At 40.5% G+C, this 144,179-nt stretch overlaps 1 protein-coding gene across 31 annotated transcripts; it reads left to right on the top strand.

Moving 5' to 3' along the window:
* Positions 1-42,357: 42,357 nt before the first annotated feature.
* On the top strand, positions 42,358-138,391 carry EPB41L3 (erythrocyte membrane protein band 4.1 like 3). 31 transcript variants are annotated; one of them, XM_068671545.1, is made up of 27 exons: positions 42,358-42,487; positions 71,765-71,973; positions 76,605-76,802; positions 95,678-95,782; positions 98,110-98,152; positions 101,824-101,899; positions 103,153-103,371; positions 103,710-103,797; positions 107,092-107,244; positions 109,341-109,438; positions 110,638-110,813; positions 113,329-113,549; positions 116,937-117,503; positions 121,668-121,721; positions 123,644-123,679; positions 123,846-123,911; positions 124,392-124,583; positions 127,968-128,042; positions 128,451-128,552; positions 129,271-129,984; positions 130,502-130,624; positions 131,129-131,524; positions 132,337-132,468; positions 132,885-132,983; positions 134,096-134,176; positions 134,441-134,557; positions 135,823-138,391. In XM_068671545.1, exons 2-26 carry the CDS (start codon positions 71,776-71,778, stop codon positions 134,549-134,551), a joined length of 4,323 nt encoding a protein of 1,440 aa, XP_068527646.1. In that variant the 5' UTR covers positions 42,358-42,487; positions 71,765-71,775; the 3' UTR covers positions 134,552-134,557; positions 135,823-138,391. The 31 variants fall into 31 exon arrangements, with proteins under 31 accessions (XP_068527646.1, XP_068527648.1, XP_068527651.1 ...); XM_068671547.1 differs by lacking the exon at positions 42,358-42,487 and adding an exon at positions 42,638-42,809 and having other exon boundaries at positions 113,383-113,549; XM_068671550.1 differs by lacking the exon at positions 42,358-42,487 and adding an exon at positions 42,638-42,809 and having other exon boundaries at positions 131,129-131,212.
* The last annotated feature ends 5,788 nt before the right edge of the window (positions 138,392-144,179 follow it).

Raw genomic sequence — 144,179 nt, 5'->3', positions numbered from 1 at the left:
TTGGGCTGTACGTTGCAAGGACAGAAGGGAGATGTTGATGCTACTGATGCGTAATGCTGCATTGACTTCACTGAAGGAAATGGGGAGCTTCAGTTGTGTAGTTCTCTTCTCATGATGTGGTAGGCTTTCATGGTCTGCCTCCACAGTTGGATAGCAAGCTGTAGACCTGATGTGGGGACTGACCAAACCCAACTCAGCTTTATTGCTTGTATGCTAAATCTCCCCAGCACTGCTGGTTTCCTTGTTTCTCATTTCAACTGTCTTATTTCCATAAGATTTTATGAGCAGCCCATTTTGACACAAAATAGTACTTCTAAATTGATCAGCTGCAGATGCATAAAATTTGCAGGATAATACTGGACGATCACTTCCATTTTAAGGAACATTTTTTCACATTCACACTTTACTAACACTTGCACAGAGGAGTTAATTTGGGAAGTTTTTATTCTGTACCACAAGTTCTACTGGCAGGTGAAGTCACAAATCTGAACCTGACATCATCTACAGCAATGGCTTTCCAATTTCCATTAGTTTCCATTTGTCCTGGCCCTCTGGAGTGCTGGCTGCGAAACTGTTCAAATATCAATTTGATTCCAGAGCCATATCCTTCAGGTGGATCCTGGCTGAAATCAGCTCCAGCATTAGGGCTTACAATTGTTCTGTGTTGTGCTGATGGTATTAGGGAAAGATGCATAGCCCTGGTTTTTTGTTTGTTTGTTTTTTTTTTTTTTGTTGTTGTTGAACAACTGACCTCACTAAGGCTTTATTGTTTGTTTATTTTGTGCAGCACTGGTGCCAATGAATCTTTTAGCCTGCCTGTGGATTAGGAATGGATCCAGGGTGAACCATAAAAGTTTTGAGGAAACTTCCAAAAGCTTTTAGCTGGAAAACCTATATTGATGTACCTTTGTGATAAATGGATAAAATGCTTCACATGGCTTTGAAAGCATGTGCCTCCACTTGTACAGATTGCACTGGAGAGTGTGTAGCAGTCACGAATGAGCTGGTAGGGCAAAAAACAAGTAGTGTAATGCAGAGTTCATCTTAAAGTGTGATTCAAGAAAAAAGGCACCTGACATATAAAGACAGATTACAATACAGGCTTTGGAGGAGAGGGACCTGAAGTAATAATGCATAAGTAAAGTTCACTGTCCCCTAAAACATTCACAGCTAATTTGATGCTTGAAAAATTGTGATTTCAGTGTCTGGTGAAGAAGCAATTGACCCTAAAATTGCTGCCTGAAGCTGAACCAACATTTTCAGTTTCATAACCGGTGTCATGCAAAAATAGCATGTGAAGAGGAGCAGGGGGAATGCAAAATGGCTCTGCTCTGGAGTCTTGCTCTAATGCATCTCTTCTCGCCCTGATCCAGGCAATTGGGACATAGCGTGGGCAGTGGATGCTGATGCTTACATCCCATCCATTCATCCATCCCATCAAGGCATTTGAGGACTCTCTTTTTCCACAGACCTGAGCTGCTAATGGAAATCTCCCCGCTTGTATGAAATTTCAGCACTCCTTTTTTGTTCTCACTCAGAAATGCATAAGAAGTATTGTCAATGGGGATGCTGCAACACTTTCCCTCTCTTCTGCCATCTCCCCATCTTACATAAACTAGTTTGGCAGCTCTCCTGCTCACGTTCAGCTGCTTTCAAGTCAGCTGTACCCATTTGTTTTGTTCCTTCCTCCTTTTTGTTCCTGCACACCACATTACCCTGCATTCCCATCTACTGCACATCTCCTTTCCTGTTACCTCTTTTGACTTCTTGTCTCCGAGTAAGTTCATTAATGTTCATCTTGTTCCATGCCACCATCACAGTCTTACTTTCCTTAATTTGAAATCCTGTGTTTAGTCAGATCGTTCAGTGGCCATTACAGTCCTTGGGGTTATCTTGGAGCCATGTCTGCTCCAGTGAAATTGTCCTCCCATTAATCTCAACTCCCCTTGCAGAAGCAAAAGGTGGGTAATATCTTGAGAGCAATCTGTAGCTGCAGTCACACTGACAGTAGTGGTGCACGGTCACTTCTCTGGGGAAGGACAGTGGTTCACAAGACTGACAAATGAAATCAGAAGGGAAGGAAAATCCTTTGCAATCTCTTTTCCCTTTCCCCTCCAATATGTTTCACCTGAAGGAGTTGGAAAGGCTCCCTCTGTAAAAGCACTCCTACAGTAAAAGCAACAAAAAAGTTGCTTGCAAGCAAAGTGGAAAACACATGAGCAGTCAGCATCCTTATTCTGCAGTCTTCCTTGCTGTCTTATTAATGGGCCGTGGAAGCAGAGGAGGAGGTAACTCATCAACCATTATCCATGGGGGGCTGCAAATTAGTTGCCTGTGTTTATATTTTTATATAGTTATATTTTCCTTTTTGACACCAACAGATACATTTATATATATATATATATATATATATATATATATATAAATGTATATATATATATATATATCAGATGGTTTCTAATCCAAAAGAAACACACCACACCAGGGGCTGTGCAGGAGGCTCACCACCCTCCTAGCCAGCCTTAGGATTTCTTGACACCAGAAAGCTGCCCTGGCCCCTGCAGAAGGTCTTTGTGTTGTCAGGTTAGGTGTATTCCTGAGGACAGTTGGTCTGGAGGATTTGGATGGCTCAAGCGTACCAGATGGGAAGATTTCCCAATCTGTTGTGAGAGACTTTCAAGGACCTTTGACTCTTTGGCATCTCGTCAGCCTTGGTGCTGTTTGCACGAGTGCCAGAATCTGATGATGATACAGCTGCGAGGACAACATGGCTAGCATCTCCTTCTTGGCTGCCTCCTCTCCACTGCAGGCTTCAGCGCTTTCCTTATCAGGTGCTCCAGGACCTTTCGCTCTTCCTTAACTTGCAAATGCAATCGGTTTCTCTAGTCCAAAGATGAACACGTGTTTCAGTGCTCTTACATATGAACATAGGACTCGTTTAGGTTAACCCACAGTGATCAGAATTTTGCACAGATATCTTCAGAGCAATCCCTCTCTGAAATAGCAATAATTAAAAAAAAATAAAAATAATAGGTTGAATGCTTTGGAGCAGTTACCAAAGGAAATCAATGCTGATGAGCCTGGAAAAACTGCAACATTTTTTCTTTTTTCATTTTTTTTTCCTTTCTTCTTATTAGAAAAGAACTCATGCTGTCATTTCAGCTTGATTACTCTTGGTGATTTGCAAGCATATAACTGCACAGATACTTAGCTGTAGGGTAGGTTTCAAGCCCCTCAATTGTAAAGAATAAATTATTAGTACCCCCCTCCTTGACTGAGGATTCTGCAAACAATCACTGGCCTGCGTCATTTTTGACTTCTTTCCTTACCAGATCTTGCATCTGATCATCAAGGATTTAGAAATGCCTGTGGTATCAGAGAATAGTGTATCTTTTCTGTATGTGATAGTGCTCACCTGTTACCCCCTGATGGGGGAGGAAAAAAGTGCAGGAGGAGATTTGTTTTATTCCCACAAAATCTTCCATACGAGGCCAACCTCTTAACAGATCAGACTAAATTGCAAATATTATTTTTTTATCATCATGATAGTGCTATTGTGTCCATTTTATTTCCTTTAACATTAAGCAATGGTGTTGTGTTGTTCATTGAATCTCATGTGTTGTTTTTTTTTTCTCCCCCCCTCATTTTCCTGCTGATTGCTGTGACCGTGCCACAACCATGGACTCAACAAACTGGACGTGCTTCTGCCTCCTGGGATATGGACAATTTTGGTGAGTCTGAAAAATGAGTTCAACTTATATTTTCTTGGGAGAAACAGGAGAATTGTTTTTTATTGGTTTGATGAAGGCTAGATCTGCTTTTGGGATGTTGGTTTTCTGGAAGTAAGAGGCGAAGCTTACTGAATTGCAACTTATTTTTTGGTGAAACATTTTTTTTTCTGTTTCATTGTTGGCAAAGGTGGAGGAATTAACACACAGCAGATTAATTTGAAATAGTGTCACTTTATAAGATTGAGTATTATTGCTTTTGTAATAATTTTTAAATGATTTTTCTGTAAGACACACTGTGAAGCAATGGCTTAGAACATTTTAATTTTTCTTTTCTAGCCTATTCAGTTGTTTCTGCAAGTAATTCAGATAAAAGTTTATTAATTCATTGGATGGCTTTTCAGAAAAATACTGTGCAGTTCTTTGTATTGTCACTCGTGCTGGTGTTGTCCATGGTGTTAACTTTCAGAAGTAATGTGTTGCTACTTTGTTTGCATTCAATACTGGACCAGAACTTTCTGTGGAAAGGATTTCCATCCCAAGTAGTCTCCAGAGAGGTGTGTAAAAAGAGAGGTAGAGCTCTTTCAGGGTTTTGTTCTTTGCTCCTCTGCAAATCTCAAAGGGAACACTTTTCCTCCCTGAGGATGAGACTGGCATTTTGGGCTTTCAGTTAAAGGTGACTGGACAGCTGCAGGGAAGACATTTGCTGCAAACATAAGAGCCATGAGATCTACTCCAGAAACATGACTGGAGGAGGCTATGTTCACCCAGCACTATCTGGAGGAGTAAAGCTGTCTCTGAGAACTTACTGGAGGTGGCTGGCAGCTTAGCAGCCTTGGGATTTATCTCTGAGCTATTTAGGCCCTGCAGGAGTGGCTCGTTACTATTAACGGGCTCCATCAAGGAAAACAACTTGCCTCACCTTTCACCTACGTGGCAACTGTCTTCTTTATGCACAGGCTTCAGTTTTGAGTGAGAAAACTTAGGAGCAACGTGTTGTCTTCACATCCTACTTTGGGAAGATGTGAGTGGCCCCTGTGTGGTGGTGGCCCTGTTCTGGGCAAAGCGTGGGAGCAAGTGTGCGGCTGGGCACAGGCTGCTTGCCAACAGATTGTAGCAGGGTTTAGCTGTTGCATGATCTCTCCTTCTTCCTTTTGAGTCCTCTCAACACGCGAGGTCTGTGGCATTTGTGTCTAGCACAGGTGCAGAGAGCCTGGGACTGGAAGATGGGACTGAAATGTAAGAGTGTCTTCTCAGGCACAGCTCTGGAGAAATCCGAGCTTAAAACCTGATATTTTACTTTTGAGCATTTCCAAAGTATTGCTGCTTAATCCTTTTTATTGATCCATAGCTTATGCCGGAAAGCCTTTGTCTCAAGGCAATATTCAGATTCAGAGTACTGGAGGATAATGGCTCTAATCACATTTCATGTGACCTTTCGGGCAGGATGAACATATGTTGCAGTGCTGCATTTTTCTCATTTCTTGGTTGCTGTTAGATACCTTTTATTCCCCAGCAGTGTAGCTAGGAGTGCAGTTAGGAAGCCTTCTGCATGACTGGTACAAGGTAATTCTGTAACTGAGTAGTAAGATCTGTGAATGTACTGCTTCAGACTGCTGCTCTTTTGATGTGCTAAGAAGCCTTGATCAGCCTGAGACAGTAATAGCTCTTGTGCCCAGGAACGTAAGTAATGCATATTTACTGTGATGTACGCACTACCAAAAACTCTTCAAATCTAAAAACTGCAAGTGCATTCCTCGTGGCTTTGCTTCTGCGTAGATCTCTTTTATTTCAGGCCATTTTGTAATGTACATGTATAATTGGCTCATGTTGTACCTATATAAAGATATACTCTGCTTTAATATCTGGAAGGGCAGTAATGTGAAAGCTGAAGTGTTTCCATCATCAGTGCACAGTGGAAGAAATTTGATGTGATTACATGGACAAACACTTCTACGCCAAATCTGTGCTTAAATTTATTTTTTCATTATAGCTCTAGTTTGCATCTAAATTTTTGGCAAATGTAATAAGCAAAATTAAAATTTGAAACATTAATCCAAATCAAAGAGCAAAGGGTAGTGCGTGTAGGCAGGTAAATATTAAAGCTAAAAGGGCTGGTTTCTTTTGCTTTCACTGAAAGAGTAGAACTGGTGCAACCCCAGGCTCTTCCCAGCGCTGCATGGTGGAAGGGCAAGAGACAGCAGGCATAAGGTGAAATGAGAGAGGCTCAGACCGGTTACAAGGAGAAACTTTTTCACCCTGAGGACAACCAGGCAAGGGCACAGGCTGCCCAGAGAGGCTGTGCAGCTTCCATCTTTGGAGGTTTTCATCATCCAAGTGGACAAAGCCCTCAGCAATCTGGTCTGATCTCACAGATGACACAGCTGGGAGTAGGAGGTTGGACCAGAGACCTCCTGAGGTCCCTCCTGGCCTGAATTATCCTACGATCCATTTAAAAAACAATTGAATTTAGTATGGCCTTTATGCTTGGAAGAGAAGTGAAGTGGCAGTGTCACGGAGAGCAAAAGCTGCAAGGCTGGTGGTGACATCTGAAGGAGGGTGGCTTTTGTAAGGTGAAGAGGAATGCAGCATCTGGCTAGGTTCCTTCTGGAATATTGCTGCCTTGGGCAGTCTCTGGATGTTAGCTTGTTTTCAGTTTTTAATTTCACAAAACAATTTGCTGCTTCTGAAGAAACAGTATGCTATTCGTTATGCTCCAATGGTAGCTCTATCAATAGTTTCTCAAGCTTTGGAAGTAACCAAGTGATTTTTGCTGGTGTCAGTTAACAAACCTTATTTACCTCATGGGAGCAAACTTTAGGAGAATTAGATTCTTCATGGGGAAGACTCTCAGTCCTTGAGAAATTATTTTTTTCCAGTTGGCTTTTTTTTAAAAAAACTTGGGCTATGACTATTCCCAGACCTTCAAAAATGATGTGGGAGTGCAAACAGCAAGAAGATTAAAACCTATTGTTGATGGAACTAAATGCAAGGCAGCTGCTCAATGTGAGCTAGATGCTGGGTGGTGGTGGTGGTGATGTGAAGCCAAGCAGACCTCAGACTGTAGAGGAAGGAGAGGAAAAGATTAGTGGTGAAGGTCATTCAGGCTGCCTTGCATGATAAAACACAGGAGTCTGCAACGAAGAGCACGGATGGGTCCGAAATGACCACAGGGGGCTTTGGAAGAGCAAAGGCCTGCTGATGGTTTGTTCCTGAAAAACCCTTTGCATTTTCAGGAAGATGGCCTGAATAATTGGCATTAGGCCAGCAAACATTTAATAACAAACATAACATTTACAAAATGAGCTATTAGTAGTGTATGGCTTATGAATGCACAAGTGAGTAAATGTGGGTTTTTGAATTAACTGGATTTTATTTTTTTGTTGTATTTCAGGTTTTGTTAGCTTGTTTTTTGTTCATTCCTGAAGAGTTAGTTTCATTTACAGATTGACTTCCCTGCTTTGTGTTCAGAGGCAATAAAGGTGAATAAGAATAGCAACAGTTTAGTCACTCCAATGGAATTTCAAAGGCTTTTACTTTTTTTTTTTTTTTTTTTAAACCACTGTCCCATCTGCTTCCATGCACATAGCAGGTGTACTATCATTCCTAGCTGTCGTGCCCCAATGGTGATCAGATGAGATCAGTGGGGGAGGTCCAAGGGAGGATACAGTATAGTGTTCCTTCCATATTCAGAGGCTGAAAGCACCATGACCATAAAGCCATCAAGATTATTGCTGTGGAAAAGTAAAATTTTAAGCTTTTAACCTTAACTTTACCTTGGTTTTAACTTTACTGTTTTATGCGTATGCACAGTGACTTTTTTCAGTGTTATGTTCAAGAAACTATTGTGGCTCAATGTCCAGTCTTCCTCTAGCCTCAATTACTAGACTGGATAATTTGCTATTTATTTATTTATTTATACATATGCAAAGCCTCTGTTTCTTCTTTTCTGTTTTTCACCATAGCTGTTCATTTTCAGTTGTTGCATGGATAATAGTGCTGATGAAGAAGCATTTAGTCTGATACACAAAAGCCTAGCTGTAAAGAAAATGAAGCAGAGAAAATTGCAGTGGCAAAGGTTCCTAAATTATAGTTGTACAGGAAGATTGTGATAAGGAAGTAGTTAAACATTACTATTTAGTAAAACCTGCAACTGTGGCTGGTACTTCGATTCTCTCCTCCTTTTGCTGACACTTAATTTGTGAGGTCAGTGAGATACTTTTCCTGCTAATAAAGTAACTGCTTTATTGAACCAAAAGCCTCTGGAAGTAAATGGGCCTTTATTCCCAGATGGTTTTAGGTCAAGCGTTGAATAAATCCTAATTATTCTCATATTTGCTTTTGAAGAAACTCTAGGTGCTTGCTATACCCATTGATTTAAAAAAATAAATAAATAAAAAACCTGCCCATCTGAGACCAGACATGTTTTTCATTCGGGTATTTTAAAAGCATATGTAATAGGGCTGAAAAAGGGATATTCATAAACAGAAGTATTAACATCAGAACTGCTTACCATATGCTTACTATAGCTAAGACAAAGCCTGTTGCTTTTATGGCAGCAGAGTGTTTGTTTGCCAGCTCCAGGGCTGCCGCACAGCCTAGGCACGCGTGGGCATCGTCCTGCCTCTGCTGCTGGTGGAGCTGCTCGTCAGTGTGTGTGTGACGATGAGTACAAGCTGTGACCTCCTCACAGCAGGTCTCATGTTTGAAGACCATTGTTTGATTTCAAAGAGTTGCCCCTAGGTGCAGATCTCACAGCAGTAATCCACCAGATCCTGAGGACCAGCTTTCATCAGCAGGGATATGGGACAAAAGTGATGTGCTGTGTAGGTCTTTCACAAAAATGACTAGGGAGGGCCTTTTAGGGAAACACTGTACCTTTCTTCCCAGGCTTCTGGAAATTGTAGGTAAGATCCGAGTTAGTGAACTTGAGTTAGTAATTTCCTTAGTCAAGACCTATCCTCCTAGGTGACTCAGAAAATATCCTGCAGCAAACGACAAAGGCAAGCTTAGTTTGGGTTGTTAGTTCTGTTTGATCAGGATGGATTGCTTTTTATGGGCAAAATGTGGTCTTTTGTGGTGAAGCTAACTGCCTGCATGCTTATCTCAACCTTGATGAAGCTATTACCATAGGTTTGTTAGGAAAAGAGTCAGGCAAAATCAGTGGCCCGGACTGGGCAAAGGTTAAAGCAATCAGCAATAACTCGGCTGTCAGCAGAATTGTGTTGCTGGGAATCTCATCTGAGGCTTTGCACAACTTTATTGTCTGCTTAGCTTTTAGGTGTTCCTGCTAGCATGTCCTTCAGCAAGCTGAGAAGTGGTCAAGGGTTGTATTCCTGTGATTTCTGCCTGCCCTTTGCATTGTGGAGGTGACCCAGAGGGTGGCCAAAATACAGTTGTTTGTGATGGAGCCTGGAATAATTGGATTTAACCAGTAACAATGAGGCTGCTCAAGTTTTGTATCGTTGCATCCATTTTTTATTTTTTAACACTAAGATCATTTATCTCTAGTTCAATGTGTGGTATGTTTCATTTGAGAAAGACAGTGTCTTATCAAACAACACAAATGAGCTTTCTTCCTAGAACTAATGAAAACCAAGTAAAATAGAATTCTTCCTATTTAATTTATATTTATGAGCATATGTGCCAAATTCTAGCATGGATGGAATCAATACTACTTACTGTTAAAATACAAAGATATCAAACTTAATTGTATTTCTCTCTTGATTGTCTTAGCCCAGCGTTATGTATGTCCTATGGAACTTTAAACTTGGCACACATGGATTTCTAAAGTATCACAAGTCTCTGATTCCAAGCTAAGAAATTTACAGAGGAATATGAATTCTTTTGCAAGTTGGCCAGTATTAAAGCTTGTCTTTTTATGCAGAGATTTAATTGCTGGCTAGTATATGCTTTTGCAGTAATGATGGTCACAACAGCTGTTTGGGTTATGTCATGCTTATGCATGACCAGATATTGAAATAGGCTTTTAAGAATTTGCAGTAAGGAGTTTCATTTTTCAGTGTTGGGAAGTGGGCTCCATCTAGTGTTTAATTTAAAGATTAAACTCAAGTTCCTTTTCTTGAATGCCCTTGCAGTATGGATAAAGGACACGGAGGAAGAATTGCGATAGGCATCGCTTTCGTTGATTGTTATCTAGAATGAGACTTTCTAGATAAAGTTAGTAAGCTAATGGCAACCTGAAACAGTTCATCTGTCTTGCTTGAGTGCTTGTTTTAGAAAAAATAAAATAATCCTGGTATGAAATTGCATGCAGCTAAAGAAATTAAAACAGCATGGCAATAATGTGATCCTGGAATATTTTGTGCTTAGTTACTATGTGTACTTTCACACTATTTGATGTGACATGTTAGAAAACAGCATGCTAGCCTATAAAATCAGAATTGGAAAGCTAGCTGAGGAGTTCTTTTAAGAAGTTATGGATTTTGAAACATGTACTGTGTATTAATATCCAGCTAACAGAGTAATTTTTCTAATATGTGATGCTTATATAAGGGACCATGTTTTTTGTCCTATTTTTTCTGTTTTCTTAATGTTTACATTTTTGTAACACTTAATCCTTTGGTAATGGTTATTTATTATTATTATTATTATTAAAAGGGAAATCATGTTTTGACCTAATCTCAACTAAAACAGAAGTTTTTGATAAGTATTGTCTCATGTCTCCAGTGAGCTGGTGATAAATGACGCCTTTAAACAGAGACAAAAATCATGAAGAAGAAAAGACTTTTTTATATGTACAAGGTGGTGTTAATTCATCCAAGCAACTTCTACTTTGGCTGATACTGGGTCGGACTGACAGAGTTGCAATGCTCAAGACTGCGCATAGATTTGACTTTTCTGCTGACCCTTTATGCTCTAAACTGATGAACAGAAGCAGGGACTTCTAAATGTTAGTCAAGAGAACATGGCAGCAAAAGTGCACTGTCTACCCAAAGGCAGTGGAACCTTTGTCTGGTTGCCTTTCTACCTCCTGTTGAAGGGAGCTATGAGGTAACTGTCATGAGCTCTAAGTCGGAGCTTTCTTGCACCTTTCAGATGTAGCTCAAGACTGATGAGAGAGGAGGGAGGTGGGCACTGGGCCTGGACTCCTGTCTCCTTGAGGTTTGGGAACATGAAGAAAATCCTCCTCCCAGCTCTTAAGACAACTTTTTGCTTATTTTCTATGTGTTGCTGGAGCAGTGTGGTGCAGGGGCCAGGATCCAGTCCTATAATGTTGGCAAAAAGCCTGCCGTTGTTTCATCTGAAGAATATTTGGGTTCTGGCCTTTCCAGCTGATACTTGCTAGCTAAGCATGGACAAAGTTAATGTCAAACATGTGGTGCCCAGAGGGAGCAGTGAAATGTGTGATAGTGACCATGGCTGTGAGAAAACGGAGCCAACAGAAGCCCTACTTGCTCAGCTCTGTGCCACCTACTTTGGTTATCCTTTCCAGCCAGGTAACAGACTGCTTCTCCAGAGAGCCCTCCAGGTCATCTCCATGCTATTTTGTAGATAGGAGCATGTTTTTCCTTTCCCTTTTGAAAAGCAGCATCTGCAATGCCGGGGATGGGGGGCTGAAAGATTCAGGAATGGTGGGGGAAGGGGGAACCCATCAGGCTGTGCTGCTTCCACTTGGCAGAGGAAGACTGACAGCAGCAGTGGGCAGGATTTTAAGTGAGTGTGTATACACACACATACATACTTATACATATATTCATATACATATATATGTGTATATATATACACACACATATTTGCTTGTCAACTCCTCAACTCTTTTTTTTTTTTTTTAATTTTGCCTTCAAGACACTGGTGTAGTTGGCAGCCTGTGGTATTTGAGTCCCAAGTAGATGTGACTGTAGGCTTTACCTCTCAGATAAGGTCAGACTGTCTGGTTAGACTGCCTGAGCCTGCTGGACAGGTGCTTTTTGCTGCTAAATACTGTCTTTTGTAGGGGAAAAAAAAATCTTTACCTGCTATTTTTTTTCTGTATTTAATTTTTAAACAACAATATTAAAATCAGTTTATTTTTCAGTGTGATTTATTTCTTCTTTGAGCAGAGAATGCAAGCACATGTAAATTTGTGTCACTTGATGCTTCTGAGCCTACAGTGATCCACTAGATTACTACGTCTCTTGTGTTGTTGTTTTCTAATTACTTGTTCAGAAGCAGTGGTTTCACTGGAATTTCTAAATTAAATTTTGAAATGTTTCTGCTGCACTTAAATTCTGTAAAAGTGTAATCTTGCTATAAAAAAAAAAAATAAATAAATAAAAGGTTTGGTCCAAACATAGACTGCTACTATGCCTTTAAAACCTACTTGTAAAGTAATTGATTTAAAGGCAAGGCAGTATTTTTCTTTTTTTTGAGTGCCTAATAATATTCTGTTGCCAATTCCAGTACTATACCATGCACAAAACCAGTTTTCACGGTAACCAGCAGAATACATCTGACTGAGTCTAAGATTGACCACAAAGGACTTACAAGCTTCTTGATATTTTACTCAGGCTAACTTAAAACTGGGAGAAGGAAAGAAAAGAAAAAGACTTTCCAGAAGCAGTTCATATCTGAAGGAATTAAGTTTTCCTCACTGTTTGTCTCATGGATGGACAGTATGAAGTGGGGCAGAGATCCGAACCATGGCTCTTCCTTCTCAGTAGAGCTAGCTCCGTAGTGTTAGCTGAAGGGCAGTGTGGTGTTACTGCCCCTTGGGTTATCTCAGTACATCTCATTTTTGTTTCAGGGAGAAGCTAAAGGACTGAGGAGAGCACTCCTTTTGGGTGTGGGCCGTTTAGGTTCTGATTGCTGCCCCTATGAAGTGCGTTGTACGGGGTGGAGTGGGCCTACTAGGAGAAGGCCTGGCAGGTCAACCCTGAAATGCCCCCTTGCCTGCTAGATGACTGGATGTGTTGCTGTGGTCACATTCATGCTTTCAGTGTCAAACACAGGTGGCGGTGGCATCTGGCAGTAAAGGGAGGCCTGGTTGGCCCTGGCAGGGGAGAAAAGGTCCACAAAGGGGTGCTGAAAGGGTGTCCCCATGATTGGGGCTGAGATTGCCCTCATCCTGCTGAGCCTTGTTAGTCCTTCTGTTCCTTGTAGCAAAACTCAGTGGAGCTTCAGGAAGGCTGAACTTTGTCATGCTACTGACCTGCAGGCAAGGGGGTGGCAGCACCAGGGGAAGCTCTTAATAGGGGCAGCTGCATCCCCCTTAACTCTAAATCTCTCTGCTGAGTACAGAATAGCGTAAAGTAATGAAGCAAATGCTAGATAGTCACCCTGTGCCACGAAATGGTAAAGCTGAAGATAATCAAGAAAAGAAATGCCTTGCTTTGTTTGGGAGAGTTATTGCAGAGTTTATGGCAGCAATTAGAAAGGAAAGCAAACAAAGTCTTGAGAACTTGAGGTTGGAAAGATTGTTCTGGCACATGAAAATCAGATCTGGAGCTGTCTGCTCATTTCTGTCACTGTTAGAGGGAGAAAAGTGCAAAGATAAAGATAGGGAGTGGAAAGGAGCAGAAATGATTCATGGGTTCAGCTAGCACAGGTTATGGAGATGTAATTAGTCCTGGCCTATTTAACATGAAAGGGGAGGGAGCTATAAATAAAGGGTGGAAATAGAGGTATTAAAAAGACTTAACTGTTTTGACTCAGTATCTTGGAGTAGAATTAAGGTGCTAGTAAGTAAATGGCTAAGAAAATATTTTTCTTTGGTAGTAAAGGTAACAGGCAATGCACTGTGGAAGTAAATAATATGGGTAGGCAGGTGGCATCAGCAAATTGAAGGGCCAGGCAGGTTATTTTGAGAGAGAAAGAGAATGCACTAGTACATCAACTAATTAGATTACAGGTGTTAAGATGACAAGATCCTTACTTTAGATCAGTATTTCTTGCCTCACAAAGGCAGACCGTGGTTGCCATATGGTCTGCTCCTGACTGTTAGTGTTCTGTGCATGGTGAACATCGCATTCGTGTTGCAATGGATGTATGAGGCAGCAGTTGTTCACCTCTCTCTTGCATGCATTTTATTCTCTTTTCCCCATGCAAACACAATCCCACTAATTTGGGATCTAGACCTAGGCAGCGCTCAAAGTTTCTCATTGGTTTTGGTTACCTGACTTGACCTTCTTTCTCCCTCCCTTCTCTGCAGGGGACTGATATCTTCAGTAACTACAAATATCTGAGCATAGCTGTGCAACCTGTTGGGTCTGTGCCACTGTAGCATGTGACCTGGGCAGTTTATGAGCTGGAAACTGGCTGCTAAAAGGATATCCACGTAAACTATAGGAAAGGGAAATCGGGGAGACCACTTTACTGTCCTGAGACTATGAAGGTTTTGCTTATGTTATTAATTATCATTTTACTCAGGGAAAAGACTGATTCACTAACATCCTTAATTCTTAACGTGCCCCTAAGAGACAAAACCAAAAATCATTGTGTTTTAGTTCTGTTCTCGCAAGTTCTTCATTGTGAAGTGATTTGCTTTTGGTTGCCTCTGTGCTTATAGATCCATTAATGGTTTCTGAAGGAGAGATTGCTCTAATTTGTAGACATTAAGTTGGTAAGAATTTGCCTGTTGATGCTGATGTAATTTCTTCTTTGTCTGACCTCATTCACCTGGCATTAAAATCGTATTACTGAATCTCAATTTTAAAATTGCTACAGCTAATAGGGAAACCTTTGCTGTAAGTGTTTTGTTGGCTTGATCCTATCTGTATCCTTAATGTCCACTATGGGACTATATCCAGCTTTTCAGTGCTGACAAGTGCCTTTTAGCTTCATTTATTTATTATGGGAAAAACAATTTAAAAGCTTAGTTATTAAAGCCACCATTTAAAGGAGAAAGTAATGAAATTGCCCAATCTGAAGACACAAATTATATAACTTGATATTGAACATTAAACAGCATTATTAAAGCCAAATATCCACCATTAAAATCACTAGAGGTTCATTTTGTTGCAAAACCCAAGCATAATACCTTCTAACATAATAGTTGGCAAAGCAGTGCCCAAAAGATACTGCTCTGCCTGTGTGATTTACAGGCTACGGGTAATACCTTATTAGCTTGCTTTGCCAGAGTACCTGCCCTTGCAGTAAGTATTCCTCGTGCTTGAAGACCAATCATGTCTTCAGCTTTTCTTCTTACAAAACTAGGCGTGAGGTTAGAGGGAGTTGTTTGTGATCTGATTGCTGTGTAAATAGCGCTATAAAACTAGATCAGACTGGCCTGTGCAAGAATACCCTTTGTAACATTGTTCTTCCTCTTAAATTTCTGCATTGCTCCCAAGTTATAAAGAGGCAACACTTACCTGAAAGCATTTGATTCTAGAAGAATTGGGATATGATTTTAATTTGTCCATTAAAGCATAAATTTTCTCACATATTCAAAAAATAGTTATCTATCTCCTCTTTACTTTCTATTATATAATGTTGAATTCCCGATGATTTATTTTTTACTATAATTCTGGTTAAAGGACAAATGGGCAATTGGTCAGTAGTGGGAAAAAGAAAATGCTGAAATAATAATGTACGAGGGGAGGAAGGATTTCATTAATTTCAGAGATGATTTTACTTTTTGTTTGATTTGATTGCTTTCACACTTTGATTTGCATTAGCATGCAAATATTTCTTCCTTGCTGTGCTCAAAGTTGAAAGAGATAAAATGAAGGAAATTACTAACAGAATTGATGAAGACAAATCTTTTTCTTCCAAAAGAAAATGTAAATGTTATCAGTATTAGGAAAATGAAGGGGTGGAAGCTTCTCTCAGAAAAAACGTAATAATCACAGAGTTTTGAATATTTAAAGATCAAATTTTGTCATTACATCAGACTAGTTCCATCAGAGAAGGAAAAGTGCAGTATTGATAACTGATGGTGCTTCTGGGTGAGATATTTAAGGCATTGTTGTCACCAAAGTGTATTTATAAAAATATCCGGTCTTGCCTTAGGGCTGCCAGTAGCTGTTTGATGCCATCACTGAGTGGGAACAGTATCTTTTTGCCTTCTGGTCTGGCCTACTTCACCCGCTGTATTTGAATGGATTATTTTTGAAAAGGAAATAAACAATCACTTCTGGAATTTTTGGAAATGAAGATTTTGATGTTAGTTCAAAAATATTCCAATGTTTCATTTTCTGGAAGAAGATGGGAGGGGAAAAAAGGCATGCAGAATGTAAAATGTTCATGGTGTTTGGTTCTAAAAGAGGATTTCTTGTGTGTGAGAATCCCATAATTTTTACCTGTGCCGTGCTGAGTTCTAACATCTGCTATTTTATTGTTGAAAGAAGTTGATATTTTTATTTCTTTGCAAAAGAAATGTTCTTTGTAAAAACTTACTGTGTTACAGCTCAGGCCAGCCTGATTGAGAACTTTTTACATACATTGTAGTGGGAATTTGATTACTTTACTTTTGAAATGCAGTATGGATTATGTTGTAGTGGCAGTACTTTGTATATTATCAAAATGTTTTGCTGCAACATTTCTAGCTTTAAAAGCAAACAAACAAGAACAGCTTTTTTGCTTGAAGCCTGTTAGCCGGAAGCTGGCAGGGATGAAGGCTGTGTGCACAAAGAGGGGTCATGCTCTGGAGGTGAAGCAGAAGATGTGGAGGCTACCATAAAACTCAAGGCTTAATTAGGGGCTGTTCGTGCACGTATGCCATGTTTGCTTAAGACAGAGTGTATGAGTTGTCTTGTTAATGTCAAAAGGACTACTTAAGTGCTTGAAGTTAAGCGGATTTATAATTGTTTGCTGGATTTTGTCCCAAGTGTGTCTTGCAAAAATACTGCTTCTAATAAATTCCTACTGCTTGCTGCAAAGAAGAGGAAAGAAATTTTGAACCACTTATTGTATGACCCAAACAAGGAAATACTGGGACAGAAACAAGGAATCAATTTATTCCTAGATGCAGGGTCCGACCTCAAGCATATCCATAATTGCACAGCAGGGTGTTCTCCCCTCGATGTTGTGTCATCTTTTCTTTTGCCTTGCCCGGCCACGGTACTTGTTGCAACACTGATGTCCCTGTCCCGCTCCACTGCATGTGGGCTTCCCCTTTGGATGCCCCCCCGGCTTTCTCCTTTAAATGATTAACTGCTCTTGACCTCTGCTTGCCGTCTTGCTTGGCACCTCACTGCATCCAGCGCTTGCTTTCCCTTCATACCCTCCTCATGTGCCTTGGGGAGCCTTTCATGCAGTCCTTGCTCCTTGCATGGCTTTGCTGGCTATCTGATGCCTGGACTGCTCCGCTCCTGTTTCACTGTCAGCTGTACCCCCTCCTGTCACCCGCCCACCTCAGGAAGTTGTGTGGGGTGCTGAGAGCTCCCTTGGCGTAGATGCGTAATCATCTGGCTGTTTTTCCTCATTTTCCTTTCTTCCCTTAAATCCTTCTCTTCTAGTTTTAATGCTACGTTTGCATTTACCAGCAGTTTTTCTCCTAGCCTGAATTTTGTGGCTCTCCTGAAACTGAAACAGGACTGCAGACCCCTGGGATCTCCCCTTGAAACTTAGAGATTGAAAGGGAATTTGAGATGATGTGAGAAATGTTGCTGAGGAAAACAAGACATGGGACCCCAGGAGCAGCACTAAACAGCTTGTGTCTGTTTGGGTACCTTACAAGAACTGCTCTTTCGAACTGATTTAAAATTAAGAGACTGAGAGACTTCCTGTAGACAGCATTGCAAGTTCTTATGGTTATAGGCTGAGAATTGACTTTAACGCATCCCAGCAGTAGGATCACATGGCTTGTTATCACTCTTTAGAGTGGCCACCAAAGACAGCTTCTGCTGTTTAACCTCTACTGAATGTTCCTCAGCCTTAATGAATGTCTGATGCCAACATTAGATAGATTGCCTCCCATAGAGAGAGAAGGAAATCACTGCAATGAGGCTTACATTTTTAGCTACAAATTTGTACTTTCCAAATGTTCGTATTTACTGGAAGAGATCTTAATTATATCATTTGAACACAGATGAGTTCCTACATCAGAGCACAAAAGAACCCTCAGGTGCCTAGTCCATCGCATTCTGTAAACATTTTTTTCCAATTATATCAAATTTCTCCGAACTTTTGAATGGAAATACTCTAAAGTCCTGTGACATCATGATTTTTCTTGAATTTATCCAATACGATGTATAAGTATCTTTTATCTGTGGTAGGGGTCCTGTGCTTTGCAGTAAGTGTTTGACCAGCAATGTAAAGATTCATTCCTGTGTTGAATAAATGTATCACAGCTATTGATGAAAACCTCCTTCTCTTCCACCTCCCCATGAAGTGCTGCTGATTACTCCTGTGGCAGGTCCCTTTTGGAAATGTTCTCATACTTGTTCTTCCTAACCACATGGCAGCCCAGGGATAACCTAGGTTTTATTTCAGTCACAGGGAGCAGTATTTTTGCAAGCCACAGCCACAGGAATGACCCTAACACAGTGCCAAATGTGTCTGTCAAACAGCGTGCAACCATTTTGACTTGACTTAGATTAAATCAATTCTCTCCTTCCCCTAGCACGTCATGTTTTCATCAGATAGGTAGGCTGTTCCAGCATGAACTGGTCCTTGCCTTGACCAAGCTTGACCATCTCAGGTTCACTCAGCTCATTCCCTCCTCTTTCACACATAGATCTCTTCCAGAATGACAGCCAATAAGGCACTGGGCAGCCCTTTCCTAGGTTTTGTTCTCTTTTGCCACACACAAAACGAGAAAATTATTGTCTGTTTCTCTTTGCTAGGCTTTTATTTCCCCTGGCTCTTGTACAACAACATAGAGCCAGCAAAGCACTGTTAACAGCTATCAATATTTCAGCCCTGTACCTCAAATCTGAGGAACGTCTCATGTTTTGTTTTCCTTAAATCTTGTTTTTGTGGTGATGCCCACAGCAAGGCAGTGGCTGCTGGTTTCAGGCTTGCTATTCCAAGCATCCATAAGCTTCTCTGGCTGCCTGCTATGTCTGGGGAAGTTTGTGTGTGCTTGAAAGCCCTGCCGTGAGGCTGTATTTTGGGAGGGGTGTAACTGCGGCTCCTTCACGCAGTGATGTGCCTCCCCTAGTAATGGCAGTAACAAAATACCAAGGGGCTCTTGCATTGGAGGGAATGGCATCATGCAGATTGAAACAGCCTTACTTCCAATGTCAGGTGTTGGACTTTTGGACATCCAGGCAGAGACAGATCCTCTGCGCAGCTGGGGATATATTTGTATATGGTTTTTTTTTTTCGTTATGTTCTCCCCATCTGGGACAGGGTGGTTTGAGTCCAATATTTTTAATTTTCATTTTTAGGTAAAGATTTGTGAGAAGGACATTCAATTCCATTTGGGATAGGTTGTGCCTCATACTGAGCTGAGGGATGGGATATCCAAAGTTTTTTGATTTTTCTGGATAGTAAGAGTTCAGTCAAGACCCATGGTCAGAGAGAAGTCTGTGGGAGGACATCAGAACAGCACACAGCATTTTAAAAAACAGCCCAAGTTTCCTTCTGATTTTTCTCAGTATTCTGTCCCCAGGGATCCATAGTACCCTGGGTGATGTCTGTGGCCTTTTGTTGAGCAGAGCAACTCTCCTCTACTTAATAGCAACCAACTGGGAGGTCCACTGGGAGGGGTTCCTTCCAGCTAATCATCAGACTTCAACATCTCCCCAGCCTATTTCTGAGCTAAGTATGGGAGTCCAAAGCAGCTGTATGAGCAGTTGTTTTTTTTTTTAATACTGTATGTGTGAGGTTATTTCTGTCAGAAAAGCGGCATTTTGCCTATTGAAGCTATTTTTTTTTTTTATGTGTGTGTGTGTGTATATATATATATATATATGTGCTTTAACTTCCTGCTGGGTGTTAGAAACTTCTGCTGAGCTCATTTGGAAGTTTTCATGATAAAACTGTGTATATGATTTAAAAAATATCAAGATCAGTAGGAAAAGTTCTGCGTTACTTTAACTAACAAACAATGCCTTTAGACATTTAAAAGTGATAAATACACAGTGCAAAAAAAAAAAAGTCATTTTCTGTTTTGTTCGCTTAGAAGCAGTTTCTGTAATTTAATATTGAAATTCTGCTTCTTATGCATTCTTGTACCTTGCCTGTATTATAGCAAAAGATATGTTATAATGTGCCAAGTGGAAATGTAAACAAATCATCAGGTCATAGAGTAAGGTCCACTGATATTTAGTTTTTAGAGTTCCTTCCACCCCCTTTACTTTTTAACAAGTTTATATAAGAAAATGCATGGCAGAGAGATTGGAGTCTTTTATTCCCTCCTGATTACCTCTCTCCAAATACATAAAACACATGCACAAAGTCCACCAGACACTTTGGCAATTACTTTAGCAGAGGTGTTGCTAAGTTTTTTTTTGCATTGCACTTGGCAGATGTCACCTATGGTGGCCACTGAAGAGGTGGTGAATAGGGCAGCTAGTGTTTAGTGGGACTGGATATCACTAAGGAATCAAGGAAGGAATGCTTTAGAAATGTCAAATGAGTCCCAGGAGCTGGTTGCTTTGCAGAGGAAGGAAGCTGCCTTTATTCAACTCTGCAAACATTGTGGAGTCGTAGAAGTCTCTGAAGCTCAGTAAGTGCGGGTGGTGGTTTTAAAAACTATTTAACTCTTTGCTACGAAGATTTGGTATACATGTGTCTGCTCAGATGAAATAAAAAGGCAGTGGTCTCTGTTTTCTTCCTGAATTATGTTCCCCAGTATTAGTCCTTTTGCTCTGTTTCCTTGTTTAGAAATAGTCATCCACGTTCTCTGCAAGCATAAATTGCAGTTCTGTAATGAGATCAATGGACCTTCACCAATTTACAGGAGTAGAGAATAATTTGGCTCGTTATGCTCTTGATGAGATATGATCTGGGAGGCCATCGTTGCATGGACAGATAGTAAAATAAACATTAAGGACTAATAAAAAAAAAAACCCTCATATCTTCAACTGCTGTGCTGTGGCTGCATACATAAGGATATATCATTATGTATGAGCAGAGCAAAAATATATGTGGGTCATTGTCATGGGTCATCTGAGATGAAGGGCTTTTTCTTCTCCGTCCTTCTGTTGTGCTGAAGTCTGTTTTATCAGTCAGCAAGGCTCTGGGATTTAGTCTTGGTTTTAACTCGTGCCCTGGCAAAGGGCAACTGCTCTTCACACAGGCATGACTGTTTTTTGTCTAATGGTATTGAAACACAAACCTTAATGAAGTCCCTGAGAGCATTGTTAGGCTGATGTTAAGGGTGGGTGTTCAGAACCACAACCAGCATTTAAAATAAAACCAGTCACCTCAAAATTGGTTGTTCCTGCAATTTGCTTGGGTAAGGAATTAATCACTCATTGACAGCCAGCTGGCTACAGGCAAGGATCTTACATTCCTGCAGTTCCTGTGCAGATGCTCAAAATCTCTACCATGGGGAGAGTTCTGGCTACTGGCTTCTGCTGCCTGGTTTTGGTATTCCTTTGGGAAAAGTTAAAGGTGTAAAGGTGCTTCCTTGTTGTGTTGGTTTTTTGTTTGTTTGTTCCATTGTTTCTTTTTTTTCTCCCCCCAAAATTCAGAGCAATAGTATTTTCAGTGATACTGGTAAATTATATGCATTTCATCCTCAGTTGTGTGTTCTGGAAAGGGAAGTGGGAGAGTAAGAACGTTAATTGTTTTGAGGTATGAGGAAGTGAGCAGTGTGCTTCAAAAATAGTAACAAAGATTATGTGGAAGTCCTCCTCCATAGTCTATTTTAAGAGTTAAATTTTTCTCATTTCTCAGTTTTATTCGTATCTCAATTTAGAAATGAATTAATACAGAAAAGTGCGTTTTGCTGAAAGGCTCCTATTAAGACTTACGTAGGAAAAGGGATATGAAGGAGCTCTGCTGCTGGCCATGGTTATTGAATATTCTTTTAAAAGCACATTTTATAAGTACTTTGCTTTATTATATACTAATATTTCCCCCCTTTTCTTAACACTTGAGCTTCTAATTTTCACCCTTACAATATGAAAATTTCTAGTGCTTTGAGTTTTTCGCTCCATACATACCACTGGTGAGTAGGGTTGGGTTATTTCCATTCTTAGTAATTGCATGGCTTGTTGCCTGTCTGTTTTTGCATAGACAAGAAGTAAATCATGCTTGTGATATTATAAGGTACTGTATTTTACAGACTTTGTGGGTTAGGAAGTACTCAGGAAAACAAAGGTAGATTTGGTGAGGTGGAATAATCCTCCAGTCTCCTATTCATGAGACCTGGACTTAATTTACAGGCTATGCTACTTCCAAATAACCCTTTTCCTCCCCTCAATTAGTGCTGATTAGCAGCCAGCAGTGTTTTGGCGGCACAGGAAGGCTTCCCTGCCATGAATCAGAAGTGTTCTCTGTGTGCAGTAACTGCAGATAAAATACCTGTGAGGAAGGACAGCCCTTCAGCATCTGGGCTGCATGCTCCATATGTCCACCTTGCTTATCCAGCAGCTGCTTTTGAGAAGGTCCTAACAGTGTGAATCCTGTGCTGCAAATGTCCAGTACCACATCCAGGCGGCTTCTGAAGGTCTCCACGAGGAGACCCCACAGCCTCTCTGGGCAGCCTGTGCCAGTGCTCAGCCACCTGCACAGCACACAGGTGCAGCCTGGTGCTCAGAGGCAGCTTCAAGGTGCTGCTGTGCTTGAAACCCAAGGGTGGCATCTCTGTGCATCGGAAACATTAACTTGCTTAAAACGTACTGAATCTTGCATGATTACATGGCTTCATCTGATGTGGGATGCAGAAAGTGCCCCTTACCTACTGACATTGAAAATTTCTTCATTCAGATCAGATATGAGCCATGTCTCAGATGTGTGGCTGTAGCACCTGTGAGAAATACAAATTTGTAAAACTGGCAAAATGATTTTTTTGCAGCTACCAGCATAGGCTCAGACCACCAGACTTTTTCCATCACCTCCACACTGACCTGGCCTGTGGTGATATTTGGGTAAAATCTCCCAGACTCCAGCAATAGGTTGCCCCAGAACTTCCTGCATGCAGGTGGGAGCCCTGTGGGCAATCTGGCATTCGCAGAGGTTTTTCAATTACACTATAAATTTCAGTCATTGGGCAGGACATAATTTGGTTATGTGTTGTATAAGTTTTCAAGAGTGTGGGATTTTTTTTTTTCCCTGTCATTGGGGAGATGCTATATTCCACTGGGAGGTGGCAGCAAAGGTTTTCAGACCTTTATTTGGTTTTCACAGGAATTCCAACTGGAGTACAATAAACAATCCTTTTTTATTGATTTTTTTGTTGTTGTTATTTTGTTTTGTGATTTTTTCCTCTTCACAAATGCCTTCTTTTACTGATCATGTTGATGAGAGACTACAGACCAAACATAAGCTACAGACCAAAATAAGCTCTTGTATTTTTCAAGTTAATTGTGATTATAAGCCCTTGTAACTTCAGAGTTATTTTTAACATAGCTCTCATTCATTTGCTTTGCAAGTACATTAACAGAAAAGTTGGTTCCAAGTTCTGAGTGGGGTTTGCAATTCATGTGAATCAGCATCCCATTGCATCCCCTGTGTCTTCAGCAGCACACTCTCAGTACCTCTCACTAGGGCTGGAGCTTCAGCACCTTCTCTGGCTTCATGTATGACTGTTCAAGGCAGGATGGAAAGAGCTCTTGTTCCCTAACCACAGTGCTTTTGGAGGCTAAACCTCCAATAATAATCTTGAATTATTCTTAAAAGTTACCCAGCGGTTAACCAAAGTCTCTTCTCTTTGGCGATAAGCAGCAAGATTTGAAATTCCACTTGATAATTGGGTATTTCTTTTTGTTCCTGAAAACTTTCCAAGCCATGGCTGCAATCTGAGCATGCTGTGATCCTCTAGTCTTGAAGTTCATCAGTTAAACTGGGTAACTACATCATAAAACTAGCACAGGGGCTGCTTTTTGCAAGTGCAGCTTAGAAAACATAAAATGATCGTATATGGGAATGTGCAGGATAACTTTGGGAAGTGAATAAGTAGGGTTTTAAACATTTTTAATGAGTTACTTAGGTCAATTTCCATGCTTTTTATGTTGCCCAAAGATGTTATTTTGAAATCTTTTATGAGAGTCTGTTTTTTATTTTAGATGTCTTTCATTTCTTGCTGTTTAAGATTTCACAAGTGAATATGCTCCGCTTCTGTGGAAAAAGGTAATATAGGCTCCAGATGTGATTTCCTTCTCTGCAGAGGTTAATTTAAACCTAGTGATTCCTTACAGTCTTTGAGTCAGCCATTCTTCCCTCTTTATTACTCCTCAATACCTAGCTGATGAATTACAGAAGTAACTCAAACTTTGTTTTCCAGTTCTTTCCCTCTTCTGCTGGCAGGTGGCCATTCTTTTGGTATAGTGCATATCAAGTTGCAACTCACTGAGGCTTTTCAAAAGTAGGTGTAATAGCTCTCACATCGTGATGGTCCTGAGGGTTTACACCTTTGACTTCAGAGGGAGTACCTGAGCTGTTTGGATATGAAGTCATTGATGACTGAGGTCTGAAAAGCCTTGGAAAGTTTTGATTTCATCTAAAAAACATAAAAAATAAGAAATTAACCCCTACCTCTGGTTGCTTAGAATATCATTACTCTATTTCTGCTTTTTGTGCCCTTTGAACAACCTTTCAGAATCATTTGCTTTAAAAAAGTGAATGATGAAAGTCTTGACAAAATCGAACTGAAGTCTCAAATAACAAAGGGTGCAATTTTAATGTTCCTGCTGCTAATGAAACATAATTTAACAAGTCAGTTCAATAATTTGCATCTAAACCCCAGAGTAAAGTTTCATTCAGTGGCTGTCAAATTTAAGATAACCCAAGCCTTATGGATGAAGCAAAGACTGTGTTTATAGCCCACTTACACTCTAAGCCAGACGTTCAATGTGGAGCCCTGCCAGCTTGTGCCAGATGAGAACCTGGCTCCATACAGAGAGCATGAGATCTGATGGTTATTTTAATATATTTTTTTTGCAACTGTTTTTTTGATACTGCCATCTAATCCAGTAACCACAGCTATAACTGAATTGCTAGCAAATGGCAATTTTTAGTTTTGCACGGCAGAAACATGTCAAATATAGATGAGACTCGTGTGCTGTTTTGTGGGAAGCTAGGCAGCCTTCCTCACATTGCCCTTGCAGAGGGCTAGGTAACACATGTCTGCAGAAAACAACCTTCAGACATTAGCACACGGAGCTTTAATGCTTTGGGAGTGGACAGAGAATAAGGAGGAAGTAAAGCTGGCCGGAACAGGCACACAAGGATATGGAGGATATGGTTAGTGTATTTTGTCTCAGGAGCAAAATCGTAATGGCCTTGGCATGGGCAGGTGATGACATCCTAGCTGAGATTGCTAGCAATTTTTGTATGGGGCCACACACTGAGGAGGGAGAAGGCAGCCACACCACTTACCGGTTCAATTCAATATTGTAGGAACTTAAATGGCAATTAGCATCCTAGCATCAATACTTCGCTCCAGTGGTGATGGATGAAGTGATTTACCTTCCATGAACTTCTTACTTGAGAAACAATTCTCTCTCTATTGTGGGCAAAGTCTCATTAAACAGGAATATCAAATGGATGAGTCAGCTAAATATTTAAAGAAAGAAAAAGGAATCTGTTCCTTTCTCTAACATCCTGCTCTTTCTTCATCTTTCATGTCTAATATTAATTTGGTTCTTTTGGAGATGGCCATTTTAATTGATTAAGTAGACCCAAAATGTTGATGGTGCATTGCCAACATCTTAACAAGATGTTCCCTCAAAAAATCATCCATCATCTTCATACTCTCTTCAGAGATGGTGATGGAAAGGGTAAAAAGAAGCCTATCAGTTCTATGTACCTCATTTCATTCCTCAAAAGATCAATCATTCCTCCTTATTCTGCGTCTAGTTTAGTACTTCCTAGCTTGCATTGATTTTTGTGTACCTTCTGGTGAGGGATGGTCACTGCCCCTAGAAGCAGTGCAGGAAGAAAAATGTTTCTTCTGCAGGAAGATGGTTTGGGGACCTTGCAACCTGTGCTGGTTTTGCAAGTCTATTAGGGAACCTGCACCTGCTGCCATGGTTTGTTCTACTCCGCTGGGTGTGGGGAGCTGAAGTCATGGATTTGGTTTGGTATAATGTGGAATTAGCCAGGTTTCCTATGCTAGCGAGGCAATTATGAAACTGAATGGAGATTGGGGTGGATCCAGGTGTATTCCCCCAAATATTCCCCCACTGAATATTTGTCCTGCTCAAATAGATGCTGGAGTGAAGTAGAAAGAATTGAAGATTTCTAGTGTAGTATAGGCAAGTTTAACTTCCCTCCTATGTATTTCCCTAGAAAGGGGCAGTGAAAGCATTGAAATGAGTTCTAAGGAAGGGTGCAAGAGGGGAGTTTGCATGGTGTTCCTTGGACTGCCTTCGAAAGCAGACGTTTTTTATCAGCTCCCTGACTGAGCAGCAGACGGCTCAGTCCTAGATCAGCTTGGTTGTTAGCTGATCAAAGGCAGGCCGCAGTTCAAGGTGACTGCATGCTGCAAAGACCCTTCTTTTTTTTTTTTTTCCCTTTTGAGTGTGATTCCCATTCACTGTTACAGTGCCAGGTGAAGGATTGAATTCTTAGCAGTTATCAAGAGCGAACCACAAAAAGCTGTGTTAGTGGACTAAAAGAGATGTCATGAAGTTGAGCAAAGAAAAATGCAGGGTATGCAGCTGGGGTGGAATAAGCTGAAGCAGCAGCACAGGCTAGGGGCTGAGCTGGCTGGTGTATAAGATGGATCAGACTCATCACAAAAGTGCATGGTAAAAGTTGTAGCAAGGGGAATTCCTGCTAAGTGTGAATAAAATTAAAAGAAAAAAAAAAAAGTACAGTAAGGGTGGTCAAGTATGAACACAAGTTGCCCAGAGAGCTTGCAGACTTTTCATCCTTGAAGATACTCAAGATTTGACAGAACGGGAGCAAGAGCAGCCTGCTCTAACAGAACTTAGTCCTCCTGCTTTGAGCTAGGAGCAGGACTTGATGACTTTAAGAGGACCCCTCCAGGCTGAATTATTCAGTGATTCAAATAAAATTCTGTATTTTCTAAAGGCTGATGATTTTTAGCAGGGAGGACTGCTAGCGTTGTTTTGTTTTTCTTTTTTCCTCACAGAAAGTATTTTTTCATCCATATTTTTTTGAGATTTTAAACTCTTAAGTGAATACATTTATCCAAGAGGTATGTATGCCTCACCTGCAGTGGAGGAGGAAGTCAGCCAGCCTCACCTCCTATTTTGATTTTGAGTTACAGCATTACCTACAGAAAGTCTGTAAGAAGTGGGGCAAGACAATGCCCCAGGGTATCCCAAATTGATGGTTGCTTTTGATATCAGTGTGTGGCTCAGACTTACAAGTGGAAAAAAAAAAAAGTCAGGGAAACAGTGATTATCAGTATTAATGGCTATTCTTACAGTGCTCATTTGTCAGTGTTAAGCAACAGGAAAGCTTGTGAGGGAATTGATAATTCTGTATTCATAGCTCACTTCTTTAGATACCCTTCACCCTTTACGCTGGATAAGGCAGGAGTTCCTTCCTGGCCTAAAAAAAGAGGGTATGGAAATAGTATGTCAGCAGAAGGCAACTTAATTATGGAACTTCTTGAATGCTGACATCTATAATCTTAATGTTAATTCAATATATTCTGGTATGTAATTTTACCTACAAAATTGTAGTTAAGTTGCTATTTCAGTTTTGTCAACTTTCTGTTGTAAAAGTTGGCCCCGGTGGCACATTTGTCTGCAGCTTTTCAGTCTGTTTGCATCCTCAGCATGATCTGTGTAAGGAGAGGGCCACAAATGTCTTTGTGCTGTTCAGTTTGCTCCAAGACAAGTAAAACTGTTCTTTCAGAGGACTGGTGGGTCTCTGCTCGGGCTTCCACCATCCCTCTCACCCCATTGATAGCAAGTGCGTATTTCTTCTGCATATGATACTGCTACAGCCTTTATTTTTAGAATTGCTTTCTTTCCTCCTGCTGCCATATCTGTCTGTGGAGTATTGCGCTCCTGCCAAGTTACACTTACTCTAGACACAACATAAACAAAATTGCATGTAAGAAATGTGAAGTTACTTGGATTTGCTGTGAAAATTGTTCTCAGTTTCAATTTATTTAAGTGTTGCTAATCTTGATCCTGTCTGTCTAAAGCAAGGGTTATCTGTTGTTGATGTGTACTGGGTACACCCTCCTTTAGCTTTTATCACTGTGTGGAGTCCTGAGATGCTACAAGAAAAGAATTAGTAACAGTACTTATGCATGTTAATAGGAAAAAAATGCCATTTTCATACTGACACACAAAAATTATCACTAGAAATAATAAATTGGGGGAGAGAAAAATAAAGTGTTTATTTATTTATTTTTAAATTTTATTTATTTTTTTATTAAAAATACTAATGATAAATTTTAAAAAGTGCCCAAGATGGTAGTAAGGAGAGAAAAGATATTATAGGTTGTTCTCAGAGGTCTGTCTTCATCCTGAGTCCATGAGTTCTCTGATTAAGACTATTACTCAAACCACAAGGAAAAATTTAGGCATGTTCTGAGAAAGTAAAATGACTTGTGCTCAAGGACACATTTTCTTTTCTTAGCAAAGCTTAAAAAAAATAATGGTTGGCTGGCATAGCTCACAAAGCACCTGTTTTCAGTTAGCTGCAAAGAATAAATACTTTGACTAACACATTACTGAAGTTCAGCCTCAAACATTGCTTTGATTACTTTCCTTTTTTCCCTCTCTTTTCCTTGTGCAGGAGTTGCAGAAACAGTCACAGTGATTTGGATGCATGCTGGTATCTGATCCAGTGTGGGCACAGAAGGATGTAGCTACACATCAAAGCTATCATGTTAACAGAGAATTCCAATGAAAGCCAGTTTTTGTTAAGCTTGAAAGAAATGTATAAATGTTACAAAAACACTTACACAGTTGAGTGCAAAAAACTTTCAGTGAGAGACAGAAATACGGTTGAATGTAATGAAAATATTCATTTTATTATTGCTTCTCTTCTGTGTCATGTAGGACTGCCATGTTTCTGGTGCAATGAGCAGAGGGTTGACTTTCCCTCACGTGGATATTCTTGTGTAGTTAGGAGATAAATGTGGTGCCACAAGCAAAGACAAAGGGAAGGAATTTGAGTTAACTGCAAAACAAACCACAGATAAGCCCTAGTGCAGTGGACCTTGATGGGGGGGGTCTCTGAGGGGATCTCGTCAATGTCTTTAAACACCCAAGGCACAGACTGGAGCATGGTTGAACACCAGAAAGCACTTCTTTACTGTGCAGGTGATGGAGCCCAGGGGTTGCCCAGTGAGGCCATTGGAGACCTTCAAGAGCCACCTGGGCACCCTGCACTGGGTTGGAGCAGGAGACCTCCGGAGGGCCCTGCCAACCTCAGCCACTCTTTGATTCTGTGTAATCCTGAGTGAGTGATCACAAGGAAATGTTGTTATCCTTGATAATGTGCAGAGCCATATCTTGAGGTGATTTCCAACAAGAAATGGATTATGTGGTCATTCATGTGCAACTGTAACCCTTGGCAGTGTTTCTGCTGGCTGATCAAGTGAAGTTCCCGGCAGAGCAGCCCCGAAGCCATCCGGGCTGTGCCCTGGTTTCCCTCCTTACCCAAGGGACTGGTGGCTGCTCTCACCCTGTGCTCATCCCTGCATGGATGGCTGGCCTCACTCTGTGCCCCCCTGCCACGCACTGCAGGAAGGATGCTCTTTGGGCCCTCTGCTTACAGCAGGGGCCAAAAATTAAGCCTGGGAATGAGAAATTCTTCAGACCTTGCATTTCACAAGTTCTCATCTACAAGATGACGTGGCAGGTTTGGGGAAAATTTTGATTGTTTGTCTGCTTGCATACATGTATGTCAAGAGAAGATATAGAAGTGAAGTGGACCAGCCTATTTCAAAAGATTCTTTATAGTTAAAAGAAAAACACGGATATGAAAAGGGAGAGAAAGACAGGGTTGTGCTGTGGCCTGCTTGTGCTCTTGTAGCACCCGTTTAAATTCCCATTTTTATTTTCCTAATACTCTCCTCTCCCTTTTGCCTCAGAGCTATTTTAATTGAATTTGCTTGTTCTGCCTGCCATTTAGCTGCGAGCTGCGCTGACTCAAAACAGTTGCAATGCAATAACAAACCAAGCTGTTTCGCTACATTTCCGGTGTTAAAAGCAGCTGACCTTCGTGTGCTGCTGGGGGGAGGCAGTGCAGTGGGTCCTATACTGAGAGCCACGCACCAGAGATGCCCAGGCACTGGTGTGCCTTAATTGTGATGTGAAATTAGAGTAATTGCAGTCACTGCCTGTGTTAAACACAGGGGCTGGCTTTTGCATGCAAGCGTATGCCTGCAATTTTTGATATGTTTCAAATACTGACCGCATTTAGAGTCAAATTATAAAATGGCCTGTAATGATATGCTCTAGTACATTTGGAATGAGTATTTATTTTGTAATAATTCATTCCTAGTCATAACAGAGCCTTTTCTCTTTATTGTTTTTTGTTTTTTGTTTTTTTTTTTTGGTAGTGTTTATAAAAATAAGTCAGTGAATACAACATTACAAATGTTAGAACACGACTAAAGGAATGGAAGTCAAAATTTAATTTCCAATAATACGCATTTGTACAATTACACAGCTATTAAAACTGTCGCTTGACCACCAGGAATACCAAAACTCCCAAGTCAGGGACACCCTTGCATCATTAAACTGACAGGTTTCCCCGTCCACTTCAATGGTCCAGGTGTTCACCCACTGAGTTGTCAAGATTAGACCTGTTCTCCCCCCTGCAACAGAATCCTGTTTGCTTATGTGAAACTTCTGCTGGACATTATAGACAAAACTGTCTGTTTTTCCCAGCTCTACTGTGCTCTCTGGGGCTCCTGGTAGTCTGTTTGTTCCAGGCATTCAGGCTCTTGAGTGAGTGATAAGATTCTCAAAGAGAGGTTTAGGAAAGTCTCTGTTGCTTCTCAGTGGTTTGGTTTTCTTAAGTGGAAAAGAATGCCTCAAGATAAGGGGGTTCAGTAGCACCAGTGCTACCAAGAATAACCTACATGCACAAATGCTGCTAGGCTCCTTATTTGCACATTTTGTAAGCTACTTTAATTGCTAGCTTTACCAACAACGTATCTGTTAAGGCAGAGAATAGATCCTGACAAATCTTGTGTAATTATCAGAGGCTGCCTGAAAGCAGGATATGTGCATTAGGAGAACTGTACAGAGAAGGAAGAGCTGCTGCTGCTTGTCCCCATCCCTGCCTCTCACCCTGCTCCAAGGTTTTTAGTGGAGCTGCCCAGCTTTTCCTCGCTGCACCAGGACCAACAGGGAAACCAAAGCTGACGTAGAAATGTGTAAACTGTATTGAAGTCAGTTCATTTAACATATTGCAGTATTAAACTACTTGGCTGAAACAATTAAGTTTGCTGTTGAAAAGGGCATTTCTCAAAGTCAATTTTAAACATATTCATTTCAGCAAACTGCTTGGTTTAGGAATGATCATGAAAATCCTTCTGTTGCTTGCAACACCTCTGAAAATCACTTACGGGGAAACATGTTAAAATGGGTTGGTGCGTTCTCAGTGTAATGATGAACATTTGGACAAATTGTTCTGATTTTTCTCTCATTTTCACACACACAATTACTTTGAGTTTCTTTTATGCTAAAATATAAACTTTAAACTACGGCAAAGTTTATATTTTAGTATAGGTTGCAGAAAAGTAAAGAAAATTAGTCTGTCAAGTTGCAAGAAAACTGTATAAGAGCAGGTCCAAATAGTTTATACTGGTTATTCATGGGGAAGTTTGAGTTATACAGTGCTAGATTACCGTAAGTAACTAAAAATAAATTTTGAGAAAGTTTGGGGACTTTTTTTTTTGAGTTAAGAAATGTCACACGATGGCATGATTCATCCCACCTCCCCTTTCCATGTTTAATTTTCTTATTCTAGTAGCAGACTGTTGTAACACACTGCTTCCTCTCCACAAGTTGATTTACTGTTCTGAGCTGTGAAGCTTAGGCAAAAACAGGAGATGTAAAGATCTAGGTGGGAGGAGAAAGAGGGAACAAACTCTCAAAGTCCTGGTCGTTTTTATTTCCTAAAATATATGTGTATATATAGAGAAACTGGTATAGAAACAGTATAGAAAGTGGTATAGGAACATTGGAAAACTGGGGAAAAGAGTATACAATACTGCTGAAAATGATATTGGTGCTATATCGCAGTGCCTTCAAAATGCTTTCTCTGATGAGAATTTCAGTCTGGTTTCAGTCCTATCTAGTTGTATAGGTATTTGCAGCTTGTCTGCCCCATAGAACTTGTGCTTCTCATGTCAGATTTGTTACTTGGCCTTCATATGGTGCTGAGCTTCCCAGGTCCCATGCTGGTGTCATCCAGAAGCTGTGTTTAGGCATGCCTTTTCTCAGGTACGTGAGATGCTGGCTGTGTTCTCAGTCTCTCCATCTCTCTGGCACTGCAGCTGTGGAGATGAGCTTTCACTGCAGGTCTCCTCCAGCTCAGTGGCCCAGCAGATGTGGTCACCTGGAGGATTTCTGCGGACTCGTCCAAGCTAGACGCTCACTGCATGGTTGTTTGCAGCTGGTTTCTCCTCTCTCACATTCCACTTTGAATGTGACCCCTGTACACATGGCGTGCGGTCATGTGTAATTTCACAACATTTCATAACCATAGCTAGCACTACTCTGTATGCTAAATGAATTGTACTGAATTGAAACTGAAACATTCCTTATCCTTAACTTAGCAAGTTTTGCACATGGTAAGCAACAGACACAGCTGTTTCAAAAAACCTGGTTTTCATCTTTTTTTTTTCCAATTAAAAATATTTTTTTCTGATAGCATAAAATTTCTGGGAATCTCAATTTTGTTTTCAGATAGGTCATACAACTAAACTTCTTGTGATCTAGCGTGTGGACCCCCAAGACAAATTCTGAACTCAGTGTCACTGCTAGTGGCTTTCTTTAAGGTAATATAGTACAGGAGAATAGATTTTGAAAGTTGTTTAACCAAGCAAAGTGATATAAATACCTACTTCTTTTGGAGGGGAGCTACTTCATCCTTACTGGACTTTGAAAATATTTACACTGCAAATTAGTGAAGATTAAGTAGAGTACCATAAATTCTTGTCCAACCGCTTTGCGTGCTAACTTCTCCAAGTCGCCAGTCATCAGACTGCTTTTGATTTTTAGTCAGCCATCAACTTGTATCTTTTTCTATACAACCTTTAATCGATGAAAGTGTTTTCAGAAAGGTTTCAGATACAAAAAAAGCTAACAAGAAGTGGTCACTGAAACAAAGTTTTTATAACATGTCTTTGCAGTGACAATGTACGGGAGGAGAAGGCTGCTTGACACAAATATGTGAGCCCTGCTTGTGGTTCAGAAGCTGAGTGTGTTAAGGACCAAAAAGACAAGATGTAACATGCTACCTATTCTTAAAATAATTACTCAGTTTGTGTGTATGTATACTAAGTGATAACAGCTGTTTTATGGCACGTTTTCCAGATGTGGTAATTGCATGCTGAACATTGCTCAGCTCACTTAGTTCATTGGTGGATGAGTTCTGTACAAGTTTCAGACATGTCACAAACTGAGATGCCTGTGAAGTTTCCGAGAGAAAATTTTTCTTTATTAGTCTAAATAAAATTGATCATATGAGCTAAGACTTTGGTAAAGGACAATGGAAAACATAATTTTAGCTTTAGAGGGGCTTTGTTGAAGGTAACGTAAGTTAGTCAGAGGAGAGTTTAACTTCCAAAGTCCTTACTTTAATCATAATAGTGGGCATGTGTCAGAATATTTGATTTCATGGGAATTGTGGAGTATAGAAAAGTTAATTCTCTCAAAGGGTAGAATTTGGTCATGTTACCCTAAGAAACATTCATTGTAAGTTTAGTATTATTAATTGCTGTTCGTCTTTAAAATAAAAACAAAATAAAAACAATGAAAAACCTGTCAGTAAGGAATTTACTGATGAAATGAAAGCACTTTAGCTTTGAAACTCATTTCAGAATACTACACAGCAAGTAGTATTGCTGTCCAAAGGGTTTTGGCACCATTTGCACAACCTGAAATAAGTCACTATGTTTGCAGTGGAAACTTGAGTCTGACTTCTCCAAGGATAAGCCACTTTATCTCCTGTCTTTTCACTTGGTTAGAACATGAGAATGAGAGTTCAGGTTTCATCATTCATCTGTATAATCACTTTCAGGCTCCTTCAAAGATTGGCAGAATCCCCCTAAAAGGAAGTAAGGCAGGACTTTGTTATGCTTAATGCAAAGCAGAGGATGGGTGGTGCAGGGAAAAACATGGAGACTCCATACCATGAGATGATGCTACAGCACCTTTTATATTACATGTCTAGATCTACCCTGTGTAGCAGAAATAGAAGAGTTTAGTGGTGGTGGTGTAGCGGTGGTGATCTAGGAAAATCTAGAGTCAAGTTTTTGCAAGGTGTTTTTTTTTTTTTCTCTCTGAGGGAATTTTTTTTGCTTTGAAGTGAGCTCAGCCATTAAATGCCCTGTGTTGTCATAGCTGGGCAATTAGCCTGTCTGACTAATCAAAGCATAGGTTATGATAGGTAAGGTAATCGCATGTGCATAGCTGCCTATCAGCATGCCTGTAGCTACTACGTTTGCTCTACCTTGTCTGGCAGAAATACTAAAATATATATTTAGAGGGCTTGGTGGTGGTAAGGATTGAGTGCAGGGCACAAGGAGCAGTAGAAGCTGAGGAACATAGCCTTTTTGATACTTAACTTTCCTCTTCCACTCAGCCTCCCTCCATCTCTTTCCAACTTTCCTCCCCATAATGTGAAAGAACATAGGAGAACCACTCATTGAAATCATCTGATCCCTCTGAAGACTTTTTTATGAGTCCATTTATCTGGCTTGCTTACTTTTCTTTTTAATTTCTTTCTTCCACTTAAAATAACTTATGGAATGTGGATTAGGCGCTGTACAAAAGGCAGTAAAATGACCCAAACCTCCAAAAATGCATTCAATACCAAAGTCAGAATTGGAGGGGTTTGGTACTTTTTATTCCAAGCTAATTGAATAACAGAGTTCTCTTGCTATTGCAAAGGAAACAACTTTGTGCTGTGTATTTACAATCCAGTGCTTTGTATCAATGCCACCATACTTTTTCTTTGAGAAAATATTTGTGGCTTTCATTATTTCTGCAGTTACTTGTTTTCTCAGGAGAAAAACATGAAAATGAAAATTCCCTTTTACAGCTACATTTTGCTTGTGTGGCACCTCAAGCGTCAGTGAAACTCCACATATCATCATCTCTCTTTTCTTGTGTTAAAAACACCAATATTTTGTTGACACATGTTAATAGGTCCAATGGCAGTTCTAAGCGTTTCCTAAGCAACTTCTTGGGTCAAGATAACAAATTGCAAGCACATGTGATTAGATCTTAGTTTGTGGACAAAATACCCAGATTTCATCAAAGTTCTGCGGACTAGTTGGGAAACTGAAGACTAACACTGTTTGTAAGCCCTGATGCTGTTACTGTGGTCTTATCTTGCAGCAGAGATTGCAGTCCCACTTCTTCTGTTTGCTAGTTTGCTCTGGGAGAGGAACTGGCCTGAAGATTATGGATGTCTGGCTGCTCTTACTGCTATGGTAAAGAGGACCTTGGAAATAATTTGGTTGGCACTTGAGAAAAATGAGTTCATATGTTGTGGAGAACGCAGCCTGGATCTCTTTTGTTCACAGGCTGCCTGTAAATACATTATTTTTGTATGTCATTTGTAACCACTAAGGGGTGCCTGGCTTTAGCTGTCATCAAAGGCATTACATTGGCCTCCAGATATTCTGAATCAATGTTTGCATGTTATTTGATTTGGGTAAGAGATGAAAAAAGTAACAGACAAAGTACCCTTTGTCTGTTGTCACCCAGAAAATTGATTTTTAAGCCTAAAACATTGTTTAGATTTCAATTTCAACCTTAGGAACTCCAGTGTGTAAATTGTTTCCTTTTTCCAGGGGCAATGCCAGAATTCCTACATCTCTTTTACTAAAGAGCACAAACTTTGCACACAGAAATTTTGTGGAAAAGGAGCTGAGCTCCTCTTAAAAATGGAGGGTCCTTACGTAAGCTTGTGCTTTACTCAGAAATAAGCCTGATAGGAAACTTTTCCAAAGTGGCAAGATGGCCCGATGCTGAAGGCATTCAGGTCACTGCTTGGCGTGTCAGTCTCCCGGAGCAGTCAGACAGATGTTTGCAGACAGGCGGAGTGGTGGTGGTCCGATGGCAACTGAGCAAACCTGCTCCTGGAAGTGTTGGTTTGGGGCATCTGTGGTAAATTAAACATTTGCACTGTGAGGTGCTGTTCATGATGGTCATTATCTGTGAAGTGTAAAAAGCTTTTCAAAAAGGTGAGAGGCTGAGATGCCTTTCTTAGGTATTCTTCAGTGCCTAGGACACAAATATATATCACTGTCATTTGTGAGGGTGTAATTTGTTTAGTTTGTTAAAGCTGTGGCTTGAAGATGATGAGTTTTTCTTCTCTCTCGATGTAACGTTTTTGTGCTATTAAAACCAGATCCGCTGTGCTGTTTTGGGGCTCTGTGTCAGGTTAGTAATTAGCTATGTTTCAGTAAGAAAGAAGCAAGTGGAGCATGCTACTTTTCTATCACAGGATATAATCCACATAGGGCACCCTGCCTTTACAGTATATTTCATCAAGGGAAAGACAAGAAGAATTTCTATAACAACTCTTACTGTTAGTACTCAAGGAGAAAAAACAAACAAACAAACAAAACTAAGTAGCAGTGAGAGAAATACATGTTTACACAGAGGGAGGCGATGAGTTTCTTCACTTCTCAATAAGTTTATTTCAGTTGTACTGTTTGAACCCAGCACTATCAACTGTCCCATCAACCAAGGTGAATCTGAATGTCAATTGTAAATTTAATTAAAGTTTGTTTTTAAAACCTAATGTAATTTCAAAGAGCCTAAGAAGTTATAGATGTGACATGGAGGATCTCCTCACTGTACTCAGAGGCAGGCTGCTGGATAGATGTGGACTGGTCTCTGGGAGCCCAGTCATGCAGGTCCTGAAGGTTAGGGATAATTTGGAGCAGTTGCTCACATAAATAAAGGCTCATGTCCAGCACCATTGTCTAATGCCAGCACAGGCTGGTGTGGCTGCCAAAAAAGGCAGTGTGACTGCCAGTATCTTTGCTTTTCATGTCACCCCCCATGTTTCTGACACTGTAGAAATATTGAAGGGATCTCATGGGGAATCATAGAGAGGAACCAGTCTGTTTTATGGTCCTTCCTTTTTCAGTTTTAACTCAAATAGGTTTACTTGCTTCTTCCCATGGACTCGATAAATGCTTGCAGTGGCTGGGTGAAGGTGGCAAGGAGCAGCCAGGAACTAGGTGAAGGATGGGGACTCTTTTTGATGGTTCTGACTTTTAAGGTGTCTGTGAAACCATGGCAGGCTGCAGGGTGGGCATGGAGTGCAAGGGCTATGGATATAGGCTAGATGTGTTCATTCTTGAGCTGAACTTCCTATGTTTCTTAATATCACTTTTACCTACACTTATGCTTATTGTAATGCTATTCGTTTAAATAAGAACCTATTAGCACTTCTCTTAATTGCTGTTAACCTTCATCAAGATGAGAGGTGAACTGTGTTGGGTGCTATACAAACACTCATTAAAGTGCCTTCCCTACCTGGTAAATCTTGCAGCCTAAGAAGACTAATGACATAAAAGCAGTTGAGGGCCATGTCTATTAATGTGGCCACTGAGAGTCATTTTATTATATGTGTCATGAGGAAGAGGTATTTCAAAAAGAGATTTTTAGAAGGCCATGATGATTCAGGATGTCATTTCTATTTCTGACAGTACTTAATAAATATGTGCATTAATTCTCCTTTTAGTCAGTGAGACTAGATTATGCTCAAGGTAAAGTTCTCTGAATTAGATGCTTCATGAAAAGAGGACATAGAGGGGTTACAGATAGTTTTGTAACTTAAATGCAAGACAGTTTAGTGGCATGGAAAATGGGGAAGGACTACTTTCCTGTTTAATGTACCATAAGTAAAGGGATTTGGGTGGGTCGGGGACCACAGCATGGATTTGGGTGGGTGGGGGAGAAGCCAGCATGTCATGGGCAGAAGTAGATGGACTCAACAGACACGACCCCAGTAAAGCAGAACAGCTTGTGTTAACCTTGATGTAGAGGTGGTCACCATCTAGGATGCCCTCGATCATAGCATGACCAATGGTAGACGAGAGTTGTTCTTGCCTCGTGTATTTCTGATCTGTTTAGGAACCCTACTTAAATTAAAATACAATATGCAGTGAACACTAATGTATATCTTCTGTATTTTTTATTTGCTAGACTCAGAGTATACGAGTGTAGAGTACAGCTAAATTGTAGTAATGATTATGCATTGTCAAAATAAATTAAAATTGAAAACCTTATTGAGATAAAAACTTAAATTTGTTACCCTGAAAACTAATGCATGTCCGTTTTTGGACACAGCCTCAGGTAGAACCCAAAGCATCTTAAATGCATAAGACTTTGGTTATATTTGGTTAGTGAGGAGGGCTGGAGAAATGCAGCAGGAGTTAATGTCTTAATAATCCAGCTAATTCTCAGTCAGAAAGCAGCTACAGATATGAAAGTGGCAAAGGGCAATGCTGAATTAATTGCAGTAAATCTTCACAGGATTTCAGTTGCAGAAGCACAGGAGCCAAATTTACTGATTGTTCTTTCAGTAGTCTTAAAATTGGGTGGGTTTAGCATTGACTGGCAGAGCAAGACTTGCATCAGACAACAGAGCAAGTAAGTTTCTGTACTGAGGTCATCTAACCCATGTCGTGAGCTTGACCTGTGTCACTGGAGTTGCACTAAGGGGAGTCTCATATCTTGCCAAAAGGTTTATATCTTCTGTATTTTAAGCAAATGGTAATGCTGGCCAATTAGAGGTATGTGGGCATAACGCTTGCAATGAGGGAAGACAGAAATAGAAGATTCGGTCTGATTTCTAAACCTAACCTTCACATGCTGTCTCACAGTGATGGCTTTTAATAATGAGAATTTTGTTTCATTGCCATGCAGAAAGCTAAGCTGCATGAGTCATGGGCAGAACAGTTTGCTTTTAATAAATTGAAGTGGATACGGTAATAAAAAAAAAAATAAAAAAACAGTTCGACTCCAAAACCATCTACCCGTCTAGACAGATAGTGCCAAGCTCGCGTCTGCGGAGAAATATCTTCCTAATACTGCTGTAATAATGCTACTACTTTTACAGTACTTCCCATTTTTCTAAGTGCTGTACCCGGCTAATTCATTGTTGGCTGGGCTTGAGACGGCCTTTTGCGGAGTTTGATAGCATTTTTGTGTCTTGCTTTTCTGTAATGTGCTATTTTGAATGCCATGTCCAATCAATTAGGGAATCACAAGAATGTTTTAGGCAGCAGTTCCCAGGGCTGGTCAATAATCCTTGTCCCAGCTCTTCCAGGGTTGCCTATTCATCCCTTCCTGGCAGAGACCCTGTGTCTCCCCATTGCCCTCTCCTATAAAAAAAAAAAAAGAGCCCTTGTCATGGCCAAATGTTCTGCACAGGCCCATTTTCCTCATGAGTGCTCTTCTCTTACTGGTGCCCCATGGGAAAGGATGTGGGTATGAGTATTTGCACCTTTTCCCACCTGTAATTTGCCTGCTTTGTGTCAGAGGCTCACTGTTGTCCTTATTCCTCCCTGTCTGTTCACACCAGGTCTCTTCTCCCTCCCTCTGTGGGGCTTTCCCAAAAAGTTGGTTGTGTTCACCAACCGGAAAACTGGAAGGGAAGGATGGGAAAGGGAGTGGAAGGCAGAGCTTCCTGCATGTGTTACCCATTTCCCCACCCTAGTATCAGTCTCCTGGATGACTTTGTGGCTCATACAGTTGGGTGTCAGCATGTGTTGGCTCTGATGTCTCCATACCTGTGTGTCTTCCTCCCCAGAGGACCTCAGGGGAGCACAGAAGCTCCCCTGTATGAAGTATGAATGTGCATTTAGCTCCTTCCATTAATGGGAAATGGAGGAATTCCCCAGGGCAGTTGTCACAGCACTAAGCTTGCAAGAGTTCAAGCAGCGTTTGGACAACACTCTCAGACACAGGGTCTGATTTTTGGGTGTTTTCTGTGTGGAGCCAGGAGTTGGACTCGATGGTCCTTGGAGGTCCCTTCCAGCTCAGGATATTCTGTGATTCTATGAGGATCCTCATCCAGGAAGAAATGCAAGAAAGGTTTATGGCACAGGGGGAGGACGCTACCTTACATTGGTAGTATATATTATATTATAGTATAGTATAGTAGTATATAGGTAGTATATATTATACCAATATATATATTATATTGGTAGTATATGGGCTGGGAAGAGCTTTCAGCAGTCAGCAGTGGAGAGGAGATGGTCCCTGAGTAGCGGCATGCAGAGAGCTCGTGGCTAGAACAAGCAGGATGTGAAGAGTTCAAAGGCTGCATGTTGAGGGCAACTACTACAAGCTGCAAGAGTGTGGCATCCTTCATCCCTCCCAAGTTCGGGCCCCTTTCAAATTAGCAAAATGTAGGAGTTAAAAAAAACAAACCTCAAGCAGAGAGTGTGCCGGCCCCTTCCTGTGGCATGCAGCAGGGGCTGTGTGTCTGGCTGCCTTGTGCTGCACCGAGTGCCATGTGTCGGGGGTGGAGATGAACAGGAACTACAGTGGAGACATCAAAATCGGTTCCTCCTGATACCCAGCTCTGAAGCTTGACCTCCAAAAGTGCAAGAAAATAGCAGGAGTGAACCTATCATCACAAAACAAGGCAGGAGATCAGAGTCCCTTCTAGCACTGCCTGGATTTTTCATCTATACAAACACTGGTATCACACCGGGGAAGCATGGGGGGATTATTCAAGTTTCCCACCTATGTGGGAAGAGTATGGATGAGGGCTCACTAAAAACCACTGGAAGAACAGCTTGTTTTTTGTTTTCTTTTTAAATAGTAATTTTAAAAATGCTGATTCATGGAAACAAACTTTCCACTGAGCTCCCATCTCACAGGAGTCAGGGCAGGCTGGCCAACTAACCCACTTCAGAATTAGAAAATACATTGAAAGAGAGGGGAAAAAAAAGCAATAGTCAGTGAGATTGTGAGGGCTAAAAACTCGGAAACTCAGCCCATATTGGCAGTGCAGAGGTTCCAGCTACTAAATATCCGATGCAAAGATTTCCTGCTTGGAGGAACAGCCTATTAATACCGCTTGATGTTTTGAGGTTAAATCAATGTGCTGAAAGCTTTTAGATCCTCAGATGAAAGATGCTGTTAGATACACAGTATATCCACAGAAGGGATCACAGGGTGTGATATTACCATGGGGCAAATCTCCCTGCTCAAGGACAGTAGATGTTGCTCCAAAGCTCTGCTGCCCCTCTGCTTGAAAGCAGTGCCACCACCTCTCTCTGCAATGGATAGGGTGATAGCTGCTAAAGGCTGAGCTGGGAAATCTTGAGCTGTTTTCAAATAATAATACTTCTTAAGTCTCTTAGCTTACTTTTGAGATACTTAATTGATTCAAACCAACTCTGTCCTTTTCTTACTTTCTTCTTTCCTGAAACCAAGCCTTGTTAACTCTAATATATGTCTTAGCTGTCTAGTACGTTCCCTTGTGGTTCACGATGACTTCCAGAGTTTCTGATGGGTAAGCGTACAAAAGTTGTTTTATTTAAACTGCATGACTGGAGGTATGCCCTCTCTCAGTCGATGGCACACATTTTCCCTTTGAAGTCTCTCTCTTTCTTGTGCCTGTTACAGCGTGCCAGGTCTGCTAAGTGGCAGCTCTGCATTCAGCACAGAGCAGTGCAGGTTTGCAGAGCTGAGCTGTGGCACATCCGCTGCCTACTGTCAAAACCGCTTTCCTTTCTGAAATCCCACGGAGATGCGACTAATTAAAGGAGATCCCCCCACCCACCCCCTGATTCATATCAGAGGCCTGAATCTCATTTGGAGATTATCATTTTGGGGGAGCTCTCAACATACACTGAAGGGAAAGCCTGATTTACCCAGTTCCTTGCAACAGAACGAGGGTGCAGCGTGGGAGTGTGTTGGGCTGCAGTTCTGCAGCCAGACAGGGCAGCAGCCTTCATGTGGCTGGTCCCACCGTGGGCAGGAGCACTTTTAGCTGCTCCCCCAGAGAAGGGAATGAGCAGTGCCTCCGAGCACCATGATGCAGCAGAGTCTCAGCTACCAGAGCCACTCCTGGCCCTCGTAGCCAGATGGCAGGGAGCTCAGTTATGTGCTCTAAGAGCAGCTACCTATTTACCAAAATGAAACGGTGCAAGTCAGATTATCCCTTCCCGAAGGGCTTTGGTGCACACTCAGAATCTGTGACGCTTCCTGACGTGTGTCGGGTTGTGGTTTGTGTTGCGTTAGGCGCACTAGCAAAACTCCAAAGTCATCTTCAGTGTTACATCGCCCTTTATGGCTCAGGAGCCAATGCGCGCTAGGACCTGTGTTTCTTTCTGCTTTGGTGATGATGTTGAGTGAAATAGGGTCCAGATTTTGAAAGCATGTGGTTTGTCACTTGAAATTAAAATCTAGAAGGCTGATACTCCCCCTCCCCAGCCAAAATCCCGCAGGTCAATCAAAGCCAGACCTTGTCAGCATCCAGCTTGCTGGTTTTAAATTCACAGGCAGCCTCCTTATCGTTTGCAACTGCAGCAGCTAAACTTCTCCGCAGAGCAGAAATCACTTCGCTGAGCCAAAAACCGGCCGGACCCCTCCGGGGTGCAGGTGGGGCTTCATGCTCTGTGCATGGGGTGCATCCCCTCAGCGCCCCCCTCTCCCCCTGCCAGCATCCAGCATTTGCCTTTTTTTTTTTTTTTTTTTTCCCCTTGGCGTGAGCTTTTTTTTTTTTTTTTTTTTTTTCGCCTTTCCTTTTTCCCTCCCTCTCTCCGGAGGAGCCTGCACAGCCCTGATTTGCTGCGGAGCGGCGGAGCGAGGCTCGCCCTGGGCAGAGCCGGGCTGCTGCTGACGCGTGGCCGCCGCCGCCGCCGCCGGGAGCAGCCCCGGTGCCACCGCCACCGGTGCCACCACCCCCGGCACCGCCACCAAGGTACCGCGGAGCCCCTGCGGCACGGGAAAGCGGAGGGTATGCCTGGGGGGGGTGTTGCAGATCGCACACCCCCCCCCCTCCAATTTTTTTTCTTTTTTATTTTTTTAATTTTTTAAATCCACCTATTTATATAAACCAGCAGAGAAGCAAGCCCCGCTCCCAGGAGCCATTTTTAAGTTGGCAGCCGCGGATTGGGGAGGGGGGGGGGCTGTGCGGGATGCCGGGGAGGGGGGTGCTGGGGGCCGGGGGGTGTGCGGGATGCTGGGGGAGGCGGCGAGCGGTGCCCCCGTGATGGGAGCCGGAGGGTTGCGGGGGGGCGGGGGGGGGAGCTGAGCTCTTGTGGCTGGGCCGGAGGGGCTGTGTGTTTATGTGTATGGGGGGGAATGCAATTTTATTTATATTTAGAGCATTATTTTTGTAGCAAACTTCACCAGGCGGCTCGGGCGCCGCGGGGGGGGTGGGTGGGGGGGAGGCGTGGAGTGGTGGGGCACAGGCGGAGCCCCCCTTATCCTCTCCGTGGGGCGGGGCGGTGGGGCTGCCCCCACACGCACACACACTCTTCTTCTCTCCCGTTGCCTTGCGGTGGCTGGGGGGGCTGTTTCCCTCCTCCCCCCCCCGGCCGTGGCTTCTGCAATGCGGCGGGTGTGGTTATGCACGGAGCTCATCGCAGCCCCGGCCCGCTGCAGTGCCTGCGCCGCGCCCCCCCCCCCCCCCGGGTTCCTTCCCCCCCTTCCCTCCCCGGGAGGCAGCGAGGGGTCCCTCCTGCTTTACTCTCCCTTTCGGGGGTCGCAGACGCCGGGCCGGGGCTGCCCTGCGGAGAAATCACGCGTGGGGGGCTGCTTGTCACTCCCAGGTGTGGTGTGGAAGTGGCGGTGGCCAGGGGGAGATGGAAAAATAAAAATAACAAACCCCTAGGGCATCCCCTGGGAGACCCAGCCTGCGGGTGCGGGGGGGCTCCGTAGCTCTTTTTTCTTCCCTCAAAGAGCTGAAACTTTGTCAGATGCAAGGAGAAGCCTGAAAGCTCGCACCCCTGTCATCGTTGCAAGTAGCAGAGCGCGTCTGATGTGGCTTTGCACTTTCCTGATTTATTTTTTTCTTGGAAGCGGCGGGCATCCTGCTTATAGCTCCGAATGCCGTTTTGCAGCCTGTGCTTGTGTTTGAGGCAGAAAGTATTTCCCGAGCTCGACATGCATGTTAGTTAGAAGTAGAAGGAAAACTACCTGCTTCATTGGAAGTCTTTGCAGTCAAAATAAATGCAAGTCAGAGATTGTGCTTGCCAAAGAAAATCTCTAGGCTAGGTGTGTCACACGTGCGTCCGTCTCTTTGCAGTGTGGCAAGCTGAACTCTCGCCCTTTCATTTTACTTTTAATAATATCAGTGTTTTCTTTGTCACCAGAAAGCAAAAAGACTTATGTGTATATATATATATAAAAAAAAAAAAAGTTTCAATCTCGTAGAAAATAAGCAACTAAGCAAAATATGCTTCTGACCAGCAAAGATTCATCAAATTTCGTCAAGTATGTACTTTTCCTCTGAAACTACAGAGGAAAAACTCCTCTGTGGAGCAGAGCATGGAAGGACACATGGTCTGATTTTTAGAGTGTTCCTTTGGGGACCCAGGAGTTGGGCTCGATGGTGTGCGTGGGTCCCTTCCAGCTCGGATATCTGTGATTTTATGAAAGCTCAAGCTCATCCTGCTGCATCAGCACTGTGATTGAATTCACTGGTCTGGCTGCACCTGTATGTGTACTCCTACGGTACACAGAGAGGTGAATGCTGCTGTGCTGCTCTCCTTGGGCTGGAAACTTTCAGCTCTGCTGCTAGGATGAGACCTGTACAGCAGTAAGGGGAGAAGACAGCTCGAGATGCCCGCATTAGGGTAGGAGCTGTTGGAAGTTTATTTGCAGCACTGCCTGAGCAGGAGTGGAGCCCACGGCATGCCAGAGCCCTGCTTGCTGCAGCAGCGAAGAACCAGACGCAGTGAACTGGCGTGCATTAAAAATACATCGCCTTTATTTCATCGGGCCAGCACGGCCCGCGCCTCTCCCCGAGCTAACTCCGCGCAGCCGCATCCCTCCCATCCCTCCGTCAGCAAGGCAGCCGATGGCCTTTTTCTCCCCGGAGGCTGCCCCGCGTGACGGGGAGCTCGTCGGATGCGTGTCAGGAGCTCAGCCGATGGGAGCCAGCCTCTGCGGTGGGCAGGTTTAGCCTTTGGAGGAGGAGAAGAAGAGGAGGAGGTGGGGGGCAGCAGGGTGGGGCACCCCTCCCCAGCATCCTGGGCAGGGCAGGGCTGTGCCTGTCTTCGGGGGAACCACAGCAAAAGGAGAGAGGGTTGATTTTAGTTTGGGTTTTCTTCTCTCTTCCAAGAAGGAGCGAGTGAAGGTGAACCTCCGACTTACGTAATTCTTGCATTAAAACAGGGTGAGGCCTTTTTTTTTTTTTTTTTTTTTTTTTTTTTGTCTGAAGGGGAAACCTTTGATAAGAAAGTTACTGCTCATGGGTTTTTATTTGAAGGCTGAGATTTTGTTTTGTTTTTTATAGATAATACAAGCTCTGATGGTAGGCTTGACCCACGATGGCATGCTCTCACCTACGTTTTGTTAGATTTGTTGTCCGGTGTGTTTGTCGCGAATTCCTTGGGGGCAATGCATGGCGGCTTTTTTAAATATGTAAAATGTCACTTCTGTGTATTTCAGGCATGATCTGGAGTTAACAGAAACTTCTTGAAATGTGTTAAATGTGCTATTCACAGTGGGTGACATTCAGGCTTGTTTCATGGAAATCTCATGTACCAGTAAAGGGCTGTCTGTTGTCTCAGAGAAGACATCAAACCATTTACAAGTGGTTATAAAAGAATACTTGTTTCTCATGAGATGAAGTATCGTTTTTATCTCCCAAGCTTTAGCGTTATCAATATGAGAGCATTTATAACTGTTTTTCACACTGAAATACATCCTGCAGTGTGAATCTGTGTATGTTCAACGCGTGTTCACTGTGTGCTGGTCTTTGAAAACAAAGGGTCAGTCCACGCAGGGAAGGCTCTTTCATGAGTCTGCAGGAGCTGTGCTTTTCTCAGTGTGTATTATGGCCCTAGGATATTGTGTTTTAGGATCTGACTTGTCACATTTTTAACTGGAAATATGATTGAAGAGTTTGAATTGTCAAAGTATTTTGTTCAGACATAACTTCTCTCTTATGAAGTGAAACCAAATGTGTGTATAACTGAGAAATATGATTGCTGTCAAATAGGCTGAAGATTAAGCCAAAACATTTTTATTTTGTTTTATTATTATTGTTTTTTTTTTCTGAAGGATCACGATGGATTGTTCTTATCTGGTACAAGAGTTAGAGTATGTAAAGTGGTGTTACCAGAACTAGACTTAAGGAAATATCACTAAGCATTTTGAACAAGTACAGTAAAGGAAATTTTTAAAAGAGGAGAAATACCGAAAAGTTGGAAGATTATCTCAGTTTTTTGGATATCCAGCGCTTGCCATTTCCAGTGATGAGGTAGTGGTCCAGGTCTAAATGAGGATGCAGCTGCATAGCCCTTACTCTCACATTAGCTGGCTGGAAACACCCAAAGAGAAATGCTTGTTTTCTTTGGGAAGATCTCCAGCCAGTGAAAGGAACAGCACCAGCAGCGGAGAAGAGGAGCATAACCACTTGTCTTGGTTTCAGTAAGAGAGTCCTATAGGCCCTTTGCTCCTGTGCCTGCCATTATCAGTAGTCATCACTGTAAGCATCAGTGCAGAGGAAAACTCAGGAGGATTGCTGAGAACTAGGTATCCATGGAGAAATGGGTCAGTATTTGGGACAACCGAGTTAATCTGAGACAATGTGCCATACAGCCAGCAAGCTCCGTATCTCCTGCTCCCTTCCTGAATAAGTGATGTCATGAAATGTTGAGTAATGGTCAGCTTTTTGTCTCTGGAGCAAAATGAAATCTTTACTTATTATTTGGTCTTTATTTGAATGTATCAGCAGAGCTGCTCATTTTTAAATAAAGTGGATAAAACCTGGAAATAAATTTATCTTCTAAATCACAAATCTATTTGCATCCTACAGGACATAGTGTATGAAAAGGCAACATGTAAATGAAAGTTTAAAAAGCACACAAAAATAAAAACGGGGAGGAAAACCCCTTTATATATGGACCCCTTCCAGTTTTACCCTTTCCTTTATAGACCTTGGAAGTACTTTGTGTGCTGCAGACAGAGAACCCCTTTCAGTGGCTTTGCTACCTATCAAAAGTGATCTGTTCGCGAGCCGAGAAACAAAAGCAGTACTGAAGTGCATGTGAGGATCACCCACCAGATGTTTGATCCTGCTGAGGAAAGCCTTTAGCTTGGAGGGTTAGAGAAGAATGTGGAAGCTGGGGACTGGGAACATGTGTGTGTGGGGGGCAAGGGGTGGAATAAATTGAAAGCATCTGTGGATATAAAGAAAATCTGGGGGAAAGGGAGGGGAGTGTTAGCGAGATCTAGTGCTGGCTACATGCACGCACGCATGTATTGGTATGAAATATGTGCTTACTGACAACGTGGTGGAAGTGATAAGTCATTGCGCTGCCTTAACGGGTTAGAGACAATGGACAATGGTTGCTGTTGCACGTTAAAAACCCAGCTACTGAGGCACAGCATGTGCCATCCATCACTTGGCTTTTACTGCAGCCCGTCCCCCAAAGCAGGGGCTGGGTTTTGGTCTCAGCAGTACTGGCTGGGAGATGGGCAGTGAGGGGTGAGTTTTTTTTGACGTGGGCATGGATGCCTTGCAGGCTCTTTGTCGGCGTTGTGTTGTTGGAGGATGAGCCATGTGGTGGGCAAGAGGAGAAGAAATACACGCCCCCAGGCCCCTAGCAGAGCAGTGGCTTTGCCTGGCTCCCAGCTGCCCTCTCCCCACCTCCACATGTCCCCTTCCCATGGCTGTGGTCACCACTGTGGTGTCCCTTCCTCTGGGCTCACCCCTTGGGTCCCCAGGGCATTGCTGGTGGCAGTGGAGCAGGAGTCCCTGGTGAAAGTCTCCTTGTTTACTCCATGTGAACATGAGGGCAATTATGTCTAACGCCTCCTGGTTTCCTAGGACATACTGGCTGCAAATAAAATCTCCTTTAATAAGCCAGAGAATGCAAACAGGCTGTGAAAAAAAAAAATGCTCTACCAGACCTAGAAAACATATGTTTATGCTAGCTGAGAGACCTGTTCTTGCACCCCTACTTGCATCGGGTAGCGTCTTTGTCTGCGAGCCTTCCCACGGAAATCGGTAAGCCTGCCCATGAGGCAAGGCTTGATCTGGGTTAGATAGAAACATCAAGATCCAACCCTACAAACTGTAGCTTAGGTCAGGAAGCTGTAATCTCTCAGAGGACCCCGGAGATGATTACTTCACCACGTCTGCTGAATTCATCACTGTTTTCTTTCAATTGAATTACGGCTGTTGCAGAGCAGGGCTTTGGGCGTGCAGCGCTCCATCCCTCTGCTCTCTGGTGCTATGGGATTGCTGCAGGCACCCCACAGCTGCATGTGGGTGGGTACCTGAACGTATGCATCTGTGCAAACCGAAACAATGCCATGTGGGAAATGTGTGCACCAAGAAACCCAGTATCTCTGGTTTATTCCTCATAGGTGATGCTTAACCTTACAGTATCAGTAAATACGAGGTTTGGTTTGAAAAACAGAAAAATGTGCCCTCAAAAGAAAAAATTCTTTTCAGTTTTGCTAGATGGTCTTGGTAGCCGAGACACTGCACAAATTAAGGGGTTTGTCTTGGCTGAAGGGGTGTAGGGATGGCTGGGAGGAGTGCAGCATGACCCAGCACATCACCCTGTGCCTCAGCAAGGAGTAAAACAGAGGTTTCAGTCCCGCTTTAGACACTGGCACTAGACAGAATTGCCTCTTGCTGAATAGTTTTCTATAACAGGTAACTAATTTTTATTTTTTTTTTCTGTTACTTTGCTGGTTTAACCATTTATCTGATAGGCAAATACTGATATAAAATCTTGTGGGTAAAAAATACAGAATGGTAGGCCCAACTGCAGGGCTTAAAGATGAAATGAAATTGCTGATTTTTATGTTGGAACTCACATTTTCCATTTTTTCTCTCCGGTGGATCATTCCAGAATACTGAAAGTTTTGGTTAATTATATGTGCTTAAAGGAAAACACTATAATGTAGTTTCCATGTACTGGAGCATTATTCTTGTACAGCTGGAGCTGGCAGCCTTTCATTCCCTTACCACCTCCTTTTTCTCCTAAAAATAGCAGCACACTACAGTGGGATTACAGGAGAGGCAGAAGAACGTTTCCTGAGCAACAATTTTTGCCGGATGGTAGTTGAGGTAGCACCATGAGCAGATTTTGGAGGAGTCAGAGGGAGATAGGAATAGGAATAGATTGAAATCGGACAGAGGCAAAGCAGGGTGGAGAGGATGAGAGTGGGTGGGTGGGAAGCATACTGTAGTGCCACCAAGATGTGCTGGGCTATGTCACAGTCTGCCTGGGGAATCAGGAGAAGCCTCACCACTTGAATCATTTAGAAGTTGCTGAGACAGAGCACTCAACAGCACAACATGGGGAACAAACTCACAGCGCGCGTAGGAGACACGGGCAAAATGACCTAATTTCCATCTCTGATTTTTATGATTTATTAAAGAGTTTTTGCAGGCTTTCTTCTAGCAGGCTTAGAGATGGAATTTGAGGCACGGCAATTAGGAGAGTCCTTTAATTCTGTGCCAGCACGCTGTCGGCTTTTGATCACTTACTTGCCGCGGTAGCATGCGAAGCAGCGGCAATTCTCCACTGCAGCACACGCAGGTAGCAGATGGGCCCTGCTCTGTGTTAGTGCCCTGGTTTTGTCCTGCCCTCAGTGCCACTAGTAGTGTAGATAGATCGTATATGTGTGTATGTATAGAGATTGTACAAGCATGTGTAAGAAAAATAACTTATTAATGTTACAGAGTAGACATTTGGAAAAAGTAACAGTAAAAGAGAGAGCTCCCCCCCACCAAGAAAATACACTTACCATGCCACCCTCTTCACTGACACCCTGAAGAACTAGAGAATAGTTGATTTGTTGCAGTTTATAGCAGTCCTGGGAATCCCTTTCTTCCCATAATGGGTTAGCAAAGAAGAGCCGGCAGATAATGCTGCCCCCCCACGCTGGCTGGCCAAGGACAGGAGAAAAGGCGGTACCCAGCTCGTCCATGAATGTATTAAACTATATTCAACTTTCTGTCCACATAAAGTGCATGCCTACTTGCATTTGTATGTAATTAAGTGTGCCACATAATTAATTATTGCTATGGTGAAATACTAATATCAACAATTTTCTTTGAAAATCCTGCCTTTCTCTTGAATGTTGGTGTCGAGGTCATTATTTCTGTTCAGTACCCACGGGCCAGAATTCTTGCAAAACCAAACCAAAATACTCAGAATTTCACAATGTTTAAAGTTCAAAAGTATTTCATCCTCATTCGCTACTGGTGTGACACATATTTCTTGACTTGTTCTTCAATGTGTGAACCCATAACTATTTTTCTTAGACTCGTATCATATATGAAATATGAATATACTACTTTGCAGCTTCTCTACTAACATGGTAGTGCAGAGCAGTAAAGCCACTCCTTTCCTCAGCCTGAGGGGACAGTGATTGAATTAAGGATGCTGAAGTGAAGAATAAAAAAAAAAAATTCCTTCTCTTTCAATTTTTACCATCTTTCTGCTGCTTTGCTATTGGAAAAGACATAAAATGTCTCTTTCCAGTATATGGCAAATGGTTTGGTTTTGGGGTTAATCCTGGAATCAAGGCAGTTTTAGTTTCTGCACTGCACTAGCCAAAGGAATACAGGCACTTCTGCAACAGGAGTGCCTGCATTAAAGTAAACTCTCTGCCTTGTTTTGTACTTGCTGTCTCAAGGTCCACTTGTATTTTTGCTTATTCCATATGCAGACACATTTGTTGTGTTTTCCACAGTCCTTTGTTATTCCGAATCCTCTCACCACACTAGCAGTTTGGTTATTGCTTTTTATTTTGCTGCTTGCGTGTGTCTTGCATTTTCCATGGTCTAAAGCAATGCTTTCTAACTCTTTCTTCTATCTAATAGCAAGGTAGCTGGTATGAAAGGAGATGTTCCCTGTGACCTTCTGATCCTCAGATATTGTTTTGAAGAATGCAATCAGTGTAGTTATGCTTCCTCCTTCTGACCAATTTGTGGAAATCGATACAAATGCTTAGTACCTCTGCAGACTTGTAAGAAATCTTGTTCTGCTCTATATTCAAAGTGAAAAATGTCGATGTGTAATAGATGATGCAGTAACAAGCCAGTATGTGCATTATAAAGTTACAAATTACCATAAGAAGATATGCCATTTTCTGTCTTCCAAGCAGTTAATAAGGGATAAAATACATGTGTTTTGTTTACTAAAAATGCTTTGCTACATTCTTTTAGGTCACTCCAGGGCTATCTGTGTTCCTAACTTGCAGAATTACAAGTTTGCTTCCTTAGTAGTATCCTCTGTGCCTGTGATATTGTTGAAAGAAGAAAAATCACTGCAGGATGGAACTTGGCACACAAATCAAGGACTCAGCCAAGGAAACGCATTGTCTGTTAATTTTCTAAACAAAACTAGTTCAGCTGAATGCAAGTGTGTTTGCCTGTTTTGTATCTGGTTTCCACTGGTTGTATTTTGATTTTTGTAACATAGATATGATAAGCAATTATTTCTGCTTACGTGGCATTGTTTAAAAAATACTAGTGGTTAAATATTTCTTAATTAAATGTTGGCTACTGAGCCTGAAAAAAACTGTTCAGAAATTCAGAAGGGGTAGTACAAACATGAACAAGAGTCTGAGTAAGTGTTGGAGTGATAAATAGGATTATTTCCTACTTAAAAACATACCAGTTTGAGAAGTTGGCTGGGAAAAAGCCGCTCTTTGACAGGGCATGGTTAAGGCCAACATCTTGAGATTCTCAAGAGAGGAATCCTGCTTTCTAGTGGTGTTTGGCCTTTGTTTTAAGACCTTGTAAAATCTCTAACCTAGTATTCTGAAATGACAGTATATGGAAAACCCATTTTAAGTTACTCTGGAAATTTTTAGAACTTTATTTCTTTCTGAGCTCTAATTAAACATGCAGTAGGGAAATTATTTATCAGTAATACTACAGAGATATGAAATTAGTACTGAAGTGCAATATTTAATGTCACTTAAGATAGCAGCTCTGCAAACTGCATGGTATCGTCAGGAAATGGAACGGTGAGGCAGGACAAGTTTTTCTGTTATTCACGAAGAATTGGCATGTGCCATTGCTGGCAGTGGGTACTCAAATGGCCTCACAGCCTGTTATGTCACTCCTCATCACAAGGAAAAGGCAGCTACTTGAAAAGTTAGTGGGAGCTTGGAAATATGTATGGCCTTCAATGGGGAAATGGAGAAGCGACTGATAGCAGGTGAGGCTTCCACTCACGCGTAGGTGAAAAGCTCCAGAAGTCCTTCCTGCCAAAATCCCTTCCAGGTGTAGATGAAGCCCTCAAGTGTTCCTGTCTCCTTCCTGGCAAAACACGGTGTTTCCTATCAGTGGATTTGCTCAGGGTCCTGCCGTGCTTTGGAAAACCTCTGCTAAGCTATGAGCGAGAGATGGAGGATGAAGGTCCTGGCACCCTCCTTGCTGCAACGCCTGCAAGGAGAACTGTTTCACCCCAGGATGCCGAGGCTCCTCCTTCCCCACCTCCAGACTTCCCTGTAGTAGATCTGGTGGGTAGGTAGCTGTCTGTGCCGCTTGATCCTTTGTTGTAGACACCACAAAGATTAATAATTCAGTTTGTCAGGTGAAAATTTAAATTGCTGCAGTCACACCTCTTGTAGAGTTATCCTGTGATTAAAACTGACAAACAGTTTTCATTGAAATGTTGTTTTTGCGTGTTCCTAACCTTTCAAAGCATTTGTGTTTGAAGCTTAAACATGCCATCCGCACTCTTCAAAATTCACCTTTAAAAATATGTTTAATATAAGGAGAGAAGAAAGTTTCGCCTATGGTTTAGAGAGAACTGAATGTGTGTTTGTTTCTACTTGAAACTTTGACCCTTCTTGCCTTGCCGCTAGGAACAAGCCATAGCTGTCCAAGCTTTGAATTTTTACACCTGTCTGGTGTGATCTCTTCACTGAGGAGTGATGCTGTTAGACTTGATGAAACCAGAATGATTTATCTTCTGGTAGTCTCCCAAAATAGTCTTAACGGTGGTTGATAAAGGCTGAGCAGTCATTGAAATATTTTGCAACACTAAAACCTTAAGGCATTTAGCAGAAAGTCAGGAAGAAAATCAGCAATCTCGAGCCGCAGGATAAAATTTAAACTGAGTGCCTTCCTTTCCTGCGCTCCCACTTTGTTTAAATAGCAGATAACTTTCTGCAAGGGTGCAGCCTTCATCTTGTATGAAACCAGCCTGCAACTTCAAAACCGCAAAAGCTGCATCTGAAGAGCTTGCTTTATCTCTGCCACGTGAGACAAAATGCAAGGCCAAAGCACGTCGTGACTCCCAAACATGTTAAGAGGAAACAAGAGGGAGGCTGACCTGCAGCGTTCCAGCATTTCTAGCAACAGGCGACGTGGTTGCTTCGGGACCATGTGGTATTGGGAATGCTGATGGACCCTTGCCAGTTGTGTTATGAATGGATCTTGCTTGCTGTTTGCAGCGATAGCACTGCAGCAGCTGAGCAGACGTTGCCCTGCTCTGGAACAGATAATATTTGGAGACGGGGGGGCCTGTTTTGCTTTGTGGGATTGAGGGTGCTGCACGTGGTCGTCCAGCCTTCATACGTGAGGGTAGGGGAGCTTTGGACTCTGCAGGTGTCTCAAACTGTATTTCCACTGGGGCTAAGTGTAACATGAGTTTGTGGATATTCAGTGGCATTTTTTTTTGCCACAAATCCACGGGGGTTGTGGATCATCATCCTCCTGAAGCCTGCGGTGTGAGCATGCTGGGCATTAGTCTGCTCCAACCTGATGTGCTTGTCCCAGTGAGGCCATGCAGTGCTGTAAAAAAACTACAGGGCTCACTTCAGACATCCTCTCTTCCTTTTTTTTTTTTTTTTTTCAACTGGGAAGCCAGAGATTTTCTCACAAAATATTGAGTCCTCTTGAACACCGCAGCAACTGCATCCAACAAAAAAAGTTGCCAACCAACTCTATGTAGAAAGGTAATCATTTACATGAATGTAAAAAACAGATTTTCAAGACCAAATTGCTGACCTCGGTTTAGCATTGCAATCCAAAGTAAGATGCGTGGTTTTCACTGTGTTTATTCAAAAGATCTTTCCAAATCCTAATTCTTTCATTGTAAACTCTGGGATTGGATCAAGCAGCTGTGTAAATCCTGGTGGATACGCAGTTCTTGGCAGTGGATTTGCCATGCAAAACGTGTGAGCACTTGTACCTTTCACCCATCAGTCTTCAAGCCCTTTGCACTCCACCTATTGGCACTATAAAAAGGTATTAGTTTAATTACTTGCTCATTTAATTTCCTTGGTAAAAGATGAGACAACTTGTAAGTAAATTGAAGGGTTTGGGCCTAAAACCTGTAAGCATAAGAGGCTTTGGTCCTAGCCCGTAGTCCTAGAACATGGAAAAAGAGCTTTTTAGGGACTGCTTAGAAATAAATGATGCATATTAGTGCCATCCCTGAGTGTGGCAGCTGGAAAGTTTAATTATAGGCTGGAAAGTCAGTTAGGGATTAGGGAAAGTGTTAGCAGAAGGGGTGAATGTTACTGACAGCTGTTTGCTGTAGGCCTCAGAGAGGCAGCGGATGTACAGACATACATAAAGTGCAGAGCCAAGCATATGCAGGCTTTGAACACTCAGGATCTCCAGGTCACTTGTTCCTTGACACATGAGCCTGATTGGTGTGAAATCATATTAATGGCTTACATGCATAAAGATGGGTGGTGGTGGTGGTGGTGGGGAATTCACGTGTTTGTTTAGGAGCATTGTGCATGGGCAACATCGTGTTCACTGCTCGAAAACTGCACCAGCACGGTGGCTGGGGATAAATGTAGAGTGGGAGAGAACAGAGGGATCATGTCCGCATCAGGCAAGGGGCATAAGCCCAGAAGGAGACCTGTGCAATGAGACATCAGGTGCCACGTGTGTTTTGGCGCATGCACTTTGCCCTGGCTTTACTCTGGTCTCTGCCAGCATGTAGGTGGTGCCTGCTGAGACCACTCCTCATTGGGAAGAAGAGAAAAGGGGATGGGGCTGGAGATGTGCTTCAGATGTGCCTGGATCAGATGTGCTTCTCACTTCCACTGCAGTTAAAACAGGCTGGAAAACACATGTCACTGAGTGGGGCTCTCCTTTTTTAAGCGTACTGCAACCGGTGTTGCAGACCTGCACCTCTAGTTTGAAGGAATAGTCCAGATCCTTTCACCTGGATATATTTCTGCATCTGCCTAGCACACCTGTAAGTCCTGTTGTGCAGCTCAGGCAATGGTGCTGAGATCAGTAACGTTACGAATTGCTAGGACAGTTATGGCAAATACAGTGTTAAAAATGAATCAGTCTTTTCTGTATTTTTTTTTTCTCAGGATTGGAGTTTTTTCATTCAAGTACATTTGGTGTGGTCTGAAAATAGCATTTTTTCTTCTTCTGTGAAACAGGTTTTCCGCTATGTACGTTTTGTTGGAATGAGGAGGAGTTGGGAGGGATGTGTGCCAGACTTAAGCTTGCTAGGTGCATACGTGACTTATGAAATCTGCTTTTTAACAAGCTGCAGTTACCAGAGGCCATCCTTGGAGAGGACAAAGAATGATAACAACCACCTATGGAGGAAAAAGAAAAAAAAAAAAAAACACTACAAGGAAAAATACAGATATGTTTTTTGGAGGGTGCTTTAAACAGACATGTAATAGTGACATTTCAGTGGATTTTCCATTCTTATGTAGAAGAGTAATAGCATATATGGAGAAGTTTGGATTTATCTCTGTTGGATGTGAATGTTAAGGCTGCCTTTTACTCAGCTGCAGTAATAGATCTGGTCCACCTCACAGACTGCTGTGGCCTAATGGTATACTGTCCTGAGCATTAAAGGAATAAAATAAGGAATAGCTTTCCCTATAAAGTCAAGCTAATTTGAACATTTGAGCTTATTTATAACACATATAATAATTTTATAGTTGTACATGGTCTTCTTTGACAACCAAAACTTGTAGAGCAAAAAAATGTGTGTCTAGTTTAATAAGCTACAAATGTCCCATATGAGACTTACAAATGTTGTGACACCATAGTTGCAAAAAGCAGTAACTCAGCCTTTCCATACATAATTCACTATGACTGATAAAAACTGCTGTATGGCTGCAGTATATAAGATCGTACAGCTGGCTTCTTGAAAAAGAGCTGTGTGATACTAATACCAAACATTTGCAGCTTTTGCACACTTGCTGATAGCAGCTCCAGCTCTGTTTGCTGGTGCAGTTAGGCGGCTCAGTGTCCACCTGATCTGAGTTTCTGTCCTTGCTGGGCTCTGCATGCACTCACGTGAGTGGGGACAGAAGGCTCCAGCCAGCATCCCAAGCTGGGTCAGTATTATGGTGCTGGGGGACTGCTGGCGCTGCAGCCAGTGCCACTGCTTTCCACTTGACAGGAAAGGACAAAGGTATTTACACCTCTCTTTCTTGAAGAGCTTATGTTCCTCGGGGAGCTCCCTGGCAATAGAAAGCAATGCTAGACAAGAATTCACAGCAGGAGTTTCCTGTCCTCCAAAGTGTGAGCAGAGAGAGAGAGAGAGAGAGAGAGAGAAGCTAATAAAATGCAGTTCATTTTGGGGATGGTGGAATTATATTTCAACCTATTTTACTTACAGTTACGTTAGCATAGGTCAAGCAATGCACTGAATTGCAGATGAAATAATAGGAAATAAAAGGAACCCTCATCTTTCTGAACATGGCATGCCTTTATGGGACCATAAAAGATTACAAATAGGGTAAAATGGGGAAGCGCCTTTGGGTGTGTGTTTTGGGAGTTTTGCCCTTTCTTTTATGCTTGCATGTGGGTATGCGTGAGGAAGACAAGAAATCCTTAACTTGCTTAGTGTGCAGGCTGCTGATTATTTTTTTTTTTCCATTTGACTTTTCTTCCCCTCAGCTTGGAAAACCCATTAATTACAGCTGTAATTCTGAGACTTAGATGCCGGTTAGGGCACAAAGGCCCTTGCCATGTTTCTGGTCTTATTTAGTACTAATGGATTAGACAAAAATCTCAGAACCCCACCCTGAAATCTTGCAAGCTGCTTTTCTTCTTAAGAACTCCTGCATATCCAAGCCCACACTTGTATCTACTTAAGCCAGCTGGAACTAGCTTTTCGGTTAAGTTTTCAGCCGTCTCAATGCCAGCCATTGTCTAGCAACTGGTTTGCTACTTCCATGAAGTGGTGTCATATAGTTGCCTATCAGCCAGTTCCTTGGTCTCTTTGACCCAATGGCACATTGTCTGCTGTGATGGAAAGAGCAGATGTTCTCCTTGGTGGTATCGTAGGTTCAGTTTTTGTTCCTTCTTGGCTCTCTCTGCTGCAGCCTCTGCAGGGGGCCCTATGGCCTATAACTGCCTGGCTGTGCTCCTGCAAGATGTTTGGACCTCGTACATATCCTCTTGAATTCCTCTCCACTTTTCCCTCTGAGTGGTATGAAGTTGCATGTGTTGTGTTGTTCCCAAAAAACTTATTTGCTCTTGCACTGAAAAGATGCAATAAGAACAATGCAGTTGCTTCATTTACAGGGACATCTATGCTTCACCTGCTTGAAATGCTTGGGCAGCTTGCACAAAAGATAAGAAATCAACATCAAAGCTGTTCTTGAAATACAGGTTAAAAGAACCCCCCTCAATCAGTCTTTTGGCTTTCTGTTTTTCATTGGTAAGTTCATTTCATGAGCATTTTAAGATGCCCTGATTAACATGAAAACACAATCTTTAAACACCCTTTAACTTTTGGTTCATAAGAGTTGAACCGAGCATTTGCCAGCATATTGGAAGGGAGCTGACACTTCTATTGCAAATAACTTTTCCCCACAAGCACTACTTGTGTTGAAACAGTTTGAGTTCTGGCTTCCAGCCATAGGTTCACCTAAGCATGTTACAAGAAGTGACAGGTAGACAGAAGTAATACATATTTTAATGTGCTTGACTCGGCTAGAGACCATAAAATGGAATAGACTTTCCTTTGCTTTGCTAGCAGATGTGAGCTTGCTCCCAATTTATTAATAAGTTATGGCACTGCCAACACTGCCACTCAGGTCACCTTAATGTCTCAGTGGCTCTTGAAATCAGATGAGAAATTAGAGTTCCTGAGTTTTCGTTTGTTGTTTTTTTTTTTTTAAGATGCCATCAACTCTTGTGAAAATGTGCTGAGGTGTCAGCCCATCCAAACAATTGTTAATGACTCTAACAGTACCCAGTACCAAGGTGGGTATTTCTTGAGTGGTTGTTTCAGCAATGGATGGAAGCTGTAAGTGAAACTGGAAATATTTCCTGCTGGTATTCCCTTATAGTTTAATAAACAAAAGATATCATGACTTGAATGCACTTCTGATACTGGGAGCCACAGTTGTTCTAACATAAATCATGTGCAGTCTGTCACTGAAACTAGATCTTGTACATCAACAACTACTTTACTTGTTTGAATGATACTGGGCTTGAAAGAAGGAACTTCATTATTTGATTTGTTACATTTTACATTTAAAAATATCTACCCAGTAGATTTTTTTTTTGCTTACTTTTTATTGAAAATAATGTAGTTAAGATGGCTTTTTTCCACTTGGGAGATCTTTAGCCAAGAGTTTGTAGAAAACAATGTAGGATTACAAATCAATCACAAGTTAAGACTAAATTGGTAATGTCACGATGTTGTGAAGATGGTGAACTTTTTAATACTGGGAGGCATGGAGTATTGTTTTAAGACACAAAGCACTCCTTACAATCTATTCAGAACCAGTAAGTTCAGTTGATCCTCAGCTGAAACTAGTGTTTGGATACTATTGCTCAGAAAAGCAGTGGACTGATCAGAAAGGGAATAGATGAGGGAGAGAAGAGTCTAAGAGAGGGCTAAAAATAGTGTTTGCAAGAAGAGGCAGAGGAGAGAGTAGTCTAAGGGGACAACAGCAGCCGTCTGCAAGCTGCAGAGCCATTTCACACATCCACCGTCATCAGGACAAGGAGTAGTGTGCTTACATTTCAAGTAGGAAGAATTAGGTCAGACATTTGGGAAAATTTTCCTCAACAGTAAGGCACAGGAGTCAATGTAATTCCCTGTGGAGAATATGAAAACTTCATCATTGTGGGACTTCACTAGTAAGTGGCATAAATAAATATCACAGTGAGTTTAGAGAAAGGGTCTGGAAGGGGACTGTGAAGACACTTTAAAGCGATGAATAGCCTAATAAAAATCCAGAACATATATCTGATGTACTTGTTTTGTTGGTGGTGGTTTTTGCATACTTTGTATAGCTGTCTGTCCATCCCCTCCCTACACCCAAAAAATTTCAGTTTCTGCTGTTGTAGGAATATTTAACGCTTTTCTGGAGCTGCGAGTATTATTTACTTTTTCTTCTCTGTACATCCTGTTAAAAATGATTTTGTAAGTGTAAGGATGGTTTGTGTGGCCCCAGCTGTAGTGAAACGCATGCATGTAGTGCACGCTGTGGAGGGCAGAATCAGTCGGACCCCAGCTGCAGGGCACCACTTCCCCAGGGCATTTATGACATCTAGGGAGTGGGTGGATTACTTCATTCATTTTTCAGTTCAGATGTAATAACCATATGAATATTGGCATGGAGATTTCTGTCCCCATAGAATACAGGCTGCAAAACAGGGGAAGGAGAGGTGAAATTCAACTCTGTCCATTATCTGGCATCAACCATAACTACTAGAATACATTTTTGGTTGTTGAACTACAATTTACGATGAAGTAGGGAGTAATTCTTTCTATTTTCTGAATGTTTAGTAACTCCTGAGAACGCTGAATTGTACATTAAGTTACCAAAATTGTTGGATAAGTTAAACATCAAAATTACAAATGCCTTCTTGGGCAAATCTTTCCTGTATGTATTGAGACAGTTCCCTTATCCATGTAGTGTAGAATATAAATAAGTTGAATTTCACATGCTGTGGTCTGGAGGGTGCTGAAAGAAATGGATTGGCGTAAAATAATCAGTAGATATAATGCACAGCAGTCCTTTGTCACATGCCCAGGGAATCCTGCATTGGCTCCAGCACAAAGTCAGTGGGAAGGATGGAAAAGCTCACTGTTTGTGCACCTATGTAACTGATTTGGGCACTTCCCTGGTTAATACAAGTGACGAGTTTGAAATTCAGCACATGGAATACACACTGAAGTCTTTCACTTTATTTCTTAATTGTAGGATTCTTCCTTAAATTAAGGTAGACAGGAGCTACCAAGTTAGTGGTTTAACCTTCAAAGCACGCAATCAAACATTAACCAGGGCTATCTATAAGAAAAAGGAAATGGGAAAGGAAACAATTTAGGTTATATAGCCATGTATTCCTGAGTTAGGAAATACCAACATCTAACTTAATTACCTTCATTCCTGGTTTCAAATAATCAGCTTGACATAGAATCAATTATCTTTTTTTTTTTTAATTTTTTTTTTTAAAGTTCAACTTGTGCTGAGAAACTTAGAATGACTGCCAATAACTTTTTTTTTTGACTCCTCAATGATTTAAAAGCTGTATAGAGCTTTCCTTCTTCCTTCTATTCCAAGTTAGTCCATTATTTCCCCCTCACATTCTTGTGACTAAGCTGCATCACTGCCAATTTCTTCCTTATCCTCTCCTTTCTCTCTCCCTACACCATTTTTTCTGACCATTGTGTAGTGGGGCACTGCAAGCCACCTGTCTGTCCTCATTAGTTAACCCCTTCTGTCCTTTCAGCGCTGTTGTCACTTCTTCATGACTAAGTCCAAGATGACTGTAGATGTTGAGGAAGAATTGCCAGATCTAGCAACATCCATCTTCAGAGGCAGGAGTCATAAGTACATGATGTAATTAGAGCTGTACATGTAGCATTTGAGGGTATGATAACTGAAAATAGTTAAATCACCTTTAAAGATAACAGTTTTCATTGTCAGGCAGTATTGGGTGTTGGTCTTCACCTTCTCATGGTTTAGAGCAGCTGCACAGATGATGAAAGGATTTGGCTTTATTGGGATGTTGTAAGGATACTGTATGCTTGCTCTTAATTAGCTGTGGGTTCATCGTGCAAAGGGTCCTCAAGACACAACTACTGTGCATGGAAAAACATGTGCATGAGCTCCCTGTGTTTTGGAAACGTGCAACTAAAATGGCCCCAAAACACTTAACTAAAGTGTAACCGAAGCTGGGAGAGAATCCTGCTTACTCAGTGGTTTTAAGTTAGATTGCTCTGTGCTGCAGATGCCTGGATCCTCCGTAAATATCCTCGTCATCTGTGCATTTATTTCCATGATGACCGACTTGTTCCTAGAAGTCTGCACTCCCACCACACCATCTGTAGGCCTTGGTTTGCATCCAACAAACTGTTCAACAGCTGGTGATTTGGGGAAGCTGAATGGGGAGAGCTGTCTTTTTGACAGTGCACAGGCAGCAGGGCAGACTGCCGATATCTGCGCTTGAGATTTTTGGGAGGGTTGGGGGACACTGTGAAATGTATTTTTTGCATTTCTCCCAGTTTGATCATCTGGTATGTTGCTGCCTGACTAGGGCTGGAAGCATGCTTTTGCAGTGACAGCGTTAACCTGGTGTCACGGGCTTGCTGTCTGTGCCAAATGAACGGTGGTTTTGTAGTCTGCAGCAGGCCATAACGCGCTGGGGAGCATGGGGGTCCCCGAAGAGTTTTGGTATAAGAAGCTGACTGTCTGATGCCATGGCTTTGGTTGTTTAGACTCGCAAGGATTTAATTTGTTTGGGAGCCAGCGGTTTCCTGACATGGTGCTCCCAACTGGAAAGTCTATCACTTGATATCGCAGGGTGTGTTTTACGTTAAAAAGCAACGTGTACACCCAGGAGGTTAAAATCAAAAGACGAAGTAAATAATCTGTTTCAGAAAAGAAAAGTTATTACTGCTAAACACACTATCATGCCTTGTAATATAGCCTGGCTGTGATGGATCCGTTTAATGCCTCCAAAAGCTGAAAACGGGATGTAAAATTGGTGTGGTATTTGGAGAAGAACAGAGCCAAATGAAGGTGGAGGGCTCTAGGCCCCAGGCCTCAGACTGCTCCACACGCACAGAGCAACCTTTATTTAAGTAGGGCCCAACGTGGATTCAGGGTTTGTTCATCTGTTTTGTTTTTTCACTGCCTGTAACTTCTTTCTCCCCTTTGTTTCTACCTAAGTTTAACATCCTCCTGGTTATTGTTATTCCCTGCTCACAAAAATGCCTGGAAAGCAGCCTGCAGTTCCCCAGTGCTAATGGGGGATGCTGTGGAGTAGGTCTCTCAAACTGCCAGGCTTGCATCTTTCCTCTGGAACTTGAGGAAGAAACAACTGATATAAACAAAATAAATACAAACAAACAAAAAAATAGTTCTTGGCAGATTTTCAGAAAATGTTGTAAAAAAAAAAAAAGTCGTATGATATTGCGAAGATATCTTACGATTTTCTACAATAATACTGTGAATATTCTTGCAAGTAGTGGGCTGGTGAGGGCTGAGCTCAAGTGTGAGCAGCCCTGTGGGGTTTGCTCATGTGCCACTACATAAAACAGAGTAAAACCAACTCAATTCTTCTCTGAATTCCAGTTACTAAATACCCAAGAAATCAGAAAAGCTATGCTAGCATTTTGAGCTTATATTCCGTCTTTTTTTTTGTTTTTTTCTTTGTTTTTCTTCATGGACTTTTCCATTATCTGAGCTGGCAAGATAAAATGCCTGGTGGGACAGAGCCCGTGGAGGAGAAGGGCTTGATGCTCTGGTCTGCACCTTGCCTGTCTGATAACCGTCTTCATATGAGATTGGGAGCACAGCCTGGTTAGGTACTGTATGAAACAGAAAATATTGTGCACAGGTGCTACAGCATTTTGGCCTGAGGGTAGAGTGATAATCTGCCACACCTGTCATGTGTCAGCAACTTGTGCAGCTCTTTTTATTTTTTTTTTAATCCAAAATCGATTCTGTTTTCTGCTTCCTATAAGAAAATACGAACTTTATAGATCTGTGCCTGAAGCACACTTGGGCTCTGTAGCATTCAATGCAAGTTTTAAATAGTGAATGATGCACAGGGGACTGCATGTGAATGTTTGGCTCCAGAGCAATTCAGAAAGGTCAAAACCTCATGTAAATGTAACCCAAGTAATCAAAGTCACTTCTCTGCAGAAAATCAGAGTATGCCATTGAGGGTTCTTTCATGCTGTTTTAGTTGAGTATTTATCAATCAGTTGTAATCACAACACTACAAGCAGCTTTGCTGTATTTTCATTTGCCTGGATTTTTTTATTTTTTATTTTATAAACTGAAATGAGGGAGAGGCGAGGTTGGAGTTTTTCATGTGCAATTATGATCATCATTTGTTGGATTCTGCTCTAGTCTCTGTTATTGGTTCCTTCGTTTCTTTCTTCTCCTCCTCATACATCTGCTTCCCCCCAAACCCTGTAATTCCCCACTGTTTCTCAGCAGACTCTGGGTGCAGGGAAAGGGGCAGGAGCAACTGGAGACCTGTATAGAGAGTTTGGTGCATGTTTGGCAGAGTACAGTTTCTTTCTTCCTCTGGCAAGTCCCTGTCTGTCTGTGGGGAAAAATGTTTGGATCAGCAGGATGGGGAAAAACAGCACAAATATTTATGGTAGCCTGATTTTTCTGATCTGTTCAGAAATTAGGGTAGCTGGGGGGAGTGGGGGTGGTGTTGCTCTAGGTGAGAAGGCCCCAAAAGACAATCTGGTGTATTCAGGGAAGTGTGTGTTGGTCATATTCATTATAAACATTGTATGCAGGAGAGGCATAAGAATTTGCAGCCATTCTGGGTTTATTGCTGTGGAAGCCACCCATTAAAAGAAATAAACAGGGCCGAGTAATTTCACTAATTCATAGAACTGAAAGGTAAACAGGAAATAAAGTTGTTATCCTGTTCATTCAGTGTTCTGAAGTGGAAACAAATACATACATCTTGTGAATTTGGAGTTGCCACCCTGGCTGAAAAGAGTAGCAAAATCAACAAAATGTAAATGTTTATGCTTTATAAAGTGGGAAATGGAGAATTTCGATGCTGCTCTTTATCTGTGCACAAGTGTCTAGTGGTGACTGCACACAGTTATAGACAGCCTCTTCTTGACTGTTGCTGTAGTTGGTATGCCATCTACACTAAATCCCACTCAATGCCAATCAAGTTCTTGCTCTGCTGTCAGTGAATACTTGGTTATTTTCTGTCTGTAAGAAGCTTGTGTGTATTGCAAGGTTCTTATCAGTTCCCCTCTCTCTGTTCACTTTCTCAGAGTAAGCAAATTCAGCTCCTTAAATCTTTTTCCACTCATCATATTTTTCTAAACCTCATACCATTCTTCCTACTTTCTTTTTGACACTCTCTAATACATACTTTTCAAAAAAGAGGAGGCCCAAAATGAAATACAATATATTGTATACTTCTCCCTGGTGCTGAAGAAGGCAGAATAGCTCCAATAGCAGATCCCAGAATGAAATTGGTCTTGTTTAACGCATGACTTCAGACCCTTATGCTGCTTCATTCCTGCCACCTGGCCAGTTATTCCTCATAGCTTTTCAGTTGTGATGTCCCCATTCTTGTTGCAGTTGCCGTTACAGAATGCACTCCGATTCAGCCTATATACAGTTTTCTTTCAGACTGCTTTCCTGGTCTTAAAGCTGACTGAATATTGTGATAGCATGCCCCAGTCTCCCTTGGTTCAATGCTCAGCACAGCTCGGATACTTGCCATTCATTCATTAATGCTCTGGAGTGGGCTGTGATACCTCAACTGATGCATTCTCACAGGTTGTCATCATGCTACTGATAAGTATTCATGGCATAGGGTTTGGGTTTTTTATAATCGCTTATGCACCCATTTTTTTAAATCATTTAAATTGTTTCTGTGGTTTGCTCATGAAAAAGTCATGCAGGACTGCTTTAAAAGCTCTACTAAAGATAGGCTCAGTCATCTGCACTGCTTTTTCCACTTTCTTTTTATCAGCTGGGACAGATGCCCTGTCAGAGAGAGCAAGAACGACATTACATTATTTTGACATCACTTTTTGATAAATTTCATGTTGATTTTATTTTTTTCTAATCACATTATTTTTACAGGATTGTAACCCCTTAGTAGTGTGTTCCACTGACTTCTCTGTTATTAAAAGTACACCATAATTTCTGTCTTCTTCATCCCTACTTTCCTTTGTAAGATCAGGTTGGGTCTTTTAATTTCTTTTAGACCTTACCTGGCCTCTCTGGCTAATGGTTTACGGATGGTTGCTGGCAGTTCCCTAAGCAGTACAGGGACATTTTCAGTGCTTCCTGCTGACTTGAAAACCCGTAATTTACTGATGTCTTAATCTCTTCTTTCATTATTCCAGCCTGCACTTGCATATCCTATAAGTTAGGTTGAAAGATGTGCTGAATATCTGGTCCCAGATAGCCTCTGTGAAATGAGGCATTGAATAATTCAGCCTTTCCTGTGCCACATTTGTGTTAAATAATGGACCTGTTTTTTTCAGTTTGTATTTATAGAATCTCTTCATATTGTTTGCTGTGTTCCTTGTTGATTTTAAGCCACTTTGTGTCTTAGCTCTCATCTCTTCTTTTACATGTAAGTCTATGGTGGTCTTTTATGTCCATCATATGAGTCATGTGTTCTTGGTTCTGCTTCAGAGTACAATCCCTTTTTGTTTCTGTTTCTTTTTTTTTTTTTTTTCACATGTCATTTAAACCTCTTGACACTTCACATCTCTGCACTCAGTAAGCAGAGCACAATCTCTCCAGAAACCCTTGGCTTAATTTTCTTTCAGCAGCCCTTGTGGGACATAGCCGTAGAGAGGTCTACATGTATCTGGGATGGGGGAGGTTTGGGTCCATGGGGACAAGTGTGCCATCACTTTTTTGTCCTTTCTGAGGGATATATTTGTTGGTAGGTCAAAAGTGTCTCCTCCTGATTACCCAGTTCTTCTTCACATATTGCCTTTGTTTCCTCTTCTTTCATCTTCATCGAGAAACTTTAAAGAAATCTGTATCATGCACCTCCGTGTGCAGCCAGACTAATAGTTTAACTCATGCTGTATCTTGTAACACCTCCACCCAGCCTTTTCTATTGTAATTTATGAATTCCTGCCTGTTTTTCCTGAAGTCTTGCCTGAACATATGCTTTGGGTCTGTGACTCCTGCCACCAGATCTGTTGAATCATTTACCTATGCCGTACTGTGGTTGGAGCTCATCCTGATAATTCTTCATGTTTAGCAGCTTTCTCCATAGATTTTCCTCTTGTCTCTTCTGCTATTACCTTTTTGACACTTCTTCTTGTGCATTTGTGTGTGTGTGTGAACTGATTCTAATATGTATACGTCTTTAGGTTATATGCATACATAATTTTTTATATTTAAGATGTAATCTTAAACTCGTAAATATGACCAACGCATTTATAAGTATAGGGGTTGCACATCCTGGGCTGGAGTCTCTGTGCCATTTTAGACTGCCAGACAGAGTCTTTGCCAGGCTTTTTGTGGCCTAGGTACCCCCACCATGTGAGGGCAAGATTAATGCAAATTAAAGGCATCAAAAAAAAATTCTCCTTTTCCTGCTGACAAATTAACTGGAATGAAAGAAGCTGAGACTTAAAACATTGTAATGGAAACAGTTTATGTTTCAAGTTTAGAAAACAGTGGTCTGGCACATACTCTTTTCTTGAATCATATATTGACGTTTCTGTTACTGCTCTTAGTGGCAATGTTCTCAATATGCTCTTCTCATCAGTATCGCATCGTTATTGTATAAATATGTATCTTGTTATGTGGAACATTATTTTTAAAGTATGGAATCGTTATTTTATTATGTAACTTTCCAAGTTGGACCTTTTGCAATGATTTATAATCATCCTCAGGAATTGTTGTAATTAAAGAGGAACTTTCCACAAAGAGAATTAATTAGATCACAGAAGCATTTAAATATAAATCATTAATCTTTGCATTACAGGAAATAGTTAGTGGCTATGTATAGATCATTTAATTATACTTGGTTCAATTTTATTTTGTCACTGCACCACAATTTGTTTTGGAATTAATTTCCAATTTCTTCAGTAATGTGATTTCAGTTTACTTAATGTATCAGACATATATAAATACATGCTAGTGAAAATAAATAAAGGTTTATTAATGACTGTTGGGCAAATTAAGCCATGGACTCTGCTGTCAATTAGCTGTGAATTCAATTGCTCAATAGATGGGTGAGACAGAAGATCTGCACTCTGAGAATGGAAAGCGAGGAGTGAACTTGTTGAACATATAGATATATACAGTAGATTGTGACTGTCACTTGCTGGAGGGGAACCAGATGACAGAGCCTGGGCTTGGCCTGATAAGAGACTTCTTAATAGAGCACAACATAATTTTGGTTCCAGTATGGAATAAAGGAAGTTACAAGCTTTCTCTTAGTCCATGACAATTAATTGGTAATGGCAGTAGCACTCTGTCAACTGGCAATACATTGATAGCTCTAGGTAATAATGACTAGGTGTGCTGACAAGTTTTAGGGTGCAAGCTCTGCGCAAGTGTTTTGCAGATTTTGCAATCCAGTGTTTTTGCTTTGTACAGTGTAAAGGTATGAAAAGATACCTTATCTGTAATTTGATCTATTAAAAATTATTCTAAAATATAATTTGTAGGGTTTTTTTTTGAAAGTGCTTTTAATATCTTGATGGTATATTAATATTCTCTTAATTTTAATTTTAATGTTCTTCTGCAGTGCTCTGAAACCCTTATATTTTAAACCTTTACACTCCTTGAAAGTGCATACATTTTAAACTTAATTTTTGGGTGGACACCACAGATTAAATTAGCTAGTTCTGTGCATTATTTTTCTTTAAACAATAAAGACTTGATTCTCATTCTGATTGAATTCTGCATACAAATTGACTTTAGACTTAGAGTATCCAGCATTAGCAGCATCTGTATTAAGTTTGGACTGAACTAATCTTTTGGAATCTTTAAATATGGGATTTTAAGCCAAAACTTGGATATCCGAGAGCACATCTGGGTTGCATAGTATTACCTCATTTGTGTAAGGTAGTGTTCCTAGTTTCTTTTCACTAGATTGTTTTCTGTTGGCTGGAAAGAGGAATTTGATACAGGGTTTGTTCTGGCAAAAGAAAAAGTTTAAGGAACTTCAGTGATGCCTTTCTTCCTGTATTGAAATTCATATTATAAGTCATGGTTTTGGTACATAGCTAGATATAGTAAATAAGCTAATAAAATATGACTAAGAAATGCTCAGCCAATTTAATACATTTGATGAGCAGGCAGAAAATACTAGCTGTTCTGTCAAGTACAAATTGCATACAAACAAAAGTAGAATAATATTTATATTGTTAGATTTCTTAAGATTGCTGTTATTTCTTCCAATAAGTAACGATCTCTTCCTATAAAAATTATGATGCCATTTATCAAAAAATAAAAAACGAATTGCTTGAAAAGTTCTTTAGGATAAGCAATTGTTTGGTAAGGAAGGCAAAGAAGCCTATTGGTATGGATTAAAAGAGAGGGGAATGTTGTTTTTTCATCTTGTAGTTTAGGCATTTTCTGCCTACACTAGATGGAATGAGATAGATCTCAAAAATACAGTCTTCTTATAAGTGCAGAAGAAATTGGATTTAAAGTATGTTTGCTTTGATTCTATTTACATCTGTAAGATAACAGCATGAAATTAATAGTATTTTGTTTTCAGTATTTGTCATTAAACATATTAGTATGCGTAGGGAAATAGAGAAGACATTTGGAAATGGGTAACCTTGGGTTAATTAAATCCATCTGGTAGCTGACTAATGACAGGAATATTGTATCCAGGGAATCACTTAATGCTACAAGATTTGATAATGCACGAGAAGTTTTCTAACAAAGCAGTCTTAGAGCAAGCAAAGACTCGCACGTAACTAGGGTGAAAACCAGTCCCACAGAGCAACTCACAGAGTTGCAAGCCTCTGTTTCATGCAGTATATCCCAGAAGAACTGAAGAACTACATTTGTTGCTCCTTGAGATGCAAAATTATAAATGACAAATGAAGTAAAGCTTGAAAGCTTGTTTTCAGTTCATGCTACATACAGTTGACTTTTATGGGACTAATTTAACTGGATATGTTTCTGTGCCTACAACAGTCCAGGACAAAAAATAAAATAAAATAAAATAAAATAAAATAAAATAAAATAAAATAAAATAAAATAAAATAAAATAAAATAAAATAAAATAAAATAAAATAAAATAAAATAAAATAAAATAAAATAAAATAAAATAAAATGCTCATTAGGAAAGAACCTGTATAGGGTGTGAAAATTAGCTTCTATAGTGAAAACTGAAGAAAGGCAGGCTTGATTTGTGTCAGCTGGCAATCGTATTTTATATAGATCAACACCTGAAGATACTTGTTTCTGTGCATTATACTTTGTATTGGTCATCTGTGCTGTTTGGAGTTGTTTTATCCATGATTTAGTAGCTGAAAGTTACTTTTTTCCCACTTGTTACTTCATAATATCTGGAAAAGAAAATACCATGCATAGTTTGCTATTATTGATCTAATTGTTTGATTAATTTGCATTTAATGTTTTTGTGCATTTGTACAGAATATGATGTGGAGGTGGGGGAAGAAAACCCTGAAGTTTATGTAGTCTTGGATGCTTTTAAAGCAAGCCATCCATGATAACATCAGATGAAGAATAGTTCATTATATGTTGGTCTGACAGATGGGCAAAACAAAACTCTGAGAGATTAACATTATTCCACAATTTAATTTTTAAAGCATACAAAAAGAGTGGCTTAATAGAAATGAGTATGGGGAATGAGAGTTTGCTCTACATCTGAGGAACTTGTCTAAGCTTCCTTTGTAATGAGTAGAACAAAATAGTGCTAGTAAGTGATTTATCTTAGCTTAAAGCAGACATCTAAAATAGGTCAGATGAATCACTCCCTGAAATGTCTTTCTCTTCTGTATGTGGTGAGTTTAAAGTGACCATCTCAGATGCCTACATCCAGAGTTCGATTAGATGAACACCTCCCACGCTGTCACATTTTAAAAGACAGAGATAGTTACTGCTTTTTGTAGATGCTGAAGAAAATGGTTTACATAGTACATTTTTCAGAGGCATTTTTCATTCAACTGTATCAGCTTAAGTGTAACAATTTGCGATGTATTCCTCAGTAGGTGTGTCATATGTTAGGATTTTGAAAATACGGCCTGAAACATAAGTTTACCCTATATGTTATATTTCTCGCTTGTGAGTGTTGGTGTACAGAAGGTTGGACCATGGACCTACCTCCACACATGTAATACAAAGACTGAGCACATGCTGAGTGCTGAGAACTTGCTTGCTGTACAGAGTATTCACTGGAGAGTTTAGCCTTGAGAGTACACAATACGTAAACGAGTTTGAAAATATTAATTGACCTAATTTAAAATGTTTTCTGTCAAGCAATGTAGCTTATTAAGCATTCTAGCAAAAGAAAAAAAAATTGCCCGTAATTTTTGTGTAATCTTCAGCAAATCTGTTTCTACTAGTAAACATTGTAGCGTATGTTAAGAGTTGATAGTGACTTCATAGCAGATGAATTAGCAGATGTATATTCTGTGAAACTGCTTATAATTACATAGTAGCTATGGTTACCAGGTTAAAGAAATTACAGCCTGATGATGAACAGAAATAGATTGCAGCAGACTGATTTGTTGTTGAGTTGCTTAAAAGCAAAAATGCTTGAGTACATTCTGAGTCATCATGGTGCTGTACAAGTAACAAAAATATGAGTACGCTCTATTTGCTGAACTGGCACGGTGTCTGCTTTTTCAAATCGTGGTTTTCATGTGGAATTTCAGTACTATCTAAATTTGCATTCTGCTTCTATGTAGTTTGAGAATTGGGTTCCAAGCACATATTTCTAATGAAACTATTTAAATTCAGATGTCAAGAGTCTGAATGAATATTGCTAATATTTTCATTTTGATTCAGTACTGGACAAAGCTAAGTTCAGGCATAGGCATTTCATATTCAATAAAAAATTGTATTCACTTTTTCTGAAATCTAACTCTTAGAATGACTTAATGGAAGTATTTATCTTTTCTTTTGCATACTCCAACACTTAGAAAGAAATGACAGAAGTGTGGGTGAATGCAAGTGGGAAGGGCAGAAATGAACACAAGGACATTATTGCACTGATCTTGGTGGGCCCACTTCAAATGCTTCCATCATATATATTGCCTAGAAACATCAAAAGTACTTGAGTCTGTTTCCAAAAGCAGTGCAGTTGTTGAGGAGTTCAAGCCCTGTTGACTTAAATGTTAAGAACAAAAGATTGAACATTTTTAAGTTTCCGCATGCTCATGGTTTGGAAACCCAGGCTACGGTGAATTGTGTTGGATTTAGGACACTTAAAGTCACACAAGCTTTTCTAAGTATGCTACTCTGTTTTTATGAATTACAAACTATGAAGAACTGCATTTCTACATTTAACTTCACCTTAATTCCTGCAATGTTGTCTGTATGTGATAGTGTAGAATAAGGTTTTATGGCATTGTGTTCTTCTTTATAGTACAGATTTAGACTTACTTCTTTGCACAAGGAAAGCTTTCCTGGTGATTCTCCTTGGGCCAGTGTAATAGTCACTTTAGGTTTACAGGCTGGACGTACTAAGGCTAAGACTTTGTGACTAATGATTCTCTATTCTGTAAGTGTAACTTACCAGTGAATGGCTACGTGATCATACTCAGTAAATCTGCTCTCCTTGTTTTACAGAATAACCAACCATGACTACAGAGTCGGGATCAGATTCTGAGTCCAAGGATAAAGAGCAGGACCAGCAAGAAACCCCTGCACAGCCAGGGGCGGCAGAGGTCCAGCCGCAGGACCAACAGCAGCAGCAGCAGTTGAGCGAAGAGCAGCAAAACGCACTAGAGCAGTTTTCAGCTGTGGCAGCACACAGCACGCCCGTGAAAAAGGAACAGGTAAGGGAGTCGTGCATTATTCCTCCTGGGAAATAATGAGCCTATTTCATTAGGATTGGAAATATATACTCAGATTTGTGTGGAAGCTGTTTTGATGGTTGTAGGTTTTAATTGGTTGGTCTTTTGCATTTAAACATAATAGCCTTTGTAAAGAGTGTTTGGAGATTCATGTCAGGTCTTTCAGCCTTCAGTGCTTAACTGTAAGGCCAGTCTTATTAACTAAGTGGGAAACATTTTCCATCTTGCGTTTGCATCAGGTAGCAAACAGTGCCAATTTTTAAGAAGCTGAAAATGTTTTTAGAGTTCATTTCATCTTTGACACCTGCTGAAAACTGATTTCATGCTTGCTTGTCTGATGTGTGAGCCATAAAGAATCTGTGGTCTCTTAAGCTTCTTGTAGTTCTGAAATAACTGCGTTATAATTACTTTAACTTATCATGTAATAGGTTTTAGAAGGGTTGTCACACGATTTTTCCATTTGGTTCATTGTTGCACTTATTAAATCTGTGGCAGCAGTTTTCTTTTTCCCATTAACAATTTCCAGTCAATAGGATTAACAGGCATTGTTCTTCATGGGTAAGTGAAACAAAATTAATGAGGTACCTGCAAATCACATCCCTTTAGATCCGTAAGGTTATGACTCCCTTCTGATGGCATTCACTTTTGTAGAGTGGAATAAGTCAGTCTTGTTCCTTGTCTACCCTTAAAAATAAATAATAAATAAATAAATAAATAGGTACTTTGAAGTGAGGTCCTGTTGTTTAACCTAGCTGGGATGTAGTGCTGGTGAAGGAACTAGAGGTAAGGCATTACTTAATATCGTTGTGTTTCCCTGGGAACTGCTTGGGACTGCCTGTGCTTTTGGGTTTTAAGCTTTTTTCCTCAGAAATACAGCCCAAATTTGCTGTTGCTGAGGAAAAAATGAAGCATAAGCAATTTCAAATACAAGCAAAGCCTTCTGTTGTATCCCTTATTTAGGGATGTATTACCTCAAAGTTTAGAATGACAAATATTTCAGGGACCAAATTGAAAGAGGTGTCTGATTTCTTATACCCCAAGAAGCAGACATGGCAAAGCAAGGTTTCTGGTGTTTATAGCTACTGAAGATCAACCAGTTCTTCTCTTGGAAGAACTGCCTTTTTTTTTTTTTTTTTTCCTTTTTGATTGCTGACTATTTCTACCACTGGCAAACTCTGATCAGCTCTCTATCCCCACCAAAGACCTTTCTACTCTTGTTCCCATGCCTACAAATTATGTATTGGGAGAATTTCAGTCTCTGAAGTAGATCAAAAATTGTGTTTAGTTAGTCTGGGGAAAAGAGGAAGGGCTGCTTGTCGAGGAGAAAAGACCACTACACAAACAGTTCATTAACGTAAAATTCAATTATGCCAGGTCTAGGCATAAGTATTATCAATTTTGTTCTTCCAGGCATCTTCACTAATCTTTGCTCTTGAAGTTTCTTCTGATTTTCTTTTTTAAAACAAAACAAAGCAACAACAACAACAAACTACAATAACAAAAAAAGCCCTTAGGCACCAAACTGTCCATCTGCGTTTATGGAGGTGTGAGCGTGGAGTCCTGAGATGCCCTTGTGCGCTGTGTGATCCTCTTTCTTTCCCACTTGTGCTCAGACATCTGTACAGCCTTGATAGATCTGAGTTAGTGAAGAAATACGTGAGATTTCCCATGTTGAGATTACTAGTGTGAATCCGAAATTCTCTTGTCAGATAATTGCCAGGTCTAGCAGCGATGATCTGCCCAGTATATTTTGTAGTAGCTTAAGTGTCTGCATCACAGGAAAGAACTACTTAAAAGCAATACTAACCAACAGAACTATTGGCAGTGACGTCATTAAAAAGGCCAAAAATTGTAGGATCAATGGATATAATTTTCTCTCTTGCTGTCATTGAGCATACTGTGTATGATATATGAATATAGATAAAGATGAGAAAGCTTACACTCAAAAAGCAAACCCTGAGACAACTTGCGATGCACTAGAATTTAGTCCGTAGCATTGAAAATACTGCAAAAATGTGGTCTGAGGGAGGGAAACAGGATGGGGGGAAGAATGCAACAATGTTTATAGAGTTCAGAATAATCCACTGGGTATGTGGAATTTTCACTGGCCTTTTTTTTTTTTTTTTTTTTTTTTCCCTAGATACCATAATGTCAGGTTTCTTTAGGAAGAAGAAGCTTAATTCGTTCTGAAAGTACCTCAGTGCCTAAACATGTCAGCATAGTTCAGGAGATCTTCTCTAATAGTTCTCGGCATGTTTTGTTCTTCAGACAAATGGGAGTAAATCCATTCTATGATTTTAACCTAGAGAGATTCCTCTGATCTTAATGTAGACAGGAACCTAATAAACAAAATAATGTCAATACTGTGTTGTTTTTTTTTTAAATATATGTATTTATAAATAAATTAATATCTGTTGAAGTCTTGAGTTAAAAGTGTCTTCATGAAGGAAAACAATCACCAATCTAAGGATTCAAAAAATTATTTTTCAGGCTGAAGACATTTCTAAAATTTAAATGTCTGAAGGGTACCCTTGCTATCACGGGCTTTTCTCTCAAGAAGCTTTCCTATTTTATTTAAAAAGATTAATTCCATGCATCTGTTTTTTGGTTTGGTTGGTTGGGTTTTTTGGGTCATGGGAAGGGTTTAACTCTTACATGAACCACCTGCAGTGATGGTATAATGCCTCCAGCCCCAAAATGACTTTTGTACATGCAGATGTGCATATGTACTTTCCATTGTAGATTTCCTTAAGAAAACATGTAGAAATCATGAGAGTCCCTCTGCCCATCATCGGCATGAGTCCAAGGAGAAGATATCTCGAGTCTTGTTTTCCGTTCAGTGCAGTAGGTTGAACTGCTTGCCAGCTGCTCCTTGTGGTTGTAGGGGGGTAACTGGCCTTGCACTGAGCCTGGAGGGACTCTCCCCCTTTGTCATGGCCACTGTGAGCATTAAATCCTCAGCAAACAGCTAATCTTGTGATATATGCTATGCCTTCATCTCCCGCCAGCCTTCAAAGTGTACGAGGACCTTGACGTCCGGATGCAGAGCTGGCGTCCAACTGCTGGGAGGAGGAAATCCTCTAGGTCTGGAAATAGATGGGGGAAGAGCCGGTTGGTGGGTTATGAAAGCAGCTTCTTTGTCCCTCTTTGCATCTTCGTAGTCACATTTTCTTCTTATCTCCCCACCCAGGAAATCCCAGGAGACCTTCTTGGCTGTGCCCTCACCTGTAGGGAAAGGAGGAATGTGGGGTCTTGCCTTGCTTCTTCGCAGCTGGGGCTTTGGTGGGAGATGGTGCTGTGGATGACTCCAAATGTCCCCTTTCACATAAATGAAAAAGGAGAGCTTATGGCTTGCTTGTATTAAATCTCTTGAGGAAACTTCCCTGTGATTTAGTGCCATGCTGTTGTTGCTAGTTACATGATGCAAGGTTGTTTTGGTCTCAAAGCAGATTAAAGCCTTTGGACGGATTTGCTCCATTCTCATGAAGGCTTATTACATACAATGAATGGAAACAGACTTGGAGGATTAATTTACAATATTACTTCCAGTGATGCTTGTTGCTTCTTATATGAAAACTGTTTGGAGCCCAAATGTTTGTTTATTTTTTCCTTGTAGCAATATATATATATATGTATATGTGTATGTGTATATATATATATATATATATATATATATATATAAAAAAACTCTAGCTTAGATATTACTGCACTCCTGATGAGGTTTTGTTTGGATACTACCAGAGGCATAACTGATTTGAAAGATAATGTCTGCAGCATAGTACTGTTGCTAGGAAGGGCAAAATGCTGTAGAGCTGTTCTGGCTTTCATCTATTGCAGTGAAAAGGACCACGAGCTGTGCTGCATCGTGGTAACTCTTCAAATGGGCTGACCCTCAGATAAACCCAAGGAAAAGTAACCATGATTGTTTCTTCTCTCCCCTTCCCCCTGCAGTATATTTGTCTTTCAAATAGAACCTACTTCTTGCCAGCTTAAAGGACTTATCGAGCATCTGCAGAGAGCAAAATCCAGCCTCTTGTCCTGTAGTTATCATGCATTAGCCAGCCAGCTGCACATAAAAGATGTTTGGCCTCTTATTTCCATCCTGTTTGTTTAACCCTTTGCTCAGGCGTTTGGGGAGCCTTTCGCTCTCAAAGGCACATCTCACTGATACCAAAATTAGTGCAAACCTAATGGTCTTTTCCTGTTCCACATGGAAACATGAAATGATTTAATAGATACAGGACTTTAAGGTAATATCAACAATCTTTAGGAATGTCTCTTCATTGCAACTTTTACATATTGTTCAGCATTTCCAATAGATAAAAAAAGGGTCTGAGAGTGATTTTGTAACTATGGAAAAAGAAGAAACCTAAAGTATTTTCCTGCATGTCCTCCCTCTCTGGGTGTTCTGTACCTTTGGAGTGAGGTGAGAGTGTTGGGGGGAACACAGGGAGTCTTTTCAATAGGTAAAGAAGAGTCTTCACTGCATCGTGGGCCCTCTCATCCAAGCCTCATGCTTGACCCACCTTAAATTTTGGTGTGCAGAAAGCCGGGTGCATAATGCACTGTGTTGCATGATCAGTTTGTCTAACTTAATTTTTTTCTCTTTCTAGGCCACAGACAAGGAACAAGAATTTGCAGCTGCAAGTGCAAAACAGCTGGAATACCAGCAGTTAGAGGACGACAAGCTCTCTCAAAAGTCATCCTCTAGCAAACTTTCCAAGTCTCCTCTAAAGATTGTCAAGAAACCTAAAAATATGCAGTGCAAAGTGACACTCCTGGATGGATCTGAATATGCATGTGAAGTAGAGGTACGTTGCTTCTTCCTGATTAGTTTTGTTTGTTTATTTGTTTGTTTTCTGTCTGGAGGAAAATATTTAGGATAAGATTTGTAGATTAAGACAAAAAACAAACAAAAAGTTGTTTGTTTGTTGTTGTTTTTTTTAAGACAAACTATATTCCAAATTTAAGCAAAAGTATGAATGGCCAGATATTTCACCAATGCCATGCACAAAACTGCTTCCATTGTTTTCTCTGGAGATGGAAGAAGTTGCACAGATTTGAGCTCCAGTGAGGAACAGTGAGCAGTCCCTGGAACAGCCAGAGACTGGGGATTAATGTTATGTCAGCACATGCCACAACAGAATGCAGAAAATAAATTATGGGCAGTAAAGCCCATAAACAATGAAGGATTTTGATCTCATAGGACTTCTCGTTTCCCTGGTACTCTGTTGAATAGGGACTAACATGGAGTCACTATCTAAGCAGTAGTTTTGACCATCATGAGAAGAGTGGGGACACGAGATGCCCAGAGGAAACATCAGAAGCAAATAGAAATTAGAGTGGGGAATTTTATGTGCTTCTCCACTGTGACTGGAAATCATAATTGCATGTAATCATCACTGATGTAAAGTTGCTGGTGGTTTTCTGTAAGGAAACTCACCTTCTGGGTCCCTGCCAGGAGCCTCCTTTGGGGAGGGACAGTCTTCGCTGCATTGTCACTTATGGTCTGTGATTGCTGGCAGAGCCATGCTGAGAGGGTGTCTTGCCTTGAACTCCAGAAGGCTATAGAGAAGTAGAGGCATGAGCAAATTTAGCATCTTAGGGTGGACCTTTTTCTCCATTCAGCCACTCCAGCCATGTCACTAAGGCGGTCCTTGGGCAGTGAACCTGTCTGTCCTGAGCCTGCTTTAGGTTAGGAGGCTACTCATAGAAGGCAAGGCTGAGCCCCAGCAAGAGCAACATCCTCCTGGAAGGGGAAGGATGTGTGTTAGAGGGATCAGCATCGCCAGCCTTCCTTTGAGTAACTGCAGTGTGTGGTGGAAAAGTCACCCAGGGAGGACAGAAGATTTAAAAGGGAGGGATGGGATAGTCTGTACACTTGAAAGGGGAATCCACAGGAATACAAAGGAGGAGAGCTCATGTTGGGGACAGAGTGGGGAGGACAAGAGTAACTGGTTGAGAGCTAGTTTCTGACATCCTTGCTCAGATTTCACTCAGCTGCTCTCGTTTTAAGTGCTCTGGAAAGTGGTAGTTGAAAAAGAAGGTTTTACAGTTTGGGCCAAGTATTGCTATGTTAGAAGTTAGCTCCAAAGAGCAGTTGTGATTAAGTTGCTTGTATAGCAGTTTAGCAGTCATGCTTTTGACTATCTTTTAGTTTAGATGGCCAAATCCTGTATTGTTTCCATCAGACTAGCAATAGCTTTCTGGTTGTGTACTTTGTGACTATTAAATTGTCATTTCTTGACCTGTATTCCCACTTTTATCTGTTAAAGATAGTGTGCAAACCATTAACCTGGAAGAATGATTCTGCTAGCTTTGATGGAAAGAGTGATACTTGTTTCAGCTTTTGCCACTCGAGTGGAAAATCTGAGTCATTTTTTGGAATACAGTCAAGCAAATTTTACAAAATAGTAGTTCTGTGGAAATCTTGTCTACAAGGCTGAGTTTTATGAGGGTATAAGATGGAGCGGAAGGGGAGATTTATTATGTTAGACTAACTTATGCAAAAAAATGCTATGAATAATACTTTATTTTAGGAAGTTTCACTTTTCCTCTGAACTTAGACTCTGTTGGAGTTGAAATTTCAAAATGCTAGCATATACAAACCATCATGTTTTACTGCTTGTCACATTTGTCTGCTTTGTAAGTTCTGAATAACTCTTGAAAAATATGTCCAATATAGATTTTGTATACATTTTCTCTAGACTGCTGAAATATCTTGCAGTTTTATTGAGTGTCATCAATAACCACTGCACCTGCCTCTAAGATGGTTAGAATTCCTCAGGAGAGTGTAATATTGATGAGAATAGGGCTCCCAAAAGGATGAATCCTCAGATGACAAAGCTGTAATACTATGATGATGAGCAGACCATTAAGCGCATTGAAATAGAATTTTGTAGTGAAAAGTCAAAAATATTTCAAGGCACAAGTACAGCCGAAATGGCATGTGTATTTACATCCCTTAAATGAATGACCCAGACCTTGAGTCCTTCATAGGTGGTATTGTTAGCATATGGTATGCATTGAGGATGCAACTGCAGGTACCTCTCCAGGACACCCTACTCTTTGACCCACAGGAAGATCCCTGGGCAGGTCTGCTTTATATGTGCACAAAGTTCAAAAAGAGTGAAAGGAGTCCATGTCCAGCCAAGACAAATGAAGTAATGTTTTCTGTGCTTTTTATTCAGGGGAGAAAAAGTGTATACAAAGAGATTTAGTAGGCTGGGGAGACTGAGGATCTGTCACAGGAGACATTTCAAAAAATCATGTAGGATTTGAAGATGAAGTTTTGTTACAGAATTCTGCATAGGGAGGTTCAGGTTGGAAATGAGGAGAGATTTCTCAGAAAGAGCAGTCAGGCACTGGAACAGTTTGCCCAGGGAGGTAGTAACGTCACTGTCACTGGGGGTGTTCAAGGAAAGGTTGGATGTGGTGCTTAGGGACATGATTTAGTGGATGACATTGGTGGTAGGGGGATGGTTTGACCAGATGATCTTGGAGGTCTTTTCCAACCTTTATGATTCCTTGAAATAATGTCACATTTAAAAGAAAAAAAAAAAAAAGAACAACAACAACAAAAAAAAACTATTATTTTAAAGATGGCCCACAAGTAAGCTTAATATATACTTTTAAACTGAAAAAAATACATAAGCATGTTCAAAGATCTAAGAAATTATGGAGGTCAGTAAATTCCCCAAGGTGGATTCCTTAAAAAGAAAGGTGGGCGTGGACATGCCAATCAAATATCTAGTGTTCCCATTAATTGAGTTTTATCCACGTAACTATAACTCTCAGTGTGGACAGCAGCCCAGGGTAGGGATGTGACAATCAGTGGATATGAGTCAGAAATGCCATCCTGTGTTGCCAGCTCTTGTCTTCCATCTCTGTCTGTATGCCATGCTTCTGCCTACTGAAGGCTAAAAAGCAGTGTAATCTAGAAGGACAGGATATTTAGAAACCTTCTTTTGGGCTAGAATACCAGCTCTGTCAGTGAATCTTAATTTGGATGTATGCCAGTTATTTATCCCTCTGGAAGTGCATTCACTAGTCAGGGGGATCATTATAGAATCCATCAGTTGCTCTATAGAGTGCTCTGCAAAAGACAAATGCTTTTATATACATTAAATATTCATATCATTTAAAGAAGCTTATTGCTCTCGAGTAGAGCACAACCTACAGCTTATCAATTATGTGTTCATCCAGTTAAAGACCTGACAGCCAAAATTACACTTGTTCACAGATTCAGATGCTTCTGAGACAGGTTTTGGTTAATCCATTATACCCTTGCTGTTCTTTGTTTCACGAACCCCTCTTTCCTATTCCCTATCCAATACTGAGAATCTTTACCGCCTTCCACTGTTCCTTTCTGTCTCTCTCATGCCCAGTACATCGCATACGTGGCACCAGGGGCTTTTCATATTGAATGAGATGTATCTGTAGAGGAAAATGTAGTGGAGGTAATTTCAAAGAGGAGGTTAACAGCAGTTTATCTAATGTGGTACCCTTTCGTTGAAAAGATCTTAAGCAAATGCCAGATAAAAGATTCCTCCTGTCACCCTGCACTGTTACCGCCAGTGTGTTGTATCTATCCTGACCCAGAAAGTCTTTCATGCAGTAAGACATTACGAGCCAAAACCAGGTTAAATAGCTAATGCAACCTGTTAATTCATCCTCCTCCAAAAGCCAAAACCAGAAGTGTTACCATCTGCACTGCTACTGCAGTTCTCGGCTGGGAGCCTGTGGATGGTAGCAGCAGGCTTATTTAAGAGGATTGTTTCCTTTCCGAGGTGGGATGGCTACCTAATGGGACTTCACCTGTCCAGGAACAGCTGTTGGCTTTTGGAGTGGAGTTGTTTATTGTATGCTGATGTTGTCACCAACAGAGCAGCCTTGGGTTCAGTCCATGCTTCCCTCGTGTCCTAAAGCAACTGGAGGTTTCTCAGGGATGCTCAGACACAGCAGTTGTCACAGCCTGCTCAGATGGATGCTGGCCTGTGATTTCAAATGAGGTGCCCACCCCTCCTGGAAGCAGTTCTCCTTGTGCTGCTCATTGCGCTCCCCAGCTGGCACCAGGATCAGAAACGCTTTTGCTCAAAAGCAGCCAAGTCCATAGCTGGGGCCAAAGCTGCTCTGGCAAAGAGGATGCTGAAGGCTTCTCTGTAAAGCAAGGTAGGCCAATATATTGCATTTACTTGTTTAGTTCTTCATATCAGCAAAGGAAGATCCAAGACTGTAAATTGATTTCAGATAACCTTAAAGAAGACAATGAATGCATTAGCTGAGGTTTTTCCTAAGGTGCAGGAAAACAAGCAGAAGTAACTTATTTCTGAATTCCTTCCGCTGTAAGTAGGGATCTTTGAGTGCTCTAGTACAATTACACTATTCCTAGGATTTATCCCTCTCCATTTCCCTATCTGCCTCATTTTGTTTTTCTGCTATATAGACTGCTTCATTTTAATTAAAAGATTGAAGTGGAACCAGCTGTCATTCTCTTCCTTTTACGTTGCCTAATTTGGAGTGTCTTTCTAAAACAGGTTGGAATTTGTCTTCATTTCTGCTCTAAACATATACAAGTTATTAATCATAGAGTGAGATCAGAAAGCTATAACATAATCTGTCCAAATAAATGGCAAAATAATTAGATTTCATTTTCAAGGGCCCAACTATCTGAGCCCATTGGTAATTTATACTCCTTTTTCGTTCTTCTACCACTTGGACTTTAAGATCATACAGGAGAACAGTGGAAGAAAATAAATGTTTCCGTGGCAACCTTGCTGTGGCATCCCTGCAGCCCTATATCAGACAGGTTGAGTTGCCGTGTAATTCAGATACTGTGGAGTGTGGAAATCCAGCATCTCAGGAAGCATTACTAGTACCCCCTCTTCTTTGTGAATGGGGCTCAGCTGAGGTAGGAGGGGATTGTTAAATACACTTTTTTTTTCACATCCAGTTTTCTGTCAAGCTTCTGCTTTCACCGAAGCATTAATCTGTTGCCCAGTTGCAATAGCCCCTTCTACAGTTCTGTGAGGGGCCTGCCTAATCAGGACCCCATTTTCTTAGCAGTCAGTTTCCCCACAACCTCAGAGGCCTTCAAAGCACCATATTTGAATGGAAAGGGTGAGGTGTATTGCCATATATTTGTAACCAGGATTTATAACCCAGACAGAGGCAGGCTGGAATGGACAGGTTGCTGTCTGCCCTGCACAAGTATGTCCCGAAACTCCTCCTTGCAAAATGAGCATGAAGTGAATGGCTTCTCATATAGCACGAAGCACTGTGTTTAACAGGAATTTTTCTTTTCTTGAGAAAGTGAGGGGGTATGGATGCTTCCTGTAATAAATTTGAGAGTAAGGGTGGTCATAGGACAGACTTGAAGAGTAAAGAATGAGCACACTGATTTTTGCCCTGCCACCATTGCCAGAAAAAAAAAAAAAAAAGTGATGACTTGTGTTTCTTCTCCTGGTTTTCCACATCTGGCTTGTAATACTAACTCCGGAGGAAAAATCCTCCCATCTCTCGGTATACCACTGTACCCCTGCCCGGTGCAGCACTGGAGCCAGCCCTCCCTTCCCCAGGAGCTGTCTCAGGGCAGACGTGTGCTCTGCTTTGCCACAGACAGTTCAATAAGGCCTTTCTTACCCATTTTGAGGTAGAAGTTAAGGTCAGGAAGGAAACCGCTGTAATAAGATGCGCTCTGCTTTCTGAAGGATACAGTTTCGGTTACCCCCTGCACGTTTTAATTGTTTAATGAATTCCACACAGTCTCGTGCAAATGGCCTTACATGTGAAACTTATTACTGAGTGCAAGAGGGAATTTTTTAATAAGTCTTTTCCTTTTGACCTACTCTCTGCTTACATTTCAGTTAATTTAATATGAACAGCTTTGCGTTAGGTTTTTGTTCCTTACCTAGGACGTGTTTCGGTAAATGTGACTGGCCTGAGATGCATTGTCGACATTATACAGAATGTTTTCTGTCCCCAGACCCACTAATTAGGGCTGACTTAGATTAGCCAGGGGATTCAGTTAAGATCTATGTTACCTGACACACGTCAGTAGGAGTCTGAGTATTGCCTGAGTATGTTCCAGCTGAATAGATTTAATATACAACTCTTCTGGTTTACTTTTTAAAAATACAATGTATGGCTTTTTATGAGTTAAAATACTTGTCAATTCAGGAAGCATAATGTTCTGGAAATCAATATCCATGTTCTCCAGCTTATAATAATGAACCACAAGGCTAGGCAGAAAAGACTTATTTGCTTAGGTTTGGTAATTGAAACAAAAATAAAAATATTTGGGTTTCCTTTTACATCTTTTCAATTTAAAAAAAAAAAAAATCACTGAAGATAAAGAAATCAAAATTAAAAAAAAAAAAAAGTCCAAGGATGTTGGTGTGGCACCTCTGAGCTCCTCTCAGCTGGGAACATCTAGGCTGTGTGGTATTCATGGGCAAAATCTGTTACAAGATGGTGGGGAAACACATCTAAATGGTTAGACAGCTGGGTCTCTTGTGTTTCCTCCAGTTAATATACAAGTATTTTATAGACTGAAAGAGAAACAAGAATTAAAGCCAAGTCACAGTTTCAGATGTTGTACTAAGTAAGCAACAGGTTGGGCTTTAAATTCTGCCTTTCAGCACAGCAGAGGACATCATTACAGTGAGAATAAATACCAGAACTTTAAAATTAAAAATAAATAAATAAGGTATTGTACATGTGCTCTTGACCTTTTTTTTTTTTTCATCTAATCCTCTTGTCTATTGTCTTTCATTAATGGCTTCTGAAAATGATTTGAGCAGTAAAATGATGGGTTTAGGAGACAAACATCTTCATTTTGATATTTTGAGGCACTAGCTGTTTTTCATAATGGTGTAAACTATCAAGAGGGCTAGACCTACATTGACAAATAATTTCAACTGCCCTGAAATTGCACTTTGTAGAGAATAAATCATTAACTGAAAACTTCCAAGTGAAATGTTGCCTCTGGTTCTCTCCCCTTGGTGAACCAGTTGGAAATGAGCCAGGCAACAGGAGCTTGTTTTCCATCTGGCAGACTTGTATTTATGTAGTTAGTAGGTTTTGGTCACGCACACACTCAAACCCTGCTACTGCAGGCCGGTTGCTGGTTAACCTGGGATGATCTTTTACCCCGGACAGGTAGAGGTCTGTGTGCTCCAGTGCCTGTCCAACCTCATTATTGTGTTGCTTCTTTGTTTTTCTCAGTGGGCAGCGAGCAGGGCTCCTGTCCTTGTCGCCGCCATTGCAGATGGTGAGGCTGCATCAATGCGTCCACATTTGTCTTCTCCTGATGTGCTGCCTGGCTCACACTGGCCAGCCTGCAGTTTTTTTCATAGGGGTGCAGCCAGCACCCAGTCTCTGCAAGTGTTTTTTAATCACTACTGGAAAATGAATCACACGTGTCACAAAAGAAAGGCTTTGCTTACCCCTTTTCCCTTCCCTGAACTGATGCTCAGATTTTAATGCCTCCTGCTGTTTCTGGACACTGTATCTGTTCCCCATTTACCCCACATTCCCATTCTACCAGTGACATTGGTGATTTTCTTGTCCCTGCTCCACTCACGCTTTTGCCAAGCTACCCTGCCTTTTGTGGCATAAACATACTGACCCTAAACACACTGGCCTTTTTCTGAGTTACCCAGGTGCCTGTTACTTGTTACAGCTCCCAGCCATCCAGTCTAACCTAATCTCTGACTCTGTTGCTATTTGTTCCTGTTTTATAGGTGCTTTCCCCATGTTAACACTTAGAGTTACTGTTTTCAGAGCAAAATGAAGCCAATGCTCATTTTGTCATCCCCTAAAAATATTAACTGTCTCATAAAATCCTGACACCTCATATGGGTGACTTTTCCAGGTGAGCCCCATGCAGTGTCTGCTGAGCTGCCTTTATGGTTTGTTACCCCTGCCTGTTGACAGGGAGAACAAAATATCAGAGATAGGACTGGACAGTGAGGAAACACCTTCATATGATGGAAAGCAGTGGTGGGTGGAGAGATTTGTCTTTCATGGTTGATCTTGCTTCAGGAAGAAAATGGGTTTGGTCTGAAGGGGAAAAAGCTTTGGTGAAGTTTACAACCACAGGGAACAGAGTAAGTTATTTTTATTGACAACCCCAGCACTGATGACGTGATGCTCTCTAAGGTACCCCAGATCTAAAAGCCTGATCCTCATGGTGCCTCTCCTGTCTCAGGAGTGTCTTTCTGTGCTGTGGTTTCTGTGTGATTTATTTATTTATTGCCCTCTAGCCTGGCAATGTAGGTCAGGGAGAGCTCTGTGGCTTTTAAATTCATATGGCAAGATTACACTTTAAATCTGACTATGTTTACAGTGGGGCTTTTTTCAGTTGAAAATAAACCCAATGTTTACGGTTGATTTTTGCTGATAGATGCCAGTAACCATGTATGGTGCAGGTAGTGGCGTGTTCCCCGTGATGATAAATACACCTGTGCACAGTTGCACAGTGGTTACACAGGAGAGATGCACATTCGCTGAGCTCATCCAAGACCTGGGAGAATAAGGAAAATATTTATTTTTACACCCCCCACTGGAAAGCCTCAGCTGTTGTATTGGATCCCAACAGACCTTCTTGAGTTACTGCAGACCTTCTTGCAGGAGGGAGTGCAGTCGGAAGGCAAATGGATCGGCTGTCTGTCTGGTTAAACACCAGACCCAAACAATCTGTGTGCTCCAGCATACTGAGCAAGGGTAGTACTTTCTCTCTTGAAAAGCCTCCAAAATCATGGAATATGGTTTATTATTGTATGACAGGATTTAGCAAATGTGTGAGACTAATGAATGTGCTGAGAATTGAACTGCTGTTTGAGAAATAGTGTCCATTATGTGCTTTTTTTTTTTTTTTTTTTTCCAAGTATTGGAGAGGAATGCCTGTAAGCTGTTACTAGATCTCAGTTCTTGCAATATGAATTATGCTGATGCATTTGGGGTGCCTAAGCATTTGGTAGTCATCACGTTTAACATGCATTTCTTCAGTTGTGCACATGCAACTGTTGCTGTTACCCTTCAATATATAAAGAAATGCTCCAGAGTATTTATTATTCCTCAGGTGCCACCTCCTGCAGCTTAGCATTGCCACGTACAAAGTGTAGGCTTTATTCGTAAACATGCACACTGTGTAGCACACCCACGAGTACACTTAGAGCTCATGTGATACTGGTGTTAGAGTGATCTCTGCTGCTGATGTAGAAGGCAAAGACCCTAATTTGGTTTGATTCCAGCATCAGGACTAGGTCACCAATCTTCTTACAGGGATTTAGCAGTCCCCTGGGTTTTTTTAGATTAGTGCTGGCTCTTTAGGATTGCAAGCTCAAACAGTATTAAAGAAGGTTGCCCTGATAAAAACTATGTCATGTTATACAATGTCACTGACACTAGGTGCAGGTATGTAACTATACCACAGACAGTGTTACCTATTTATCTAAATACTTGAATTAAATATTTAAGAGGTAGGTGTCAAAAATGGCTCTTTTTAGGAACAGTAATATATTTCAGTGTTCTATACACAATAAATATCAAAAAACTGATAAATTATAGAACCACCATGATAAGGGGGTAAAAGATCAGTCTTCACTGTGTGTCAAAATACCTTCTAGTTTATTGTATGTTTCTTTATGTGGAATTCATTTGTATGTGCACAGCAGTATGGGATAGAGTTCTAAATTAAGAAGCAAAGGTATACAGAATAATATTTCATGTTTTATTTCAAACTTTTACTTATATTAGTCAGCTACACTGATGTACGTGTGGGTTCTTGCATAGAAATCTTCATAAAGAGAATAACTGGAGAGCTTGTATTGGCATACAGCTTTCAGGCAAAGCACTTCTTTGGATGAAATACATTCACAGTTAAAAAAAAAAAAAAAAGCATTTTCATCATAGCTTTTATTAAACGAAAGGTTTCTGACATGTCTAATTCTTAGTTCTCCACACATTTGGCTAAATTGTTTATGCAATACATTGTATTTGGAATTGTGACCTAGAACATTTCCATATGCAGTTTACCAATGAATTTTAGTTTGTAGTTAGAGAGTAGATGAAAGATTAAACAGTATATCATCTTGAGAACCAAAAAATGAATGTGTTTCATGGAAAACTTATTATTTTCATTGCCTTTATTTTCTTTGCCTCCCAAAAGGCTATCAGAAAGTTCCTGTTCAGTATCTCTTACTGAGATATCTCTTACTGTGATGCATAAACTTCTTACAAACTGAATGGAGATTATTATGTTGTTATGTACATCAAGGAGATATGTGTCCTCCTACATGTTCATTTATAATAGTCTCTGTATGCCAAAGTTAAGATTTTTCTTTAAGAAACAAAATATTTGAAGTAAAAAGACCAGATGAGTTTGTCTCTTTTGTCTTTTAGTTTTTGGCTATATACATGATGGCAGTGGGATGTCTGTTGTTTGCTCTGTCCATTTGTTTACTTTGTCACTTCGTTGTACAGCATTGTACAAGTAACTTCAGCAAAGTTTTTGCTGAGTATCAGAGGCGGCTTTCTTTAAAATGTTTTATGTAATACACATAACATCAGTCTCAGCAAACTAAACTTTCAGAGAAAACAAAATGTTGACTTTTCTGGAACTTTCATTACCATTTTCAGCAAATGCAGCAAGGGACTTAGGGGGCTAAACTCCAATGGTTGAGTCATTTTTTTCTTTGAAAAGATCTCATCCTGTTAGTTGTACACATTTTCTGTAAGATGCACTTCATTAAACCAGAGGAAAACTTGCTGATTTTCTGCCAATTAACACTCCAGGAAAGATTCTTCGTCCTATTTTTCTCCCTGAATGCTACACACTTAGCTTCCCGCTGAGGGATTCATTTGAGAAACCACAGATTTGAAGAAATTTGTGGATTCTTTTCTCCTCTGTCACCTTTCCCCTTCATCGTCTTTTCCCAGTGGAGAGAAACTGTGGAGGAGAGAGTAAACAGCCCAAGAGAAAATCCTCTAACATTGCAAAGTATGAATATGTGGAAGTAAAAGGAAGTCAGACTTATTTAGAATGGCTTCTTACATTTATCTTCCTTGAGGAAAATTAACCCCTGCTATTTTTTTTTATTTTTTTTTATCTTCTACTGAAAAATATAGATTAGTTCAAAAAATACACTTTCTCTATTTGGAAATGTTTTGTCCTAAAATGCAGTAATTAGCTTCTAGAATTTCTCAGTTCAGCCAGTAAGCTTAGTATGTTGGCCAGATCAAACTTATCTCAAAACAATACAGGCAATGTCATAGCGAGTAGATTTTTACTTCACACACAGGTAAAAATATGCTTTTTACCAGAATTATTGCTTGAGTTTGGGACCAGTGATTGTTTCTGCATAGATGGAGTGGTGACATGGTCACCTGCTCCTCCACATTTGGAACCACACTGCGCATTTATTTACTCGTAAGGTTGCATGTGTTTGCACATACACATATTACGTGTTTTAAATTATGCACATATTTGCATATGCACATTAAATTATGATATATTCATGACGTTGAGATCCCTTCCACAGAGATGTAGTTCTCATTACTAAAGGGATCTTGGAAACTTGCATGCACTTGCCCTCTTTACAAGCAAGTAATGACTATTGGCACAAGTCATGTTTTTTTCCGAGATTGGGCCAATTTTTGTGTATGATGGGTAATTCATGAGGAAGGAATGTGAACGCTGTCAGGAGGCTGGAATTCAGCCACTCTGAGGCTTGCTTACTGTAGATATCTCAGCTGGGGGAGTTTGTGGGAAGAGAGTGCTTGCTGCGGCAAGTACAAAGTATTCCTGCTAACCAGCTAATCATTTACACTTGTTTGTGTTGCAAGAGTAATTGCAGAAGCTGCAGGATGGAGAGGATGAAAGTTCCGCCTTGTGTGTGTTACTTATTTGATGCCATATGCGTCTCAAATTTTATGTGAGTGTTCCTTGCGTTTGCATAGAGAAGACCATCATCGTGGCCTGTGCAGTGTAGAAACTGAAGTGTCAACAGAAAATCTTGCAAAATGCTCTTTAAATTGAAACACTAAAATTAAATAAAATCAGGGGTTTGGACACAATTGGAATCTCTTTCATCATGCATTGTAAATGAAAAAAATTAGCTAATACTTTTCTGCTGAAAAGAACGAGGGGAAAAGAAGAGGCTAGTACAGTCACATGCCAAAATTCATTACTCCATGCAAGACTGGAGCCAGCACACACATTTATACAGTGTATTGTTGAGACCCATTGGAAAGTGCAAATGCTAATTAGGAATGTGAACCAGATAACCTCAACATCATTTAAAGACCAATTATTTCAACCGGGATTTCATGATACTAATCTGTTTGTCCTTCTTCCAGCAGTCATGCCCACTGGAGTTATTACAGTAATTGTTCAGAAGTTAACGCCAGGCCAGTGCTAGTGTTGCGTTGTTCACTGGCAGCCTGACAGCTTTCCCAAGGAAGGCGGCAATGTTATGTTTGCATATGTATTCGTGCAGAAAGAAATGTGCAGACACTTTCCATTTGAAATCCAAGTCCACAGCTGCGGTATCTGTTTGTCTCTGCTCCTTGACTGAACAGAAATGGAGGCAAAGATTCAGCTCAGTGGGGTGCCCTGACCTTGTAGGTACTATGCTGTGGAGATGATGGTTGTGGGTGGCACAAACAAATCCCGTTATAGCTGCTTGGATGGGAGACTCTATCTTTGGATTTTCCCTTGCCTATAAAATTTGCCCTCAATGTGATCGCTTGTAATTGCTTTCAGACAGCACTGGCATACCTGCATGCTGCAGACAGCTTCCTCCCCCAGCCCTTGCTCAGCGTTTTGCATACACATGAGACTGCAGCATTGTCTGCAAAAATAGAACCACGCTAAAAATGCGACACTTCGGGGGTTGCAGTAGCTTTAATTTCTAGGAAGCGGAGAGGGCTGTTTTCTGCTCTTCAGCTGCACATACTGTTTCCCTATCAGTGAGAGGAGGGTAATCTACTAGTGAATAAAAATAGAGCACGAGAGTAGGCCAACACTCTGCGCTTTAATCAGGTGTAGGATGATTAACCCCTCAATGGCTGCAGAGGTGCAGTTCACTGCCAGCAAACTGAAAATGGTGGTGGTTCAGGGGCAGTGCAGGATTGCCAAAACAGGAGCCACAGCAGCTCGAAGGAGAAGTTTCTGACAAATGGTGTTTCTTGGCCTGCAAAGAACCAAAATTTGCTTGTTGGAGGCAAGTAGTTCTGAATCCTTATAAGTTTCCTCTGGCATAACTGACTTCCAGTCTGGGAAGTACCATCCAGCACATAGCATTTTAAATCTTCCTGATCTCTTCTTTTATCACAATAAATAGTGAAGGTGGTTCACAGGGTCTTACTAGCACCCGCATGACAAGGAGATGTTGTTACATCTTTATATTAAAATGCTGGTTGCTCATTTACCATGCAACTTTCCTAGTTGCTTATCACATCATAGTAACATCTGGATTTGGTAGTCTGATTGCTTCATTTGAGGGTACTACTGGAGGATCCTGATAGACAACAAGGTGAACAAGAGTCAACAGCGTGCCCTTGCAGCACAGATGGACAATGCCATTCTGGGCCACGTTGGGCAGAGCGCTAGCAGCAGGTGGAGGCAGGTGATCCTTCCTGTCTGCTCAGCACTGGTGAGGCTGCACCAGGAGTGCTGGATCTGGTTCTGGTCTACCCAAGAAATGATAGACATGGACGTACTGGAGAGAGACCAGGGAAGGGCCACAAAGATGGTGACAGGACTGGAGCACCTCTTCTGTGAGGAAAGGCTGTGAGAGACCTAGGACTGTTCAGCCCAGAGATGAGAAAGGTATCCCATCAGTATGTACAAATACTTTATGGGAAGAGTAAAGACAGAATCTTTACTTCTCAGCAGTGGCAAGTGGAAAAGAGGCAATGGGCAAGAATTGAAATACAGGAAAATCCATTTAAACATAAAAACAAACAAACAACAAAAAAAAACTTTTACTGCAAAGGCGGTCAAACACCAGCACAGATTGCCCAGACAGGCTCTGGAGTCTCGATCCATGGAGTTATTCAAAACCCAGCTAGATCTGACGATCCTGACCCTCTCTGGTCCTGCCTGACCAGGGGCCTTGGACCAGGTCACCTCCAGAGGTCCCTGCTACCTCACCCCTCCTGTGATTCTCTGATTATATTAATGTGCAATACATATTTTGTGACTGAAATGACGAAGTATGAATAACAAAGACTTACATTTTTTCACTTTAATAATGTCCATTCATCTTAAGTACATTACAGCTTATGGGTTTAATCATAACAAAGGAAAACTTTTTCATTTTTCTGCATTAAGAAATACCAGACATTGTACCCAAATGTTCACCGGTGAGAATAATTAACTTTGTAATAATCTTGTTATCCACACAGAGCTAAATGAAGTACTGAATTTTTCAGCTCCTCATTCTCAGTGCTGTACAACGTGTTACTTTGGTCTGTCGGGCTTGTAATGGGGCAGGGATGGGAGGGATATTGGCTAAATTCCCTGAATTTAAAATATCACAGATGAGGGCAGGGGATATACTTGCTTGTTCCATCCACCAAGTACGTGCTCCTTTTGCTGAAATACATAATTTTAGTAGAATCAACTATTTCATTTCTCTTTTTCAGTGCTGCAGAAAAAAAAGGGGTCATCATCAGCAAAGATATAGAAAGGAAGAGTGCCCCCTGGGTGGATTAGGGCATTGCATGGGTTGGGGGCCACGTTCGGCAGGGGCTTGTGGTGGAAAAGTGGCAGAAGTCAGGCAGTGAAGGGGAGAAGTAGAGGAAGGAGAGGTGTCAGATAGGGTGAGCGGTGCTGGCTGGCCAAGAGGGTTGTAGAGCTGGGCTGGGGGGAGCTGGGGACAGGGAGTGGAGCAGCAGCGGCAGCGTGAGAAGTTGATGTGGAGGGGGCTGAGCATGGGCTGTTTCTGGGGAAGCCAATTAGAGACCCGGAGAGCCTTTTGTGGCCTTCTGCCTCCCAAGGAGGAAGAGGCTCAGGTCCAAAACCAGAGGAGAAGCTGGCGAGGAAAGACCGCTGCTTCTCCTCTCCCTTGCGTGTGGGAATTGCTGGCGGGCACAGACTTGCCAAGTTTACTGCTGTTGGCTCTCTTCACTGGGAGCTTGACCAGGAGGCTGTTTTTTTTCTGATTTCAGTTTCAAGCGAGAGCTGTGGGCTTTATAGAGTTGCAGGGAAGAGTCTGTGAAAAGTGTAAAGTTTTTACTCCCTGACTTCTATACTCATTTATACTGTGCAATGTATGCTTTGCATTGTTTCTGTGGTCTTGATTTCCCAAAGCTTGAGCAAAGTGGCTCTTTTTCACATCTCTACATTTTCATTTCATCCCATTCATGCCTGAAATGTAGCTAAGAATATTTGTGGGGGAGACTCTTCCCATGTTTTTACCTTTCACAACTCTTCAGTTATATGGCCAGTATGTTATAGCATGGAGTTTGTTTTGTGATCCACTAAAAGCATTGCAAAGGCACTAGGCACAGTTTTTGACCTGTTGAGAATTGCTTTACATTTTTGATATTAAACTGTGATTGCCTTGTCACCCCCAAAATGGTGGAAGGCAAAGGTTTAGGGTGAGTTGAGGAGCAGCATGATTTTGTAACTTGACCTTTCTCTACTTCTCCTCATCCTTTCCCTGCCAAAGCTATGATACCCATTGCCTTATCTGTCATGCTTATTTGATTGCATGGTAAAAGAAAAGTAATTAACAGGAGCGTGGGAGGTCTGTTCATTTGCTTTAATAATATATTCCCAGCTAAACCTCTTAATTTCTCGTGGATTTATGCAGTAGCCTCCCCTCACTCTGTTTTTGTGCTTTACAAGGGCGGCAGTGGTGGCTCCATTTCCAGGCAGCGTGCACCCCCAAGTGATAGGAGCCCCTTAGATCCTGCGCCAGTGGTGGCATGTGGGTCAGGTCTCACTTGGGAAGAGGCACTCTGGTAGCAGCTCCTCTGTCTTAATGCTGATGGGCTTTTCTGTGGAGAGTAAGGAAAGTCATCCTGGTAAAGTTGAGACCCAGAGAAGAGAGCATCCTTACCAGGAAAGGCTGTTAGGTACACATGGTGTTTCTGAAGCCCTCCTGCAGAACCAACAAGACTTACCAGCATTCAAATGCAGCAGGAATTTTGTGAAATTGAATTTTGGCTGAGTGAAGCTTGAGCATCTTCCTAGGGAAGGAGGAGGATAGATTTTGTCACAGGCATAAAATAAGCCATGCAAGTTATTCCAGGCTTGCCATATTTAATCTCACTTGCCCACAGTGCATAGCCAAAAAAGAAATCCTGAGTGTTTTTATTACTACATAGCCGCACAGAACTGTTTCCTACAGTTCCCTATGAAAACACCTTACCTTGCAGCTGCTAGCAACTGTTTCTCACAGCTGACATCTGTGTGGCTGTACAGATTGGCCACATAAAACAGCTCCTGTGTTGACCTTGTGTGACTCTTGAAGAGGACATTGAAGTGTTGAAGTGTCACAATTCAACTGTAAATGGTGTGGTGGGGCAAGCAGGTAACCTGCTTATTCCTCTTCATTTAGTATAAACAGTCTGTTATCAAGTAGAAAAGCAAGAAATTTGGAAAAATACGGCATTGCTTGTTTGTAGCAGAGATGTGACCATTTTGGCTTGAGGGCACTGGCGTTGTTCCTCTCTGCACACAGTAATGGAGTCATCTCCAAGGAGCAGCAAATGTAAAACTACCAAGCTCCGTTATCTGTTTCCAGATTTGGGGATTGAAGAATTAACTAAACATTTGTTTGAGATTATGAAGGAGGTAGGTTTTATTCATGCTTCCTGATGCAGGGCTGGGAGCGTGTGACAAGCCTAGAGCTGGTTGCTCAAATGATGTTATAAGGCACAGTAAATGAAGTTAATACAGTACAGCTTCAGTACATTTATGTGGCTGGTTTCTCTCTCGGCTGAAGAATACTTGTTAGGCTGTAACAGCCACATTCTTCAGTTTCCCCATCAATAAAACTGTAGAAGATATTTCTCTGCCTTATGTACCATCAGAACCTCAATACAAATAATGAATTTAACAAAAAAATAGGTTCCTCTACACAATTTACTCCACCATTGCTCCTAATGTTTTTTTGCCGAGTGTTAGACAGCAACCTTTTATTTATTTATTTATTTTGTTATTTTCTGTTGGCTTGCTTACCACTTCTAAAATAGTTTGAGGCCAGCTTTGGGCTCCGCAGTTTTGTTGGCATAGCTCTGTCAGTTTGGATTGTGAAATATTCGTGCAGCCTGGCCAACACTGCTGGGCTGGCAGCGTGATATGGGTGCAGCTGTATTGACAGAGGAGCGTTTTCCTCTGCTCCGTTTGTACAGCTCAGAGAGCTGGTGCGGGAAGGACAATGCTCATGCCCACCGAGGTGCTCTGGTGAAGCTGCTGTTGTGACGGGGTGATGTAGTGCCAAAGGGACGTGGGTCCAAGTGGGTGACCTTTGAGGAATGACAGGCTGTCACGAATATGCTCGGCGTAACATGACCACAAATGGCCACTGCGTAGCACAGAGAGAAGACAACAATCTCTGTAGTGCTCTGGATTTGTCCTCATTATTTTAATGAAGTTGAGTTTGGAAGAAGCGTTCTGTCTGCTTTTGTTTCAGCCTTCTGTGTTGCTTTTGAAGTAATTAGTGTATTTCCATTCTGCTTAAAGTCATGTGTATGTTACAGATAAAGAAACTGGCTGGCTGACATCAACTAAAATATTTATGCATGTGTGTGTGTTTGAAATTAAGTGGTGAGGTTTTTCCATTAGCTGAGGTGCATGTAGGAAAGCAGACAATGTCTGACGGCCCAAACAATTTTGAATTCTTTGTCATAGTTAATGCATATTAAAGTTAGCATGGGTAGCTTATAAAGAGGACATTTCTGGCTGTGGTTGTTTGTTTTTTTTTTTGTTTAAGGTTTTTTTTCAATGTCATATAAAACACTAAGAAGTAGAATGACCTGAATTTTTGCTGCCCAGTGTGAGAGAGATTATGATGCTTCTGCTAAGAAGTGAGACAGTGAGACATCTTTCCATATAACATGTTAGCAATAACGAAGATGAGTGGAACACCGGAAAACTGCTTTCTTACCTAATTGCATTCCCTGTGAGATACTAGGCTCTCTCATTGATTTCAGTAGATGTATGTTGCATTCCCCTATATATTAGACAGAGAAGGATCCTGGAATCAGTCTACAATGTTATTGAAGCAAGACATGTCTCCACATTTGGCTTTTCCTCCAGTGGATTGCCCCCAAGCCACAGCTCTGATAATCCATTAAAGGGAATATTTTGTACCATTGCCTGTTACTGCTGTTGCAAACAAAGGAAACTGGTTTATTGAGATATGACCTCAGAATAAATTTGAAGTTGCAATTTCTGAAAGACAGAAGAGGTCTTTTAATTGAAACTTGAAACATGACACGTACTGCCTTACTTTTAACTCCATGACTTTTCATTTTAATGAAAAGCAGATTTGCCCCATTCAGCAAATTCATATGAAGATCTGATCAATAGGACTGAAAAATGGCTGTGTTGAAATAAATCATTTCTGGGTTACAAATTTGAGGATTAAACATAAAAAGTGTTATTTTAATGGTTATATTACTTTATTTTTCAAAGGTGATTTTTTTTTCTGTTCATTTCCCACAGAAACGTTCCAGAGGTCAAGTACTATTTGACAAAGTGTGTGAGCATCTGAATCTTTTGGAAAAAGACTACTTTGGGCTAACGTACAGAGACACAGAAAACCAAAAGGTAACCTACAAAATATTTGTTGGCCTTCAGCAACCTGACAGTTGGACATCAGAGCTTCCCTAATGCATCCCCAGACAGTTCCAAACAATCCCGAAGGTGTTTTTGTCTTCCTCATCAAGTTACATATATGTATCTAGAGCTGTTATTTTTTATAACTGATTGTACCTCCTGAGAGCATCCCCTGGGCTTCCTTGGCCTGCCTCTGTGTGGGCTATTAATGGCATGAAAGAAGTTAATCATGTACCTGTCTCTCTTTCTAGTATGGTTTATTTCATTACTGCCATAGATGAAAGTCAGATTTACATTTCTGTGTATATTTTTAAGCGTATAATATTAAAATATGGCTTATTTAATACAACGTTTGGGATCCAGATAGGTAGGAGTTGCTTCACTGCTAAGAAGTTTTGACTTCAAATCTTGACCTGCCTTGTCTTATGCATTATGTTTGATTAGGCTAAAGACATGTCTTCAGAAGCAGTCAGCAGCTATAGTGAATCTATTCTGCATATCTATGGCTCAACTTTAACATTAAGTGAACTGTGTATTAAGATGATCTAAGCTTTGGGTAATAAACACATTTTTATGTACATGTGAAAGAATATCAAAGGCTAGCTTAAATGCTGCATTGGGCATTTTAAGACAAATATTTTGAAAGAATCCATGAACAAAATTTCTTAGCAAGATATGCCACAGTCCAGCAAAGATCACCAGGTGATATTTTGTGCTTTGTATATCCTCAAAGGTCTTCCCTGCTAGAAGCTAGAGTTATTATTGCCTCTTTAGCTCTTTATGTCTTGTGAGAACAACTTTATTTTCTAGGCTTCATTTTTGTTTCGGTTATATATGATACAAAAGAAATCGGTGTTCTTTTGTTTTTTTCTCTTCCCCTTTCTTTGCAGACTTTTAAATATGAGGATTTTGTTCCTGTTTCAGAAAGTCACTTAAGCAGACACTTGATCCATGCTAGTCCAAGATAACACTTCAGCATATACTTAGTTAAGTTAAGCAGATGTTTAAGTACATTTCCAGATAGCTATGCTTTCCTGTACTGGAAAGAAAAAAATGCATGCATTACTAATGGGTGGCTAAGAAGTACCAAACATTTATAGATTACCAGTTACTTTACAGAGCTAAGCAGCTAAAAACCGACTGACACCATATTTATTGATCAATAACATGCACATTTCTAATGTCAGAGTACTTAGCAATTCACCTCCATCCTCTGCCAGATAACCTCCAGGCAGACAGTAACGTGTCACATTTGAAAACAGAAATCCTGGTGCACCTTTCATAGAAGCACAAAGTGTGCTTTTACAGAAAGTTTAGAAATGGTTGGAACTCTTCAGGCTCGTGTTTTGCACCACTGACTGGATTTGGACAGCTGCAAACTGGTTGTTTTTGTTGGGTGTGGGAGTTTTTGTGTTCTGCCTGTTTGATATTTCTTTAATATTTTTTCTATGATACATCTGTTTTTCTTTCTTTGGACAAAGTGGAACTTTCCTCAGGGAAGTGAACTTTATGTTCTGGGCTGTGTGAGGCATTTTAAATATTAATTTGATTCCGTTAGAGGACAAGGCAGAAGGCACAGGGTCTCTCTCTCCCATTATCTCTCCCAGGGGCAGCACTCTATGAACAGCAACCTCTCACTGCAGTGGCAGCAATAAGAGACCCCAACCTGCTGCTCGCCTCCTCTGGAGGAACTTGGTCTCAGCCTGCAAAGCTCCTTGGTATTAGGGGAAGTAGTATCACATTACTGTGACAATCCCCCACCTCCTCACCTGCCTTTATGTGCTATCTTCTTGCCTAGCCACCAGCCTCGGATGGCATGGATGTGGACGGTCTGGGCCATAACTCTGTCCCAGGTCCCCCCATGCTCCATCATGCCCTCGTGCTAGCAGGGGGTCACAAACGATGCAGTGACCTATGGCATGCTTGTGTGTCTGTGACAAAGCTTTTCAACACATGCAGCCCTTCCACAATTCAAGAAAAAAAAAAAAAAACAAAAAAACTAACAAGCTTGTAGAAATTCAATTGGCGTTATACCAGAAGATACACTAGAAAAAAAGAAAAAAAAAAGGTTTCTGTGGATTTATTATTCTTTTTTTTTTTTTTTTTAATTTCAACCATGCCCCCCCCACCTTCTGGGAAGGTCAGAAACAATCTGGATTCTGCATCCTAAAAGTCACCATTATCCCTGCTTACTGCTGCTCCAAAGAGGAAGGGGTGGGCGTGCAGGTTTTCTAGCTTTGTCTCATAGCACTGTTTTAGAAATTATGTTGATTGTACTTTCTGATTCAAATTGAAAAAAGGAAACATTTTCTTTTCAGAATTGGTTGGACCCTGCCAAGGAAATCAAAAAGCAGATCCGAAGTAAGTTTGTTATTGTTTGTGTGTTTTTTTTCAGGGATTCTGGAAAAAAAAAAATCCTTCTGGTGTACCCAGACCCCAAAATTTGAAAAAAATCCTTTTTCCCTCCATACTGTTTCATCTGTTTCTGCTGCTGGCACTAGGCATGGCCTTAGTTTCTCCATGAGTGTGGTCTCTTACATATGGAAATCTGCCTCACAGAAGCTTGGTGGGCTACAAAGCCTCTTCCGTCACCGACTCCAGCCTCCATTGTAACAAAGGGACAAAGCTGGTGACCCCAATGTGGTGTCTCAAGCTGGAAGATCCCAGTGGAAGAGATACTACAGCTCTGTAGTATCACTCATTCCACTGTGGTTATGACCCCTCCAAGAGCCATCCATAGGAAAGATGGGGGTGCCCTGTTGCTGATGGGCAGGAGATCTGCCCCACTAGATGTCCCTGTGGTATGAGTGCTCCACGCACTGTCCCCCTGCTCATGGGGGCTATGAGGCACGTGGTTTGGGGTCATAGCCCCCTTGTCCCCACCTTTCAGTGTATAAGGCAGCACAGAGCTTGCTTCCCCCTGGTGTGACGAAACCTCATCTTGGAGCTGAAGTTCCAGAGTCATCTTCATCCTGTCTCTGGAACAAGAATTACCCACATGTTTACCCCATAAAGAGTTCAGGCAGTTACTCAGGCTCGTAACACATGAAATTCCATTACTGAAAACAACTTGACATTTGCAGAGATGCAAAAACATGAAGTTTGACATTAAACGATGTAACCCTAGGGACTATGATATAAGTTATTTCTTTAAGTTACTGATATTTATATGAAATCCAGGAACACTGGTTAGTGCTCCACATTGAAATGTTTTAATGATGCAAAGATAGTGCTCTAAAATATCTTTCCTTCCTGCATGTCAAAAGCTTGAACTTTGCTTCTAAAGTGACCATTCAATTTGCAGAGAATCAGTCAATTTTCTGCTTCACGTGAATATTTTAAAAAGCCCCGTTGTTAAATTTAGCTGTCTGCTGCATTAGAAATTCAAAAACGTCTGGAAGGAAAACTGTGTCAGGGCTGCCAGGCTTGAAACTTGACCTGCCTTTTTTTCACCCTCACTTTTTCAAATTGATGAAATGTTTGTGTGTGTTACTTTTTTCTTTTTTTTTTTTTTTTTGGCAGGAAAACCTCAGTATTTTTGTCTTTGTACGTTTTGTAAATAACCTAGCACCTGTGCTTTTACAAGCAAACACATCTGGTGGTTCACATTTTTTGGATCAGGTCTCGCAAATGAGTCATTCCCCTCTCCGTAATTCAAAGGGTTACTTGACACTGACTGCAAAGCTTCCTCTGCTTCTCTGAGCAACTGCACCTTTCCACCAGTATTATTTTCATTACGAGTTAAATGATCGGCAATGAAGAACAATGAAAATCTGTGCTCCATTGTATGCCTTTTTTCAGTCCGTGGAGAAGGTGGCTCTGGAGAGAAAGGTGCTGTAGACCTTCTTGAGTCAGGTTATGCTGATTGTCAATGCAAGTAAAGGAGCTCAGCTTCAAATTGCTGATGTGAAATGCATTTAATATGTGCCCAAGCCATGAGTTGGATAGTGAAAGATAGTGACAGCGAGAGATTAACCAGGGCAGAAAAGTCTAGTCCTGGACGTGGAGCTGGGGACAGTTGTATTTGCAGGAGATGACAGTGATAATTTGCTTGCTCTGGAGAATTCACTTTAGAAGTTTGGAACAAGAGAAGTATGGAAAAGTAGGACTCTTATGCATGATACTTTTCATGAAAGGTAAAAAAAAAAAAAAATACATATATCATCCTGCTTACTTAGTGCTGTACTGCACTCAGATATTCTTGATTACACTGCAAACAGGAGATTTCATTCCAGTGTCTAAGAAACAAGGTCATTGCTGTGCTTACAGCCTCTGGTTCACACCCCATTAGTTTTAACCCACTATGTTTTATTTTAGCCCCTGTAGCTCAGGAAGAAGGCTTCTTACTTAGTCACCTTAACTGGCCGTGCTCCCAAGGGTTATAAAGTCAGTTTCATTTGTCTTTGTGTGTGCTGGAGGCATGGGCACAGATTTTCAGGCTGTGGTTTTTGAGGCCCCCCAGCCCTCCACTGGGAGGGGCAGCAGTTGGACCGTGCCCCATCCTCACTGCTGGCCAAATCTTCCTTCCACCAGGTTTTATGGTGCAAGGGAGTGGAAAAGGTCCTGGAATAAGGAGCCTGAAAATTTCAGCAAGAGGTGAAACCCTGATGGTAACCATCAAAGACTCATTGTGCATACAGCTGATTTTCTTGGGTTTTCATGTATGACCATAGTAAATGGGACTTTGAATAGGATGAGATTTCCTTGAAGTCTCTAAGTAAATACTCCCAAACATCCAATTGGGAAAACTTTACAGCATTTCCAGGCAAGCAGATGTTCACTCTGCCCAGAATATAAGCTTCTTATACCAGTGTTCCAGATACACCACCAAGACCCATGTTCATTGGGAATTGCCTAGGCATAGGGTACTCGAAGATATGGGAAAACCTGGCTCTGAAGTGTTTATAAGGAGGAATCCTATTTTTTACAGCATTCATGAGCATTTTGTCATTACACAGCCAATATGGGACCTTTCGAGATATTTATGCCTAGTTAGATTTGTAATTGGATGTCAACACATTTCAGAAAACTGAGATGTCTTTACTTTGGCTTTGGTTTCTTGACTGCAGAAATACTGTACCTTACAGTAGAACTGCATATGAAGAGGTGTATCCTGCAACAAAGGGCTCAGAGAAAGTCCTGTTCACGAGATACCACCATGTTGCTTGTTAGCATATTCTGGTTTGTGGTTTTGTTACTGCTTTTCATTTGCTTTAGAGACATGCACTAGTATAACCTCTCCATTTCTAAGTAACAGCATTCATATTTACATTGCTGTATTCAACACTTTCTGGTTTTCAGTCTTTGTATTCTTTCAGGACAACATCTAAAAGTAGCACTCCAAAACGCTTTTCACTAAATATTTGCAGTGATGCAAACCAGTTATCCCAGGGGTGATCTAAATCGACCAAAATTACTAACTGGGAATTTCCTGGTGTTCTGTGCTTAAGGCCTTTTTTTCAGCCGTGGTGCCTGTGTTTGTCCTTGCAGTTTTGTCGGCACAGTAATTTCTGCCTGCTGGCGGCAGGAGCTATGTGCTGAGGCAGCACCCTGAGATGATGCGGCTGAGCTGCCCTGGGCAGTGCCCATCCAGCACATCACCCCAATCGGCTGCCCGAGTGAACCCTAGCTTGCTGTGTTTCCAGTGCCTGCATTCTGGGTTTTTGGTTTTAATACATGTATAGGCTGTGTTTTCAGATGGTTAATTCCAGTAAACATTTGTGTTTGTGTTTTTTTTTTTGTTTTTCAGACTGAATTTTCCTAAGTATTAGCAATAAATTGCTACTCCCTTAGAGCCCTTGCTTCAGTGAAAATCTTACTAAATAAGAAAAGAGCTGTAAGATCTGATCTAACAGTGTAATTATGAGACTGGAAAGTAGTATCTTCAGAAAGATATACAGGAAAAAGATACTATGTCCTGTTCTTATGAATTTCTTCACTGGGGTATTTGTAAGTCTGCTGGTAACTGAACAGCATGAACATCTTCATTTGCACTTACACTGTACTTTCAGTAAACGTGTGTTCTCTTCCAGGTGGTGCTTGGCAGTTTGCATTTAATGTGAAATTCTACCCTCCAGACCCTGCCCAGCTATCTGAAGATATTACCAGGTGTTTAAAGCATTAAATACCTTTCTAGAAGAGGCTGAAAAGCTGTTTCTGAGAGCGCTTACGCTCTAATTATCCAAGAAAAGGAATGTTTTGTATTCCCATTGGCTTTCTTTCTCTTACGAGCTTATGGAAAATATGTGATGCTTTGGCAGAAAAGACACTGTGAACAGTGTTTAGTTTTCTGAGCTCAGACAACTTTATTTTTTACAATTTAACCTCAAAATCAAGCTTTTCCAATATGCATGTTCTTGAGAGTTGATTTGAATTTTCACAGAGATGCCCAATGCCCATTTTTGTCTGTGGTAACAAGATTTTATTGTCAGCAAAATTACAACTGTGAAGGGAAAGAAAGGGGATGAGAATGAGCATGCTTGTCAATTTTAAGTGTCACTGGCTAGGTATGTTGTTGGTGTGCACGGTATGGTGAGTGTGGTGGTAACAAAGTCAATTAGCTCTGCAACCTGCACCTCTGCCAAAGGGAAGGATTGCTCTTTTTTGTGTGTGTAACTGGGTTCAAGACACAGAGGCTATATCTGCAGTACTGAGCTTGGGAGCATTTCCAAATTCCTCCTAACCCACCTGAGTTCTCTATCAGCTTCATCTTGGGGTAAGCCATGTTGGTTGTTACACCAAAAATCGTACCTGACCTCTGAACAAGGGCACACTGTCACCAGGCTTGTAGCAAAGCTTGTGGAGGACTCGGGAGCTCTCTCTCACCCTTAAATTCCTGAGGGAACTCTGTGCCTTAACCACGAAGCCAACACGCTTCACTTTATTTCTGGATTCTTCTATCTAGTGATCCCTTGCACTGCTTGTCATTGTGCTTATAACTGCATGTACCATTTAAATGTGTTTTTGAGAAAGCTTCACAGTTTGCTAAGGAGACATCTTTTGAACTGCTTGGAGTTCAGCTACCCCTTAGGGAACATTATTTATTCTTAAAGAAAAAAGTTACCAGTTAGCAATATATCTCAGTGATTTATTACGGAAACCGATGGGGTAATTCTCCATCTGGGTCACAAAACAAAATAGCAACCCATTTTATTAAGAAATCTCCATGCAGCTTTTTAAAGATTAACTAAGCATTGCTACCCACAAGTTAGGCAAAGGGTGGTTTTAAGTCTCATTATCCTTGCTAATGCCTGAAAAACCTTGAGCTTGGGAGTTTTCTGCCCATCAGCAGAGGACCCCTGGCTCCTTGCTGCTCTGTTGCTGGTTGGCCCTGTCTGAGTGGTGGTGGTGCTCCCCTGCAGGTACTACCTCTGCTTGCAGCTGAGAGACGACATCGTGTCCGGCAGGCTGCCCTGCTCCTTCGTCACGCTTGCCCTGCTGGGCTCCTACACCGTGCAGTCTGAGCTCGGCGACTACGACCCCGATGAGTATGGCAGTGACTACGTCAGCGAATTTCGCTTTGCACCAAATCACACTAAGGAGCTGGAAGATAAGGTGATTGAGCTGCACAAGAGCCACAGGTAAGATAGATGGATGGAGGCTGTAGCCTGCCTTCAGGTACATCCTGCAGCATAAGAAAATGTTGAAACCTGCTGTTGCGTACTTCTGAAGTGACAGCACTTCATAAAAGTACTTTTTGGATGTGACTTCTCTCTGCGTGACTTCAGTTAGAGAAGAGATAACACAAAATCATGCAAGATAACAGTGCTTTCACCAGAGCTTCAGCTCTAATAGGTACCATGCTATTTAAGGAATACAGCTTCAATTGTGACAGGCTGAAAATGTTTTCCAGGTGCTGGGTTTTAATTCATATTCTGTTTCCTTAATGTTGACGCTAGAATTGGTTGCTTTTCCTCAGGGGAATGACACCTGCGGAGGCTGAGATGCATTTTCTGGAGAATGCCAAGAAGTTATCAATGTATGGAGTAGATCTCCATCATGCTAAGGTATGGACTACAGTTCTTCCAGCAGGGAGCCTACAACTGTCATCTTTCTCATCTGGCATAGTACTTGAATATGCATGGACAGCCTGAGTTATTCTTTCTAGTTTGGGACAGGCAGATTGGGAAATAAATCACCGGTAAACATGAGGAAAGGTGACTCCTGGGATAATCATAAATATTTCTTGTAACTGTAACATAATTTAGCCTATAGATTCAGAGATGTTGCACATCAACATTTTATGTTAATTGAACAACCAAATCCTTGGGAAAAAAATACTGGATGGACACAGTAATGAGAAAGGATTTTAGAAGCTGTCCAAAGAGTGATCAATTGTCATTTTCATTCAGCTACATTTCTCAATCTAATAAGGCCACGTATGGCATCTTAGCTAAATAAGCAGATCATTTCTAACACTGCAAATAATTTTGAAGCAATTATTTAGCTGTGCTGGAAACCTAATCAGATTGATAGTCATAGGGAGACAGCGTCTGGTCTCTCTTCTGAAGTGTCATTGTTGCAGTTGACTGGAAGGGAAGTAATGCCACTGGAAGCATTCTCCCATGATGAGGTGGTTTCTCTAACCATCAGCAGGTTAAGATAGGAACAAAAAATGATCATGCTTATTGTGGCTTGGGAAAGCCACCTGCCAGATTTCTGTTTGTCTGTGGCTTTCTTTTTTTCTGCATATAAATAATTACTTCATTCTTCACTTTTTTTTTTTTTTTCACTTTTCAAAGTAAGGTTGAGGGATTTTAACATCTCTGAGGTTAGCAAGCATCCTTGGCAATGAGTACTGAACAAAGACTCCTGAGCTGTGGAGAGCGCTGCATTTTCTGTAAAGGTCAAATTGCTGTGAGCCTGTTTTTATGCTGCAGCAGATCCTTTCAAGAACCGAGATAAATTTGCAGCTTGGATCTTGAAAGGGCATGCAACCGTGTCCCTGGAGCACTTCATAGGATCTGTGCATGTGTGTTACAGAATTCAAGGTAATCTTTTGTGTTCTGTTAATTGCCTCCACTGAAAATGAAAAATATGTGTATGGCTCAATGGGCAGCACTTGACCAGGAGGCATGCCACTGTTTTTCCCGTGAATGGCAGATAGGTACAAAATCTTGAGGCACCTTTGGAACAGAGATAGAAAAGGATTGATAAATGTTACTCAGTAGCTTTTTTTTTCAACACCCTTTGTCCAACTCAAATAAATCTGCAGAACAGCGACAAAGTGAGTTCTGCTCTAAATATGTTACAAGCTTCATTACCAAAAATCTGACATAGCATGGCATTAAGACCTGAGTATTTTTTTCAGAATACTGGAGAAAGGCTGAGAAGTTTAAGATAGGATGTCCTGAGATAACCTTTTTTTTTTTTCCTACAAAATATCAGTGTCTAGTTTTACTGTTCTATTCTTCATATTGAAAGACTCAGAGCAAACGAAGTTGTTAGTCAAGCCAATCTCTTTCTAAAGTTATATTCTTAATAGAGAAAGCTGCATTGGTAATGCATTGGGACTGTCTGTAGAGTAAGAAATCAAATGACAATCTTGGAAACTGAGCTAAAAGTAGGAAAACTAGAATCTGCATGAGAAGCAGCAGTTGGTTTTAATTAGGCCTGGTGGTGAGATGGGATAGTATCAGGCTGTGGGACCAGCGTCTCTATGGATGCCTTTTTGAAGTCGTTCAGTGGCAGATGTCTCTGTGTCAACGTCAATTCATTAAGGCTGTGCAGGTATCCAAGTTATTCAACAGATGCTGGACTTGCCAACTGCTGTTAAAACTAGCTCTCAATTACCTAGCACAGGGCTACAATTAAGAATGTGTTCAGATGGATAGATTTGTCCTCTGGGCTGTCAGCACTCTGACAAAACCTCCCATTCGTATGCAGAGCTATGGGTATGTGCAGTTCAGCATCTTGTGCCTCAGACGACAGAGCAAAGAGCGTTGTGTTCTGTGCAACTGCATGGCTCCTGAAAAACAGCCAAATTCTACTTGGGTTTTGTTTTATGCCAGTAGTATCACATTGAAAAGCAGTTTCTGACACCAAAAAAAAAAAAAAAAAAAACCCACAAAAGAAGCCTTGAATGGATTGAGGTCTGCCGCAAAGGTGAAGAGGAAGAAAGGAAACATCTATCAGGAAGGTTTTAAGAAAGTATAACAAAAGAAATAGCCCCTTTCAGCTGCAGCTACGTGCCATATTTGAGCATGTACGTGTTTCAAGCATTTTCCAGTCAGTGTGATCACAGGCAATGAGACTTCATTTAAAAAAAATGTATTCACTGTATTTAAACATTACTTTTTCCTTAGGAAATTGTAAAACTGAAGTCTGCTGAAAAAAAATAACTTTCTCTCTTCTGCAGTACCTCACGATGTTATCACATGAGAGCCTTATTTAGAAAACAGATATCTTTTGGGGGGGTTATACCATCATTGTTGAAGCATACATCCTTTATTGATACATGTTTTTTAACAGTGGAGTGACCTTATGGCACTAATTCGTTGTCGTGTCTCTGACTTTAAAAGCATGGTTTTTTGTTTTTTTTTTTTAAATTCAAGCTGTGCTATAGGCTCTTCATCTGGCCATGTGTGCCTTTGTGCTCATCTTAAAATGTAATAAATGTAATTAAACTTTCACTATTGCCTAGAAGATGTTTGGAAAAATAGCAGAAAATTATTAATTCATTTCATGATTATCATATGATGACATCTCTATAGCTGACTTTTACAACATTAAGTTATTTTAAAATAATTACCAGAGGACTCTGTGCTTTAAGGTGGACATTTCTTTTCTCTAGAACTATTAGTACTTAGCTAAATGAAAAAAAAATAAATACAATTTTACAGGCTAGTGGTGATGGTAAGCACTGAAGATTGACTTTGAGGAAAAAAATCTGTCTGATTCACAAGGCTTAGTCATGCAGAATGGGTGATGCTGGGACTGGTAAATGTGTATACAGTCCTACTTTCAATCTCGTATTTATCTTAATGATACTTAAGAAGTAATTCAAGTGTTCTGTATTGTTAATATCATTATTTTAATACTACCTAAAGTGAAAACCCCTCCTTTTGGAGTCTTTCTAAAAGATGAGATAACTTCCACAGCACTCAGGTTCTGATCCTGCCCAACCTTACTATTGCTTGCATGAATGCGGTCAATGAGTAGTGTAGCTCTCAGAAATAAGGTCACTGTAGCTGACACATTACAGATTTGTAGCTCAGACAGAAGCACAGTAGACAAGAATCTATAGTACTATGGGATTTGAAGAGAGAACTATTCAAAAAGTATATTGCTTGCTTTTCTAGGATTCTGAAGGAGTGGAAATCATGTTAGGTGTTTGCGCAAGTGGCCTCTTAATATATCGAGACCGACTCAGAATAAATAGATTTGCCTGGCCAAAGGTTCTGAAAATTTCCTACAAGAGGAACAACTTCTACATCAAAATCCGACCGGGGGAGGTAAGGGCATCCTGACACTCTTCAGTGAATGAACCTTTTCCAAAAACCTGTGTTCTCATTGATTTGTTGATTTGTCATGTCTTACAGCCCTTTAACATTCCTTTTCATTTATGTTTTTTAATCTGTGCTGATTTTCTTAGGAAAGAGTAGGTAAATACTTTATTTAAAATACAGGTAAAATCTTTGGTGTTTTTCTGTTTACATCCATGAACTAATGTAAACAGTAAATATGGTTATCTGCATGCAAAAAGCTAATCCATGTTATGAATACTTTGGGCATTTAAATAATGTACTGCATATCCATGGAGTGCTCATTATCCACCAACATGTTGTATATTGAATTAGTGTCTATTCATCTTACACAGTAAGATGCAAACAGGACATACCAAATTTTATAAGCATATCAGACTAGTAAATTTGGGGTCTAAGTCGAAATCTGGAGACTCATAAAAATGGAGTCCAGCATCCATCAGTCAGCATTTTTGGTAGCTACATGCATCAGCCCTTCCAGGCCCACAGGAGCTCATGTTATAACACGTAATGTGTTGTGAAATCTCGTACAGTGAGTGCCCTCTCGTGGCTCAGCCGCATGCATAGCAATACAGCGCTGGTAACGTGTGTCTGTCTACCTCATGTGGCAAGCATACACTAACACAGAAATAAGATGATAAATCTTAGCAAAAATCCCAGGAAGAGTTCAAGATCATCTTAAACAAAAGGGTCTCCATTTGAACTTCTGACATAGTAATCGGACTGTGATGGATTAAAAATCCATATATATCCATTTTAGAGGTTGTAGCTATATAGGAGGACAGAAATCACCTGGTTGAGGACTGCATTTCTCCCTTTGAGGATTGCATTTCTCCCTTAATGTAATATGGCAGTTGGGAGTCCTGAGCCAATGTCTCTAGTACTGGCTTCATAACTGACCTGGGAAATCTATTGGCGCCACCACCAGCATCAGGGCTTGAGCAGTTGTAGAGCTGTAAACCAAAATCCACAAACCTACATCTTCTGCCTCACAGCAGACACAGTTTTATTCACCAACTTTGCAGTCTTGAATTTAATTTAAAAGACAAAAAAAAAATAATAATAAAAATCGAATAGCCACTGATGTTCCCAATATCTGTATTCAAGCTCTCCACCACTGATTTCCTACTGAGCTCTGCTGGTCTTGGTATGTAGCTTCTTGTGACCAGGTCATAGTTACTTCTGCAAAATGATTAATGCAGTCCATTTGAAATCACATTTGATGATAATGTGATTCACCATCTCATGTGTTGCTTCTATCATCTTTATTGCTTTGCTGTTTCCTGCCATGTTTCTCTCTGTCAGTTCCCCATAGAGGTCTAGGCTTCCTTACAAGTGCCCTTCTGCCTACCTTTCCCCAATCACAGCAACACTATTTCAGCTACTCAGCTATCTGCATGTAGCCATCAACATGTTACAGCAGTTGTAGCTGTCACAGCTTTTGCATCTGGAATATAAATCTGCAGCAAAACCCAAAGAGGTCACTTAGTGTCCCCAGCCAACTCTTTCAATTACCTGTTCCTTTTCTCATCCTTCCCAGGAGCTAAATTAGCTAAAAATACTGTGATTTACTAACTCTAGTTCTTTCACTGTAATTCTCCTTAATATAGGGCTGTGTGAGACCAGACCAGTCCCAGGAGACTATTGCTCCCTTCCAGGCTATTATCAGGCTTCCCACTGTTCTTTAAACTGGTGAAGTTGAAACATTAGGGTTAAAGCACTTAAATGTTTTTGTTAGCTTTTTTTTCTTCCCCTCAGAAATCTCCCAAGTCTTAACTGATCTCTGTTACTATAGGGCATAAAACATCACTGTCAGCATCAAAAACCTCTTCGTCATTATCTAAGTTTTCCCCAAAAAAAGCAATCCCCAAAAGCTGCCTTTGTTTACTATTCACAGTTTCCTTCCCAGACAGTAGTCTGGAGTATGTGTATATACAGTTATATACATGAGACTGCAAAGAGATGATATAGACAGAGGAAATGAAGATGAACCTGTGTACCTGTGCATACTATCTAAATATAGATGCACCACATCAAATGTGTACTTTTTCTTTTTTTCCACCTAGTTTGAGCAGTTTGAAAGCACTATTGGGTTTAAGCTGCCAAACCATCGCGCCGCAAAGCGCTTATGGAAAGTGTGTGTTGAGCACCATACATTTTTCAGGTACGTCAATTTCTTTTCCTAAAGGTGTGCCATAAAATGCAACAAAAAAGAACAATCTTGTTAGCAGAGACAAAATCCTTCAAAGCAAATTATCATTTTGATCAAGAGGTGCCTCTGAGCAGACAAGAAAAGATGATTATTCCTCCTTACAAATGTGAAATGTTTCACCCATTCTTTTTTCATAGTATTTCAGTTAGATACTGAATGTTTAAAATCACCATATGATTCTAATTAATTGTTTTGCTTTATCTGTGCCATGATGTTGTCGGTCACTATACTTAAAAAAGCCATGGGACTCTTCTACACTTGTATAGGTAGAACAACTCGTATGGAAAGTTACTGGGACATACGTGTTAAAATATATATATGTGTGTGTATACTGGGATATATGTGTTTAAAAAGAAAAAAAAAAAAAGAGAGATTTGATTTTGACTTAATTACATATGAAGATACAAACAGTAAGCAGTGGTGTAATATTTAGTCATGTAGAATAAGCAATTCATGGTTGTAATTTTTATATTCCTGAGGAATTTTGCAACTATGCATAAGCAGCTATGCTTTTTTTTTATGTCATCTATGATGACTTGAGAAAAGTTTGGGGTAGTAGAATAAATGCAGTAACTAGTTTGTGCTAAGATAGTCAGCAAAGAGATTTTTAGCAATGAGAACCCAAAGTGGTAAGCTTTTCAATGGCATAAGAGAGTGTCCAGTGTTTCCCTCTCAAGATTTTTGGGAGGACTGAAGAATTTCTCTCCTTTCTTAAAACTGTTGGTTCAAGTTGTCTGTAGATTCATATGAAACGCTATTTTAGTATCACAAGATCTAAAAAGAAATTGTGCATTTTTGGGTGTTTCTGATTTTTCATGGAAAATCAATTTTTAGAGCATAAACTCCATAGCAGGAGAATGGAGCAAACTTCAGCAAATGCTGTAGCCAAAATACAGAGTGTGGGAAGGCTCTGACCTGAAAAATGTTTGCATCCCTATGAAAGATATTGCCCTGTGGTCTTAGCACTTTAGCTAAATGATGTTGTAGTGTTGTATGTGAGGCATTATTTGATCTCTTTCTCAGCACGGACCTCTGAGACTTAGGTCCCAATGGGTAATGATATGAAGCAGTGGTCTTCTCCCCTCTGCAGAAGCAGTAGGCTGATCTGTGGAGGAAGTGGAGTAATTCCTGTCTGTCTTGGTGTGTTTTAGGCTCCTGCTACCTGAAGCACCTCCAAAGAAGTTCCTGACGCTGGGCTCCAAGTTTCGCTACAGTGGCAGGACGCAGGCTCAGACAAGAAGAGCCAGCGCGCTCATAGACCGGCCCGCGCCTTACTTTGAGCGGTCTTCTAGTAAACGTTATACTATGTCCCGCAGCTTAGATGGGGGTAAGGTCCTCTTAACTGACTTTTTCAGAAGTTAAAGTCACCGTGGTCATTGCTTTAAATTAGATGTAAACCTCTTGTAATCTCATATCCCTTGAGCTTCTGCTGAGAGGAGAACGTGAGTACCTGCACGTTTGCTGCGTACCAGGGATGGAGGCTGTGTCAGTACAGCTGGCCCTTCTGCTCCTAATGACCTGTGCAGCATACAGCTTGTGTGGGAAATGAGGCAGTACTTACACTTGTCTGCATAGCTGGACTTCGAAATTAGGTTCATGAGGCCTTGCAATGGAAACATTCACCCAGGCAGTAGAGGGTAAAGCAGCAGGAAAGTGTCTCAGATGAAACAGGATAGGCATCAGGTAGCCCTACAAAGCTTGCTAGCTTTCCACAACACATCTTCTGTGTTGTCATGGAGCCTTTTTATAAATGACGGCCTGCAGTGGTTTTCAGGAGCCATTTCTCCAGGAGGGAGAAAGCAGATAAAGACCAGACTGAGGGGCATCAGGAAGGTGGCCCACCGGTTGCCATGAGCAGGATACAGATAAATAATGTCCTGAATTTACTGCTTCTGCAGTTACAAAATGTTTGCCTGGAGGATGTTATAGGGAGCATACTCTTCATGGGCCTTATTCCTTGGCCTCACTCCTACAGATCCCTTCCCAGCCTGGGAGAAGATCAAGGTACTCAAATCTGTCAGACTGGGCTTGCCCTCCAGAGCAAGTCTGGCTTCAGTGACTTTACATGAATAATTGTTTGGGTTTTGTTTAATTTAGTTTTTTTGTTTGTTTGTTTGTTTTTTCCCTATACAGGTTTTTCATTTAAGTATATGTTAAAACTCATAAATGAGTTATTTCCCTCCAGAGAGTAATAACTCCTGCTTGTTAACTAGTACCTCACTCTGATGAGTCCTAGCGGGCTTTCTATGTACATCACTTTTGAGGGTGTAAGATGGAAAGTAACGTGCAGGTTAACAGTAGGTCCTCTCTCCTCCTCTCTTTCTCTGTGGTTCACGGAAGTCAAGTTTTTGCTGCTCCTTAGATTATACCAGCATGGGATGCAGTCTCAGCTACTTCATCAGCTGTTACTGTTGTCAGATATTGAGTAAAAGTAGGTTGCAATTTATTTTTGTAGAAAAAAATACTGAGACCAAACTTAGAATCTTTACAAACCTTAAAAAAAAAAAAAAAAAAAAAAAGGTGATTTCTCCTGCAGAATATGACCGATGAATTGCAATGAATATAGCTGATGGTGGGGAGGGGGAGAAACCATGATTTAAAAGTACGAGTGACGAGCCTTCTTTTCTCCCCCTAAAGATGCTGCTTGTCATTAATTATTTTGGAATCCTCTAATTCTGATGTGCTTCTTGCTCGTTACCAAGCAACTGGTGACCTGATTGCTGTGCATGTGTCTCAAAGCAGAAATTACCCTTGTGCACTATTTTGTTTGTAACATCTAAACAAGATGTCTCCCTCTACTCGTTTTGCTCTCTCCCGCCTCCTGAGCTCATACCCAAGAGACAAGATATCTGAAAGCTTTTTTCAAGCTTTTGTTAGACTCTGCAAGGTTTTTATTATGCTAATTTGCCTAAGTGCAAATGGGGAAGAGAGTTTTTTTTTGTTTGTTTGTTTTTTTTAATTAATGCTTATGATTTGTTCACTAATGTTGTTACTGTAACACAAACATGCCAGTAATGTTCTGCATTACGATTACGCTGTGATCTTGGCCCTGTGGTTTGCTACGCATGCAAGTCACTTTGCACATTTGAATGGTCCTGGTGAATTTGAAATTGGTTACACAGTAGTGAAGAGCAGGATCTAGGTATATATTAATATACTAATTACATTCTATCCGTAAATTTACTATTTATTTTAAAATCCCTTATATATGTTTAAGTTTGCTGAATTGTCAAGCATTTACATCCTAAAATATTCCTTCCAGAATTTTTTAGGACAATGAGCTCACTGAATTGACAGACTTTAATACCCGATAATAGAAAGACGACCTTTCTTGATTCTCAAGTATTGTGTGTGTTACATCAGTATTGTCATTTCCTACAATACAGTGCATTACGTACCCTGCATTTGATCTGTATTGCTATATTCTGACAGATTTCAAAAAAAAAAAAAAAAAAAACACTCTTCCATCCCCTCGGCTGATGTCATAGCTGTTTTTCTGTATGTTTTCTGCCTGATACATATGGCAATGCATTATTTTTTCTCTGATGTTTTACTACAATAACAATGGCTTGCTAACATTTAACAACTGTGTAATGCACACATAAGCTACAGTAATGTGTGTATACACATCCATAATATATGTTTATGCATATAAAAGCTAAAAGCTTTATTTCACGTAAACAGTTTATTTAAATGTATGCACATGCTTCTGGTTTCCTGAAACATGACATAGTTGTGTTTTCAGCAATATCTGAATGTTTTACTAACCCAGCTTTTTAATTTTATGCAGCTTCTCAGCAAAAGCTATTTCAGACTTTCCCTCTTTAAATATTTGCTTTTAGCATCAGTGAATGAAAACCATGAAATATACATGAAGGATTCTGTGTCTGCTGCAGAGGTTGGTACTGGCCAGTACGCCACAACAAAGGGCATCTCTCAGACCAACTTGATAACCACTGTGACGCCAGAGAAAAAGGCAGAAGAAGAAAAAGATGATGAAGAGGGCAAAAAGAAAAGAGAAGAGGAAGTCACCCCAGTCTCGGCAATACGCCATGACACAAAGGTAGAGTTTTTAGTTTTTTTTGTTAAACTGACCTGCCTGGAGAGCGCTTCGAGCAGCACAGAATGATTAGGGAGGGAGAAGATACCTAATCCAGTAAGAGGAACATAAAATATACACAGTTGTATGTGTATGTATATACATGTCTTGAATCAATTTGTATATTTGTATAATCCTTTTGCATGATGTTGTAAAAGCCAATTCCTGCCTTGGACTGCTTTTGGAAAAAGCAAATGCATTTATCAGTGTGTTTTTTTTATATGGCATTCAGGAGCTCTTTATGAAATATTCAGAAAATAGCCTAGAAGGGCGTGTTTTGCTCTTTTGGTCTTCAGTTGTATTTTAACATTACTATGGGCATCAAGTTTTCTATTTCTTGACAGGGCAACAAAGTAGTTCTGTGTCATTGTACATATCTCTGTGCTTTAAACTATGGCATTTTTCTCATTTCCTTCTCACAGCAGTATGTTTCCCTCCATATATTTCAATGAGTATTTTTTTCCCTTTGGGTATGAATATACTATGATAAACATTTTTCTGGCTTACAAAAGCATTTACTTCCCTATTTTGAAATTTTCACTGTAGAAAACTGTTTTTGTTGATGATTCTCTACTCAGTTGTTAAATTTGATTTGTGAGTCACCAAACCCAATCCTGCCACCACCACATGTATATAAAACACACAGCTGTGGATTACATCTACGGAGATATTAAGAAAGTAAATCAGAGGGACAGAGAAGATGCTGTATTTCAGAGATAGATAGTGAAGAGAAATAAGGTAGAATCAGAAAAGACTGAGTGTAAACTGCCATCTGTTTCTTATACATTGAAGAGAAAAAAAAAAAAACAAAAAAAAAAACACTATGAAATACTGAATCTGGGATATCATTCAAAACGTGTTGTATGGAACGCATTTGTTAAATATGCAAGATTTACTCTCTTCATGTGTGAGGAAAAAACTATGTATACCTTTATACCCAGAAAACTGGTTAGAAATGTAAATCTGAGAGCCTGAACTTCTAGCCTTACCATATAACAAGGTACATATAATGAGCTAAAGGTACAGATCCTCAAATAAAAAGCTGCAATTAAGGTACAAAAATTGGAAACAAACAGAATTACTGAAACTGCAGATGAGGAAATGTTTTCTTTTGAAACTGTGGGCTGCAATTGTGCTATTAAAAATAATCTTTGTAAAATTTGACAAGGGTCTCCTTGAAACTCCATTAGTTTCTGCATGGAGAAACATGGATGAAAATCAAATATGCAGAAAAAATCCAATAGAAACTAGTTCCGTTCCAAGTGTTTGTTAATTTAGGTCACTGGAGAGGTTCAGCTGCATTTCAAAGATCATATGTTCCTTATTGATGGCTAGAAATAGAGCTATTTTTAGGAAAACACTTTTCCTAAAATGGTAGTTAAACACACACAAATGGATGAATTTTAACCCCCAAGATGTGGGTTCTGTTTAAACCACCTGTTAACAGAATGTCAATCCTGTAAGCATATAGAGATCTTAGTCCTGCTTCCACTGGACCTGCCAACAGTTTGTTATTTATTATAAAGAGAATAGGGTCTCAAGAAACACAGGACAAGTTTGCAATCACATTTCTGTTTTAAAGATATATGTGTAGGTTTGCAGATTTTCCACTAAGACATTTTTTCTTTGATTTATCCATATGTGTTTAAGCACCAGAAGTTATTCTAAATATTAATGCTGCAAAGCTGTCCATAGATGAATAGTCTGCATTAGCAAAGAATAAATTTACTTTGGCTTTTTTGCCTTTACAACATAAAGAGAAGTTCTATGTATTTAGCTCACGTAAAGTCCTATGGGTCCATCAGCATTAGATTTTGGCTTGCATTTACTGCCTTAAATTCACAAAGAAGGTATTTGTTTAAGTTAGACTCGGTTTTGATTGCTTAATTCTGGAATGCAAAATGCCTGAACTGATAGATATGTACATTTGTTTTACCTGTTCCCGTTAAAGAAAAGATAGAAGCAAAATATTAGGGGGAGGGGGATGAACTCCTCCATGGAAATATTGGACTGAAATCCCATTCCTACTGTTAGTATAACTGGTAAAGATTAGGCTTAGTACATATCATTGATGCCACCTGTGTATAAAACTCTGATCCAGCTTGTTGGTTCAGATTTTGCACCATCTTGTGCAGACAAAAGCAGTTTTGTCTTTGAAGTCATTTTACTCCTGGGAGTTTGGAGTGTGAGTGCAGTTGAAATGCCTTTTACAAGCTCCTCAGGAAGATGAGCAGTGGAGGAACTCAGGTACTTATGGTTTGGTCAAAGAGCCAGTTTGTCACTTTACCTAAGTGCGCCTACTTTACTTTGGCCAAAATGCCTAATATCCATCAGCATTGTGACAGATCTATGATAGGGGGTTATTTTGGTGGCAACTGTTGGCTTTTTTGTGTCTAAACATTGGTTGTGGCTGCCTGCTAGGGAGTGTGTTGTATGTCAGCAAGAAGTGAGTACCTTCTTCTGAGTTACATCCCCGCTTATATCTTTTTTCTTTTTTTTTTTTTTGTCTTGAGTTATCTTAAAGACCTGATGAATGCCCTACAAATGGTGCATTAAAGCAAGGCCTGTTTGTTGGTAGTGGATACTCTGCATTGTAGTAAAATTTGTAGCAAAAGCATTTGGTACTTTTTTATCTCTTCCCTAGGGGTAAAGAGTCACTTTTTGACTACAGAGATGGCCATGCATAGGGCCAGTGTGGTAGGGTGCACAGAGTGAGGGCAGGGCTGGGCAATGGGGAGAGGTGGGCTGAGGAGCTGCTGCTTGGCTAGGTATCAACCTAATACAGTTTCTTTTGACCCCTGACAAAAACAGAATGTGTTTTGATTAGTTTTATGACCTAGCATTTTTTAAAAAATGTAATGCTGGAATTTGGGCACACAGATTAAAACCTTAGGGGTCTTAACAATTACTACTGAGGTTCTCCAAGGCATCTGGCCCCAATTCTGTCTCTTCATGACTTGAGTAAGTTTGTTGCTATCCATTTACTTCATGTTTGAAAGCTCCTTAAGATCTGAAGCAAGTTGTGCAGAAAGTGGAAATTGGCAGCACCTGCACCTCCACAAATGGCCATGAAGATTTTTATTTAAATCCTGTACTACAGATGACTAGACAAATGCTGAACTGAGAAGTTGCCTTTTGTAATCTGTAACCATTATTTACTAATACGTGTGGTGTGCAGCATGGGAACATGCAACATTTAACTCAGTGAAAAGCTGTGGTGTTAAAGTACTGTTTATAATAATATATATAAATATATCTTATTTATCATCACAGAAGAAAATTAACTAATGACAGTTTTCTTTTTGTCCTTTTGCTTTTGCGCCTTGTTTGCTGCTCTTTCTCTGTCACCAGCCACCTTTGCTTGGCGCTGACTCACGCCACTCCTCGCCATCCTCGCAGCCTGGCCCCCATGCATCTTCAGCAAAGCTTCGCAGGAGATGCAAGGAGAGCGCTCGAAAAAAGTCATTAGGTTGCGAGTCGCCTAAAGAGGGTGCTCCAAAGCACGGGGAGTCAGAGCCGGACTCCGACAGAAAAGGCAGAGTTTGCTCCGCTGAGCAAGACGTGGGTTTCGGCTATAAGCAAAAAGCCAGCAAAGGCGGGACTTTGTTTTCCTTCTCCTTGCAACTTCCCGAGTCATTCCCTTCTCTCCTGGATGACGACGGCTACCTGTCGCTCCCTAACCTCTCCGAAACCAACCTCCTGCCTGCCAGCGTGCAGCATTACCTTCCCATCCGCTCCCCCTCCCTCGTGCCTTGCTTCCTCTTCATTTTTTTCTTTCTGCTCTCTGCCTCTTTCTCAGTGCCATATGCCCTCACTCTCTCCTTTCCTCTGGCTATGTGCCTCTGCTACCTGGAGCCCAAGGCGGCCTCCTTGAGTGCCTCACTTGCCAATGACCTGAGTGACAGTTCAGAGGAAGAGGTGTGTACCTCGGCATCGAACACACTCTTTTTTGTGTTCAGTGCTTCAGTCCTAACCAGTGTTAGATTGCTGCAATAGTGGTCCTACTTTCAGAGCCTCATTTCTGTCTGTGCTGATATGTTAGAAGGGATGGGATTTTTGGTTTGGGGTTGGTTTTGGTTGTTTTCTTTTTTTTTTTTAATTTTTTTTCCCTTTTTTTTTTTTCCTTGTGTTGGGAGTGCAGCTTGGGGCCCAGGGTTAGGCACAACACTGTGTAAGTGGCTTGGTTCAAACTATGTCAGCTGATGCAAAGTGACTTGTGCTAAACAAATTTTCAACAATCAACTCTGAAGTATGGTATCTGACCCACCAAGATCTCTCCTTTTTACTATCAGTTCATCCTAGGGCATGTTAGAACAGTCATCGAAATAGTGGGAAAGGAGTACAATTTCATGCGTAATTACATATGCATGTAAATGTATATACACTATATAAATTGCTAGTCAATAATAATGAGCGCCCTCACCAACTTCAGGGTGTTCAAAATTCAGCCAAGCTTAGCTTTTTGTAAGAGGCCATCATCTGTATCGCAAGTCCAGAAAAGGCTTTCTGGTCCAGCAGAACCTGAATCTGGATTTTAAACCTTAATCCCATCTCTGCTGATGATTAAATTGTTTTCCCACACTTAAATCCAAGGTATCAGTGAGAGTTCACACTGGGACAGCTGTTACGGGAGCATGCCACATGGGCCCTTTACCATTTGCAGTGTTAAATTAGCACTGCCAAGATCAATGCCTCAAGTTACGAGGGTTATCACAGGCAGATGATAAACCAACAGCAGGAGAAGAATCTATAGTGCTTCTGAGAGCTATGGACATAATAATATATCCAGAAGAAGAAAAGGAATCTGCTTGATTAAGTAACACAGAGTAAGTGGTCTCTGTTTTTGCTGGTACCTTGTTATTCTTGGTTGACAGAATAAAATAATGAGTTCATTTTTTCTGATTTTTTCCTTTTTTCCTTCATCCTCAAAATGCACCAATACATTTTGCTTTGTATGTAAAAACACCAGATCAGATACTTGCAGACCAGCTGGCCATTTGTAAAAGCTGTATGGGCCACTTGTCTATGCCATCGCACTATTGGTTTCAATAAATATCTTGTGCTTCTAAACATTTGTGAAATCTGCCGTTGCTGTTTTTGTAAGACTTGGTGCAGGATTTCATTTCCTTTTCATGGAAAGCCAAAAGTTGTATCAATTTATCTTGTAAAAACATTGCCTTTAAATGCTTTTGGCTCTGTAATGCCTAACAAATAAGTAATAATATGTAATTTCTGATAAAAAGCATCCAAAATTTTGCTGTCTCATTTCATGTCCTCGCTTTGAGATAGCATTTATGTCTCAATTTGCATTAGCTCTGCACTTGGATTAATCTAATAGCAATAGCAGCATTAATACAGTGCCAGCTCCAGAGGCAATAATGAGGCAGTGTTTATATAATGCATTTTTCTGCTCTTCTTTCAGAAATGAGCATTTCTTTTCGTAGTAAAATTAGGAAGTATTGAGCATAAAAATGTGCAAAATAGGCTTTTTAGTGTAGCTTTTTTATGACGGTGATTATTCTGGCAGTGCTTTCTGGCAGACAACACAGACTTGTGCCTAATCCAGGGGGTATTTCTTGTTCAAAATATTGCATGAAAGTGAATATGTTTTAAACTTGGGCATGTCTGCATTACATTGGCAAAACAAATCACAGCAATTACGATTACAAGCTACAGGACGTGCAGCCACAGCATCTCAGGAGGTAGCTGCTTTCTCTTCCCTTCCAGCCCCTCACCTGCCCACGAGCACAAGCAGCGGCTGCCTGCCGTGCAGTGCACTGCAGCCCCTCTCTGATTCAAGCTCAACCTTTCTTACTCCCTGCTGCTGAGGGCACCTGCCTTGCTGAACCTCATAATTGGCCCTTCCGTGCTCTGCAACAGTCTTTATTTCAAGTAACCCAGTAATGCTGACTTCTGCTCCATGGCTCTTGATTGGCTTGTTAGCAGACATGTATGTTACAATGAACCAAGTTCTATGCCTTATTTAGGACTTCACTGCTGTTATGGGGAAAGAAATTTTTCCCCAAATGTGCTTCCAGCTCACCAAATATTGCACACAGTGATGCAGAAGGCAGTTATAAGAGCTACAGGCCATTTCTCATACTTTCTTGAGCTTCAGCCTCCTTTGAACAGTGCATCTGGACAGAGTCTGCGCAGTCAGAGACAGGATCTGTCCCCTTCGATTTCATTAGTTTCTGCACTGGTACCTTGGTAGCTAGCATTGCTATTGACTTTTCACTAATACCCAACTTCAAGTTCTCAAGTGCACAGTATATGCCAGACTCACGATGTAGTGCCTTGACACAAATCTTTTAATTCTTTTTAAATGCCTAGGTTTATTAATTCCTTTTTCTTTTAATAGTAGTGACAATGCATAAGGTGGTTTTTTTGATTGTTTGTTTTTGGTTTTTTTTTTTTCATGTTGCCATACAGTTATTTATGTTTTAAAGATGTGAGCTTCTATGCTAATAAAGAAACAATTTTCAGAGAAATGTTTTGTAATGTTTTAGTGAAAGCAGCCTGACCAGATAGGTAGCCTATTTTGGCAGTACAGATTTATTTAAAAGTAAACGTGGTCTGTCTAGTGAGTGGTTATTACTTGAAAAATTGCATCTAACTTTCATTCATGCACTTACCCAATAGTTCAAAATATCTGCTTATTCTTATGCCTGTCATACAAGTAATACAAATTATTTGAAGAAATTAATGATAAAGAATAAAGCAGTGAAAACAAAAAAAAAATAATAAAAAAAATATGAATCATTGCAGTTGTCAGGAAATGACAGAAAATAGGAAATTCAAACTTAGACTGATCATCCGTGTCTTGCAGAAGGTTGCCTATTTTTCCTGTTTCATACTGATGTGATTTGTGGATGAGATATATTGTCCTGGCCTTAGGTTGCCTGCTGGTGTTACTTTAGATTATCTAAGGACCACAGAAAATCACTAATCAAAACAAAAGGTTTCACTGACGTTAAAACAACTTGTATGTGCCAATCTAGGGCATTAGGGAGCGCTTTCATTACTTAATAGTTTTCCGTAAGCTTGTATAACATCAAAAATAGTCATTTGATCTGTCTTCTCAGCCTGCAGTAACCTACACTAGACTCTCTATTTACTCCTCAACACTTGGGTTCTCCACTAAAATGTTATTCTTGGTGTCAATATTCTACCAGAGCAAAGCAGGGACAGATCAGTCTGTGCAATGCTGTGCTTTGTTTCCTTTTTATCACTTGTACCCAGTGAGTGTTGTGGGGGGGGAGGGAGTTAATTTTATTTTTCTCCTGTTTTTGTCCATATTCTTAAATGGAATGAGAAGTATTTTGATTTTTTTTTTTTAATAACAATTTTATTTCTTTTTACTACTGGTGACAATGTCAGCTGCTCTTTATTGGAACAAAGTGGGATCTGAGCCCTACCTACTTTTACTCCATAGGCAGGCAGTAGGTGGGCTGAGGGTACAGTTATTTCTACTCCTTGGTAATGCAGACAGCCTCATAGTGTATAAATGTGGATATAAGACACCTTCTGTACAAATGAGGGGCTGAAAGTCAGGTGACTGTTAAAGTAGCCTTTTGTTTGTTTGTTTGTTTCTATTTAGTTATCTTTTCCCCCTCCAGATAAAAAGTCAAGCAACCCATTAATCTATCTTGGCTAAAAAAAAAAAACCCTTGATAAATAATATTCTTATTAAAAAAATATGGGAGGAAAAGTTTCTTTACAAAATATCTTTTTTTTTCCTTTTTTTTCAAGCCACCTGGCTTTCTTAAAAATAAAAATAAAATCTGCTACTCAAATAACACTTTTTCTGTAACATTTTGTTTGGCTTATAAATTTGTTACAGTAAAGCCGTATACTGTGTACAGTACGCCTTGAGTCTTCCTCTGAGTCTGTTCTGTTTACTAATATAGCATTTTTATTTTGCTTCTTTGACTTGTGCGTGATTTGAAAAGCAATGCTAATGCAGTTCACAGGGATGTTGAATTTAACAGTTCTCCATGTGGCCTGCGTGTACTGATGAGATGGGTTTATTCTTTATTCCTGCCTTCCTCTTGGAACGTGGTTACTTGTCTAACAAAATAGACTGACAGTGAGCAGACGGATACTGCAGCTGATGGTGAGACCACTGCCACTGAGGTTTGTACAGTCCCCGGCACCCAGTTAGTGAAGGGGAGAGCTTTTTGCTTCAGCTCTCCCCGACCCCACTGGGCATGAGTGCTAAAATGCATGTCTCCTCCTGCAGTGTAGGGTACTCCACACTGTGCATGTCTGCGCGCGAGCGCGAGTTTCCCTTGGCGAGTGGTGTTTTCAGGGCACCCTTCAGATTCATCTTATTTCAGTATTTTATGGGGAAGCTTCAAACCTCGTGCTTTCTTGCGTGGATAGCAGGATGGTAGCAGCATCACCCATGCAAGCGGTGACTACCTGGACGGTCAAACCGGCCAGGTCATGTTCTGCTTTTTTTCTGTTTGTTTCTTTGCACTTATAATCCGCAGTCTGTTTGAGAGAGGGAGGTTGGGGAACGAAGTAAAGCAGAGTTTTCAAGTTTTCTGGAAAAAAAAAAACAAAAACAAAAACAAAAACAAAAACAAAAACAAAAAGGTATTTTCAGATTATAAATATTTTCAATGCTATTAGTTTCACGTATCATCTTCAAAGATGTGTGTACAGCCAACAATTGGGTGCGGGAGATTTAAAAAAAAAAAAGAGTTTTTCTTGGTACTGATAAGCTTCATATCCAACAACATAGTATGTAGACTGTGCAGGCAAATTCAACTGTGTGTGACTCCAGTGAAGCGTATATAATGCTTTCATAATTAATATGGTTGCAGCTGCAAACATGAGATGAATTTGGTCTGACATCTGGTAGAAGACAGAGCCTTACTGCAAACACTACTGTAGGTTTTCAGTAAGATCTCATTAATATTTCAGACTGTTAAAATTATCATCAAGGAAAAATTCTCTATATGACGTGTCAGGACAATTCAGCCTTGGCTGTAAATAGAATAGATTTGAACTGAGTTATGAAGTAGTCAACAGATAAAGATCTTTCAGTGGGTCATTTCACTAATTAGAACTGTATGAAAAATTAACAATAAAATAGTGGCACAAGCATTAGCAGAACCCACATGGAGTAACAACATAATGTCTGTAGAGGCTAGTCAGGAACACAAAAGGCTTTGAAGTACCTTTTGCACTCCATAGCTTCAGGCTGTGAGCCATACAAAAAGTAAAACATAATCCTAAAACCATGACACTTCAACTGTTCCATTTATTTAGCAAAAATGCATGATAATTTCCCTATACTCCACCTTTATTTTAGGGGAGAAGATTTTGTGAACCATTTTTCTTATGGACACCTGATTTTCAGAAAGTGCGGTATACCTGCCATCTGAAAATTAAACCCTCAGAAAATGAGCTGTCTTGGTAGTTCATATTGCGTTGCTTTTGAAAGTTTGAGCTGAAGTGAATGTGGTATGTGTCCAGTTCCAGAACCATGGCAGATTGATCCTGAAAGAATATATACAGATTGAATTTGAAATACATTTATATGGATATGAAGTGGGACTGAGGTTAGGGAAATAGCATTTTTAGCAAATAAAATATGGTTCATTCTGTAGAAAGTGTTGCACATTGTTTACCCTTGATGAGTTTACACAAAACATTTCCTGTGGCTCAGGAGATGTCCTCGTATGTTTAAATTTGGGGATTATAGATTTCCAAAGAATTTGCTGTTGCCATTTGGTCCTAAACCAGCAGTGACCTCAGCAAGATGAGGTCACCAATGATAATGGAAAATTAAATAATGGAAGTTAAATAATGATAATGTAAAATTTTAAGGCAAATGTTGAATACTCCTTTGTTCAAAATTAACAAATTTGAAAAGAGGAGGCCTGCTCTGGTTTAGGAAGCTGTGTAGTTAGCTACTGTGTCTACTCATTTGCCTTAAGCTTTTAAGGAAAGTGTGATCTGAATCTAGCCCACTAACCAACTTTTATAAAGCCTTCTGTTAATATGAATGGATAAGGTATTTTCTCAAATCTTTCTCATGCTGGCAGTCGGATCAAGAGGAAGACGGAGATCTAAAGGCGCAGGTAAAGAAACAAAAGGCCCAGATGTTACTAAGTATTGATGTTGGAGGTGTTCATATCTCTCAGCATGCTATTGTCAGTTCTCTGTGAAGAAATGTGTAGAAACAGCATTTTGTATCCTTTCAATACTGTGTCCCTTACCTTTCCCTTTCTTTTTCACTTCTTTCAGAATAGTCTGATTAAGCGAATACAGGGTGAAAATGTGTATGTCAAACATAGTAATCTTATGTTAGAGGTTGGTATTGGTATATACCAGTGCATGTGCGTACATGTGTGTTAGTTTTAGTGGTAAACCGTGAATCTGCACTATGATGCATGACTTGTGTATTCCCACCTGCTAATAAATTAAGTAGATATTTTTTTCTCAGATTATGATGAATCCTCTAACTCGTACTATAAATATATATATGTGTGCGCGTATGTGTGTGTGCCTCCACGCGCATATGTATGTTTGTTTTAAGCCTCTTTACCAGGTATAAATTAAAGCGATACAGATAAACTCTTTAAGAGTATTTTTATACCCACTTGTACAAGATATGCTATGCTGTTACCTTTCAAAATGCCACATTTTCACAGAGTGTTGTGTTAGTGCTGTGCTCCCCAGCTCCCTGAGATGTTACTTTCCCATTTACTAACCGAGTTACGTGTTTTGGCTCTGAAATTTGGCCAGCTTAGGATGTATTTCAAACTGCTCTATTCTTTTAAAACTATCTAGGACCTAGACAAAACCCAGGAAGATCTGATGAAACATCAGACCAATATAAGCGAGCTGAAACGAACCTTCTTGGAAACCTCCACAGAAACGGCTGTGTCTAATGAATGGGAGAAGAGGCTTTCCACATCTCCCGTTCGGCTTGCAGCAAGGCAGGAGGAGGCTCCTATGATTGAACCGCTAGTGCCTGAAGAGGTCAGCTCGATCTGAAAGGCTTCACAATGTATTTGTATTCACTTTTACTTACAGTAGCTCTCAGGAGATGTTAGAGGCCTCCCCATGTCTGCAGGTGCTCCCCTTTTTCAGGACACAGGCTCTAGCAGCAAAGGCACAAGGAAGAGCAGATAACTTATATATATATATATTTATATATAAGTACGTATAGGCAGAGTGCAAAATTCACTGCAAGCCACCTGGCAGAATTGGGTCTCTCTAAGGGTGCAAAATGGAGGCTTCCTTACAGGTTCGTTGAGCCTGAGGAAGTCCAGCCATGCATGAAGAAACCGTGATGGTGATTGAAGGGAAATTTAAACAATGGTGACTGCTTGGGAGCAGTGGTGTAGCAGCACGGATGGGGCTACAGTACCAAACCTGACAGGAAAATACAGAGCAAAGGACAGAACTCTGTCAGTCTTTGAAGGTGAAGAAGAAATAATGATGATAATTGGGCCTGCTTGGCCACTTCCACAGGGGAGCTGATAGTTGCTGCAGTCTGCTGCATACCTATTGAAGACCCAGTGCAGATTGATAAGCGTGCACATTTTCATGCAGTGTGTATGCAGGAAAAAATCTTACTGTGCAGCCTGAAATGCTCACAAGAAACTTGCCGATTAAAAAGCTGTGCTTTATTTAGGTTGTGGATAGATGCTGAGATGTAGAGGTAATGATGTAACATTACTGTTCCCTTAAAACATATAGGTGTTCAAAACAAGCAGAGAGTGTCTTAAGTCTAGTAGAGCAAACAGAAGCCTGCTTGTGTCATATGCATGAGGATTAATTTTTATTCCATTGTGGTTATCTGGTTTCTGTTTCACAGGAATCATCTTTGTATTTACCACTTGCTTTTTAGGACCAGTAACTGCTCCTAAAATTTGCTTCTGACATCGTTTCAATGATTTACTGTTGTAAGGAACTTAGCAAGATTGGACAGAAAGTATAATTCAAAAGCATCTTCTGGTTTCGTACCTTAGAGTTTGGCACTGCGGACCTGTAACTCTCTGGGGAGGCATGCAGATAACATGTCAACTTCTCCTTCTTCCTGTTAGGGTAAGGGATGTTGACAAGAAAAAGACCCCAGCTCCTCATTTCCCACATTATATCCATCTATTCCAGTGTCTGTTAGAGGCATCTGACTTGCATTAGAGTGGCCATTAGGTTGTATTAAAATATCGAAAAAGCTGACTCAGTGCACAGGGCGTACCTTTTGGAGAGAGCACTAGTGTGATTGGAGTACTAATTTTACTCCTACTGTCTTGCTCAGGAATCATAATAGATCCTACAAACATATTAATAAGGTTGTAGTTGAAAATACAGGTTTTCTGTCTTAAAAGAAAGAATGTAATTATAATAAACAGGATGCATCTAACATATTAATGATGTGAGGAACTGTTGAAAAGGGAGGGATTGGTTAGTTGAGCCTAACCAATTTTTTTTCATTCTTCTTGAATCAGAAAAGTGTGGGTGAAGCAAACGTAACTCCCGAGTTTGTTTCAAGTCTTTATTATTACACAAATTTAATAACAAAATGGTTATTAAAATTCACAGACATGGCAAAATGTTACAGTTAAGTATGCTTTACCCTGAGGAAAGACATCTTAACCCTTCATTTGGAAAGGAAAAGGGCAAGAGATACCCCCATCTGATAACTCTCTTACTGGATGAAAAGGATTTGCTCAAAAGCAATGTCCAGTTGCTGTTGCATCTAAGTAAACTACAGCTGTCCCTCAAAATCTCATCCAAATGAAGGTATTTCTGTGAAAAATATGAGTGGATTTGAGCTATCAGAGCTTAACTCTGGGGTGACTTCTGGCACTGCACTGTAGGTAACATCTGACCGTTCTTTTTGTCTGTGTTAAGTGGGATGGTTTCAGTTTGTATGTCCTGCTTTAAGCCATGCAAAGTCAAAATCAGCACCATAGCATCTATGAAGAGATGCACAGGCAGTCAGAATCCAGAGCATGTAGACCCACAGTAGCTCAACATAGTCAAGGAAGCTACATGTTTAATTCAGAGTAGCCACTTTAAAAGTGTATTCAAAGCTGTTACAACTAGTTCTTTAAAATTAGTATAATAAAACAAGAACAGAGGGGAAAATACGCCTTTTCAAAATGTGTACTTTGAGTGTCTGGCATGGTTTGTGTTTGGTCAGACCGATTTTAAGCCTGCCTGGTCACCAATTCGTTTCTCACAATAGTAGGAGATATTCTTAGGTTTTATTTAGTTATGAAAAATTGTTTTAAATGTCTGCTATAATGGTGGTCAGATAGCTGCAGAACATGAAAGCCATCATATTAACAGATTCCTTAACAATGTTTAGTCTGGCCTGGATTGAATTAAAGCAGCACTTTAGAAATGAAGAAGTTATGCCTCTCAGTGCAGTCAAGTAGCGGAGTCATTTCTCCCTTTCCATCTCTAGTTTCTAGAAGTTCTGTATCTTTCTTTAAGTGTGAACCTTTCTTCCCAAGTACAGCAGGGTGTATGAATTTAAAATGGTACCTTTTTATCATGCCATTGTGTTGCTTGCATTTACACACCTAAAGCATACATCAGACTTTAAAGTGGATTGAAAAGGTTTGGCAAGAAACCTGCTTTGCTATGCGGGGGTTTACATGCTCCAGCGAAATGAAGAAGGTGGACAGCCTAGAAGCAGGGAGAATGTCCAAGAGTATCTTGCCCAATGAGAAATATGCATGTCCAGGCTCAAAAGGCTTAGGAAATTGAGCCTTCCCTCCATTTTAAAGTTTCCGAGTTGGTCAAGTTGCAGAGAGATTTTCATTATTCTTACAGCATTGGGAAAGCACAGATGGGGTAAAGCTGAAGAAGAAAATTCCTGTCATGCTGTATTGGGTAATACAGCAATGGTTGGCTTCCTGCATGTGGAAAACATTCTGAGACCTCTTATACCCATAAGGAGAAAGGGCAAGCCAAAATCTTTGCAGAGCACACATTCTGCCTGCTTCAACAGAGAAAGCTGCAAACTCAGGAAAGAGATAAAACCAGCATGAGGCAGAGGGTCCTGTGTTTTGGCTGTTGTTGGAAGCCATGTAAGTTGGCACCAGACACATTTAAGTGAATAACGTAGGATGATGTCAGGTGCATCCACACCTGAATATTACTCAGTTTGCTGTTTTTCCTGCTATACAAACTGTATGCTCATGTCCACTTTGCATTCATCTGAATGTCCTTAACAGCGCAACTGTTTGAAAACCTCTTTGGTGTAAAATTATTCGGTGTAATTCTGTTTCCTAACTTACCATGCAATTAATAATTCATAGAGTAAAGAAGTCTGATAAGCTATTGTATAGTATAGTGGACTACCTGCCCTCCGTTTACTAAAACCATTTATTCCCCTGACATTAGACCAAAGAAGAAAGAGAAAAATCAGAAAAACTCATATTTTTGCAGAAGGGAGGTACTACATTCCTTGAAATGCAGGTAAAAACAAATCATACTTTTCTGAAATATGGTCAGATAGGCTGGCAATGATTTATTATTGTATTATCTTTTTTGCTTTCCAAGCCACTTTTTTTTTATTTATTATTAATTTCATAAATTCCAGAGCCAGATGTAATCTGGGCCTAAATTCTGAAGAATGAGTCCCCTCCAGAGCTTGTGACTGCCTAATAGAGATTGATTTCTCCTCTAGTTGCAAATCGACCTGTGCAGTGCTGTTTGTGGATATTGTTTGCAGTTGTGCATGCATTTCCAGCATAAGTCGCAATGAGAACGTTATGATTAATGGGGCACTTGTGTCATTAGAATGAATTTCCTATATGCTGTCAAGTGAATTCAGATTATGCTGAGTGATGGTGAACTTTGTATTTTTATTGGTTTTTCTATTAGCCAAGTGTGATAGAGAAGAAGCTGCAGGAAGGAGAATCTGCTGGCACTTTGGTTACTTCTCATCAAATCATTATCCAGAAAAGTATCCCATCATCCCTAGAGGTTATTTTTAATTCATTCAATTTTAAACAACCACATTTGCTTAAATACAGAAGTTATGGTGTTGTGGTCAAATAAGTGGATGCTGACTGCACAGTCTAAGCAAATCACGTAGAATATTTGCATAAGGAGAAAAAAAGACATTGCCTTCAGTTCAGTGTCTTCAGTAGTATGAAGTTTTCTGTGTTGTGCTTTTAAATTTAAATAATGCTGAAGGGGGTTGATGCTTTCTAACAAAAGTAAGGAAATTCAGTGCAGACCGCAGCTACATACAAATGCATACTATTCTAAAACCTCGTAAAAAGTGTGTTTGTGACAACTGGGGAACAGCTGAATGGGCTTATTTGCCCTATTTTTGTAACATGTTTTCAACTGTAGCATTACGAACCATTGTGATATATGGTTTTTAACCTCAGGATGGTTCCAAACACCATTTTACTTTGCTCCAAGTTACTGCAGACATAGTGTGACAAAAGTAATTTTTTTGTGTCTGCATTATATGGGCCTCTAAGGGGAGGAAGCCTACAAAGGAAATCATACTTTGCCTAAGGTGATATTGTTTATCAGTTTGATAACTGCTCTAAGAAGTTCAGTGGTAAAAGTTATTATAAGCTTTCAGAAGAGGCAGCATTGATTGCTTAAAAGACTTCACACTTTAGTGCTTCTGAAGCACAGATAAACCTTCAGATATTCTAATTTAGCTTTTGTATCTCAAATATAGGGCACTGAGGATTGGGTTATTATAGACAAAATACCCTCTGAGGTAGTTGATGATGAATCGAAAAAAAATGTGACGTACAAAGTAGTGACTGTGAGCAGTAAAGCTGGCATTCCACCTGAGCTATTAAAATCCAGTACCATTCTGATGCAGAGCTTTGAGGACTTGGAAAGTGAAATACAATCCAAAGAGGAGAATAAGCAGAAAATGTTCACCCTAGGAAGGTCCTATGATACCATGTCCGGGAGAATTGTAACCATGACAAGTAAAGCTAAAGAGGGAGAGAAAACAGTACAGCCTTCTGTAGAAGTTTTGCAAAAAATGGAAAGGGAAGTGCAAGAATCTGTGAAAATCGTTCCAGCAGTGGCTGAGTATGGGATCGTAGAGCATGCCACTGATGAGAAAGCCAGGAGGGGATCCGACGTGCAGAGCACAAAAAGAAAGCTGTCCGACTCCCTGACACCTATAAAGGAAGCAGAATCTCAGTTGCAGAGTCCTGAAGAGGAGAGTTGGAAAAAGACACCAAAGATGGATCAGGATTTGCAGTTACATGGTACACTGGGAAGCTTGCAGCTTGGCAAAGCAGAAAAACACCTTGACAGTGAAGCTGTAAAAGCAGGGGCATTTGCCCGGAAAGAGTGGAGATATTCCAGAGAACAACCATTTACCATTGCTACTGCTCACTATGTTACTGAGTCGTCTGCATCAAAAGTAGTGGTAACGAGTGGCTTTGACTTCACGCCACGGGTTTAAAGATTAAAGCATGACTTCTTTTAGGCAATACCCTCACACTACCCTACCTTTCAGTTCTGCTGCCTGGCTTTATGTTGACAGCAGCCAACCCAGCTTATTTTTTTTCTCATAATTTGAATCTTTACCACGGTCTAAAGCAGGCATTATATAAGGCTTTCAACTTTTCCAGTTTATTTAAAAATCCATGTTACTGAAATGTGGTATTGCTGCTGTTGCTTGTTAACCAAAGGATAAAAAGGTTTGCTTGAACCAGCAAAATGCCAGTGCTAACAACTATGCTTTGTAACTATTGCTTACTACAGCCATTATGAATTTGCTCTAATTTATTTTCCCATTCTTATCCTGTTTCCAACCTCTGTGTGCCCCTGCAACCTTCTTTTCCTTTCCTCTATCTCTGGCTCCAGTTTTGTCAATTAATATGTCTGTGCATATGGGTCTTCCTTTCTCCTGTGTATGACTCTCCATTTCTTTGTCTGTTTAGACTAAACAGTCCACTGGTGAAAAAACCTTGGATGGCTCAGATATCTTCAGTTTAATAGAGTCCGCCAGAAAACCGACAGAGTTCATAGGAGGGGTTACTTCTACTTCACATAGCTGGGCTCAGGTGGCCATTTGATTCCATCTGTCAGTGTTATAAATGCGCACTGATGACTTTGGTTTTTCTTTTGTTTCCTGTTTTTATGCATAACTCAGAGCCTGTATAACTAACACATGGACTTGCTGTGCTTTTTCCGTTGTTACAATAGACCACAACAGAAACTTCACCAAAAGGAAAAAAAAAAAAAATTTTTTTTTCTTAATCTCATTTCACTTTATTTTGGTCATTTTACAGGGTGCTGTATTTTGCCTTTATAAACCTCGCACAAAACTACCAAGAAGAAAAACGCATTTCTCTTCACCTTTAAAAATTGTAATTCTTGCTTTATTTTTCATTTCTACTATGCTAATTAGGTCCTCAGAGTGAAAATCCATCAATGCGAGAGAAATAAATTGGCAAAATGTAATACCCCATTTTTATTTATGTTCACAGTACATTAAGCTGAGGAGCTGTTCTAAGTACTGTTGTCTGCTTCTGACATTGAGGTGGTTTTATTCTCTTTCTCTACAGAGAATAGACACAACGACATCTCAGGAGACAGCTTCCAGTGAAATGAAGCAAGCAGCTCAGCCACACCAGGATGCAGTGACGAAGGTTGTACAGGAGACTGTGGTTATCGAGGAGAGACGTGGGATGAATGTGCATGCAAGTGGGGATCCTGCTAAAGTGGCTGGACTTGTGCTGGATGCCCAGGCTCAGGCAGCATCTGCGGCAGCTGCTAGCGTGAAAGGGAAGGAGGGCTCTGCTGTGACTGAGGGGGCTAAAGAGGAAAAAAGGGAGGAGGCTGATAAAGCTGTAACCAAACAGGAAGGCGTTGCTGCTGCTGCTACTTCTCATGAGCAAGCGGAGGAGCACAGTACAACAGTTCAAGTTTCAGATTCTTTGGAAAGAAAACCTCATTTTGAGGTAACTTGTTATTAAATCAGTTATTGCACTGAGTTGTAAATGTATGCAGTAGTGGACTAAATCAATTCCTCTCATGGAAAGTAAAGGGTACAAGGCTTGTATGATTGCATCTTTACAGCAGGCAGTTTGTTTCTCCTCTTATTTCCTCCTTGCATGGCACCTGCAAGGCTTGTCGCTGGTTTCCATCCTTGGCAAAATGCCATGCATATTTTACCTAAAAGCGCTTTTCATGCTGCAAGGAAATACCTAATTTGGTGGCTTTTTATGCAGTGGATAACTAGAATTCAGCTGGCATTTTCTTTGGGAAAGTCCATCAAGATTGGCAATGTTCACATGTCCTCAAAGACAGAAAATTTTTTTTTCTGTGTTTGGTACAATTGTTAAATTATTGTACTATGTATCAAGCAATCCAGGCTTCTTATATTAATCCTATTTATAAAATTTCAAGAATTATTTTGCAGAAGGAAAAAAAAAGCTTGTTTTTTTCTCTCTTTTTTTTTTTTTCTTTCTGAGACCTGAATGGAAAAGTAGGCCTGAATAAGATTTGTTCTCTTGTCACTCTGAGAAAATGTGTAATGTTTACATCTTTCCTGAAGTTTGTTTTCCTGAAATCCAGGATAGTGTTAAATATTGCCAGAATAATATACATGTATGTACCATTATAATTAAGAGATTTTCTCTCTTTTATTTTCCTAAAGAGCACTTATTATTCATCCCCCCTTCTTTTCCCATGCAAGAATATATTCTGAGTAATCCTGAAGCTTTACTAAATGTTCCAATGCCTTTTTTTTTTTTTTTTTCTGTTTACACAGTCACCAGTTGTGAAGACTGAGACTATCAGTTTCAGTAGCGTTCCTGCTGGGGGGGAAAATCTTGAAATTTCAACGAAGGAAGTGCCAGTAGTCCATACAGAAACAAAAACCATTACATACGAGTCTTCACAGGTAAGAAATTCTGCAAAAGCCAAGGTCTAATTTAACATGGCCTTAAGGAACCCATATTTCTTCATTCATGTTTAAGTGTATGCCTTAGTGTGAACTGTTGCAAGTTGTTCAAGTATTAAATATTAGCACAAGGAGGATGTACGTAGTTATAGCATATCTGAAGGTCACTGTCATGTCCTGATGGAGGGCTTTGTGAGAATGGTGATGAAACTGCAGGTGTCAAAACCACACTATCTCATCTGTCTTTCCAGAAGCAGTGTCGTTATGCAGAGAGAAATACTGACACATGGTCACCCTTACAGCAATTATTTCCCTTTTATTAAATATTCTTTTTATGAAGAACAATAAAAATAGGGAAGTTCAGTTCTATCTCTGCTCAAGAGCATGTTTCTGATGATTGTCTTTTGGTTCTCTAGGTGGATTGTGGTGCTGACTCAGAACCAGGTGTGCTGATGAGTGCACAAACCATCACGTCTGAAACCACCAGCACTACAACCACTACACATATCACCAAAGTGAGTCCTCTGAAATCAGGGAGCTTTTTTTTTTTTTTTTTTTTCTCAGAAGGAATAAGTTTTCTTAGCTATTGCTCTATCTATTTTAAAACATGGACACGTGTTTATAATCTCTGGACAATATCCTGTCTATTTTGTGTACCTGTCTTCATTCACTTGTCTTTGGGTGTACTAGCTTGATTAACCAAGCTGTCATCCAAGGACTTGACAGCAGTCCCAAAAAACATAAACCCTTAGGGCATGTCTACATAAGCACAAAACATTGCTGTGCAGAAACACTTGAGTTAGCTGCAAATACTCTCTGAAACTGGGAGCAATGTAGCCACATTGGTATCAAGTGATTGCAATGAAGGAATAATTTTCCTGAGTGTGAGGGTGCATTGACAGGACTATACTGCTTTTGAGTAGTGAGTTATTACCTCTGCATGGTGTTGAAATGATAAAACAAATCTGTATTGTGTATTCATAATGGGAAATTCAGTCAGCTCAGACACTGCAGTTGATTCGTGTTGTCCCTTAAGGTGCTTGCTCACAGCCAGACAGAAAGCTTAAGGCCAAATAGACAAATGATGTTGGGTCTTTCAAGTTTCAAGGTAGCATCTTAGTAACTGGTCGCCCCTAAGCAGAAACATTATTTTTACAGTGACAGCTCTCCTACCAATGTTCACTGAGGACAGAATGTCATCTTTCTGCAGTCTAATTCAGTAGATGAACTATACAAAGGCCGTACAGCCTCTCTGTTCTTCTGAAGCCTGCAGTAGGACTTAACTAGGTCTTAACATGAGCTGTCTGTATGTCCATTCTTCTCTTAATGGGATGAATTTACCACTAATACCTGCCATTTTTGACACAACACATACAAGTATGTCTCCTGACATATACAATTTGGTTAAAATAACAAAATTATCAGTGTTGGAAGGACCCCTGGAGAGCTCCAATCCCCATTCAGAGCAGGCCAACTCCAGAGCTGCTCCGATTGCAGTTCAGGGTTGTCCATGTGCTCTGTTTGAGACTGTTCAGTCTGGTCACGTCTAGATTCCCAGTCATTCTGCAAATGGGTCACAGTGCTCTTTAAAGCAAGTTACTGACATGCATTTGTACCTCCCATTTAGACTGTGAAAGGAGGCATCTCAGAGACAAGAATTGAAAAACGAATAGTCATCACAGGAGATGCAGATATTGATCATGATCAGGTAAAATCTCTAAGCTGTTTGAGGCTACCGTGAAGACTGCCGAACAGAATATTTTTTAACATGGTTCTAAAAGATACTATTCAAACTGGCATGCCTTAAATTAAAGTGGATTAGTAGTTTAATCAGTGATGGTATATTTCATATTTTAATCATTTTCCTCATTTGTAAATTGTGTAATATCTCATGAATCTCTCCACCTTGCTACTGATCATGCATGTTCCACCTCCTTTTTGTTTTTGCCCTTCTGTGGTTTCCTTGGGATAGGCGCTGGCTCAGGCAATTAAAGAAGCCAAAGAGCAGCACCCTGACATGTCAGTGACCAAAGTAGTGGTACATAAAGAGACAGAAATCACACCAGAAGATGGGGAGGATTGACCACAGGTAAGAGGACTAGATGATTTTACTAGGCATTTACTGGGCTGGCATGTTGCAAAGGTTGTTTTCCTACCATAATTCACCTCTAACTCTTTTTCTTTCTCTCACTGGCATTTGCAAGTTGCATTTGTGCTAGTTATCAGTTCTGATATTTGAATGCAAAGCCCATTCTATTCTAAATGTCTTCATTTAATGGTGCCAGCTGGAGAAAGAGAAACTACTCATTTGCTTTTGTTGGCTTTCTGAAAATTCCTCATTGTCCATGCTTTGATATAGTCTAATTTCTAATCCTGAAGTCAAAAAAAATCCGTTGTCTGCTTTTATGTCATTTAAGAACAAATTGCTTTTGTTCTTAAAGTTATGCATTTTGTTTAAAAAATGCCAAAGGAAAAACCTATAGCTGCTTTTTAAACGTTCTGTGCAGATAAGTTACAAGTTAAGCTTTATTCCAAACTTGCAAAGATACAGTCTAACTTGCTTTTGAGTTTTGTTTTGAACCCAGTGAATCAGTGTGTCAGCATTTGTATGTCTTGGCTTTCTTAGGTATTTTAAAGGACATTTTACATTTTAAAGCAGCATTGTTTATCAAGATGAGATGATAATGCAGCTTTCTTGTGTCAAGCTTTTTTTTTTTTTTTTTAAAGGCATGCTCTCCAATTGTGGTTGGCTAAACAGATACCTTAATATTACTATATTTATTCTATGTGCAGAAACATGTCATGCATACTAACCTGCTCTGCAAAAGCTGTTAATGCCAGCACCATTGCACAAATTGCTTTGAATGCTGTATGCAGAAGAAAAGAAAAAAAAAAAGCTGCTTGTCTAATTTGTTTAAACCTATAGCAGCATTTTATTCTTAAAATATATATTCCTTAGCATTTGGTGTAAGTAACAGAGTATGATGCACAGCACCTTTTGAAGCTGTTTTGCTCTCCTGCTTTTGGATATAGAGACCTAAAGAAAACTGAATTTCAGTATCTGTAATTTATTTTGGAAGATGGAACCAATCACTGAGGAGTGAGTAGCCCTGATTCTTGTGGTATTCTGCTGAATGTTTCAGAGACAACATAATGTGGCTCAGTTAAAAGTCTATTGATGTCACTAAATTTTTCCATTGGCATCAATAGTCTTTAGAATGACTTTGGGCCAAGTCGCTTATACTGGAATGACGCTGTTTTTAAATAATTTTTGTTATGCCAATGATTTGACAAAATCTCTCTCTGCGGGAGAATGGTTGTTTCAAATAATTAACTCAGTTCTCTTTCCTGCAGGAATAATCTAGGTTGCATATGAATCCAGACATGCACACCCGTAGGAATACGAGAGCCTATATGGAGTCTCAGTTCCAACCTGACTGACTTGTATCTGTCTATGGAAAATTTCAGTACAGAAGAATTGATCATGACCGTTAATAAAGAAACTGGCAGAGATATCTTCCCATAGAAAGCAATCTGAATCAGCAGCAGTTAAACAATATTGCATGAAGCAACGATTAAATTACAGAAAAGCAGCATTTTTAATTTTCTTAAAAAGTCTAAGTTTTCAGCTATACCTGCACGTTCATAAACAGTATAAACAGTGATCTCATGTAACACATAAACAGTTCATGCCTTTCACAGTTTATGAAAGTCTAAACAGATTAAAATTTGTTAGGTGGCAAGCCTTTTGTTTACAGATATTGTAAATGAAGATTACCCCCAAAATGCTAGAAGCTGTATAGGTACTGTGTATAATGTTTTACCACACATTAGATGTGCCAATAACACAGTTTATTCAGTAAACAACTTGAATCTTACATTTGTTTCATCTGGTTTTATTACTGCCCGATAAACAATGATGAATCTTTACTCTTATCAAAATATTTAAATGCTTACAAAGTGTGCTTTGTATACCTGACTGAATACCTTATGAGGTAGTAATGATTTTAGCATATTAACTTTAACAATTTTTGTCAGCGTTGTTCAAAGTCAGCTTCTGGTCACCCTTCACAGATCCTAACCTTGTAAATTATATGTAGTTATTTTGGAGAAAATCTGTATTTTACTTAGTTTGCAGCTTTAGAAAATTATTAATTTGAAATAACCGTGATGGTTTTCTATTGATTTCCCTTATGTTCTCAGAGGAAAAAAAAAAAAAAAATCTGTTTGAGAATCTGGTCAGCATTTACTATCTAGTTCAGAGTCAAGCCTTAACCTGTACAGAACGTCCACTGAAAACTCGTTAGTGTTCAGCTATAATACCCACTGAAGGGATAGAGTCCATTACACTGTCAGCTGCATCACAACACATGGTGAATGTATGTTTCTGCATAGTGAAATAAAAGTGGTAAATGCATCCAAAATTGTATTGTTCTGTGTCTAAAAGAACCTAGTGTTTCTTATATTCAAAACGTTGTGTTACATTTGCAAGGCACCACAGGTTTTACACATCTGCACAGTAGGCACATTTTGTCTTCAGTGGTTGACACTGCACTGTGCAGACTGTTGGAGTTAGCAGGGGGTCCGAAGATGTTCACCTTTGTGTAAGTTGTGTTTGCAAATGAAAAGAAGTATTTGGTTTCTTCTGTTTTCTGTAGTTGTGTACTGTTTTCACTGAGGCTAAATGAAGGATTTTGTGGTTGCTTAGAAAGTAAAGGCCAGTAGCCCTTCTCTTTTTGCATTTTTGCTCTGAAACATGGATAAAATTATCTCTTTAAAGGAGTACTTCATTTTCTGTTCCTTTTTCTTGCTCTTTTGCCATATCTCATTGATGCTCCCCTGGTAATTAAAAAGAAATTCATAACAAGTAATTCACCCTTCAATCTGTATCTCCTTGCAGGATTGAAAGAAATGGATACAAGCAGACTTTTCAGGACTTAAAGGGCCAAATTTGCCCTTCATTGTTTACACAGGGCTCCCTCTCATTGAAGTCAATGGGTTGGCTTCAGCGGAGAGCAAGACTTGACCCAGTGACTTGTTAATAAATGTTTATTTTCTTAATTTAGAAAGAAAAATAGAATATATAGAGAGAATAACCTGTAGATAATAGTTTAAAATAATATCCCAAGCTTCAAAAGCTTTTCCCTAAGTCTCTAAAATGTCTTCCTTCCACCAGCCATTCTTCATGCCTTTAATCCAGAGTGCTAACTATGTAACTTCCCATACTGCAGTCATTGCTTACCTCTTGCCTGATGAATAATGCAAAAGTTACGGTCTGTTGTGGTCTTTGTCTGACCTCTCTCCCTACTAGCCCTTCAGATTTAGAGAAGAACGTCTATGTTCTTGCCCTCTTGGTGAAGGTAGGATCAGGTTTCTGGTGCTGCCAGCACCCTGCGGCAGCCATAGGTGGAAGAGGTGCTCACACAGTGTCTCAGCAGACTTCGTTCTTGGTTCTCGCTACTGCAACAGGAGTTTAAAAATAGACTCTGAAGCCATATTGATCTTCCCTCAGGTGCCCCTTATGTTGTCAGCTAAGAAACAGCATTGTATTACCTCAGAGAGACATGAGGCGGTTGCACAGCCTTCTCTCCAGAGTTAGCGTTATATTTTAGCATGGCTTGAGGAGATTGTACTTTGGTGATACTGCACAGTATGTATGCTGTCTACAGATATTGTATCTTAAGAAGTTAGTCTCCTTGGAAAGGATGCTCACAGCTAAGATACGGCCTAAGCATGTGCAAAATATGAGGAGATTAGAGTGGACAGGCAAGGACATCTCAGTGCCACTGTTGGCGTAGACCCTTGTTTGGGGGATGGTTCCTGGGAGCAATAGTTTTGGTTTTTGTTAGAAACTGTTTCTTGGGTTGTCTGCCTAATGCTGTGCCACATGAAATAAAAAACACCTGCCTGTTTCTACCAACCAGCTTTTGTCTCTGACTCTTCTCATTTATTGGTGGTCTTTGTCTGGTGTCTTGATGTAAAACAGTTTATAAAATAATCCTTCAAATGATATATTACTTGAAAACACGATTACTAACACAGACATCAGTACAGGAGAAAACCTCACTTGTTACAAATGGAGCCACATGAGAACTGGCTGATCTGCATCATTGAGGTAAGGGATCGTGATGGCTCTGCAAAGCAAGAATAAACATAACAGTCACCACAGTTGTAACCATTATAGATACAGAAAAAAATAAATCACTACCTCAGCCTTTTTAAGGCCATTTGGAATGACATTATATTTCTCCCTCTGAAGTTTTTTTAAGGTATTCCTCTCCCAAATTGCAAATAATGATTTGTGTACAAGCATCTCAAAAAACGTTAATGGGCCTCTAAATCCAGATACTAGATCAAAGCATTAGATTAGATTTAGCTGTTAGATTTAGCAGCTCAGTCCTATTTAACAGCTTAGTCCCAAAGCAGATTTAAGGAGCTGGTGTGATGGTGAAGCTCACCTGTACAATTAGTATCTGCAGAAATAATAGTTCTCCATAAATAGTTTCTCAAGGCAAACTGAGTCCAGGCTTCAGTCTGGAAAATAATATGTCATCTGGAAAATTTTGCATGCAGATTTCTTACCTTAATCCAAAATAGTTAAGAGTGCAAGGCCCTGTTTACAGGCTTCACCTTTACAATATGTTCTCTGCAACCTACCTTCATCACATAGTGTAGTGAAGTAAGGAAATGAGTTTCCTCTGTTTATAAAGGAACAGTAATGGTTCGGGTTCTGCAGAGCTAGGAATAAAACATTAATTTTTAATTTTTCTTCATCTTACATTCTACTGTAGTCTATGAAAAGTTTTCAGTGTGCCTGTGGCAATGCTAAGATAGATTGTTGAATACACCAGCAGCTCATACTGCATACTCTTAACTGCATTGCCCAAACAAAATACTGTTCAGTCACCCATACGTTCTGTCAAATAATCTGGTATTATTTTTACATCGTTAGTTACTATACAAGCAGCCAGAAACCCTACATTAAAAGTATCTCCAATCAACAAACTAAAGCCAAAAGAAGCCACATTTTCATTTGACTTTAGCCATTGCAAAGCATTAAGAACAGGGATATTTTCCAAGGTACACAAGTCCCAAACTACAGTTCACTGCTTTGAGAATATGATCTCTGCTCTTCTACATTTCTAACTCTAGGGAAAATCCTTAATTGGACTTTTTCCCATTCCCAACTCTTAGATCCACTTTCTCTTGAAGTGCATAAAAGAGTAATGTTTGGCAAAGTAGAGATGTTTTTAATCAAAAACAAACGTTAGATTCTCTTCTTTCCCTTACTCTCAATTATGTAAAGAAGCAGGAACTTGTTTTCAAGTATCTTCTGTTAGTACTGAAGCTCCTTAACTTGGCTCTGCTGATTTAATCTTTCGAATGCCTTTGCAATTTCTTTTCCTCCTGAAAAAGAGAAAGCTATCTGTAGTTACACACTTCCAGTGCTGATGTTTTCTACAACTACATGGTAATGAAATGAGAACAAACCAACTCCCACTCAAGTGGAGTAAGGCAAAAAGTCCTGTCAAAGAGGATCTGAGATGGGATGAACATGAAGAAGCACTTCGGATCTTCTGAAGTCCTGTATAGATCCCAAAGTACAGTGGTGGTCTGAGGTGTCTACATGGTGTCTATGAGAAATGCTTACTACACTGCGTTTTTTTTTTCAAAGAAAGAGAGAATGAGGGGCTCTTTTCAAATCTACAAATTCCAAAGGTGGTCTCAGTCTTACACTGTAAATGATGTTTAACTGTATCTTTTATCCTTAGCTTTATGCTACATCAGGAAAGAGGTTGTCCATGGTTGGCCTGAGTTCTCTGAGGGCAATACAAAGTGCCAGCCTTCCTAATAAAATTTTTATCATACACTTGAAAGGACCACTAGTGGTTTGCATCTTTTAGTTCTGTCTCATAGGGATTTATGTTGGAATAGGCAATGAGGCATATTGCTGTTCATTTTTATATAAAAATAATTTCCACAAATCCCTGTATTCATTAAAAGAAACCAGATTATTTTATCTTGGAACTAATGTTAGCTCTTGTTCACAACCTAAATTGTTCTGTTTTATGACATTTAATTCCCCCCTCCACCCTTTTTCCTGTCTTTGATTCACCATCATTCCTACTTCTCAGTTGGAACTAATGGCTACTGCAAAAACTGTTAGCACTAGAATTTCAAAAATCCTAGTTTTAAAGAAGATCAATATGCTCATGTTATGCAAAAATCTGTCAGCTCTCTTATTTCACCTCCTGCTCCCAAATGCAGCTATAACCTCCATAAATCAACAACTTCACTCTTACAGCTCAAACAACTATGGCTAACTGTAAGTAGGATCACCTTGTCTTTAAGAGAGACTATAATGACATAGAAAAAAAAAAAAAAAAAAGTATTGATACTAGAAATAATAATTTTTATTTTATTTTATTTTTTTACACAGATTTGACTTTTCTGTAATACAGTCTGTCAGGTCTGTCTTCTCTAGTATAAGAACCTTCTTTTTTTTATCCAGAGTTTACTATGCAAAATTTGGTCTGTTCAGCCTGGGAAAGAGAAGGCTGAGGTGAGACCTCATCACAGACTACAGCATCCTCATGAGGGGGAGCAGAGGGGCAGGAGGCCCAGATCTATTCTCTTTAGTGACCAGTGATAGGACCTGCAGGAATGGAGTCAAGCTGTGACAGGGGAGGGTCAGGAAAAGATTCTTCACCCAGAGGGTGGTCACGCACTAGAACAGGCTCCCCAGGGATGTAGTCACAGCACCAAGCCTGTCAGAGTTTAAGAAACATTTGGACTGTGCTCTTAGTCATATGGTCTGAATTTTTGGGTAGACCTGTGTGGAGCCAGGAGCTGGACTTGATGATCCTTGTGGGTCCATTCCAGCTTGGGATATTCTGTGGTTCTATGATTCCATTGCTACATATGTTGCTTTTAAGTACTGGCCGTGTATTCTTTGGAGGGTATTCCTGGGTGGCTGGTAAAAGGTAACAGATTATTATTAGGAAAAAAAATAAAATATAAAAATTAAACATCTTAGAGAAGGATGTATCATAAATCGTACAACAGAGCAAAGAAAAAAATGAAAGCAATATATCTGAAAGTACAAAAGCAGGTCATTTAAAAACCTTCAAAGCTGCTTCCACTAGGAAGAGCCCAACTAATATGATGCTCTCTCTTTCCTTAAATCAAGAGTGCTATTTGCACAGATATCCTGATATTCTTCCTCTATGGATTTATGAGGTTGTTTCTCAGACATATTGGTTTTCTGATTGAACTCAGCTGATGGATTTCACTTCTAAAGGCGTTTATGTTCCTTTTATCTAATCTCCAGTACATATAAAACTCAGACAAACATGAATTGTGTTACATAGTCAGAAGTGCTGAGTTTCACCACTCACCCTTAGAGCTCCTAAATCCAAAACTACCAGACAAATATGCACACATGTATACATGTTGCCACAGAACATTATTTGTTCTGACAGTATCTATACAAAATCATCCTAGCATATGTGTTAAACAATGGACTTTTTTTGTCCATTTTTCCAGGGAAAATGTCATCTAGTGATTGACATGTCAGAAAATTTTTCTTTTCCTGCAATCAGATGCAATATGTCAGTACAAATACTTTCTGTCATATCAATTGGTAAAAGTGAATATCTAACATGAAACCACTGCAGTATGTTGCCTGCCTTCACAGAAACAAATGGCTGTCTTCAGTATCTGCAGGAGGTGGCCTTGTGACCTGACAAGGAAGCTTCTGCAAACTCTGGGAAGACAGACTGTAACAGTGAGTGGCAATAATACCATGATTATTTCAAATTCTCTTTTACGGGTTTTGCTCGTCTTCATATTCTCCACCTTAACCCAAGTGTGTTTGATATATCAGGTTCCACTCTTCTGCATTTTCTCTCTGGGCTTTTGAACAGACTACATCTGCTGCTTCTGTTCCAATTCATTCCTGCTGTTGCATCTTGTCATCACTATCAACCTTTTGTGGACTCCTGATATTCTGTCCTGCAAGCTTCACCGCTGAGAGTTAACAGCTTCAACTCCTACAGTCATGATGCCACCAAATCTCATAGTGTATATTTATTTGCTTTCATAACTCTCTTCAAATTTCAGGCTTCGTCCATTCTTCTCTTCTTATCAGTGGTGTCTTTCCCTCGGCTGTTTTCACCAAGCAGTACTCTCTTGGATTATTATTTTTTTTTAAAGCTGTTCTCCTCCCTCTTCAATCATCATCTGATCTCTTTCAGAATGAGTCCGCTTTCTCTCACACTGACCCTTTTATGTTTTCTGGTCCATTAGCTTTGATGGTTTGTCATCTGCTTTCAGATCTTCCAAACCCCATATCTAGTTTTTGACCTGCCACTGAAAAGCATGAACAGTGGAAATCCTGTAGATTGCTTTCCTTCATTACAATAGACATTCTGTAGAGCGGAGCAGAGCAGAGCAGAGCGGAGCAGAGCGGAGCAGAGCGGAGCAGAATAGAATAGAATAGAATAGAATAGAATAGAATAGAATAGAATAGAATAGAATAGAATAGAATAGAATAGAATAGAATAGAATAGAATAGTTCACTTCAGCTGGAAAGGACCTTCAAAAATCATCCAGTCCAACTATCTGACTTATTCAGAGCTAACCAAAAGTTAAAGCCTATTACTGAGGGCATTATTCAAACACCTCATGAACACTGACAGGCATGGGGCATCAACCACCTCTCCAGGAAGCCTGTTCCAATGTTCACCACCCTCATGGTAAAGAAATTTTTCCTAATGTCCGGTCTGAACATCCCCTGTTGCAGCTTTGTGCCATTCCTGTGCGTCCTGACATCAGTTAATGGGGAGCAGAGACCAGCACCTCCCTCTGCACATCCCCTCCCCAGGAAGTTGCAGAAAGCCGCAAGGTTGCCTCTCGGCCTCCTTTTCTCCAGATTAGGTAACACAAGTGTCTTCAGCCTCTCCTGACAGAACATGCCTTCCAGCCCTTTTACCAGCTTTGTTGCCTTCCTCTGGACACTTCCAAGGACCTTAACACCCTTTTTATATTTTGTAGCCCAGAACTGCACACAATACTCAACGTGAGGCCACACCAACACTAAATATAGCAGGAAAATGCCTTTTGACTGGCTGGCCATACTGTGTTTAATGCTCCCCAAAATGTGATTTGCTCACTTGGTTGCCAGGGCACACTGCTGGCTCATGCTGAGCTGCTGCCACAAGCACCCCAGGCCCCTTTCTGCAGAGCTGCTCTCCAGCCGATGTTGGCTGGTGGCCAGTGGTGGGTCTGTTTTGGAGCTAGCTGGAACTGGCTGCATCCAACATGGGGCAGCTTCTCAACTCTTCTCACGGAGGCCACCGTGCAGGCCCTCAGTGCCAACACCTTGCTACATAAACCCAATACAACTTCAGCTTCTGATATCCTCAAAACCTCTTCATGGTACATCCCAGGGGATCTTTCTCATCATGATATTGGATTTACATCTGAATTCTTTAGTTCCTTTCCTCCTAAAAATATCTGTTCTGTCCCCACCAACTCTCTCTTTCACATGCAGGGCCATGCTGTCAGTTTCACCTGGAGTTGCTCTCCCCCACTCTCCAGGCCAGTGTGTTCCCCCACAGTAGCTATCACAGCCCCTCTGGTTGTCTACTCCAGGCTCAGACTCAGGCCCAGTATTCTCTTGTCATTCTCCATAACCTGTCCTCTCTGTC

Source organism: Anas acuta, chromosome 2, assembly GCF_963932015.1.
Source record: "Anas acuta chromosome 2, bAnaAcu1.1, whole genome shotgun sequence".
NCBI classification, from domain to species: Eukaryota; Metazoa; Chordata; class Aves; order Anseriformes; family Anatidae; genus Anas; species Anas acuta.
This window is presented reverse-complemented; position numbering and strand designations above follow the sequence as displayed.

Bases quoted from the DNA above. Each gene is read 5' to 3' on its own strand.
- EPB41L3 (XM_068671545.1), top strand. From the start codon at position 71,776: ATGACTACAGAGTCGGGATCAGATTCTGAGTCCAAGGATAAAGAGCAG. The intron at 132,984-134,095 runs GTGAGTCCTCTG...CCTCCCATTTAG, and splicing joins CCACTACACATATCACCAAA to ACTGTGAAAGGAGGCATCTC. The intron at 134,177-134,440 runs GTAAAATCTCTA...TCCTTGGGATAG, and splicing joins CAGATATTGATCATGATCAG to GCGCTGGCTCAGGCAATTAA.